The sequence below is a fragment of the Perna viridis genome, chromosome 12, assembly GCF_037379345.1.
Source record: "Perna viridis isolate PV_CMFRI_1.1 ecotype Kerala chromosome 12, ASM3737934v1, whole genome shotgun sequence".
Classification (NCBI taxonomy): domain Eukaryota; kingdom Metazoa; phylum Mollusca; class Bivalvia; order Mytilida; family Mytilidae; genus Perna; species Perna viridis.
Window position 1 is genome coordinate 2,159,443 of NC_142456.1, and position 110,478 is coordinate 2,269,920.

The 110,478-nt window shown below is 32.8% G+C and overlaps 1 protein-coding gene and 2 long non-coding RNA genes across 4 annotated transcripts; 1 reads left to right on the top strand and 2 right to left on the bottom strand.

Moving 5' to 3' along the window:
• Positions 1–8,749: 8,749 nt before the first annotated feature.
• On the bottom strand, positions 8,750–28,599 carry LOC148600745 (uncharacterized). Its single transcript, XR_015917191.1, has 2 exons — positions 28,450–28,599; positions 8,750–9,278 (listed from the first exon to the last, which is right to left on the bottom strand). It is a non-coding gene; the product is annotated as an uncharacterized LOC148600745 (long non-coding RNA).
• Positions 28,600–28,994: 395 nt separating this feature from the next.
• On the top strand, positions 28,995–34,702 carry LOC148600746 (uncharacterized). Its single transcript, XR_015917166.1, has 3 exons — positions 28,995–29,048; positions 31,261–31,344; positions 33,039–34,702. It is a non-coding gene; the product is annotated as an uncharacterized LOC148600746 (long non-coding RNA).
• A 1,703-nt stretch (positions 34,703–36,405) lies between these two features.
• On the bottom strand, positions 36,406–77,946 carry LOC148600747 (histone-lysine N-methyltransferase MECOM-like). Of its 2 annotated transcripts, XM_088554966.1 has the most exons (7): positions 77,804–77,946; positions 56,587–56,828; positions 48,352–48,453; positions 45,358–45,469; positions 40,602–40,737; positions 39,422–39,515; positions 36,406–39,141 (listed from the first exon to the last, which is right to left on the bottom strand). In XM_088554966.1, exons 1-7 carry the CDS (start codon positions 77,838–77,840, stop codon positions 37,108–37,110), a joined length of 2,757 nt encoding a protein of 918 aa, XP_088411092.1. In that variant the 5' UTR covers positions 77,841–77,946; the 3' UTR covers positions 36,406–37,107. The 2 variants fall into 2 exon arrangements, with proteins under 2 accessions (XP_088411092.1, XP_088411094.1); XM_088554968.1 differs by lacking the exons at positions 56,587–56,828; positions 77,804–77,946 and adding an exon at positions 55,930–55,950.
• Positions 77,947–110,478: the final 32,532 nt, after the last annotated feature.

Sequence of the window (110,478 nt, forward strand, 5' to 3'; positions counted from 1 at the left end):
AATAATTCTAAACTTAATAAGACTTTGATGAAGGGACAAATCAGAAGTCTGCCTTTAATTGATTAGAAATTAAACCATAACAATTGTTTTGAATTTTAGAGCACAGTCTAGCGGTTCTTAAAACGTAAACTGCCTTAAAGGTCAAAAATAAAAACAACCCTTTAATTAATCTAAATATTGCCCCGTCTATTGTCACAATGTCTTCGTTCATCTTAGCTAAAATAAATCTCCAAAACAAAAATGGTTGAATACTGGAAATGTTTTTTTTTTACACAAGGCGTAGGTAATACGCATCAAAACGATCAGAAATATAATATATAATGGCCATATAAACAGAGCTTATTGTGATTATCATGTTTTTTTCCCAAATAACACAAGTTATCATGCAAATATATAGGGGTCATAGGAATATGAAACAAGCATAATGTTGGTTTCAACATGTACATGTACTCTACAAATATATATAAACAATCGAACGTTTGGCACTTTTGGTAATTTGCATGTTTTTCCTCCACATCCTTCTATCTAGTCAAACTCATTAAGTAGCACTCCATCTAAGGATCATGCAAAATGTGATTCATGGGTAAAAGCCTACCTATTTTTATTTTTGGTATTTTATTTGAAATGTCATAATAAACAAAAATTAACAAGTGGTTTTTCATATAACCCGTGCTCTTAGGAGATAAAAATTATATAGAATACACTGTAGATTTCAAAATTAAGGGAGATGACTCTGTAAATGCGGCTCAAATACAATAGAATCTACTGGGTTTTCAATGTGGATTATCTCCTAAGAGCAGGTAGATTTGAATGAATAATTACATATTTCATAGTAAAGGCCCATAAAACAACTTAATTACAAAAATAAAAATATATAGCCTTTTTTTGGGGTGTATCACATTTTTCAGATTTTGCATGATTCTTACAAAGACAGCTACTAAATACCTTAACGCAATGTACAGCAAGACAACTACATTGCAAGACGGGTAGAAAAGTAGTCACATGGAATAAAAACCTGTTTTACCTATATAGACTAGTGAAATGAAGGATGTAAAAGTGAAATGCATGTTTTCTTTCAATCTTGAAGAAAGTTCATGATCTGTGGTTATTTTTTCTCGATAACAACAGGGAACTATAAGGAAATGTATGGACAGATTAACAATGGTGGAAATAGTTGTTAATTTTGTGATCGATATGATTTTAGGCTTGGTCAAGTTTTTTGGACTCAAACAACATTGCAATTAATGCGCCACTATGGTGTTATATTGATGATTACGCTCTCGTCCAATCAGAATATCCGACACACTTCGTAACTGCATGCGTCACTTCAGATTTGAGCCATTTATTTTAAAAATATCTACTTATATAGAATCGACGTATTAAACAGATGTTGATAATATACTTGTATACGAAACTGTTTAATTTGGTCAAATTATAAATTTAACCTATTTTTCATGTGTCTATATGTTTTTTGTTTCGATTTCTGGAGTGATTTTGTTTGTTTGTTTGCTTTCATAAGTTTTATTTATTCATTTTGTTTTGTTTTTCTTTTTTCATTTCGCTTGTTCTGTGTAATCTCTTTTTTTTATATGGAACATTGTCCATGCAGATATCGTACGCATTGGGTTCAAATACCTTAGCAATACAAAACAAAAGTTGTTAAACTCACAAGTATCTAATGACTAAATATTTTATTAAAAAAATGCTGGAGGGAAACTAGAAATAATGTTTAAACTCCCTTCAATAGATGAACAACTGCATGTGAATGATCATAACATTTTGTCATAAATGTTTTGAGAGTATTTAGAGTATTTCCTTTGTCCAAGTATTTATTAACGTCATCAAAAAAATTAAACAACGTATGTATATATATATATATACAAACGTCTCAGAATGTGACGACTCTATTCGCTATATATATATATATACAAACGTCTCAGAATGTGACGACTCTATTCGCTATATATATATATATATATATATATAAACGTCTCAGAATGTGACGACTCTATTCGCTATATATATATATATATATAAACGTCTCAAAATGTGACGACTCTATTCGCTATATATATATATATATATAAACGTCTCAGAATGTGACGACTCTATTCGCTACACAGCTCCATCGGATCAAATTGGTACAGGGAAGATATGTAAACGTATAGAAAGGTCTGAAAAATTCCCAACGATGTTAGAACTGTCAAATTTGCGATGCAAGTTTTTGGTCGTTCCCTCCGCGGGACTCGAACTCGTGCCGCTGTGACATCTATGGCAATACCGCTTGCACAAAGTCCAGCGCCCTAGACCACTCGGCCAGCTAGGCTATATAAAAATATAACTTTCGCTAGCCGGGTGATTCCTCCTCATAGGATTAATCTATGGTTGTAACTTAGTACACGATGTATTGTAGTACGGGACAACTCATCTAGGTGTTGTTATATAGGATAGATTATCAAATTAATATTATACAAACGTTTCAGTATGTGACGACTCTTTACGATACACTGCTCCGGAACAAATTGATACAGGGGAGATTTATATATATATATACATGCGATTAGGATCCTCTGAGCACAATAACTGCAGTGTTGACCTCCAATACTAACACTGAACTCCACACATTGCAATATCATGAATGAGACAGTAGAAAGTCTGTGGTTATTTTCTTTTTACGATGATGACAAGGCATTGTGTGTTATATTTATAACATAAACTTGTGGTCTCATCCCTTTTTATATCATAGTAAATTCACATAATTTGTGAGTGATTTAGTTCAGTGTATTCAATGAAAGCGGTTACATTTTGTAAGACTGCAACATCAGATTAAGAAAAATCATGACGTTACTGCAACCGCAACAACCCCTCAATTATCTTATTAATAAATTTCTTAATCTGAATTTACAGGTAACTAATAACACATTTATTGCCAATGAACACTTCACAGTGTAATTGTAAGGTGAAGTGATGATCTGAAAAGTGAAACATCAAAGTGTAAATAACAAACGAAAACATCTGCTCCTAGTCAAACCTCAATATAAAGTCAATTATTCTGTAATTTATAATCATAACTTTCCTTTCATATTCACCTGTTAGAGTCTTAAACCATGTTCCTAGGGTAAACTATCGTTACTTTCACTTTGACAAAATTAATATGGAAACATTTAATAAGCTTTACAAAAAGTGAAATTGTCAATTTGAACGTATTATTAAATTCTTCAAATAGTTCTAGTATGAGATTTTCACTTTATATGCAGTTAAAATTTTTCATTGATAGAGGATAATTTTATATGAAATTAAAAATTGAATTTCATGTTTATTGTAGCAACTCCACCTGATAAGACATTTAAATATGCATTGCTGGGTCTTAAGTATCTAATTTACAAATTCACTTACTATAATTGGGCATCACATTTAAATTATAGATCAAATAGAGTTTTTTTTGTGTGTGTGTGTGTGTGTGTGTGTGTGTGTTTTATTTTTCTGCCTGATATTTACTGCAATTGTTCTGAAAAAAGGCAATTGCGATCGACAAACCACTTCACCGTAAAAAGAATAATGCCAATCTCATGCAATCGAACCCATTGTATCGACTTCAAAACCGCCGTTATTCTGTATTTGACTTGTGTTGTGGTTTTTATTTTATATATACATTTCAATTGTAAATACAGCCTAGTAGATGTATTTGTTCGAACTTTATTTGTTATGTGTACCCCAATGTATACCGGGAATATTATCGTAGTTATCACTCTGCTCGTCTACATTGAAGCAAAACATTTCTACGTTAAAAAAAAGTTTATGTCTTGAGGATTAAAACATTTTTAGTCGTATATTGTATTTTGTATTACTTAGTTGTTTTTTGTTTTTGTTTTTGTTTTTGTTTTTTTGTTTTTTTGTTGTTTTTTGTTTTGTTTTTTTTTTTGCTCTGTTTGTGTTTGTTTGTTTTTTGCTTATTTGTTTGTTTTGTGGGTTAGTAAGGTAAAGGGTTGAGTTACATGTTTAAGATCGCTATTGTTATTTTCAACATAACATGGGTATTGTTCATGAAGAAAAAACATTCATTACAAAATAAATATAATTAATCATTATTGTAACTATTATTATAACTATAATTATTATTATTATTTCCATGAACTAGCAACTTCGTATCGAAAGATTATTTAAAATAGTTTTCCTTATGTTACCTTTGATAATTAAATAACCTTTTAGCTCTCGACATTTACAAAAAAAAGCAAAATATGTTTTAATTTAGTTTAGAAATGTTATTATCAATTCTATACATTTTATAGATTCATTTTACCGTACTTAAATGTAAAGTAAATATTTCAAATAGGATGCTTATGTACCTTTTAAAGACCAACAACATGAGTCATCTTAATTAGAAATTTATTTATTTTCAAGCTTACATATCTCATACTAGACAAGGAATTTTATATCAATTGAAATTTCATAATGTTATTTTAATGACTCTTTAAACCCCATCACCTGGTTGAGACTTTGAAAGAAATAACAAAATATTGGAATGTTTATGGTATAAATCTAAGGCCAAAACATACAGTATTCAAGGTTTTTGACGATAATTGGGGTTTTAAATAAATTTACCTAACTGATGAGTCAAGATATTCTTCTTTTATCTATTAATGCCTTCTTAAAACACGGGTATATCACTAATCAACGGATGGGCAGTGACTCTCTACATGTGGTCTATTAACAGGAGCCTTTTTCATCTTTAATGTTGGGTTTAATGGTAAATTATTGAAAGAACTAAGAGACAAGTATTTATCCAGCTTTCACCTTATTTTTCCTTTGATCCTACCGTTTATCACAGCTTTTCGTTTGAACGTCAAAAAGTCTCTTTTTTTCCCCTTCCTTCAATGAAAATTCCATTCTTTTTTTAGAATTTCATTTTTATTATATCGACATTGAATGAAATTGAAAGAAAATATCAAAATGCTGTATGACGTATAACTGTGCTTTGATAAGTAGATTAGCAGGGTAATTGTGAAGATGTATTGGGCTATCCAGCGTGTCAATTACAAATTAACGAATAAGGTATATAAGAGTATGTGAAAGAAAATATAACCATTATTTCTTTACATTTTGTCGCCGGACAAGTCCATTTCTCTTAAATATTTGACAAATACAAAAACAAATATTGACATTTTCTTATACAACATAAGTGTCGGTACCACAACGAAATACACAATGACAATGGTATTAATATAATTGGGTTGACTTGTCGGAATAAACAGATTGTACTCTCAATTTCATTACGAATACAAATCTATTTATAATTATTGGAAATAATAAGACTTAGCAATTCATAATTAGTTTAGAACTGAATACATTTACTTAATCAAATATTGTCTGGAAACAGATACGACTATGTTTAAATCAAGACTGGCTACTTCTGTTTTGATGGTAGAGAATCATAGATGTAACAATATGATAGAGAATTAACACGTCGTAAAATTTGGCATTTTTTCTGTGTATTGTTTTGTTTAATTTTCCCTTGGAATATTTCATTTCGACGAGTTAACTTAAAGGTTATGTGATTTATATTTATGCGAGTTGAATTTGATCCACGACATCCACTCGAAAAGTTAAATTCGTTATAAAATTTCTATAAGTGCAGTGTGTGCATTTGTTTGTGCATCTGGCGCGATTTCTGAAAACATCAATTTGCGTCAAATACCCACTCCTGGACGTCGCTTCTTTAAAACATGTCCAGTACTGGTCATCTGGGGGCAACATGACTTTTTTCTAAAGAATGCAACACAGCACCTGCCCAACATGTCCAGGACAAAAATTTTGTCTAAATTATGAGTTATGGTAATATTAATATTCTAAGTATGGGTCATCGCATATAGTTTTTCATCTCGGACAATGGTCACTTTAAAAACTATTGTAAATCTTCTGTCAAAAAGATAATATCCGGAGGCATGGCCGGAACCCGGACAATGGGTCATGGGAAGGGTCAAATAATGTCACGTCAAAACCTGAAGTGACCATTGGTCAACGACACTGGACAGTAGAAATAATAGTCATAACTATTTCAAACTGATATTAAGCATTAAATTTGCTTTGTTCGATGTGTCTGGAGAACAATGCATATTTTAATGAGGGAAGATTTTTGTAATTTTCGGAGAATAACAGCTTTTTGACATGATTGTTACCATAGCTGTTTTAATAAGGCGGGAGATTTGACATTTTACTCCACGCATGTCTCTGAGAGCTCTTCAATTATTGGTTCTATGAACCCATTTCTAATATACTGCCTCTTTGATCATTATTGTACAAGGAACAAAGTACAATGGGTTTCATCTTTACACTTAATGAAATAAAAGTTACGTGGATTGGGTACATGCAATTAGCTTGCATTACTGAAATCTTTAGAATTGAGAGTTATCGTCCTTTCCTTGCACTTTACTAATTATCGAATGTGGGCAATTATTTCATTTTCTGAAAAATACACGAATGCTCAGGAAAATGTTCGATTTTAAAGTAGGAAGAGTGAAGTAAAGACATTTTAGCTTAAAATTATTTGACATTAATATTAATGTTTATTTTTCTGCAAATACTAAATAACCCGTGATAAAAAAATAGCATACATACAAACTGTGTATACAAAAATCGATTAAATTGTACAAACACATTATTATTATCACATCTTATCTTATTAACATAAACGACATCGTAGCAAATTAGTCAGTTATCATTTTTTTGTGATGTTTTAGGGGACGAACAATTGATTCTGAGTTGGATGCGGCTGGCATATTTTAAATAAATACTCTGGCCCTGACCAGGTTTAAAATGCATATTCTGGCCTATATCTCCTAGAAAAAACATTCTGACCAAATTCCAGATCCTAAACACAGTGAAATGGAATTAATAAACTTGCCAAATGTGATATAAATTCATATGCTGACCCTCAAAATTAAAAAAAGAAATGTTCTGACTCCACTTAATGTGCCAGCCTCCCCCCTCAGAATCAAATTGTCGTCCCCATATGTTATTATTTATTTACGAAATGATGAAGAAAGAAAATTGTGTTTAAGGCCATAAAATTTTAATTCATTTAGTAGCAATGGATCAGAAAGTTACTTTTTTGCTTGAAACAATGAACGAAGAACATAACACTAAATCTATTAACATTTTTTTTTAAGTTGTGTCCCCTTTTTTTCTTTGGCAAAAGTTTATATATTATTGATAAAAGACTAGATAATATTTTTCTCTTGGGAACAAATAAATATGTATCAAGAATTTATTCAAAGGAAAAATATTTGCATGAAAACCTTAGAAAGTATAAGAAAATTAGAATAATGTAACCTCATTTAAAAGCATAAATACCTTAATATCACGATTCCGTATGAAAATAATTTTCAAAAATTACGATCATGAGAATTAAATTAATATATCCCTTTTTAATTATCAAAAAGTAAAAGAACTTTCAAAAGTTTAATGATATAACTCTAATTGATATGACACAAGTTAAGTTATATAACGAAACTTCAAAGAAAAATTCGCGATGACACTTAGTCATAGAAAAATGATAAACATGTGTTTTTAATGTTTCTAACGGGATAATTTGCATTCCAAGCTTATCTCAGGCGTGAGAATCTTCTCTTTAATTTGTTTAGAAACAAAATTCTGCATTTTCTTTCCCATGTCTATACCGGAGGTCATTCTAGTAAAATTATGACAGTCTGACGCAATTTGTTTTAAACTATAATGCATTTAATAATATTTAAATCTTTTCTGAGATTAAAGCATAATTTATACAATGACAATTCTAAATCATGTAAGTTATACCTTTAAAAATCAATTATTTTACTATTTTGTCATATTGTGGTTTACATTATATCTTTTTATTATTATTATCATTAAGTTATTATTATTAAATCATTGTTTTTGTTGTTACATTTGCATTCATCTGAATAGTTAAATTCACTTCCTAAACCATTAAATTGGTTGAATAATTAGGACTTTTTCAATTACACGAAATTACATTACATTTCAAAGTTATGTAAAATCCAAGGTTATGAAATCAAATTATGATAAGCAAAACTCAAGAAATATATTCATTTCTAGATATATATGTTTTTCATAATTTAAACAAAGTAGACATTTATATACCATTGTTTATGCATGTATAATTTCCCTGATAAATTAGTAACCACTTGTTACGGTGTAAAGAAGTGACGTGACTAATATTTAGATGAAAATTTACCTCTTAATAAATAAATGTCATGATGAAGGTATTGGGCGCTTTTTTCAAGGAGCCAGGAAAATAGGGAAATGGATTTATACTATGGATTGTTAATTCAGTAGACAACTATTATAATTTAAGTACATTTCAAGGGAAATAAAATGTTTTCCTGTATGGCGAAAACTACAAATATATAGTAATACCACAAATGATAACTTTCATGCCATTATATTTCCTCTTTTTTCTTTCTTTTCTGTTGTCTTTTATTTGTTGAATGTTGTTTCTTTTGTTGTTGTTGTTGTTTTTTTTTTTTTTTTTCACTTTTGAATAATTTTGTCATTTGGCTTATCTTTGCATTTAATTAGATAAGGAGTTAGGTTTTTAAGATAAACATATTTACCAAAAACAGGGAGAAATACGAGAAAAGATTTTGCAGCGGCAGTTCCCAACATAACGATCATAAAGCATTAATGGCATACATTGAATGTACAATGAAGTTACTGTCTCTTTGATATGTTTTTAAAGACGAACAAAGCCTGATTCTTTAACAAACTTTTACTAGTTTAACGTGAAGCAGGCAACATGATCAGATAACGTATGATTGTTTGTATAATCGCCTCATCCTATCAGAGCAACAGGCTTCTCATCTAACTCAGAAATAGTTTCACAAATGAAATGCACATTTCCAGCAAATGATATTTGTCAATGATAGCAGAAGTGGAGATAAAACGTGGGAAAATTCTGTAAATGTTGTGCATCACCGGATGAATCTGTCTTCTAAACAACACAAGTACCTTAGGCTCATTAGCAGACGGCCACCGTGGCTCGTGCGAACGCGAGGGAAATATCGCTTGGTTCATTGCTCAATTAAACATCATTTGAAAAGGTAACTTTTTGACAAAGGTAATACCAGGATACACTTGACATAATACTGATATCATACTGATCTGTTATAATTATTGTATTACGCAGAAGCTGCGTGTCACGTGTAAAGTTAATACTTTATTGGGCATCATTTACTTTTCTCTTAGTCGCTGCGTAAGCCGTGGGAAACTAGAAATGAGGAAATCTGAAAGGGAAAACCAAGGGAAAATTAAAATTAGGAAATACAACACTTTAAGCATATCTTAACCCAATGCTGTGTCTTGTCATTTTAAAGGTTCGGATCTTTTATTGACATCTTACGACTGCTAATATGCTTTTATTGGGTTTGCTAACGAGATGTAATTTTGTAAAATAACAAAAGACATTCTTAATGATCACCCCGTCTTTATTTCAAAGACGATTTAATATCATAATTGAATGGGAGAATATTCTGGTATAATTCTTAATGCCTTCTTATCACTTCATTTAATTTCAATTGAGGATCTAAGACAAGATAAATTGAAGCTGTCTTTTTATTGCGGAAGGCAATCAAACAAATCGGCAAGGTCAGCCACGAAGGCATGCGTCGAAGTGAATGGACATGTTCTGCACTGAATACAGAACAAACCGATGAATTAGTTGTTTTAATAATAGCTTTTATACCTGAATTACTTGATTGATTGAGTGGTATGTACAACATATTTTGAGCTTCAAAACCCAAAAGGGCTGGTTAGGTCTAATTAATTTTTCTGAATGCTTGAATTATGACTAGAATGCCCAAATTTGTTCAAAACATCTTTAAGTGACAGTGACACCTTTCTAGTCGAAATGAGCAGGTTGTTGAAATAATAAAATCGATGTCAATTCTACGACAAATGGAGGGTAATAACAAAAATTATGGGCATAGTCGAGGACAAATCTGTTTAATAAAGGACAATATCAGGAAAAAAAACCGGAAAGTTTTAAACTATCGTGATGATCCAGATTTGGTGCGGACAATTCGGATGGAAAGTTAAATGTCCGAGTTCCGTTGTGTTCTTTAAACCTTTGATTAAATCATAGATTACTGCATGGATTATGTCCATTGTTAAATATAGTGTCTCACCACTGTGTACAAATAAACGATTTAAAATATAGGAATTATATTTGAAAATGAAAACAATGCACAACCTGTATAGGACAGCCATTGGCAATTAGGTAGCATTATTTAGCACCTAGGCAACCTCACTTTATAAATTATACACACTCTCCACCAATGGCCTTGGGTTTTGTCAACATGTCACTGTAACCTTACAAGATGATTTCCTTTTCATATGAACAAAAGATTATCCATTGGTTACATCATATCAGACAACGCCTCATCTTTGTAAACTTTGGTATACAAGACAAGATTTTCTCATGCCATTTTCATGACCTCCCTCGTTATTGCGATATGAGAAATGAGAGAACATGTTTTTGTAATAAAGAGGGTGGTAGATTTTATCAGTTTGAAGTTTTTTGGCTGGGACAGTGCTATCTCAAAGATGGGATTTTTGTCAACAAACTTCTTCAATCATCTCGTTCATAATTACCACCAAGTGATTTTAAACACAAACAAACCGATTGCGTTGCAAGGCAGATGAACACAACCCCATCTCAATTATATATACATTCCCATGCCAAACATCTGCACGGGAATTAGATAGGAAGTACTATTTAGTCGCTGTTATAAAGGGGAATTTGAAAACAGCTACTAACTATTGACGTTTCAATGTGGGTGACATAATTTTACGACTCTGTTTTCTTTTTTTTCCACTACAAGTTTATAACTGTCTTCATGTTTAGGTGAACTGATTAAAGTCAACGAAAGACTTCACCAACAAACTGGTATTTTTTATATGTTATTATATTATTTGTTTTTTTTTTTTTTTTTTGGTGTGTGTGTGTGTGTATGTTTTTTGTTTTGTTTTGTTTTATTTTTTGTTCACTTTATTTTTATAAATAAATAGAATTCAGTAAAATCAAATGTTTCTCTCATGTAACACTACGATATTCATGACCACAAAACTTCCAGTAGCTCGTTTATCTGACAAATAGAATAGAAAAGAATAGAATAGAATATATTATGACAAAGTTTTGCAAAATTGAAGAAAGTTACACATGACTTATACATGACATACATATACCATTTGTAATGTACAGTGTGATTTCCTATCATTTCTTTGTTTTTGATTGCTGTTGCTTTTACCGTTTGGTTTGTTTGTTTGTTTGGGGTTTTTTTTTTTTGGTTTTTTTGTTTTTGTTATTTTTTACATTAAGCAGTAATCGTCGTTTCTTGTTTGACGTTTTGTCTAATTACACATGCAATCTTAAATGTCATCAATGACTATACATCCTTACTCAGGTGACTCTAAACCACTCAGCATCAGATAGGAAGGTTTGTCCATCAAATCGTTTCAAATGTATTTTATTTCCCTGTTATTGCTTTAAGATGACTGAGAGTACATTAAGATTTAAATAATTAAAGAGTTTAAATCTAAGTTTAATGCATGTAGTAAATATGGTAAATAATCATTACAAATCAAAATATTTACACTTTACCCTATAATCATCTTTAAGGATGTCTCTGAGATGATCCCACATGGTACAGGTCCAGATATAATCAATACGATCACTAAATGTTTCTCGATTAATTTAAGAGGCTAATGAAAGGGAATTGTAAAAAATGATCTACTTATCTTTTTTACAATTAATGTTACAAATGATTTATCTAATATTTATTCAATGACAACTTTGTAATTATTTTGTAACATTGAAATATAACGATAAAATGATAAAATAATATTTCATGCTATCCTCACAATAGCCTTATGCAATTGCATATTGACTCCCTGTGTGTCAAATGCTAGATGTAATTAAATTGCTTTTGAGCTATTCTAATAAACTTGATCATAGTTCTGCTTAAACTGTTCTTGTGATATTTGGCGCGTAAATTAATTTGTCTAGCTAAACGTAATCGTACCCACTGATGTTACACTCTATATTTGTGACAGTTTTTTATATATATATAATGAAGAAGGCAAGCGAAAAAAAAATTTTTTTTATTTGATAAAGATAAGAAAAAAATGCATCATTTAAATTGTATTGTTTTCTGGGTTTTCAGTGAGTTTTTTAATCGATCAATAAATAATACCTACAGGAAAACAAAAAAAAAACTCACGTGTTCGGGGATTAGGATGCAATTTAGTATTTTGCAGATTGGGAATAGCAAATTATTGTGCAAAGTAAAAGAATGGTAATAAAAAAAAATCTTTTAGGAATTGGAATTGATGAAACGGTGTATTGATGGTGGGCACTTTTAATGATGCATAAAAATTTGTGACGGTTTTTAATAGTGAATCGTAATTAGGAACGGTAAATATGTACAGTTGAGTTTGAATTGATGTTCCTGAGAATGGAAAATGATAGGTAGGTGAGAACAACAAACGGTGTATAAGATATATGACAGGTGGACAATTAAAACGTGGCAACAGCTAAACATTTCTAAAAGGGAATGACGAATCGAAAATGCAGATTGAAGATACTTGAAAAAATGTGTATTGGAAAAGACACATAGAGTGTAGTGGAACTGTTGATATTGGTGGGTTGGTCGTGTTAATTGTAAAGGATGTCTTTAGAAAAGCTATTTGTGTGACATTTTAGATAATGCTAATTTTAACGAAACTGTGTTAATGCTTTGTAAGAAGAATCACGACAAAACTTTTTTAACTTTTGTTAGGAGATTGGGTATGTAAGAATTCGAGATGCTTATTGTTGTGTAATAGGTGTAATATGTATTGGTTGACTGTAGACGTGTAAATGATGCATAGTGTGAATTTAATTAAACGAAATAAGGTTTATATGAAAGGACTGATTGGAAACATATTAAAAGAACACGCCATGGAGTAGTTAAGAGTTTGTCATCAAACTTCAAGGACAAGTTTATTCTACGAACAACAATATCATGGTAAAGCATTGCAATGTTTTATATGGCCAGAAGTACGAAACATGAGAAAATAAAACACCAAAAATGTACTACTGTTACAGAGTTTTGTTTCCCTATCACCGGTAATATAAAGCAATTAGTTCATCCATAATAATATCAGTATATAGTTTATTCAGTACATCCCCCTTTTTATGAAGACAACCGTAATTTTAATACCTGTATAATTGCAATTTGTTTTTGCTTGACGAAAGTCTACCTTACTTGTATTAGCAAACAGTAATACTTCGTTGAAATCCAACGTCTCCGTTCAGCAGAAGATAAATAAAGTTTATTTTTTACGAGTGTCATAATTTATATATTTGCTGTAATATTTGATATATTTTACCTTAACTGCATAATTGCAATATATTTATCCTTTCCTTCAATACATTCTACATTTCAATATATTGGTAAATGCACTTTCTCTTGTTGCTTGTCATGAAAAGTGCATGTCATTTGTGTAAGTACACAATATGTTTTCCTCTCGAATCTTACAGCGCCTACTTTTTTCTACATCCCAATATAAACCGAGCCCAACATAGACGAGTGTCATATTTTATCTACTTGCATTGCCATATATGACATTTTTTATTCTAATACTTCACGTCCCCAGCTATTGTCGGGTGGCACAATATATTCATAGTGCACCCGTTAACATAATCTTATCCTTTCTTGTTACAAAAAGACGAAAGGGACTTAAGCAAGGTCTCTGAAGTTTGAGTAAATACCCCCAAATAAGATTACAGAAGAAAGATAATAAATTTCAATTTTCTCCAGAAGAGTCATCATAAAGCTCTTCAGGTGACACGAGCATTGTTAAAATCCATCTTAAAAACATTTTTATGATTTAAATCATCGATATTTCATTTGCCCATTTAATTAATTTCCTTCTTCTCAATGCTCCGGTGATCAGAACATTTTTGTCCAAAGGAGAAATTTCCATTGAAATGGTATGACAGTATATAATTCTTGCCTCTGCTTTTAGGTACAACTGTGTTTCTATAAGTCGCTCTATTTCCCCCGATAGATGATTAGTTTGGGACAATTAACGGAAAAACTATTCACATCTACACATCTTCTTTAAAAATTAAACTTTTTTATAATGAAAACAATAGTTACGTGATATCTAATAGTAATCAAGGGAACCAAGGTTATAGCGGTAATCAAAGGAATGTAATCCAGGGACAAAGACCAAACATGGAAAACAGACATACACAACAAAGAACATATAGTAACTATAATCATACATACAAAGTAACAAAAGCAAATGAGCAACTCGGACTCCATGGACCAGGTGCACCGGTAGGTTAAGCGTCCTCTGCTTTTCTAGAAACACCCGCCGAGTTTTAAGGCACTTTGTTGTTTTTTATGTCCAAAAAGAATATGTAGGTCTAATGACAATAGATAGGAAGTACAACAGTAATGCAGTTTCACATAATTTGAGAAAAAGTAAAGTACAACCAACAAGCGTATTTGCACCGCTTTTTTTTGCAGTGTTCTCAATACTACGATTTTGAGATTCCGAATAATCGAAGGTATCAAACCAATTCCTAAATGAAACAATTTGTTGAAGATTTTACAATAAGCAAACTCAGTCTGTCAGTTGGACATGATCATGAAATATTATTGTCTCCCGGATACATTGACCAATTTGTATACTTTACCCCTGATTGAAACTGGTGTTAAATCAAGGGGAAATAACTAATTTATTTAATTGGAACTGTATACCCATGACATTTCATATGATACACATTCGAATGTTTTTATCATGTAGAATGACAGTCCAATGGACAATGACGGAATGATCTTGTCCATTCCGTCAAATATTGATATTAACGCTATCTTGGAGACGGCGGGCAGGTGCTCCTTCAAATGTTGCATTATGAATAGTCCTATAAGCTTTGAGAAAATATTTAATGTATTTTCTTCCTATTTGACTTCTGATTGAGATAAAATCATTGATGAACTAAGTTTTTTATTTAAAAATGTGTAATATTAACTTCGTATAACTGACAGAAATGCATTAAATGTCATATTTTCTCATTTTTTATTTCATTTAATAGATTCTATAACTGTCTGATGGAGCAACAACTGATACAAACACGGCAAATTTATTATATCTTGTTATATATAATAAAGTGAAAGATAGAATGTGTACAAAGATTTTAATAGCAATTATTATCGTCGGATAACATTTCATGAAATGATGTATTCGGAGACAGTACCATTTAATACAAGATTGATAGTAATAAATTGTTAGGCGATATCATTTTTACGCTTAAGAGTAATCACATTTTGTACATTCGAACCACAAATATTTTTGAAACAGATTAAGATTATTTCGATGATTTGAGTTCTATCATAATCGGAAATCTTCACATTTAAATGCTAGTAACATTGGTGCAAAGTGATCTTTAAGGAAAAAAATAATTTCTCAGAGCATTTAACAGATGACACTTTAGATACAACAAACTCGTCGTTTTCTATAATGGGAAATGTCTCTATAAAGGAAGAATAATCAGTTACGCAGACATCTTTAAGGTGATGCACAAGTTACACGCAAAATGAAACAAGATGCCTTTATGCGCTTGGTTATTGCAACAGTTTCTCCTATAATTTATTTTATTTATTACATGGTAGACTGCAGTTTTATCACGCTCGTTATCTCATTTGCATGTGATCTCTTCTTTCCGATTTAAAATGTGAAATTTATTTTGAAGCGAACAATGTGGTACCAAAGGGCGTTTTTCTACTAATCTTCGTAATCGAAAATATAAGCATGCGCAAGATCAGTTACATCATTTACTCTAATATGCTTCATTACATTTCTTTTAAAACTGATACAGTTAAACGCATGCAAGATTTAGATAAATTCTAATTAAGAGACAGAAAACTTGTTAAATTAAAATATGAATATCTATTGGTTGCATGTAAAACAGATATTGTGGTTTCTCTTCTCAGTGATGATTGGCTTAATCGAAGGTAACGAAGAAAAATATATGAATTATAAAAGTACTGTGATTGATTCATTTTACCTTATGTCAGCATGCTCTATTCCCATATCATACCAAATTAAATTAAAAGTAAAGTGAAATTGTTAGTTTGTTATGTCCGCTTGTCCAGTTCCATCCACAAATTTATTCTCTTTATCTGAATTATAGTTATAACTGGAAAGAAATAATTACGGCCACATATGTATATAGGGCGATAATAACCAATTTGACATTTTAAAAAGAGGTGAGTCTCCCTCAATAATAGCTTTCTAAAGTATGTTTTAGTTTTTTATCATTTGAAGGGGATGCGTAGGATTGCATATAGTCGCGTCAAAATTAGACTGCAAAAAGGAGGAGTTGATAAAAGCCGTAAATGAATAAGACAATGATGACTTTTTTATTTGCTCTTCCATATATTGATTCGTATCTTAAAAACCAAATCGAAGTGCAGTGCGTATCGTTTAGTTGACAGCCAGACATTAAATAATACCACGAACGCGCGCCGATCAACTATGTCATTAGTCCAATGTCATAAACAAGTATTAGGTTCATATTCGTTGTGTAATATCTGTCTCCGATTGAAAAATAGATTTTGTTATGATAGGTCTAATAACTACTAAATTGTAATAAGGGTGTTCGCATGACTATATTTTAATTTGGTTGATTAACTTACCAAAACAAGCACACACATGAATGCTGTAAATGATGAAGGCACAAACGGATTTACTAGTTTAGTTGTGGTTATAGTGGTAAATAATACAGCATTTGGTACCGAGAAGTAAACTGTCTATTTCATCGATATCTATTGAACATTGATTTAAAGCGACTAACAACCACAGGTACGAAGAGGAACAATTTTATTAATTATCACTTGCTATCTTGAACTGTCAATATTCGAATAGAAAATTTTGAATATAGGTCAAAATACAAAAAGACTTTCATCTGTCATTTTTTTCTGGTATTGAATTAATTAAATCACACTGAAGAGTTTTGAAAAGGACTTTGTAAAATTTGTAGAGACCAATTAACATCGACGTATACCTAGAATTATTTTCTATCTCTATCTCATACAAATAGAAGACTGGGCTAATTGTCTTTGTGCTTATTTGACAACACTTGGAATGGTCGTCAGAAAAGTTTTCGTGATAGACCCTTTTGGCACTATTTGTTACCCATAACATATCTTGTGTTGTATCTCGAGACTCTTCAAATCAATAGATAATTCATCAACAGTTTAATTCGATTAACCATTACATTTTTTAGCTTCTTAACCAACTTGCTTTGTCATTGTATTTATCTTACCGAACAAAAGATAACGTTTAGTGTACCAAATTTCGATTTCTTGCTGAAACTAAACAGATTGTAAGTACCACTGTGTTATTGAAGGTTGGCAAAGTATTCTATGTGAGAGAGTTACTGGCCATACATGTAGCATTCTTAGTCATAGGTTGATTATGTTTTGTGTGAAAAAAAAATGAAAAAAGCTAAACATTGAATACACAGGATCCCTTTTTTCGTATCGTATTTATCAGTTAATTTTTTTAATCATTTCCATTCACTTTTTCACTTTTATTACTTGTAGATAACATTTTCGTGCTAATATCCAAAGTTACATTTGAGCGCAAAATTACGTCCCAATTAAATGAACGCAAAATTACGTCCAAATAAAATGAACGCAAAATTATGTCACAATAAAAAACAAATGTCACTGTTGATAACAATTGGGACTTAAGGAGGAGACTTAGGGTAAGAGACACAATGTTACAAATCATTGGAATGTTTGTATTCACCACATTACATCAATCTTATGTAAGCATCAAAGTAACTCGGACTGATTTCATTCTGTTTCAAATAAAAGCTTGAATGTGCTTTTTGAAATTTATTTGATACAAACATATCACTGATTTAAAGTATTATTTCTCTTACCCTAGATTTAGCTCCTTAAGAAAGTTAAATTCGACAAATGACAGAATATATGACAGATTGTCAGGCACGATCAACGAAAACAGTATCTTTATGTAAAAATCTTTTGAGAAAGTAATCAAGGGAACCAAAAGGTGAAGCAATATCATATGGTTTCTATCATATAACATAATTGTCTCGAATTATTAACACAAATTTAGGGTTTGTGAATTTATTTATAATCGACTCAAAATAATTATCTTGAAGTATAGTAAAGCTTATTACTTTGGAAGAATTATCTCCCCTTCATTGTTTAAAAATACAAGCCTTTCCATGTTAATACGCAGGAAATTATGATTTATATTTGTTTTCTTTATATATAGTAGTATATCATTTGGAAACGAATGTGTATACTTAACCAAACTTACAGGAATGTAGTTAATTTTATTTAGTCAAATATTAAGTATTTCTCAAGCTAAGAATCATGCAAAATGTGATACATAGATTGGAAAGCCTACATATTTATATTTTTGATATTTTGTTTAAAATGTTACATTTAACAGTAATTAAAATGTGCTTTTTCATATATCCCATGCTCTTGGGAGATAAAATGTATATAGAATGTACTGTAGAATTCAAATAAAAGGGAGATAACTCTGTAAATGACACTATAAAACAAAACTGTTGGATTTTCAATGTGGATTATCTCCTGAGAGTTTTTAGAATGTAATGCAAAATTATAAATTTCATCATGTAGACCTAACAAAGCAACTTAATAACAAAAATAAAAGTAAGTAGCCTTTTTTTATTTGGGGGAGGGGGTGTTGTATCACATTTTATACAATTTGCATGACTCTTATAAAGACTGTTATTTAAGTTTAAGAATTCTAGCAAATAGCTGTATTAACAGATAGTTATTTCTGTCGATCTCGGGTCATTTGAGTTTATGATCACTGTTATTTTAATGGTTTCCTTGACTTATCTGCTAATGTAAAGTGACTCAATAGTCGGTTAATCGATTGCTCACATAATACTTTATCATTTTATCTAGACCAAATATTAAAAATAAACTGGTATGTCGGTTGTTTGTTTAACAATTGAAAGGTCTTTCCCTTGAAAACTTTCTCTTTGTAATATACAAATTAAAACATCTACAACAGTTTGACTTTTTGCACTTGGTGACCTTGTCGAATGCAATTGTTTATTTTTCCATCATGACTTTTGTAATGTCAACTCGACGACCCTTCGATAGATATACAACAACCCTACTTTCTGTGAACTTTAGAATTTTGCAATTATTAACCCCAACTGGGTTCTTTTTCTGTATAAATAAATTGAAATTTGAGATGTACACATTATGACCTTTAATTTGATATGTGACAACCTAACTATATAAACAACTTAAGTTTCGCACTCATTGACCTCACTCAAGTCATTTATTTCGAGACAAAACATCGATATTTCGGATGTACGCATTAAAACCTTTCATTTGATATGCAACAACCTTACCCTCTAAGAACTTTAAATTTTTTGCATTTAATGACCCTACTATTTGAACATGTATTACTTATCATGGTTTAAACTCTGATTTTTGAAATGTGCTCATTTAGACCTTCAAAATGATATATTACATGACCCCCTTCGATAAAGTTGAAAAATGATGCAATATCAAATCTATAAATAGGTATTGATGAAATTTATCAAACAATCGGAAAACATGAAACTTTTAAGTTGTTCCAGTATTATTGGTTTTTTAGATTGATTCTTGGTATATTGTGATACAGTTGTACTTGTGAAGATCTTTCATTCTGTGGAATGACCATTTGAGTGTCTGCTGTGGATTTTAAAATATATACCCCGCTCTCAAAACTTACAATTTCAATAGATCCAAAACTAGACAAAATCTGTCAAATCTGAAAACTGTATGATAATTTGCAGAACATATACAACAACATTTGGGCAATTTTGGAGCTCATTTTGACACCAATGATAATTAAGATATGATGCAATAACAAACTCCAGAACCAGAAGTCGTAGAGACATGAAACTACCAACATACATCTTAGGTTTACCTGACCTTGAAAAAACTTACAAGGTCAAGGTCATACGTTTATATCAAGGTCACAAACCGGATTCTGCAAAACTTTTAAATTGTTATAACTTTTGAATAGACGGTCTGACAGTTGTCAATTTTGTCTCAAAATGTAGGGCGTATCGAGAGGGTCATTCCATACGCTGTATGTATTCACTTATCTCTTGTTGTTTTCTCAATATCAAGGCCTGTAATTTTGCAATGAGAAGGCTTTCTAGCACTCTATGAACTTTGACCTTGGATGCAAACGAAAGGTCGCATGGACCAAAGATCATTGATGAAGGTCCCATGTTTCTACAATTTCTGGTTCTCGAAATATAAATTTGAAAAACTTAAGTATGATATTTCAAGAGATATAACTCCTGTATTGTTTGATAATGAAATACATGTTTATTCATTAGGTATTCATCTTGTGTACATGAAACAGTTTTTAGATTGTCTATCTATTATGGTTTTCAAAATATGATAGATTGAAATAAATTGTTTTAAGGGGACATAACTCTTAAAGATGATGATGAAATCCTTAGCAGGGTCATTTCCTAATTGAACCTGATGATATCTACATGTTCACTAAATATAGTCATGATATCCTGAAAAATGAGTTCGGGGGACCGTGTTGACAAAACCGCCAATAAACGGGAGATAACTTCTACAAATGGATAATGGAATCCTTCACAGGATCATCTTGTAAAAGTCTTTAGTGAGCTCTATCGATGGTTCAAATGTGGTAATGATATCTTGAAAGATGAATATGGGAGAGCACGTCAAAGAAAATTTTGCAAATAACGGAAGAATACAAAAAAAAACATTAAAAAAAACAATAAGGTCTTTTCCTGGTAGGGAAAGCCCTTTAAAAAGGAGTAAAACACGGCGTCGTAAGAAAACCGATGTTTGACTTCATTCCGGATTGATTTTTTACTCTGCAATTCAACATGCATATGTTGATTTTATCATTGTACCTATCTACGTGTTCACATGGAAAATGTTTTCGGTATTAACCCATTGCACTAATAGTGTTTCAATTTTCATATTATATATCGTACTCTTTATTTTTACGTAATAAAGAGATTTGACCTGTTAAATGAATTGCTAATTACCATAGTTCCTGACCTGTGTATGCACTCTTATATGTACAAGTTAATTTTGATAATTTCAATTTAATTTTTACATCGTATCATTTTTATTATGTAGATCAAATAACTTTTAAACAAACTGTTTTTCATCCTAATTCTATACTTCATGTTATACACAGTACTACATGTTTCACATGTATTCCAGTAATTCGTCCGAGTATAATTATATTCGGATATTGGTTTGCATATAATTATGATTTTACATGTATTGCACATCGAAATTGACAAATATGACTGGTGATCTTGTATTTTGAATGCAGAATAGTTTGTTTGCTAGAGTAGACATATTTAATATATCAAACACTGCAGCTAAATAATTATGACAGTAACGAGACTGTAAGTACAAATAAAAATTGCGGAAAAAGACATCCGGGACCTTTCGATTTCGGTATAGTGAAAACGAACTGCAATTTCTATGGGAATAGAGATGGAAATGCTATTTTGAGAGGGGTAGGAACAATAATGAATTAACGAGAATTAGAAATTACGTATCGATACTATTTCATTGCTTATATACAAACTTATGATATTATATATCAAGTGTACAAACTTCATGGGAATAAGACATTAGTGACTGCATAGAAATTGGGTAATTTATGTCTTTTTAATGCTATATGACTATTGTGTTTTTATGGCAATTTAGATAAGGGTAATAAAGTGGATATCAAAAGAATGAAATCCAGGGACAAAACCAGACCGAAAAAACCGACACACACAACAAAGAACATAAAATAACCAAAATAATACGTACAAAGAAACAAAAGTAAAATGTGCAACTCGGACACCTCTAAAAACTTGGCGCATTGACCAGGTGCACCGGTAGAAATACCCGCCGGGTTGCTCATAAAAAGTCAAGTCCGGGGTGTGACCTGATGTGGTTACAACAATAATGTCTTCATGCTACTGGAACAAGGATTTCATAATTGAAATTGAAAATGTGGTCTCACTGTGAATGACCTCGTTATGAAAATGGGGCAACAATATCTTCTTTATCTTGGGCAATTATGTCGTCATGAAATTTAAGGCAAAGTTTTTTTGATGTGATTGGGTTAATTCGGTACTCACGCGCATGTGAAACTAGCCGATGATGCTTTGATCGAATTTTGGGAAACGGTGTATTCATGGATTAGTAATGATGCCTGCATAGAAATGGGGCAAAGATGTCTTCATGGAAATCAGGGTGTTCATGTTCTCATTTGAATGGGGCAATCATGTCTCAACCCGAATAGGACACGGGTGTCTTTATGGGAGTTGAGTAATGGTGTCCTAATTTGCATTTGGTTATGTTAGTTTTATAGGAATAGGTACATATATTTTTAAAAACGGCCATACATTCTTTGAGAATACTTGAATCTTCCAAGGCGGCTTTGATTTACCTAGTATCTGGAAGATAAATCACCCTTATCCCTTTACACATGTCCTTATATGTGTCACTTCATAAATCGTGTAATTATCATGTACTTGGAAACATCAGCCCAAAAAAGACTCTTTTTATATCAATTTCTTTTTCTATGATATCTTTGGAAATTTTGAAATCTTAATTGGTAACAGAAATAATTTAGTCTAAATCAAATATTGTTTTGTTATATTATCGGAAAATCGACAGATTTAAATCTATAAATCAAATATGTAAAGATACGAAGCGGCCATGTTAAGTTTATAATAGATAATCCTATTCAGTCAGATCTCGTCTGTTGCTGGGAAATACCGCAAGAGGCTATCGGAGAAGACCTCCTTTTATTTTTACCAATGTACACAGAAAATGATATATCTTTGGTTGATGGTGGTCGATCTTGACTGATAGAAGATAAATGTCTGTTTGTGTCAAAATATTATCAAAACTATTGAAAAATAATGGAAGATCGAAATAGTTGGCAAACAACGCAGACTACAAGTTCACGCGGGTTCTGAATGAGGCCTGAAATAAACTTGAACTTAATTCATTCTGGAACCAGTCTAATTCAAAGAATTTTCAAACAAACGTAAATGAGTTGTATCATACATATACAGTTAACATTTACTCATTAAATTAATACGTATACCGTACAAAACTCTGAGAGAAAAATATATAAATTGTTTGATTTGTTATCTTACTTTGAGTGTTTGGGGTTTTGTTTAAGGGGTTAGAGGGTCTTGGTAAACTGCACTACTGAAATTCAGGGCACGATATTTTACATTAGGTCATAGGTATTTTCGACACAAAAAAATTATAATTTCAATCCTTTTTAATATATTATATCCTTATCAAACAATCAATGTTTTTGCAAATGAATATTGCATCAAATGTACGTCTAAAGAGAAAGTATAGTTAAGTTGAAATATACATTATGATAAACAGTAAAACAAATATTCTGTTTTACATCATGTTTTACATCGAATTATTCTCATGATTCTTAAGCAAACACTAATTACAAAATTAGAAAAATGTTTTTTGTTTTTTGTTTTTGTTTTGCTTGATTCCTGTTTTGTATTTGTTTTTCTTAAGGGTTTTTCCTTTATTGTTTGTTTTTGCTTTGTTTTGTTTGTTTGTTTTTTTGCGTTTTTGTTTTTGTTTTTGTTTTTTGTTGTTTTTTTTTTCTTTTTTTTTAGGTTTTTTGTGGGGTTTCTTTTGTTTTTTAAGGGGTTATTTTATCAATTCACTAAAATACCAAACCTTCTTTCGTTTATAAGACTTTTTAACATCATGTGATATACATATACTTTTCGAATTATTGTGATATGAATCAAACCTAAAATAAAACCATTTATGAGATTGGTTCATAATACGTACAACTGTCGCCATTGATATCAGGTAAATGTAAATTTTGTGAATCTCTTGGCTGTCTTTGACAAACTGTGCGGATAATTTTCACTGATATTGGTAGAAAAATTACAACGCACCTCTTCCCATGTTATGACTAAGACAACTCTTTAAAATTCAAATTCTTTAGAACACTTGTTTTTCTTGTCTATCTCATAATTTCATTACTAATATCTACTCTAGTCAAAGCGTCTTTGATCTTTGACGAAAATATCTTTTACGTATTTAAAACGGCACCTTCCTATTCATTTAACTGTATTAACGTCGAGATAAATTTAACATAATTATTAGAACATTAAACTACATTAAAGTTAAATATTACACGAGATAAATGAACAGGTACATGTTTGTTCTCAATCGGGTAGGCTGAGGGCTCGAAAATCGAAAGCAGGTTTTTACCAATGTCATGAGATAAATCTAACATCCTGGTATTCTGCAATTTTTGCGATGCACCAAAAATAAAACTCAAGTTATCATATTTCATTCTAGATGTGATAGTATACACTGAAGTGACGTTTTTTTTTATTGACTATCTTGAGAAATGTGTTTTCTTCATTAAATGACACATTGAACTTACAGTTTAAATTGCGTATGTAACACAATCATTCATATCCGATATAATTGAATGCAATCTTTACTGAAGAAAACTTTCCACGAGGATTTTAAACTTTGCACTTTGTAATCACCATGTTCTTCTGTATCATTCAATTTTTGTCTTTATTCTATTTTGATATTTGTATTCGTTAAAAATATTCTACTAGACTATTCCATGGTTTTAGAAACCGATTTATTTAAATTATTTGAAATACATTTATGGTAATATCAACAACGTCTTGTATCGATCGATTTTTATATTTTATGGATAAAAAATATAACCAATATAAATATAAGTGACATATATGTGATGGACAGGGAGTATTTAAACAACATTTTAACAACTGTTTGTGAAACATGTATCTTCTATTTTTACCTAATTTAATTGACAATAAATATACAAACCGTTTAAAACTAATCCACAATTTATACAAATTTTATATTATTCGGCATTATTGTAATAAAATGCCATTAATAACAATTATTATTATTGTTGCGATAAACAATTAAATGGTTTTTTTTAATTCTGTTTTTATGCTATTGTTATTCAAAATATGCTTACTCGAAGACTCTCTGTACCAATGTTATGAAATGTATTTATATATCTACACTGTTAACTACTACCCATTACCCATCTACAACACAGTCTCTGCAATGCAGACGGATAGTGAATGAATATTTGTTAGTAAAGGTATTACTAATTACTTAAAACGTGCAAATAATGACATATTAGTATTGTATTTATCAATTCAGTAATTTTGTTATTACCCTTAATTTTTATTTTTATTTTCTCCTATTTATTGATCATGTTTTGACTATTGATTTAACAGCTTTTACCGTTGACAGTTTTATGCTGTCCAATTGTGTTCAAATCTACCAGAAATAACGAACCGGAATGGAAACAGGAGCGCGCAATTAAACCTGGTTTAACCCACCATTCTTTTCGGAAATGCCTGTACCAAGTAAGGACAAATACAGTGGTTTCCAACTTTCTGATTTTTATCCTGCTATTGTCATTTGTTATTTGAACTTTCTTTTTTTTTATTATTTCTTTTGAATATTGATCAGATTTTATCAGTTTGGTAATTTTGCTATAACCCGAGTCTTGTAGCAAGTTTATTGTTATATTAATTCTTATTACATTTTAATCTATAATGATTTTGCTTTCCGTCCACAATAATATCATATAATATCATATTGTTAGCATTTAACAGAGTAAAGTCACAAAATAAAATAGTAATAATTTTTTTTAAAAAAGTTCTAACTTCAATCCATCTAAGTCCAAGCAATTCATTTAAATCTTTAACATTTACATAAATATTGAAATTGTTTAACTAACAAATTGACTGTTTATTATCTTGATGAAGTTGTGACACTTGAAAACTACAGACAATAGAAACTAACAAATTATAGAATATTTGCCCATTTTTTTTAAAGAATGATGCACATGTCTACCTAAGGGGACATAACTTCACATCCTTCATATTTGTTTTTTCTTTTATCTTTCTCATAATACAAATTGGACTTGATTATAAAACATTTTGTGAGCCATGATTATCGATGATTTTTTATTGTATAAAACAAATTCATTTGATACTTTGTAAGTTTAAGATTCACTTTACTCTTTTGGTTGGTATTAAAATAATAAGACAAATTGTCACATATGTCTAGAATCTATAAACCAAAATCCTGCTACATTTAAATGAATTACAACATTAATCTATTACAGTTAACGTTAGGGATTTCCTTTTTGAGGGAATTCTCTCGTAATCAAACTTTCATGTATAAATACAACCAATTAAAAATTAAAGTCACGGAACGCCCGCTATTTTGCAGGTATAAAAGACAGATCTAAAGTGACAATGCCGTGTCCTGATTCACCTCATAGAATATTTAATATCGTATTTTGGGTAGATACTATAATAAGACAAGATAATATAATTTTATACCTGATGTATTCATCCGCCTTAAGTGTCAGTATCTGTAAGAATCAGGCAGTGGATGGAATGTGGTATGAAAAAACCCATCATTTAGAAAGTTCAATTTGACTATTTGAGCCAACGGAACCAAGGAAAAATAACAAAATTTTCCATATCATTTTGATAAATGTAGTTATAATGTAATTGAAATGCATTGAAAATGGAAACTTCAAGGGCTAATAATTCGGACAAACCTTCATTTTCTAAAATATTAAAATATTTCTGAGAAAATCCAATGATGCAGAGATCAAATAAAGGTCTTTTAGATAGGGAAAGTAACCTTGAGTGAAATTGTACTTTCAGACCGGCAGGATTTTGACATGCATGTTTCTTATTTTTGTCCCATTTTGCCTGTTTCTTACAAAAACATTCACTTAATACCGTACCAAGTAACCTTTCCATAGCAAATTTTGGCACTATTCATTCAATGAATGTAGGAAAAATCTCAATTATAAAAGTAAGGAGTACATCGTTCCTAAAATCTGCTCAATTATCAAAAGGTATTACACTGAACAAAATCATATTTCTCAGGTAAAATAGATGCACTTGTAAAATAATTACTGATATTGAAAATGATAAAGAATATAAATATTTTGACACTTTTTAAATGAATTTCATCTGAAGATTTATCTTCAATTCTTAAACTATCTATAGTTTGACCTTGTCGTATGGGAGAATTCATTAAAAGTACTACTCATTTTATCATATTTTGTGATGAATACAATGACTAGAAAGTTATTTATTTTTCACATCAAAATCTGTCTAATAAAACTGATGGAATTTTGTAAATTTTTACAGATGCACGTGTTCTGTTGTCAGTAAGTGAACCTGGACTAGCCTTTTATTATGTGAAATATTAAATGTAACTTTAGAAAAGTTTGAATCATGTAAATATTCAATATGAGATATTGCTTTTAAAGGAGTGAAATAAAATAGAAATAACAATTAAACAGAAGTTATATAGTATGTAATTTTAAAATGACAAGACTTCGAAAGAGTAATCAAGGGAACCAAGGTTATAGCGGTAATCAAAAGAATGTAATCCAGGGACAAAGACCAGACATGGAAAACAGACATACACAACAAAGAACATAAAGTAACTAAAATCATACATACAAAGTAACAAAAGTAAATGAGCAACTCGGACTCCACTAAAAACTGGGGGCGTAAACCAGGTGCACCGAAGTGTTAGCAAAGCTATTCTTATCCTAGAAAATTAATAAGGAATGAACCACTAAAAAGACAAAATTTGACTGTAAAATGTGCAACAAACAAATGACAGCAGTTATACTAATAATGAATACTAATAAAATGGACAGCATTTCAACAAAATGAATAATAAAAAAATGGACAGCATTTCAACAAATTGAATAATAATAAAATGGACAGCATTTAACAAAATGAATTACATTGAGATGGACAACACTCAAACACAGACATGAATTATAATAAGATGGACAGCATTTAAATTAAATAAATTATTACGAGATGGACAGCATTTAAACAAAATGAATTATAATAAGATGGACAGCATGTAAACAAAATGAATTATTGTAGATGGACAGCATTTATACAAAATGAATTATTGTAGATGGACAGCATTTAAACAAAATGAATTATAATAAGATGGACAGCATTTAACCAAAATGAATTATAATAAGATGGACAGCATTTAAACAAAATGAATTATAATAAGATGGGCAACATTTAAACCAAGAAATAAATGTGAATGTTATGGACAGCATTTAAACAAGCTAATGAATTATAGAAGATGAGCAATATTATTACAAAATTCTCTTGATAAATTGTCAATTTTCCTGTAATTCGTTTATTCTGAAAAAAATATAATGAGTATAAATCGTGTCAAATATCTTACTTACCAGGTTAGCTTTATTGTAATCATATGTCAAACTGGTCCTATTCTCTGAAAGCGTGAGAATCTGTCGGAATATTAAGTATATGGTTCCTAATTAGTACGAACAAATGTTCATTACTATATTTCTAAAATAGGAAAAAATAGATCGACCTAAAAAGGGTGACACTCTCAAAATGTCACTTTAATTAATGAAAAAAATACAAAAATAGACCAGCCTCTACGTATATGTTACATGTGCAACTGCATATATGTGTTAAATACATGTACTTCTACATGCACTTTTGACGCATATTTAACTTTTGCGTGTTATCACTGTGGGTTAGTAGGTCAATACTTCTAATACTGTCCTGTAAGAGATATCAAATAGATGCCAATTAATTAAACGGAGGATATACATCTTCACATGTAGGCCTCTTCCTACGTAATGTCAGATAAAAAACGTTTGAGAAACCGAGATAAAATAAAAGTAGTATAATATGATACTTAATTGCTACTAGTTTTTCGTGGCCATCACTTACATTAACTATCTGAACCCTCCTTTATTTTACAGCAAGTGGTACCAGTCTCAACATGCAGTGTATTATATCAAATGTTGTATGAAAGGTACTTTTTTTATTTGCATATTTTGTATGTTGAAGTTGTTGTATAAGGAACGTTTTAAGCATCTTGTTTTACAGATTACGGGACATGTGCCGGAAAGATAACGACCTATTTCTTGTATGGAATCTAAATTTAAATACAAGATTGTATCAAAATTTTAATGGGCTCGATGCGTGTATCTGGTTAACCTTCATTAGTTTGTTAAAGACTAAAAGTCAAGTTAAAAAAATCGGGTTCAGTCATTTATTGAACTAATAGACGTTTAAACCACGAAAAAGATCAGTTCAAAATATAACATACGTTGCAAGTTCGATAGACATGGTTTACACCTCTACACTAACATGCTTCAACTTCAAAGTGAATTCTAAAACAGATTGTCATGTACATTAACTCTCTCTCTCTCTCTCTCTCTCTCTCTCTCTCTCTCTCTCTTGCCTTTCACGTCTATATCTAAAGAAAATTTGTTTTAAATAATTGAATATATTTATCTTTCTATTATTGTGAAAAGTGAATTACATATGTAAATACTCTGATTTTAGTTAATTTTTTAACAGTTTTTTTTATATAGAAACATAATTCTTTCTCTGATTTTAGTGTAACATTTACTTTCACTTTTTTATATTTCTGATGTAAAAATATTCGGGTTTTTTTTACTGTAACTTAGTATTTCTATATTTGAATGATACAGATTAAACTTTTTTAAAAATCAATATTCTTTTACAATTTCTATTTTAATACTTGAATATAGCTTGATTTACTACATTTGTACGTTTTATGATCGAAATATCATTTTTCAAACCAATTATAATACGATTATAGACTAATTATTGCCTTACAAATATTTATTTGACTCGATTAACAAAATGGACTTAACATTTCCACTTTGGAAACACTTAACCCCGAGCTTATATTGAAAAATCGTATTTATTAGTTAACATAAAGCATTCAATGCTACTTTGTTTGTCATGTTAAAAACAATTTCAACACATTATCAGCGCAATATGGTGAAATAATGCGTTTAGCATCTGCGTTTAAGATGCAATTTTTCAAAGGAGATAATGATACTGTCTCATCCGCTTCATTTGGTTTAACGTACTTAAGGACTTTCAAAATCAAGTCATTATTTGACAATGTAAAACTTAAAAGATAATTTGTTTAAAGAAGTTGTGCTCATTGTACTTTTGTGAAAAAAAAAGTCGTTTGTCGATTTCTCTGACTTTTTCTAGTGTTATGAAAATACATGCGGCAGGTGGTCGTTGTCGTATTGAACATTTATAGCTTGTGTCAAAATCATATTGCGTCAGTCTACAGATTCATTTTTTGTTTGACTTAAATATTCGAATTTTCGAAATTTTAGTGAGACAAGTCGTGCAATGTTGAGCAATTAACGTGATTGCATTGTTGCATTAACACATGGAAAACTGTGTTAATTGTTTTACAGTGTAAACATACATTGCATTGTACACGCCATGTATAGAATATTGTTTTTTGTTCATGTGTTCGTGTTATATCTTTTTCTTTCTCTGTTATGAAATAACTTTGTTCTTATTCATGTCGTATAAACTGCTTAAGATGATAATTTTTCTACAATAATTAGGATCATATACCGTATAATAATATAATTTAAAACATGCTACATGATTATTTCTTATATTGTTTTTTCTATTATTATTATTATTATTATTTTTATTATTATTATTATCGTTGTTGTTTTTTTTAAGTCGATGTAAGGCATGGTATCTATGTTACTACAAGTATAATATTATCAACAGTGACATTTCGTATGAGTGCATATGCATTGGCCATTGAAAATGACAGAAAAATAAAGAAAACAATATTTGTTTATCAAATTAAGATTTTGAGGATGAGTATTAATTATCATTGTTGATTTAGTGTAATTAAAATAATTATTCAGAGAACAACTTAGAAAGAATTTATCGTTTTCTGTCAAAAATCCGTTGTTTCAAATGACAGAAGTATTTATCAATGTTTACTGACCAGGAGTTCAGTTCATGTTCTAAGATTTACAAGTTAATTCGTGAATGAATGCTTGCATTGCATATCAATTACAGTCAAACCAGTCTTTTATAACTTTTTTTTGTATTCTGCAATAATCTGTCTTTAAAATATGACTAAAGTACATTATGTTAAATTTACCTGTAAGTATAAAGACCACCTGTTTTAAGTGAATATTATTTTGCTCTCTTTTTTGAAGATCACTTTATAAAGGCAGGGTTTTTATTGAATTTGAAAGACTTCTATGTTCACCACTTTTGGCATCATAAACAGTATATTTAAGGTAAGTTCTGTTCGTTACAGTTTTATCTTACATTTTACGATGCCATTTTTTTTCAAATATCTTCAAGAATAAGGATGGTGTGTTTTACAATAAATATCTATTGTCCATACATATTGTCTCAGGGGCAAAATATATCTAAACATAGAATACATTGAACACATTTTACAATGCAATGAACATCTAGAACGCATGTATTTGAAAACAAATCCAATCCAATGTACAAAAATTAAGATGCAAAATCCATGTAAATACGATAGGAGCTTTCCAGAGTTATGGGCACTCTCATCGTCGGTGTGATTAAGTAAGAGACTAAGCATACATCAGAATACTTTAACAGAACAGAATTATAATGCAGAAAAGACATTCAGATACAGAATGACTCATCCGTTTTAAACCCCCACTACACATTGATCACTGAGTCAATCCGGACAGTGCAATTCACTTACATACAATCGTTTATTATTTCCTTCCATGCACATGCATGTTGTTTGTGTATTTATTGCGCATCAACTATGCGCATATCCGGTGCGTCACTGAAGTGCGCGATTCAGATTTCAAACATGCAAGATACCAATCTATTATGTGTATCTGCGACGAAGTGCAGTTTGGATTTCCGATATCTTACACGTCGGCCTGTTACGATAATCGGGAGCGGCTTCCGCTGTCAGTGAGCGCAGCAAAAAGGAATTTTAGTAGCATGTATTTTAATGGCGTTTTGTCGGGACTTTTATCTCTTGCCGGCAGCCTCCGGAAGACACGCGCAACTTCCATCTTGACCTAACCAAAGGACACTGTTGTCAAATTGTGATAATGACTGTTTACGACTCTTTCGTATCATTTTAGACATGTAATATACTTGAGACCTCTTAAGAACATCCGTCCGTCCTTGCAAACTTTTGACTACCGAATCTCACATCCCTACGATAATTGTCTTTAGTTGAGGAACTACTTTAATATGATAGTGTTACGTTGGGCGTCTTTATTTTTTCTGTAGGAAATGTTGTTCAAGAGGGACTCGAGTTACGTAGATAAAGGACCCTGTAAGGTCTTTATATATGTTTAATGCTTTGAAAATGCAAGATTAGATCTAAGAAGCTTGTTTATGTCTAACAGATAGTAAACTTGTGAATTGTCTGATATAACATCAGACAAAACGAATGTATAACACTGAGTTTTCAGTGCAAAAAAAAACAACTTAAAAACCAAAACATAAAACAACTTAAGCGTGGAACGTTATTGTCGCTACTTTCCCAACTGCTTCACACACATGTACCTGTCATGCTAATATGTATGATAAGGTTGTTTTTGAAACAACAAATTAAACGAACTAATCAATAACAAATAATGAAAGTGGCAAAAGGTACCATTTAGCCTTTAATATGAAGTGCTACTCGCACAAAACTGGAAGCTCCTACCGGTCTATGTAATAATGTTTAAAATGTATAAAACTAACAAATACAAATAGGTACATATGAGAAAAAACGAACGAAATAGGGGAAAAGGTAACAACGGAGCAAGTTCCTGTGCTGTGGCAAGGATTTTAATAAGGGATCTATATATTCCCTTTGACATACAATGCTAGTAATCTTTTGAAAATGATTTCAACAAACTGGTTTTATTCTTTTTTATGGAATCGCCTGAGATTTTTAAGTTAGCTACACGTTAAGTCTAACTTTTTTTTTCTCGTCCACCAGGAACGTGAATCTACTCCAAACTCGAAGGTCAATGGACAAATAAGAAGGATGGAAAAGCCAATGAACATAACAAATAAATTGAACGAAAAGACACGACTAGAACATTAAAATAGCAACCCTGACTAATATGGACGAGCTTTTCGTGAAGGATAACCAAGCTACAGTGGACTACGTTTTCATGTAACTGACTGGTATAGACTAGGTGCACTGAAAACGTATGTGCTCTCTGGTTTTCTATTGAGCTCCCATAGCTACTAGCCTAATGTTTTCTGTTTGAAGAATTTACATCGGATATTCACTTCAAAAACGTAGAAATATTAAAATTTGATTTTTGCCATCCTTAAAGCTATGACGTACATGAAAAACTTGATAATGAAGTTTATTTTATAATTAGGTTTCCTGAACACGTTGTATCCAATCCATGCTAGATTTACATATCAACAATCATAAATTACAATTTATTTTCTATGCTACACAGCAAGAACAAAACGAAACGAACGAGGGCGACAATAGAATGAAGTGCAACACTTGTTTATGGTTAGAAATATCAAATTATTATGAAAACACACGTAAATTTATTGATAATTAGTTATAGTATTCAGTAAATCCCGTTAAATATGTTAAATTTATCTTTTATATGTGACTTTTGTTTTACACTAACACCATGTACTCAATGTCCTTATAACTAGACAATGCCATAAGCGGCTTTCAATTTTGCTGCACAGTTGTCCGGGTACAGTTCGTGTCTTAACCCGACGGGTTTTGCACTAATAATCCGAGTTTTAAAAACGTGACATATGAAAATCAATGAAATGAAAACGAAATTTGTTTAGAAGAACTTCTTTTAATTCAGAACAAAATTATTATAATTCGTGTCATGACGAAAATACGCGAAGTAATATTAAGCAATGGATGACACTTTCACAATGGTTTCCTACGCTTTGTACAATTGCTGAGACGTGGGCGGGGTTTCCGAATAATAAGCATTGTCATCACATTGATCTACATTATAACCGTTTTAGTGACTTAAATAGAGGGATGTTCGGAAACTATCCTCCTTTATTCACCACAGTCTTTTGTTCGGTTGCTGACTTTTGTTCCGAAATTAAAAGTAAACAAACCATGTTTGTTGTTAGAACTCTTGGTGGGTTTCAGGTTGGACCTATAAACAATACATTAATTGACAAGTCCTACAAATATTAGTCGACCGTCTTCCTCTTGTTGATAGACATTATTGTAAGTTGTCTTACTGTAAGTAAATGAAGCGGTGTCAAACTTCTTTTAAAACACCAAGCTTTCTTTTGCGAAGTCATTTTGAGGTGCAGTATTTACAGCGTATTTCCGCCTACGTTTTTTTAATAAGAATTAATTTGATGTTTCGTGTTAGTTCTTACTGTCTCTTTTGCCAATATGAAATACAAAGGTTTTTGGGGGCGCTGTAATGTTCAATCTGTAACATTTGTAAAATGTTTTGGATTCTTTATATAACCGAGAACTTACTAAATCAAGGCTTCGATATCACAAGATTGTAAAATTATTCACATTTTCTTTCAACCGATACAAGGAATTCATTCTCAAATATACATGTGCTAAGGATTAATACGTGCGGATATCTCTCGCACTTTGTTTTACGGTAATATTCAACAAAACACGGAAAACTCGATACTCACCCAATAAGTTAACTAAACCATTGAATAGGCTCATTTGTAAAGGATATAGTTATAAAATTGTTATCAATGGTTAAGGATAGCAAATTTTGGTATTAATATTGATTCGCTCATTGGGTCTCTACATAGAAATTAAAACACTTTATTTAAAAGCAGTTCTGGGTTGTGTCCTTATTATATGACTTGTGATGTATCGTGGTTTTCAACCCTGCATGGGAAGAATTGGGGTTGATTTTATATACAATGGGGACATATTTGTAAACTATTCTGGAGCTGGCATGTCAGTTACATTGTAACTGCTAGTTGTCTTTAGATTGTACATATGTGTAATTTATATTCAGTTTCTTTATTTTCGTTGTAACAAGGGACTCGGACCTTCTTGAACTGATTTTAAAGAGGTGGGTTGTGGTCACGCCAAAGTACTTTAACCCCGCCTCATTTTTGCGCCTGTCTCGGGTCAGGAATTTCTAGATTTTGTATGTCTTGTTTTGTGTTCACCTCAAGTTTGTTTTATGTTGTATAGAGGCAACTCTTTCGCTGTACCTGTGTATAATGGTGTTCTGGGGTCAGCTGCAGCCTGCCTTGTGGTGCGAGGATTTCCTCGAAGTTCATTGAAGACCAATGGTGGCCTTGGACTGACATTTTGATGCTAGCGGGGTTGTTGTCTGACATATTCACCATACCTATTCTCAATATATCTTCCCTTGTAATTATTTTTCACTTTAGGACTTGACCGACTTGTTGTGATATAAAGTAAACAATTTTACACCATAGTCGTGTCTACCGTGGAATATTGCTTCCGTCCCTTCAAACCTAGACTTACCATATCAAAGTGATATTATCAGATGCACTAACAGAGGATCTTTAATTGATACGAAATGTACAAGTCAATGAAACTAATAATTGTGATAATAGTGCTGTATACATAATCTGAATTTATAAGTTGGTCTTTTATTATTCTCTTTAGCTGTTGCTACGTACGATTGATTGATTGATTGATTGATTGACGATGTGTCAGTAGACTTTAAGTTCGCCTGGTCTTTTAACTGAGAATATTGTCTGTCGTGTTATTCGCAGATCCCCCCGATTTCCCTACCGTTATAGTATATAATATGACTTGCTGCTGAACCAAGATGGTTAATCCCGCATTTTTCCCCGTTTTAAGGGCAATATATCAGTGCTTATGTATGTGCATGCGTAGGTTTTCTTCCTGTACCTTTCTGTGTTGATGTAAATTGGTGCTGTGGTTTTGTGCTGTTTTCCCTTGCTAGTTATTTGCTTTCATTTATAAATACTTTTATTATTTGTACACTACATGAGTTTTACAGTATCATTCGGTTTGCTTTAATTGATTAATCTGTGCTGAGTTATGCTTCATTTATATAAAGAGGATTTGGGATGACAGGATCCCTTAGAAGTATACTTCAGGAAACTAAATTCAAAGGGCAATAACTCCCACAAAATTTTAGGTTTCAGAATTTCCTGGTAATATGCACTACAACGTTTTGTATACGTAGATTCAGAAGTTTCATGACAATTGTGAGGAAATACTATGGCATTGAAAGGACACATCAACATCCTAATACCCTCTATAACTCCATTGCATGGGATGAACTTACATGCACGTGTTTAATCTTGAGTGTCCTTCTTCAGTTGTATCCGACTACCCTTTTACTCCACATAAAGATGAATAAAATAAGTAAGTATTTAGAATTTTATTATTTTTATATTCACAATTTTCTCAAGACAATTGCAGATAACATATCACAGCAAATGCTTATGTGCAAATTTTGGAACACGTGACCATCACGTGAGGTGATTTATTGAATGCCTTGGCAGTGATTGGTCAATAAATTAATGAAAATATTAACAAGGATGCATTGACATGAATGATGGGTATATCAAAAAGGAGAGAATGAAATGTATGTTCTCAATGAAAGTGGGTCCATGAATCCATGAATACAAAAACTTAACATTTTTCAATGAATATTGGTCCAAGAATACAACAAAAGTAACATTTCTCAATGAAAATTGGTCCATAATCACGTGATTGTCAAAAAGGGGGATGGGATAATCAAAACACAAGGTAGCACTTCAAACAAAAAAGATATACAAAATAAAGTATAGCACCATCGGGGCTTTTGTTATAGAGGAGCATCTAAGCATACAAAAAATAAATACAAAGGTAAAAGGAATAAATCAACAACAAAAAATACGATATTAAAAATTTTGGGACACAAAAGGGGGTTATTAAATGGATATGTATATCCATGGGAAAAATTCCTTCGCAAAATTGTAAATAAAATAATGACATTCTGAAAATAAAATGTGAATATATTAGAACACAAGTCTATGCCCACAAATCTTAAAGCTTTAAATGCAAACTAATAAAACTGAATAGATTAGCTAACAACCGGTCTATTGTCTTGTATCAGTTTAAAACTATCATGATTCTCGCTTCTTTGTGGAACTGGAGAGTCACATTTATCAAGATTATTGTTATTACCGAGACAGTTTCCTCCCTTTAAAAACAACGGCTCATGTTGTTCGTCATCTTCGTCGTCAACAATGTCATCTTCAGAACAGTCGACGTTTTCGTCTATATCATCCTCATCCATTTCATCATCAATTGGGAATTCAGCTTTTTCATCTGATTCAGCTTGATCCATTGTAAATTCTCTCTTCATGTCGGAATGAAATGCGGGGTGTTGAGCACTGGTTGCCTTCCCGATAAAGTTTCTTATTTCCGAGAAGTAAGATTCGTCTTTTTCATCCAGATCTGGTTCGTTGACTGGAGAATCGGCAACGATCGGTCCATCGGTTTCGTGCTTTTTAAGATGGCGGTCTAGATTAGTCTGTTGACCAAAACATCTCTCACACAAAGGGCACTTGAACGGTTTCTCTTTGTTATGAATGTTTCTAACATGTCTCTGGAGATTTGAAGAAATGCTAAATGACCTCTCACAGTATTTACATTTATATGGCTGTTCCCCCGTATGGGTTCTCAAATGACGTGTCAGATTGGCAGAACGCGGGAAAACTTTTCCACAAAACTTACATGAGTATCGTTCCTTTAACTTATTGATCGGAGAGGTATAGCGGAATTGTTCTCCTAACTTGTCTATTTTCATTCCATGAGACAATGGAAATGATCCGGTCTGATCTTGTTTGAACATGCTCTGTACGAACGGATTCATACTAGGAAATGCTGCACTGCTTACTGGAAATCTAGGTAGAGACAGGAGTTTAGATGCTGCCTTGATATGATCGCTATCCATTCTAAGCGCATGTTCAAGCATCAAAGGATTCGGTAGCTGTGGGTATGCATAATGGAGTTTACTTTCCGGAAAGTTTAAACTTCTCATATCCCCAAAAATGTGCGTTTTTCTTGGATTTTCTGGTGGCGAAGCTTGTTTCGTTGCCTTTCGAGTCAAATCGAGTGGTTGTTCACTAGCAGGCTTGATTGTGGCTGGTGAAAATGATACCGGCGAAGAGGAAGCAGATCCCGATTTGGAAAGATCGAATGGAGTCTCTTGCTCATTTCTACTTCCGTTGTCACTCTCCCTTAGAACAGATGGCGACAATGGTTTCGGTACCACGATTTGCGGCTGAAAAAGAGCTCGATTGATTGGTTCATCCTGTGACCGCCTAACGTCTGGTTTTCTACTGGTACTACTTTCACTTTCTGCATCAGATCCCGATCCCGAGTCTCTGTCATTATGGGAACTGAGACTTAGATCGCTTTGTTCTGATCCAGTCGAATTCTTTCGCATTCTTTTCTCTGGAGGTGTTTCAATATCGTTTACCTTATGGTCTTCGTGTGATGCCACAGATGACCTATCAGGTGACACAGATTGTCTTAACTTAGACAGGCTTGACGAGTTAAGTGGTGGCATTCCAGGAAACGGGCTGTTCGGAAACATTGGGAACGATCCACCTAACGGTGGGTAAAACGGGTATGGTGGACGGTACATCGAGAAAAGTGGGTTCAGAACGCCTGATTGTGGTGATGTTTGATGGAGATTTATTGTGCTCATCTTCTCAGGAGAAAAACCTAGATGAAGTCCATTACGGAGAGCTCCCTCACAAAATCTCTTGTGTTTGCTTAATGATGTCATGGTTGAGAATGCCTGACCGCAATCCTTGCATTTAATTTGCTGACGACAGTCGGCATGCATTCTTTTATGACGGCAAAGGTTCGAGAATTGTGTGTAGGCTTTGAGACAGACTTCACATTGGAACGGTTTTATGCTACTGTGAATATGTTGGTGTTGCTTCAATCCACTAGATGTTGCAAACGTTTTTCCGCATTCAGCACATGTGTGACATCTGGCGCCGACATGTTGAGACCGGATGTGACGTTGAAGATTACTCGGATCAGTAAATATTTTGTTGCAATTTTCACATGAGTATCTTTTCATTGAATCATGGGAAGCCTGAAAAAAGAAGGTACCCAATTTTACAAACACTCGAACATAAAAGGTATTATCATTTCAGCTGTTCTTAAAGAATAATATAAAGTGTCTGAAGTAAAGTTTACATTTTACTGCGAAACCTCTCTAAACTGATTCCCATTCGTACTGAAGGAGTTCAGATTATGTAGGTTTAACACAGATGTGAAGGCAATAATGACGTTGTTTGGTTAAAAGAAGTTAATATTTTGCAGTTTACCAGTTTATTGTTCTGATCTTAATAGTCACTTATTCAAATAAGTACCTGGTGTTTCAGTAGATTTGACTTCCATTGGAATGACTTTGGACAATCTTCACATTTGTAGTCCCCTTCACCTGTTTCCAAATGTTCTGGTACACTACAAAATAATAGATTGAATTCGTTTTATTTCATAAATGGCAAAAAGTGCAGTGTATATAAAACGCATCAAGTGTTCATTAGGATAAGTATTGTCAAATCATCTTTTTTTTCTATGTCAAATTAGATAACAATCCTCAAATTCAAATTTTTAATTATTTTTATACTTGTACTTGTTTATAACATCATTTTTTTCTCATATCATTGCTGAATGACCTATTCCCCCTATATTAATTCACCCAACTTAATGTCTTAGGGATTTAAAACTTTCTCATCATATAAAGATGATTCATAAAGTCTATCTCAATTCAATAACATCATTGCGACAAAGGCAAGCGATATGTAGGAATGTAAAGAAAGTTTGAAACCATTAATGATTGACATTTAAACTCGTAATAGAAATTTAATTTTGCAAGAGACCATAATACCGAATATAATAATTGAACTTTATTGTTAGAAGGACGAAGTTCAATAGTATGACATGATCGTCTATCAAAAACAAACTCCCATTTGACCCAGATTGTTCAAAACTTTTCAATGACTTCGAAGATACTGTCAAGGTCTATTATGCGTTTTACAAAAAGTAGTTTTTCATAAATCATCATTGTTGTATTAAAACTCTGATAAATTAAGTTTGATATGAAAATTCATTAAGTACATTTCTATTCCGAAATATTTTCCTATACAAATTGAGAATGAACAGTTTAGTGTCAAACTTAATTACCATTGGTTAATACAGAAATGGAAGCGACAGTCGAGTTTGCTAATTACTATGTTAGTAATTTTATCATCAGATAAATTTGTTAAGTCTTGACACTATTAACAAAGTTAGGTGTAAGAGCGCATAAAAACAGAGAACAGGACGGTCTTTTTAAATTTTTTATGGTGTCCATTGACAAACAATTAGAATAAAAGAGTCGGAGTCGAAATAATTAGTGGCCTTTCAAAATTGAATTAAATGAACACACTATTCTAAATAAGCACATCTAAAATTGTTTACTTAGCAATAGCCTTATTGTTAAAGATTATAATTCAAGCTTTACCATAGTACGTTCAACAATTAATATAAAGTAAAACTTCAAATTACCTTTTGTAATCAATATCTGGACCCTGACCATTTGTTGGAATCATGTTTCTTGGACAGGTAAAAGCCTGGTGCCGTTTGAGCTCCTCTCTAGTTGTTAAAACGGCAGTGCAGTCCCCGCATGGATATTTGGTGAGTTCTGCAAAAGAAAATAAAAATTAAAATTTATGATGTTTATGACCATTTTCATTGATGCACATCTGCATAGCTTGGGTTTTAATTCCGTGTACTTATACCCTAGACTGGCTATTATATAAAGTTTATGTCAATAAATTATGCATAATAATTTTTTTTATTTAAATTTTATGGAATACTTCACACCTCCAAGTTCGCATGAGTTTAATGTTTAAACGAAAGCACGTTTTTAAATCATAAAACAGATAAAAATATAATTCAGCACCAAATCTGTCATTTTTAATCAAAATCTGGCCAATACATTTCCCAACAGATTCAAAACCAATATCTAACAACCACAAAAGCAAGTTAGAAAGGCAATACAAAAGGCCGTGCGTGTTCATTGCTATTGTCTCATTTTCAATTATTGTACTTCAGGTAGCGGATGAAGCAAATTTTCCTTCAACAACAAAACATTTTCACTTCTTTTGAAAATGCAATAAAGAACAATAATAAAATTTATCTTTTATAAAGACTCCCACAAATGCACCTTTATGTAAGGTTCATTACTCCTAACGCCGGAGCACCACCGATGATAATTAGGGCTTGCGACAGCCCTATTGGTCCCTCCCTCTATGACATGTGCATGCCTCAATGTACACTTCATCTTCGGCAGATGTTGCATTAATCTTATCTAACGTGTTTATTGACAAACATTAGGTCTTACATCATAGGTGCAATAAAGCCATCTGCCCGGAGTTCAAGTCTTTGTTATTCAAAATTTGTTATGATTTTTTTTTTATTTCGAGGAATGGGAAAAACCTTCTCTTGGACCCATCTGCCCTTAGAAAATGATTAACAACTATCTTGTGTAATGGGGGATTAAATTTCACAAGGTATAAATCCTCATACCAAGTACTTGTTGAAGAAAACATGTCAATGATTCAAATTCAATGATTTTTTTTTCTTGTGTAATACAAAATTATCCCATTAGGCGAGTTTTAAAAATAATAATTAAGCTTCCAATTCAGCATCAATAGTAATGGTATAGTCGCCAGGATTCAAAAGTTCAAGTTTTATCTGTTGAATCTAACCAATGACGATAAGGAAAACATCCACACAGTCGTAACAACTATATATAGAGGATATCTCATTAAAATTATAAGTAATTAAGAGTTCAATTTGTGCTAATAAAAAGCTATAACGCGGGAGTTTTAGGCTTCCCTTGGCTTTAGATTAGATTGAGCAAGGAGATAACTAATATTGTCATCAAACAATATCATATAATCCATATTTCAATTTATATATGGAAAGGTACGCACTATGCAGCCAAATTTTGTTTGAAGAAGAAACTTTCTCACATATAAATAGGAAATATTAACAATATTTTAATGTTGTCATATTTGTAAAGAACATATACATAAAAAGATTCCCCTTTCATCCGCTTTGGTGTTAAAAAATAGAGTGAGATCACCAAATTTAATTTGAAGATTTTAAGATATCAAATATTTGTCACAAAGACAGCACAAAGTAACGACTGAATCTTCAGAGGGAAATTAAGTGGGTGATCAAAGAAGGAAAATGAAATGATTTCTCTCCTTTCATCTGTAATCTTTAGAAAAAGGTTTCTAATGAAAATCGACGGAGGACGTGCGAAAAAAGGGCATGTTTACTTTGTCCAATGACTACCATCCGGTACAGTACTAATTGCTTAGATGAGCTAGGTGTCTCCTCGTATATCAATTAAATTCTTATAAATTTTAATTTATTTTCGTTCAAAGCTTCATAAAACTTGCCAACGCGTTAAAGGTTTCTTTTAGACGGAATTTAATTAAGCGGACTATATACATCCCTTTGACTAGATCTATCTTTTTATCTTTTGAAAACCTGCAAATATATGTCATTCCAAGTGAAATGAATGATTTCTATTTCTGCATTGTCATTTCTTAACAAGTGTTTCTCTCCCATCTCAAAGCATATAAATGAAATGTAATTTACTTTATGAGCTGATTCTAAGGGGGTGTTTATTGCTCTAAGTTTTGAGTCCGCCGTACTATGAGTTGAAAGGTCAACCTGGGTGGCATTTTTATATTTTCGCCAATAATTGCCAATAAATAATTTTAATAGAGGAACACTCCGTTATCAAAAGGACATTATTGACTCGTTATATTGTTATCAGTAGAAAACAGAAATATAGACTAACAAAAGAACACAGAAGTCGACAATCATTTGAGTGCCTTGTTTATCAATAATGCATCAATCGATCAGTAGTCCTATCTACTGTACACTTTGTATATAGGTACTGGAAATTCGATTAATCAATTCATGACGAAACTGGTTTGATGGTTCCCTATTTTAAATCCTGAATTCGCCTCCCCTGCATGACAATCCAGCAGTCTGCTCCTGTGCATACAACTAACTTTATTTACCCCCCTCCTTTTAATGCTTCACCAATAATGTCCCATTATTCAAAGAAAATTGTCATCAGTGATTAAATGGCGAATCCAAATAGCAAGTAAGAGATATAAAGAATATTATTAGTCATATAAAGTAACAAGTTTGCTCCTTTTAAACAACAAATGCTATTCTTTTGGAAACACATAAATAATTGTTTCACTTAGATGACGTTACAAAATCAAATGACTACACTGTTACAATGGCTAAAGTGTTTAAAACAGGCTGTGTTGGTAAAGAACACGTATTAGCCCTAGTCAATATCGTGTAATCCCGAGATAGTAATTACAATATAATGAAATTAATATTTATCAAAAACAGTTATAAAAACATGCCAGGTTGGTTTAATCTGCTTAGGATGACATTTACTAGACACTCTCTCATTTAAAACGGTTAGTAGTCTTCAATAATCCTTTCTTGCAAGATTGTTGTAAAAACACAGAAATTTAAATTGTCTTAATAAAAATGATGAAAACGTAGGGATCCCCTTAGTCTGAAGATATAAATAGGTTATGTACATGGTATCAATTGGATAATAATTCTCAAATTTAGTTATTGTATTCTCCTGTATATAACCACAAAATATATTGGTTCTTTAAATACACACTAGTTCTATGATAGGGTATGTCTATCCCCAAATGATAGCAGTACACATTCTCTTGGGGGTTATTTATGCGGTTTTAATTTTACTATAAGATAAACCGCTTCCACCTGTCCGAGGAAAAACTCATTTCCATTCATAAATTATAGGAAATTGTAGTATTTGTAGTAAATGTGCCAAATAATGCACATTAAATACTGTCAATTCATACCTTTACCACTTTCTCCAAGGGCACTTAGTGCGATGGTATAGTACGACTTTGGAGCATAGGTAATTCGGGGTATTACGATTTGGTCACGAAATAGTCTCATTAATTTGACCCATATGCAACAGCATTAAAGGATATTGTTGTGCAGCGGATACATTTAAATGCGAAGAATGCAGATATGAAAATTTCGAAATTTCCTACCGATTATTTTTTAAAAGTTGTATATAAATTCCTTCAAGTGTTGATTTTTAACCAGTTACAGCCAAATTATTAATTTATAAATAATCAAATAAAAAACATGTAATGCTTATTGTTATTTATCTTGATTTTGAATGTGCATGAAACAAACATTCGACACTTGATTATAATAATGAAATATAATAAACATCTTTTATTGTTTCAATTTCTGACTCAATGATTCAAGCTATGCATAAGGAAGGATGTTTTTGAAGCACCATCAGATTTATAAATAAACATTTGACTGAAAGTCTGTTGTTGAAATATTATATAGTACCATCAATGGTAACATATCTCATGGTGAAAACTATGTTGGGCCGACCCTTAATGGTCTCCATCTCTAATGGTGAAAAATTATGTAGGGCCGACCCACAAGGGTCTCCATGTTTAATGGTGAAAAGCCATGTAGGACCCTCAATGGTTTCCATATCAGATGTGGCATAAATCTCTAACTTGTTCAAAGTGTAAACACAAATTAGTCACTTCACATCTTTGTTGTAACTTTTAAAACTTGCTAAAGATTTGTTTGATCTGACTTCGTTTGATAGTTAAGTATTGAAATACTGCACTTTTTGTCAAAACTATACAGACTTGAAACAGATAATAAATCATATTGTTTTCTGCTTTCTCACTGTTGTCAATGTTACCCTTAACAGGTGGTTCAGTTTTATTTTTTAATATAAGCTGCCGCAACACCACAACCCCATCAAGACCACTGGAGCTAATTGGAAAGATTCTTTAATTGATCATGATTTCTTTTCAGTTTTTAACAGAAATAACATAAAATTTAGGTACTTCAAAAAATCCTGATCACTCTACAATTTGTGAAATCAAAATTTTCATATTAAGCTATACAAAATATATGAGATATTAAATTGAGACCAATGAAAATTAACGGTAGAATTAAACACAAGTTATAAGAATCCACTTAACAATTACTTTTTTACTTTATTATAATAACTGTTAGTTTTAGCAAAATATTTTATTCTTTTCAAGAAATAAAGAATCTACAACTATCAATAAATCTTATTTAAACTTGTTGATTAAGTGCGTGTTGCAGAATCGAATTTCTGCTAAATAACAAAAAATCAAATCTTGAAAAAATACAATACGAGTAAATGATTAAAACATTTAAGTCAACTTACCATTCTCATAAGCTTGATAGCTTTCTGGTGGCTTTTCGGAATACACGGGTTCCGTAGAATATAACAACATTTCTTGTCCCGCTTCAATGTCCTTTATAACTTTGTAAAACACCTAAAATTGATGTGTCAATAATGAAAACTTTTTGACAACAAATAACTTTTACAAAGGACGATAAACTCATATTAGAATCGCTCGGCAGTCGATAGGCTGTGCTGAGAGACATATTAGCCAATCAGAACGCCTGTTTTAATCGGTAGGCTGACACAGTCGATGGTGATTTATCAGTGCGTTATCTTTACCGCTGGATAACGTTACAACCGCGGTTGATTGACAGGCGGTTAACAGATAGTGGTAGTTTTGTTAGAAAATAAATAAGATAACGGAATTTCACTGAAAAAGACAGTCCCAAGGATTATAAAAAAAAAGAAAAATGAATTTGATATTGAAATTAAATAGGTACAAATTTTCATTTTGAATTTTTTGTTAGATAAATGAATTCATGCAATAAATTGAACTATGAATTTGTCATATTTGATTTTCTTTGTAAGTCAGTTTATATAATCTCCGATATCGTCGGTAATAAATTAACAATTTTATTATTATTATTATTATTATTATTATTATTATTATTATCATCATCATCATCATCATCATCATCATCATCATCATCATCATAATAACACTAATTACTATAATAATTTGTTGTTTGTGTTTGATAGCAGACATTTAATCCCTGTTCTTATATGAATTGTTTGCATTACATTGATTAACAATGAATCATTTATATATATTAGAGTATTAAGCGATGAAACTCACTAAATTTTATTGCGGATTTGGTCTCTTAAAAATTGTTTGTAATCTCCCCTTTTTAATTGTTTAATTTTCAACATTTTAGTATAAGTCACAAATAATATATTTTAAGTTTTTTCATTACATTCTATTATAAAAGTGACCTACTATTAACAAAAACAAAACAAACATGTCAAGTGGTGAATGCCCAGACAACTCATAATTATTGTGGTGGATATCCCATATCTATTTCTCACGAAATTTTCACCCCATCAAAGAAATAACACACGTGTTTTTGTTAATTTATTTCTGAAGAGATTTGAGTTAATTATACAGTGCATATTAGGAACCCTACAAGTGCTACATCGTAAACTCAAGGACCCAACATCACCCTGTTTTTCATTTAATAAGTCATCATTATAATTTATTAATATCACATACTGCAATATTCTAAGTGGTAAAAGAAGAGGCCGGTGAAGGATACTAAGAAAATCGTTATACAACATCGAATTTTCTGTGTGAAATTATTTAATCGCTGTGTTTCTTTTTCCACTTATTTACATCATTTTCTAATATATTATTGATATTGTAACAACAATAAGTAAATGATTTTGTTCTAGCTTTTATCAAAAGCTTCATTGGTTAATAAGACAAAAACATATTATTATTTATCTCTTAAACAAATTGGAAGACATGTATCTATCTGGATCTCCCCTTAAAATACACAGAGTAACAAGTGAAATTCACAAATTTCCTTATTCGATATCAAAAGTTTACAATGGTCTGCTTCCAATTAACAATATGCACGCATAAAACATAGATAACGTCTAAAAGTGCCTATTTATTAAATTAGTGTCATCTGAGACAACAGCGAGAAGCGCCATTTAGATGCTGAAAATGACATTTTCTTTCATTTGTCTCGTGAAGTAAACATTTCAATGACCTGATATTTCACGTGGAGGGCTAATGCAAACCAGACTCGAAGACGGATGGACCCGACTGAGGATCCGCACGTCGGGCCATGACACAATGAAAGAAATGTGTAGTTAATCATTTAAAATAACTGCTTTGTCTTTTCACAGATTTCGCATATTTTAAATAGTTTTAATTACCGTCTCAAGGAGATGGTGGTTTTGACAGATTAAGGTGATTCAGCAAAGGGCATATTTTAGCAAGTTTGTCACTTTGAATAGATAAAATCAACTCAATTACTTTTGTAATTATTTAGGTACCGACAAGTAAATATATTTATAACGTGAATAGTTCACTGGGTACGTTTTGGTCTTCATCAACCAACTCATATGGGAAAATTGTATAGAAATATGAATGAACTTAAATTTCTGTTGACTAAACAAGTTCAATAACTTCACAAATTTGTGGGTTTTAAACAGCTGACATACTGAGCATCAGTGTGAAAATCGTATACAATATACATTGATACAGTTGATTAGAGGTTCAAGATATTTTTAAAAATGAAATACAAATTAAGATATTTTTAGATATTTAAGGAGGGCCAAAATGATAAAATAAACATGCTTGTTGCACAGCAGATCAATGAGGAAGTATAACTTTGTTGTTCCGGTCTTATTTGTGGAAAAAGTTAATCGTACCGGTAAACTACATATTCATCTGTAGCATATGCACCCTAATCTCTTTTGGTCGAACAGACGAAAGAGGAAACCACAAATTTCTTATTTTGTATAAAATCTCCTAAAGTGTTTTTTTCAATAATACATGTACATGTATATGGGATTGGACAGTTAACTTATCGTGCAAGACTGCATGTCAGTCAGGATGTGAAGGGTATCAGACATGGAGCAGGACATCCGTATTACAAATACTTGTATATGATGTGGCACCAAATATTTAAATGCATACATGGACAAGCTAATTCAATAATAAAACTTGGCTGACGGTCATAATAATAATATACTTTGTTATTATCATTGTCATTGTTATATGGACATGAAGACCAAGTCAGAAATAAAACATGGCTGACGAGATTTGTCCATATGTTTACATGTCATTTTGCCATTTTTGCATTGAATTAAACGGCAATAACATCAACTGGGATAATGGAGTATATATATTATTGAATTCCAGGTGCGTTCGATTTTTGGATTTGGTCATTGTATCACTTTAATATATATGATATAATTCATGCATTTTAATTAACATGCACGATATGTAGTATGATTATTTACCTTCCCATTTATGTGTTTTGCCATCATGTTGGATCTCTGTGGATCTATAGATCTTCTGATATAATTCATCCATTGTTGTTCTCCATCGTCCAGGCTCGATGTCTGCAATAATTTTTTTTATTTTTTATCTACGTGTTTACTGGGTACATGTACATGAATTATATTCTTATTGAGATAGTTTGTATTTCATACACTTGGCTCATTTTGGTCCTTTGAATATGATGCAACTTTTGATAAATAAGAAAATGAAAAAGGAGAGATAATCGTTAATAGAAACAAACACAGTTCTCGAGATTTTTTAGGGAACAAAATCAGAAAAAAAGAGGACATCAGACTGTTATTCGCCAAGTATTTGCCAAACAATTACTCCAAATTAACAATTTTTTCCATCAAAAATGAGGTTTCAACTCCCAGAAGCCCCGAATCCGTTACTGGTATGATAAAGACAATTTCATACTACATGTATGTACATGAATTATTTTCTCATTTACGATATAGCATATGTACATGTTCCGATAAGTCAAACTTGTGTATGTATGTGTGCAATTTCACCTTAATGAAACAGAAACAAACATGTTGAATGGACAATTGCTATATCAATGAACAACGAATAACTGTTAATACAATAAAGATCACATGTTTAAACAAGTAAACAAAACAAAGAGAATTTTGTAGATCAACAAATAATCTACTGTATGCCATCTCATGATTTCTACCTATGCTATCTGTGCCCCTTGTCCAACGATTGTCTGAAGTAAGCATGCGAGAGGCTGGCCCGGTCTATCACCATGAAACTCGAGTCGAGCCATCAACCATTCAATCAGGTACAAAATCATTAAAATCATGTATGAAATCATTTCCCTTTATTAAGATTCAATGATTATCTAAAAAGAACTTCTGTTTTTCCCTCATGGACATGCCATTCCACGAAATTACTGATTTGAAAGGTGGAAGAATTTGATATTATATATGATATTTTGACGTTTGTTTCCAAACCTGAAAAGGACACTTTTATTGTCACTTCAGATGGTATTGGTGTTCATTTCGTGTTAACATCACATACAATAAAGTGTTCATTTATAGTGTAATTGTAGATTAAGATGTCAAAGAAATGACCATGCTAAATCTCTGAGGTTAAGCATGAACCATTTTGAGCAAAATAATTGGAGAGAATAAATATAGTGAAGCAGAGAAGAAGGTTTATGATCCGAGAAAAAAATAAAACCCATGGCATTTGTAGTGAATTATTACCAATGAATATGAATTTGACAATCAAGGCAACAAACAAAAAACACTGCAAAAATAAAAATCATACCATTAATAAATAATTACAAAAAGCCATTACGGTTTCGTTCAAGTCCTAACTTAACACTACAGATCTTGAGTACCTCAACAATAGCTTGACTAGGTCAATATAGGTTGCCCTTAGTTGCGTGCAGTAAATTTGTGAGACGCAAATCCTTCCCAGATACATCTTATCTTATTTATAATATACAGACAAAGATGAATTTGTCATGATGGTGGGGCATTTGACTGCTATCACGAATTTAATACATAGATCTATTATCAAAACATCGGAATCCGGTCGCCATATTGTCCGTGTAGTGTCACATTGGACCAAGCGACACCAATATGGTTCAAATGTACATGTCATCCAGTATTTTTATACGAGGTACCGGTGGGTAATTTTATTTAACACCAATTTCGATTCCACTTGCATGGATCTAGCTTTTGTTAATATTTTGTACTTTCGATCGAGTTAACATATTATGTACATAATTAAAATATCTTCTGAACAGCAGGGATTTTACAATAGGCTAAGACAGGAACCCAACGGAGCTAATTTGTCAAATATCTATCATCAAAATAATCATGTACCCTCTCCAATTATTCAAATTCTAAAACATTCCCTCGGAACCAATTCGATTCTTGGTTTTAGGGATCAATTTTCCACCTGTCCATATTTCTTGTGTCTTCCATACGAAAACGTCAACGCTTAGTTTGACAAGAAATTTATTTCCTTAATTAAATCGATTTTAACGTTTGGTTAAATTTGTAAACAAATTATAGTTATCAGTGGGTGTCAAAATTAAAAGGTCATCCTCACATTACAACCCTGCATTATAACGGGAATGACAATTCTAAAGTCCGGGGCAGGCCACCAACGAATTCCGGAGATCTTCATCGAGATACCGTCGTCATCTCGGGACCGAGGGACAAAAGACCCATGTCTTCCTCGACACGTCAAATTTATCTCCGGCGATATATACGCTAAAAATCTAGATATTACCCGGTTAAAGGTTTATCCAAATGATCGTGTGTTCCATGTAAAGCTACTGATCCGATTCGAGTCAGCTTATCATGATTTTGATAGATATTTTATTGCACGCAACTTTTACTCTAAACAACAACAAAAAAAAAATAAAATAAAATTGATTTGAAAATGATTCATAAAATGTAGCCTTCGAGATTTGACATACTGCACCCATAAAATCGGGTAGAATTCGATACAAGTAAATGTACCTGCATGTAGGTAGTAACTGTTTCAATACGTTTACCCAGTCCCCAAAAGCACTTACTTAAGCCAGTGCACTGTCACACGTCGCAGAAGATAACATTTTCTACAACGAAAGTACCGTATCGATGTTCTCCAAAAATAATCCCCAAATTTAGTATTATCTTTCATTCATAACCGTATTGACTTGTCGTATATACATGTATTTATTTTCCCTAAATTTCCAGCAAAATGCGACTGATCAATCTATGACTGTAAAGAATAGTTGTGTCGATTCATTGAAGAACAGAAAAGAGGACATATTGTTGTGTCTAAAGATAGTTGCAGCTCACCACGGAGAAGTATAGTGAATTTTAATTGATCCCTGAGCTTTAATGGTTGGGATATTTCGCACGAGAAAACGAAGATTTTTCTCCATCAACTCGGTGCAAAATTTTTATCTCCAAACTAATCATTAATTTTCTATTCGGTTTTGATAGATAATGACAATTGTGATAAGACAACCAAGGCTACACAGATTAATCAAATATAAGTTACATTAAGAATTGATAAACCTATCGCTTTTCTAATCAGTAATATGATTTTACTTTTATTTTCATTTCGGGTCACACTGTCAAGTGTCTGAGAGAAAAACTGACTGACAGAACATTGATTGACTGTAAAAATACAATTAAAATTATTTTTTGTCATATCTTCGTGTCATTCTATTTTGTGGTATTATCATGCAACTTTTGTACCCATTCAAAATCAATAAATTGATATGAAAATTGAAATTTGTAACAATATTATACAATAAAGGTATATTAACCCCATGCTTGGAATTTTAATCATGAATTATTAACATTTGTAATTGTTTCTATTATTTTGTTATTTTTGACAAAAGTGACATACTATAGTGCATGATGGCCTCCGTCATAAGATTATAACTGAGATAATGAATATCTCCAGAGCAGTCCTAACAGAATTAGATTAACTTTAAACTTATTATAACGTATTCAAGAAAAGCATATTTTAATCTGTCCAATCGTATCGCGACTCAAAATCATATTACGGACTTCGTGCTTCTGGACTCACTCTCCCTACTTCGTACTTCTGGACTCAGTCTCCCTACTGCATGCTTCTGGACTCACTCTCCCTACTGCGTGCTTCCGGACTCACTCTCCCTACTGCGTGCTTCTGGACTCACTCTCCCTACTGCGTGCTTCTGGACTCACTTCTCCCCCTAAATTTCTGTAGGTTGCATGGAAATTATAATATTTTATCATACCTACTATATCATCAAGAGGCATTTAGACCCTTCAACATTGCTGTTGTTCCCCAAATTTATCAAGACAATGTGGCCAGCTTCATAAGATATCCTTAAATGCCTATAAAACACCAGCTATTAGCTCTGATAATGATACAACGGATAAAATAAATTTAACATTTATAAACAAATATTTACAAAACAAAGGGAATACACAATATATTATTATACATCTAGAATGCCACGTAAGTCCCCGGGCAGTCCCAGACACTTGTCACAGACTAAGTTCTAAAATCAATCGTGACACCCATAATTTCTGTGATCATAGTTATGGAAACATTGCAAAATATCCTCAATGAAAAATAAGATCACAGCATGTCCGCCATTAATTTTGAGTACGTGCATTTTAAAATCGCTTTATTTCTTATAAAAATGACAAAATTTGACGGTCACAATGCATATTTAATAACCCGACTCTTAGTACCTGCAACAGATGCGAAAGTGTATTATTGTTTTCATTTCTATTTTATCTTCATCTGTCTTTAACATCGTCCATCAAATTAGGGGACAGGTTGTCTTTTATTGCTAAATAGTAGTTACATCTAAGTCTTCTTTATTCATTTTTTTCTGACCCATCAATACAATAGGAGAATATGATGACTCTAAACCACCGTTATTATAGAGTCACAGATTGAATGTATTGTATTGGCTACTTATCATTGTTCTGCTTGTACAGCGGACGGACAACACAGCATATCATGGACTCTTTTAAAGGCAATACGAATAATTAATCCTTATTAGAAAACAACATCCCTTGGTCTTGACTTGATTGGGGTTACAGGTTTTTTTTTTGTCACATGTTCGCTATTATGTGCTTGAAATATTTTCTTATCGATATTTTTGCATTCTTCCTCGTTTGTGACCTTTAATGCGAACCATCATATAATTAAAAAGTTTACTCTGGTCCAAATATCAAACATGTTTAAGTGATAATTTAGCACCTCTTTGGACCACGACAATAGACCAAAAGCTGCCAGACATTACAAAAGTGACTGACCAGTCCATGTGTGATAAATTAAGGAAGTCCGTATTGTCAATACCAATGTCCTGTTTATAGAGAATACAAAAATCGTTTAAAATTTTAATTGAAGTAGAGGTCTCCTATACAAAACATATGAAAATAATTCAATATTTTCTGTAAAATAGACTTAAAACTGTCAGATAACTACCATAAAGTCACCAAAGCAATGCCCTAAAGTCGAACAATGATAGAGTTGGTGCAAAAGGTTGAGGATCTGGAGGCCGATTTTTTAAAGAAGTACTCTACTCTAGTTCAAAGGAAATTACCGTAAAAACGCTGTTATTTTTTTCTAATTGAAGCTCTAAAGATATCTATTACAATCTCGTGTGGAAACGTTTTGTTTATTTTGGGGGTTTTTTTTTTGTTTATTTGTTTGTGCATTTTTTTACCTACATGTTCTACATTGCATGGTTATAAATTATTGACTGTGACGAAGTATCGACAGATTGACGAGAACTAAAGTCGTCCCGGCAGGTAGTATATGTTATGCTTGGTGTTCAATTGTTGCAGTTTTAAGTACCAGTTGACCTCCTTAAACAAAACAAAAGGTTTAACTAGGTAAATAACAAATAGCATGGGAAAAATCTAAGTTTCCTGTAATTAATACTAATTGATGTTTCAATAAGAAAGAAGCAATCTCCTCTCTGCTTTAACAATGTTCATCTACTTGATGCCAATAAAGGTTAAGAGAGGGAGTTCAGAGGAGCATTCCATTCCGATCGGGTAACGGCAAACGCAAGTGCTAAACTCAAGCGAACATTCCATTCCGAACGGCTAACGCAACTGCTCATATAGTTATTATACCTAACTTTTTCTTAAATGAGTTCAAAACATGAAAATGAATGGAACAGACCGAAGTGGACTTTTCTTCACAATAGATAATTTACAATAAATAAGAGTACTTTTATGGTTGCAAATTGCAGAATTTCCTGTCAGAACCCCAATCAATAGTAACTCAACATGTTGTCCAAATACATATCGGTGAAATTATTTCTCCGAATGGAGACAATGATATTATTAGTACGCCTCATCAGTCGATTTTTAAGACACGCTTTTACGCTACTTAAAATCACGTTGATGTTTTTTTATTATATAAAATGACACATGGCGATGTAATGTACGTTGTTGTCGACGTGAAATGATCCGATGAAGCTCTTTATATTGACGATCGAATTTTGTATGTGTTAGTCGAACGTCAGCTTGTCTTATCCCTTGTGTGTGATGATTCTCTTATTGTATTCTTCTATTTAGTCGTTTCATATTACTGTTGCTTTTTTAAGTAATTATCTAAATCAGTTTCGATTTCTAATTACGCTGACTTTAATTTGCTAATTTCAGTTGAATCAAAATGTTTTATATTATTACTGCATCGTCTATCTGTTTTCTGTTATAGTCTTCAATGAACATTATTGACTTCATTTCATTTTGTATTATCTCCTGTGATAAACATTACCGATAAAGGTAAAGAAAAAAATAATGAAAAGGATAAACAAATTTACTAAGGTTGGAAATGAAACAGATTTACTGTGAAAAAGCTTAAGTTTGGAGTGTTTTAAATGTTCTTTCAGTTTTTAAGAAAGTCCTATGAGGTTTCTAAAGATGTGAAAATCTGAAAGAAATATAAGCAAAACTATCTCCTGTTATTCTGTAATAAGTTTCTAATTAAACCGTGTGTACGTTTTGGAAATATTTGCAATGATTGTGGTCGAGCTTTCCTGGTTGTTATAAATTCAGGGGAGCGAACAACCTGCAACTGTACACTTCTCTTCAAAACAAACACTTTAATTAGAAAGGTGCAAGGTGGAAAAAGAGCACCGTATCACGCCATATTGATAAATATGAGCCCATTGACATATTACGGGCCATCAAGTCCAAAATTATCTGATGTTGCACTGAGTACACGAAATCCGATACCGAGAGGACATGACATGATATGCGTGTCTCCGCAAAATGTATATATGTTTATATATAACACCTATTTCACGGGTCGTTTGTGAATTAAAGCATTATTCTTAAAACGGACATAAACGAATATTGTTTTATCTAATCTTAATGAGTGCAGATCAGAATGACTCGGACATCAATCACTCTCGTAACTAGGACATAAATCTTAATAAAACTCGAAAAGTCATTGTATCCTTTAATCCGGGATCTATATACATTAAAGTATGCTAGTATTAGAAAATTGAAGTTTATATCTAATGAGCAATAAAAAGAAAAGGTTATTAGAAGAAAATACGGAGAGTCTTCTAATTAGAAAAGTCGGACAAAATTGAGAGAACAAATTTCAATTAAACATCTTTTCTTTTAAGATGTATATGTACTAGTTTGAAAAAAATTGACGTAAATCAAATAGGTAAGATGACATAACGAAAAATTAAACAGCAATACTAAAGAAAAACCCTTAGGGGAGATGGGTTCTTTATCTTCAAAACAGGAAAGCCAATAATTTTCTCATTGCGTATTTTCTATTACTCACTTATTTCATTTTTTTTTATTTCTATTCATTTTTGCAAGGGTTACGGAAATCATAGGTACATTTACTGTAGAAATGATGCTAAAACTATAATTCACAACGTGAACTCAGAACATCGCGTGTACATGTAGCCATGTAACATGGTTTCGCTACGTTTCACGTGAAATTTGTGCAAGGTATAATATTATAGAAATTGCTAAATTCGCGTCATCAATTTTACCCTCTTCATACAGAATGGCCAAGCATTTTAGTTGCCTTACCTGCATTTTTGACAGACACAGATAAACCCTTCAGACAACCAAAAAGTAAATCTTTCTTGTTTTATCTTTCCTTAAATTAAATGTTTCCACTCGAAACCTGTGTTTTTTAAATTCTTTGTGCATACTTGAATCTTACGAATATTTAATCTTGCCAAAACAAAAGTTATAACATGTATTAAGCCCTATCAAATTTACGATGTCTTTCGCTTAATCGTGGTTTCAACGCCCATCTTTGGTACAAGACTGAGCACGAATGTAAACTTCCCTCTTAGGGATTTATCTCATGTTTTTGTGGAGTATCATGTCTTTTTATATGACACATTACATAACATGATTGCCAAACATTAAATGCCAGGTAAGAAATAGTGAAGTTACTATTCCTCAAAGGTCCAATATACATATAGACACATTGATGGCCTTGCAACCAACAGTTCAGAAAATTTCAGGAGGACATAACGGGCATTTATAAAAGAAAGAGCGAGTCATGGATTTCATTAATATGCTGGTATTTCTTTTAATGTATGTCCACAAGAATAACTATAATGAGCGAATATTAAGAAAGTAAAATTATTTATTAAGTCTAGTGGGGTTTTTCAGCTTGAGAAGGTTTCCAGCTTCTAAATTTGTATCGGACAATACATAATGATTTGAACTTACCCCCGGCGAGACATCTAATCTAAAATCTCTAGGTCCAAAGATTCGCCCAGATGACAAAATCGTTTTTGCAAATACAGTAAATTTATTTGCAACTTGTTTGACCTCAATATCTGCTGGAAATGACGTCATATTATCCTCAGCGTCAGCATGATTTGTTGAAGCACAGTCCATCACAGTCCCATTTGTATCACTGTCAACAAGATCGAGTTCAATGTCTGAATCATCTTTCTCTTCGATATCTCCTGTAAAGAAATCTATAGTTTATCTTTTGATACTAAAACTGAAAATATGGAAAAATACACAGATTGAACGAAACACGTATATAAAGAATATCACATTTAGTTCACATATAAAACACATAAGCCATATTAACCATATTTGGAAACATACATGTAAAACTTTAGTAAGAATAAAACGCCTGAACTTAAAAGAAAAACTAATAGTAACATTTATGTAAAACCAACCAACAAAACAACAACAAATACGTGATTAGAACATTTATTTAACTACAATACCGAACTTTTGTTAAAGAATAAACAAGCGTTTTGGCTAAGACGTACATTGTTTTTTGCAAATGTGATTATATTTACAAAATTTGCAAGTGAATTGGAACCCAATACCCAAGTCAATTAAAACCCAGGTACCCAATTGAATAAGAACACAGGTACCAAATGACATCATTTGGCAAGAGAATGAATTACGAATACATTTTTTATGTATCCCCATGCAGGTCCGGGTGTCAAAAGAATAGGCCTGCAGCAGCGCTAAGCTTGTCGTAAAAGGCGACTAAATAGTGCTCAGAACCCTACCTGGGGGCTAGAGCGCTCTGCCCACAAAGCAACTAGGTTGTGTGCCCCAGGTGGTGGAATGGGGTACCCCTGGTGTGTTACATGCTGGGGTTGTCAGGCTATAATAAGGAAAACCTGACCGCAAACCGTAGTGGTGCACCGTGTTGGGGAAGATGCCACGTTCCTCGCACGTTAAAGAACCCTACTGTGGTATTCTCCCGGAGTAGGAACCATAGGGCTCCGCCACAGGAGGCTAAATTGTCCGATCCTACCCACCTTTCCCTTTTTCCATCGGCAATCAAAATTTGTCGACCCCATTATCCTTGTGTCCCATCCTATTTTTCATTTCACGTTCATTTTATCATCCACTTTATGTTCATCGCCTGAATATAGCTGAAATATTGCTGCTCGGGCGTTAAACCCCAACAATCAATCAATCATTTGTTTTGTAATTCTGTCCAGTACAGAACTATCTAACCATGATTTTACAGGTATTGTACTGTGGTCATGTGTTGTGTCCATTTCGAAAACTTGATAAAACACATATCATGAATGTACATGTTGTCCAAAAATATTTCGGTGACTTTATATGATGACACTTTGGTCATTGCTTTACTGTATTATTGAATTATATAAGCTGTTAAAACCATCAAACATAATGTGAAGACCATTGACAGAACATTTGATAAAAAAGGAAACTCATAAGTCATCGTGCACTTAACTCAAAGGTTTTTTATAAATATTTGCTGTGATCTTGAAAATATATCTAAACCAAAATGAGTGTTACATGCATAACCTGTTGCACAATAAGGCGAGGGAAGTACCCGGATGTGTAAAATCTTCCCTTTACAAGGAAGAGTTTTCCGTCACCAAATCTCATATATCAGATTACCAAAAAGACCAAGATGGCATATACTTTTGTCGTTTCTCACGGCATGAGCGTGAGAAAAAATGCATACAATTCTAAAAAATTGCACTGCAAATTTTGAACCAATTCTATTAAAAATTAACAAACTAATTATGGTAAAGCCACCATTACATTTACATCCGGGCATCATGTCGAGTTGCAGCTTTCTCATATACAGATAATAGAGACCAATTAGAAGCGATTCTAAATCATAAATATCAGTGCGTTATCTGCACTGCTACCTTTCATGCAGCTTAGATTCCTTAGATTTTAATAACGCTTCTAATTTGTTTCCAGAATGCAGATTTTGTTAGCTACAAGAGGACTTTACAAAACAAACAGTTTGCTGTTTTAATTGTATTTGTTTGTGGAGAAAACCATGAAATTGACAGGCATTTATTGTGAAGATCGATATAATTATTGGTAATTATATACCAATTTAGGTGAAAATGACATAAAGATAAGAGCCGTTTATTAAAACATATTGAAACCGATGCCACGTTGTCAATGGATAGGATGCGAGTTTTATCAATATGGCTGACAGACGACCGGAAGTGACATCAGGGAAGGATTAAAGAATTTTCATAAACGCAGGATATTCCGGAATAGATGCGACGGGTAATTCAAGAGTTTAAATACCGCATAATGCTATTGAATAATTACATTTACGATATGTATTCAATAAAGCTGCCTTATCAAGGAACATTTATCTTTCCCGAAAATTGATCTTTTTCTCAGTCTCTTGTATCTTTCATATTTCGCTTTGTGCATTTTAATAAAATCAGAAAAGGATACGATAAACCTTCTAATATATCATTGTCATTGGAAAGGAAATGCGGAGATTGTCTTTCTTCTAAATAAGTCTGGGACCGAAATTGCCATCGACATTCCAATCACCGGAAGTCATTTCAGAGAAACGTTCTGTATTATCCAAGCTTAAATTTCTTAATCGCCAATTTTTGTCTTTCTTGGTGCAAATTATTTGCCCTTTACAATTATCAACATTAAGATAACAATAAAAAACATTTAGAAATTTTGAAATGTCATGATAGCTAAGATTGGTGACAGCGTTAAGATAATTATAATGTCGCGTTTAGTAGCACGTGTGAAACAACATTTGAAAAAATGGTCCTGTCAAATATCTCAGTACCATTATGTAAAGTGGAAAAATGACAAACAACAACGGCCATGACAGCAACTTCGGTAATAAAAGAAACCAAAGAACATGTATGAACTTTCACAACGGTCTCAGTGTTTCGAAACAAAATCAATTTAAAGTACTGGTAAAAAAACCGGTAAAAGTATATGTAAAACGCCAATAAACAAATGCAAACTAAATCACCAATGAAAAATGATGACGTCATTTCAAAAACTGGTCAAGTTAACTGAAAGGTATTATTATATAGATTAGGGGGAATTCCAGTTACGTGAAGACATACATGTTTTACATTTTCATGGTATTCTATGGAAAGTACTTTCACATTTTGGAATTGTAAAATAAAATCACTTCTGAATAATATCTAAAACCCCCAAGTCCGAACAGCTAACTACTTGATGTGCACATTTCTCCTAAATTTGCGAATCTGTAGTGATTTTTTTTTTAACTTTGAAGTTCTAAGAACTTATTTCACACCGTTTTCATTGTTTGCTGAACGATAGTTTTAATATTCATATGAAGATGTCAAATTTTTAATAAGATAAAAATTATAAAAACATCTTACCCTACCGGTGCACGTGGTCCATGCTCCCAGTTTTTAGTGGAGTCCCAGTTGTTAATTTGCTTTTGTTACTTTGTATGTATGATTTTAGTTACTTTATGTTCTTTGTTGTGTGTGTGTCTGTTTTCCATGTCTGGTCTTTGTCGCTGGATTACATTCTTTTGATTACCGCTATAACCTTGGTTCCCTTGATTACTCTTTCATTAAATGCATGACCAAAGCTAGACTGAAATTTCATCTCCATTTATGAAGATCCACCCTAATTTTATTAATCATATTGAAAGTCATGTAAGACAATCTGTAGAAGCTTGTGCATCTATCGTTTTTGTCAATGATAATTGCTGCTTATATCAAAGATAATATCGACACAGGTGTATGTAATGTATTCTCGTTAACAGGTCTTCAAGATCGTTCTATCATTCAGAATCATAGTTAATTTGATACAAATATTAATATGATATCTTTTAACTCCGTATCTTTTCATAATAAAGCCTTTAATAGGTAATTACATCATATTTTGAATTAGTACGGATGGATGAATTAGACTACTTCTTCATACATGAGACAGGTCACCGGTCGCAACCTTTGAACTGAGGTCTATATCAAATTATGTAGTTGTTCATTTTTCATGTAAAAGTTTACTCTTGAAATTATTTCATTTGATCTTTTCCCATGACAGTTGTCACTAAGACAATTTCACTATTATTTTTTTCATATATGATATCAATTTTAATTCATGGCTGGGGGTCGTATATACTTTCCTATATAGGAGATCACAATATGGATATATTTCCTAACTATCTTTGTTATCAAGATGACAAATATAAGATAGAAGTAAATTAGTTCATGGGAAAGGGTTATAATTATTAGTTTGGTGAAAAACATTCCCAAAAATAGATATCTTCGTCTTTGAGATAAATTTCACTTCTCAGTTTATCAAATTTCAAACCAAAAAAGTCCTCACATCATTTTCATATATAATTACCAGTATAAATAGTACTTACTTAGGTGTTCACCACCGGACGTGGACTGAATGGAATAGACATAGGATTCTGTTTCTTCAATAATTTCCTCTTAATAAGATCAAAATAGGATATAATCTTTATTTTATTGTTTAATGTGATTTTGATAGAATTTGGTCCATCTGTCATCACATATAACATCCCTATTTTCATACTTTGTGTACAGGATTCGCGACTTAAAACGTCTTCAACTATATATGTGACAGGTGATAGGGATTATTAATATTGCCCTACGTATGGATGCTGAATATCAAGAAAAGCGCACGTAAAAATCATAACAATTTGATTTCCAAGTGAAATCCGAAGATTTATACTTTTAAAGTTTTAAGTCCGATCAGGGCCCGGTTTCATAAAAAAAAATCTCAAATTGAGATTTTCCTCATTTCCTTGAAACTTCTTTAATCTTCAATTTCTAGTGATCTGATTGTTTGAAATTTTAGTTTAGGAAGGATTTGAGGAAAATCTCAGTGATTGAGATTATTTTTATGAAACCGGGCCCAAATCCTGGTCCTACGTTTCGTTGTGACATAATAATACCTCTTTTTTGTCATCTTGCAGAACCTTTTTTGGATCAAAGTATATCCGATCCACTATTTTTCGCCATCTATGTACTTCTCTATCATTAATCATCAAGGAGCAATCAAATGTTTAATGTACTAATAAGCGTTTATTTACTTATCAGTGGTTGAGTACTAATTAGTGTTTATTTACTCATCAGTGGTTGAACACAGAGATTGGAGCGGTATACTCAGAAACACAAATGGGTAATAAAATGTTTCCAGAAAATGATAATTCTAAATGGATCTAGATGACACAAAATTTCGACTTTTTAAAATGATATATAAGTTTATGGAAATGTTTAAGTATATGAATGCGTTTTTTTAATTCCCAGTATAAATCGTCCATGATGCTATATTTGATGTGTGTTGGGTTAGTCGTAATCACTTCAATTGTCTCTATACTTTACGGCTTCATTCCGAAATCAATTGTCCTTATGGAAATGTTTCTCTTTTTTGTCAAAAGCTGGCGCATTAATACTTCATTGACATCAATGTATTTAAAGACAAGATGTTTCATACATATTCTTAGCTAACATGCAAAGATAAGTCTCTTTGAATATCTACTTATTCAAGAGATTTTGACATAATATAGACATTAACAATTGATTTTCCTATCTATACTGCAATTTTATTACGGACCATTTTTATGCTATACTGTCGGCGCATATTACACATAATTATTTAAGCTAAAAGAGACCAATGTCTTAGAATACTAGTGTATATAAAAAGAAAACAGCCGGCAATAAAGGAAGAATGAAAATGATTAGAAATGGTTGGTTCCAAATTTTTCAAAGAAAAAAAACAATTTTACTAATTTCAATTATAAAAGTCGAATCATTGGCTTAGTTTTTTTTTATCTTATTTTAGGTTTATTTCATTTTTAATGTGCAACATGAACATTAACAACATTCACAAGTAAGGAAAGGAGGCATCTCCAGATCCTACATAGAATTCAATTAGTACAATCATCTAATAATTCATCAGTTTGTTGGTCTGTCTGTCTGTATGTCAGCGGTAACTTAAATGTGCATGTGCCGTATTCAATTTTCTATAATTAAAAGAAACTTAGTGCTTTTCTATTTTAAATGACTCATCTTTGTTTACCAAAGGTTGTGGGAAAAAAACTAGAAACAATAGAAACAGCGCTTTCATTTAAATTGTTTAATGACAAATATTGTGTTTTTATCTTTCTAATTGAGGTCATTCGAATTAAATCTAAAATTTTCACATGGTCAGTTAAACTATATCAGGGTACAATCTAAAATGATTCAGAAAATTCCATTGTGGAGGTAAAAATGAAGATGATAAACAGATAAGATTCCCGTACTCAAAAAGTATGTTAGGTTAGTTCTGAGGTATTTCGTTTTTAAAAATACGTATATGAAAATTGTGAAATATTACAAATTCCCGTGACAAAAAGGAAAGGTCACTTTAACGAAGTTGTTCTGCCAGCAGGTTATCAATTTAATCTAAAATGTCAAATTCGATTAAAAGATTTCTAAATGAGTCTTATTGTCACAATGATTGTAAACGCACAGAAGGTCCTGCCAGTTGACATGCAAACGTTTTAAGTACCTAGATCCTTTACTTCACAGCAAATTGGTTGTCTAATCTGTGGTAAATGTTATCTTCATGAAGCTGTCATATTTTTTTTTTATGATGGTGGGTCACGAGAGATTCTCCTAATGTCAGAAAATACCAGAACGAATTTTTACCCGACACGGCCTCTGGACTATCCAAAGGTGTCCCCTAATTTAATGTATTTGATCCTGCAACAAGACAATAAAAAGAAATCCAGTTATTCACTACCCTACCAAATCACTAGGAAGAAAAAATTGTAATTAAATTGAATTGATGACACGTAAATTTGGGATGAAATGATTCAATCATGACACGAAAATTTAGAGAAAGAATCAGAAGAAAGAATGGATATTTACCGGTAAGTTGACTCTGTATGACCTCTGTGTACTTCTTTACCCTTAAAAATACTAATTTCAGGAGAAGAAAGAAATTTTCAGCTGCAAATGAAGCTGTTTGCGGTATAAACACAAAGGCTTGTCAGACCATGGGTCCCTTGGTACAAGGTAGTCAGTCTTCAGGGCTGGATATTGCAAAATACAACACTATACAGTTCAATGTTTGTATTCCTCGTAGAAAACAAAACCATACAATGGCTAGCAAAGTCAAATATCCTTGGGCAGATAATAGCAAAATAAAGCAGGGTTAATAGTCAACAAGTTCAGTCGTCCTTAAATGTGTACAAAATAAACAATAAAATGGACATTAATAAAAGTCACAATTTCAAGTACATCTAGAAATATCACAACAGAATTATAACCTATATATTTGAAAAGAACATGTCTTCAAGGTAATGTACAAGACAATCCCGCACCATGTCGGCTTTATAAATGAATGAAGCCATATGTTTATGTAAAATTGTATTTACTTGTAGAATACTATATCTACTTATTTCTTTTCAGTTCATTTCATGTACTTAGTCTCAAAATTTCCAAAACTAAAGCATTGAGTTTTACAGCAATGTAATAAAAACGTGTTGGAAAAAAAACGATTCATCCCGGTGTTTCGGAGACGCCATAAACGACACTTTGATCGTCCCGTTATAAATTGCAGGCTTTCCCATGTAGAAGGCAGGATTTCAATAGTTTAATGATAGGTTTGGGTTCCTGATTACTAACTAGTGGGGTATTGTAGTTACTCATCACATGATAGCTCAATAAAAAGTTGTATGATCATAACCAAATCATCTTTTTATGGCGATTTAATTTTGTAGTAAAAATAACCGAAAGCCAATATCAACACCGCATAGATAAACAATGTACCAATATGTTTTCCCGGGTCAGGATTATTAAATGAAGCTTCAAAAGCGTTTCATTGAAGAGAATGAGTCCGTTTTAAAGTTTCATCTGTTTTCTTTTCATTATTTCTTTTCAAAACAATTGCGCTATTGAGAGGGAGATAGTATAAAGACAGGGGAGTGAAACAAAGCTGATGGACCTCAAAGCAAACTCAACCAGCATAAGAAATTAACATAGTCATTATGTCGAAATTAAATTGTAAATTTACTGAAATGGCATTTATTATATTTCATTTTGGTCGTGTTAATGCCTCTTGCATTTTTCTATTATGCTTGCAAATAAACCTGAAGTCCCATGTATGGTATTTTGTTACCGCGTATTTTAAGGAATGAATTTAAGAAAACCAGGGACGCGGAGGTTGCTCTTGTACCCCTTTATGAAACATTTTTAGAATCAAAGTCTTAAGGTTCATTGTGAAGGCAAAGAAGATTAGATGTCAAAGGGTTTCATTTCTAAAGAATAACTTGCAGCTGAAAATGCACTTGCCAATGTTATCATGTATACATGTACATATTGGCCTCGTTTTAGTTTGTAGGCAACATACATTTAGGTTGAAGATTTAGAGTGTCTATTTCTTCATTGATTAATTGATATATAATGATTTAACGTCTCGGGAAGTTCAGGACGAAAACGATAGACCAATCGGACAGACCCTGTTTGTGTCAATAATAAGTACAATTCAAAGAGTAAGTTAGAACTCTTCGTAAAATAGCAATCAAGTGAACCAACATTCTAGCGGAAATCAAAAGAATGTAATCCAGGGACAAAGACCAGACATGCAAAATAGATTTATACAACAAAGAACATAAAGTAACTAAAATAATACATACAAAGGAACAAAAGCAAATGAGCAACTCGGACTCCACTAAAACCTGGGAGTATGGACCAGGTGCACCGGTAGGGTAAGCGTCCTCTGATTTTCTAGAAACACCCGCCGAGTTGCTCATAAAAAGTCAAGTCCGGGGTATACTAAAGAGGAAATGAAAACTATGACACGTTGAAATATACGTTAGGCTTCAAAAACATATTTGCAGAGGAAGTAAATTGAAAGTTAAAATAATATATATTGTAAACTATGTAAAATTAAGAAACATAACGTAAGAGCAATGAAAAAAAAATGCGGATTACTATACTGTCGGGAGGATAACTGAATGCTGAAAACATTCATAGATTTCATATCATTCTCTTAGATCCATGATCAATAAAATGACTAAGATACGATTGTTGTCTTAATGTCCTTAAATATTTATACAGATAAATGTAAGAGCGAAAACTTTTACTAACCGTTAATCTTTCCAACTATCTCCTAAACTGTTTGTTTTTCTTGTCTAAAAAGCCTAAATTTAACAATTTGAAAACCACTCACGTAAATTAACCTTTCGTATCAGAGACAAAATTCTTATACAAATAATTTCTTTTTGCTGTTTCGGTTTACCTGAATGGAAATAAATTATCAGTTTGTGCAGGACAGTTTCTATACATGTACATATTGACTCGGGATGATAAATGGAGATCTACGGTGCGTTAGAAGGTATTGAAACTTAGTTTCCGTGTATCTTTATCTTCAAAAGGTGTGTGACTTCTGTCCAAAGATGACAGAAAATGGATTAAGCTACTGAATATAACAAGATAAAGCTATTAAAATAGAGGAGACGGCTTAAATCTGCTTTTATAGCGCTCCGTTACCGTTGCTATGATATCTATGGTCCGCCATTGAGAGGAGCACCGCAAACTTAGTCTAGTATTCAAGACAGAAGTGTATCATTTAGTAGATGTTATAGTTCAGTTTACACATCGTGATATGTTCAGATTAGGGCTAATTAACTATTCCTGACCATTAAAAGGATTAGATAATTATGACAAGAAGAATTTGTCAAGTTCCAACATGTGGGTCGAGGTTGTCTCTTTTTGGGGTGAGGTTGTCTGTGAAACTGTGGTGTGTCCTTAAGCAGTTTCACGGTCACCCGTCTACTTCATTCATAAAGTATATTATTCGACAATAAATCTCGGAATGGACTCCCACTTTGCTGTTCATAAAGACTGAAAGAAATAGACAGTGATAAAGAGATAGCATATGATTTCAAGTCAAGTGTTTCCGAAAACCTTGCATGATATAACAATTCATTTCATAAGCTTTTAGAAATAAATGCATATTGTGATGATGTTCTTTCCATAACCGTTTGTTCATTGTCATCTGGGTACCGATTCAACGAATGTCCACAACAGGATAAATAAATTACCTCCCCTTAAACAGGTGACTACATGTACAAGCGTCCCATATATACCCACCTAGGTTAGATTATAGCTCTGTAGATACTGAAAACACAACAACAGTATTGTTGCCACCATTGAATTGTCATCTTGATCGATCTGTGAAAATGAGTATCTTTGAAATCGACATCTCTGTTTGGGTTAATCAGCAGTTTTCCCATGATTTTACAAACATAACTGTCATTCATATCTGCTATTTCAGAACAAAAATATTGAATAGACTGGGTAAATGGATCCTTTGTCATTTTAATAACAGTGTTTAATGTTTTGACAAACACATTACACCGTTTATGTTCGCAGGTTAACTATCTATGAAACACACACCCAATCCAATTTTCTTTGTTTACGGATCTGGTATCCATATAGTAGACTGTTCCTATAAAGTTATCTTCAAATATCATATTTGTGAAAATTTGTTTAATCATAAAATCAGATCAGAGAAAAATCGTGCCATTGTACCTAAAAAGGGCAGATACCGTTAAAGAAGTGAGAAATTACTGTAAAATTAATAATTGATACTATTAAAGGGTGATGATCGGTTGGAAAAATTATTACACAAGTGTGATTATAAAAAGGAACATACGTGTCAGGCTCAAAAGTTGCCCAAATAATTAAGGTTGGTAATATGACAAGTATGGGAAACAATGAATGTTTTATTGGACTTAGACAACAAGCAAAAGGGAACTGAAGAAAGGACAAAATAATATTAGCGTCAAAAAATCAAAACAGCCTACAAACTACAATACATGGCAAAGAGGGGTCTTTTCCTCATTTAAATTAGTTAGATACACGTATTTATCAAACAGGTGTTGTAAATCGAAATAGAGACGGTAGAGTATACTTTACTTTTATACATTGTTTTTGGCTCGGGGAATAATAATGATCAGATGAACACAACCAGCCAAAAAATCAACTGTTCCAAGCTGGTCAGTACATAAATTTCGAAACGATACCGCTATGCAATACTTAAAGAAAAGACGGCGAATTACAACTGCATGTATACGCATTTGCCAAAAAAGTACCAAATTGAATACATGACTAAAGAGCGTCTCAACCTTTAAGCGAATGTGTAAGGAATTGATGACTTGAAAGACGATTTTATGCGTGGGCGGTGTGGCGTTCCATTTTCTACAAGCAATTGATCGCAGAATCAAACAAAAATTTGTATATAGAAATACAATCGAACACATGTGCAGCCGTTGACCAGGTGAACTTATCAACAGGTAGTTGACCTATATCTCTGCAGGTTGTCTACAGTTTTTTGTTCACTCTACCGGTTCCTGTTACATTTAGTATAATTTTTTAAAAGTATTTTTCCTTTTCTTTTTCCCGTTTCTTTGTACCAACTTGACATCGCAGAATTATCTTATCTTTAAAACTTATTAATTACTGTCAGGTTTGTTTGGAGGACAAGCCTCGCGGAAGTTGGCAATTCGTGATCAATTCCGTTATCCGAGTCCGGCACTTAAACTACAAGAAGCCAGACATCGAAATAAAGCGGTTTGAAAAATAAATTAATACTTGATTGTAATAAATCTTTGCTTCTTTTATAGGGTGGAGATAACATTCTTAAGAAAACAGACCATCAATTTAGGTCTTCTGGCCAAAACTTCAGACAGAAACCTTAGTAAACGTTTATACAACATTGTCAATTGCGATGAAGCCCTTTTCATTCGGCACGAAATTGATGAGTCGGTAACTACCATTAAATACAGATTTACTTTAACTGCCACTAGACAAATTAACGCTACTGTCATATCTTTTCAAATTAGTAAAACCAGAGATAGATCCGTTAAGTAGTTGCTCTTTGTAATAACCTTGCAGTCGGGAATGGTACAGGTACATGAATTACAAGTCTTTTGGAAAACTTGATTATAAAAATTCCTTTCTTGTTTACTTTAATTCCGATAAATATATTCACGTTGCTTGACTGGTAAATGCACACGAAGAAAAGATGCACTAAATCTACATGACATGTCCATGTAAATTATACCTCAAAACATGTACACAATTATATACGACGCCTTAATCTAAACAATTTATGATATGATACAGACGTACAGACCAACTAGTGAATGATTTGTTCGTTGCCAAAGAAGGACGCACATCGAAGAGATACAATATAACGCTATATCATGCTCATGCTTATTCTCTTGAATTACACCAATATTTTCATAAAAGATTCTTATTATCTTCAGACGGAGTATTGATGTGTAACAGATAGTCTTTGGATTGTAGCAACCATCAGCATGCACGATTCTAAGACAAAGAAGTACACACATGGATGCATTATTCAACCACTACAAAGTTATAAGCTTACTGCATGGTGTTAAAATTGAGAAGTAGAACTATTTCTAAAAATACATGTATCAACAGACCGCCATGCCATGTGACTTGAACCACAATGCACGATCTTTACACGGAGTAGTAGTTCTGAAGAACAATATACCACACTCAGTCTTTAAGTCAAAACCATCGTTGATCACACTAAAACAAAACCCGTTATCATTAATTCAAAAGATTTTACAAATTAATTTTCTATTTCTAAACTTGTCTTCCACTTTAAACGGATGGTCATTTCCAAATTAACTGGTAATTTAGAAGTAATCAGGCATGAAATAAAGTGATAAGTAATATACATTGGTGATCACACATCCATAGATGTTTTCCCACATTTTTCTTCATGGTAAAATGATAATTAATGATTTCTATTGTCACCGTATTATCTTAAAGTATGCATCTGAACTATGGGAAAGAATGATCTGATATATACCCAAAACACAAAACATCTGAACAATGGGAACGGATGGTCTAATATGTGTCCAAAACACAGAACGTACAGTCGTTCTAAACCTACTTCTGAACTAGTTATTTGAGCTACACGATTCCAAATAGCTTGATTTATGTTGGTTAAGCATTACAATTATATTTCAGAATGGTGCACAAACAAATGAGAAAACAGAAAAGTGCAAAAATGTCACAATTAAGGGTCACTGACCCGTTGGCAACAATGACAAAAGTCTGCAAGGTATTGTATACCAGTAGTTAGTCCAAATCATTTTCTCAAAGATTGACATCCATGTTATTTGTACAAGATAAAAGTTTACAAGGAAAAAACACAAATACACGAACAACACTTGAACTCTATACTTTCCCAGCATCTAAGATTTTTGTCATGCTAAACAAGTCGTATAGACATAAGAGTAATTGGTTTTCTCATTAGAATAGTCGCTGCAACTTGTTAAGAGTCGTGCATCACACATGTGCAAATTATGAAATATTCTATGATAATACATTTCACAGCTAATAGTTTTCTGGGTCGTGCGGGTTTGCAACTATGCGGATGAGAAACGGTATTAGGACGTTTTCTCACATCTTCTTTATCTTCAAGACATATGGTAGATATTAATTTCATTTTCTCAATAAGAAAAACAGGATGATTCCAATTTTTGTGGCTGTTTTCATGGCGTTTTCAGATGTTATTTTTTATCTGTGATCTTGAATGACAACGCTGCGTCATCGGCATTTTTTGAAGTCTGTTTTGAAGAGGGTGTTTAAGAGCGTCTGTATACATTTGAAGCGGGACAAGATAGATTAAGTCATGTGGTTTAGACACATGAATAGGCCTTCGTATCATTTGTTGACCTTGAAAGACACTAGTATGGGAATGAGATAGAAACCAAATGTCAAAATTTTAAATTTAATATATATACAGAATGATATTTTTTCACAATGAATCAGATGTAAGCGACGGGGCGAAACAAAAACCTCCGATACCACAAAGGTCAGATTTACAACAGTCAACATTTCGTTCGATATGAGATCGATACAGACTGATTTTCATTTTCATAGGTTCAGCATTTGATACTATTTCAAATTCCGAAAAAAAAATGTTGCATTTTTTTTTCAAGCTTAAATTATGGACTTTCCTATATCTGTCTATGTATTTTCATATTCGATCCGGATCATTCCGACATTTAGAATACATCGGGAGCCTACCCAGCGAAGGATACACCGTATCTGGTGTAACAATAGTTATCATTTAACTGAAATTCTGTTTAGTTCTTTGGATTTGTCCATCTGAAGCCCCTTTCCGTTCTTGACACACTTGATGGAGATGCTTTGCCACTTGAGTTATTTTAATTGCAGATCTAAGACAACTGCAGAAGCGACATGATCAGTTGAAGTGGTCTTATCTGACAATTCTATGAGGGGTGTCATTTCGAGAATGCATTGAAATTGTCTATAATCATGCTCTGTCTATGCATGTGAATACACCCAGCATATTAAATCGCAGTTAGTTGACATTGATGGCAAACGTCGAACAAACAAAAACATATGTAAAATACAAGTGGGTGAGCCTTACGCACAATGCCTCAGAATAGAATGTATTAAGCATTGACCCCTTGAAGGATGCTTCTGATGTTCAACACTCTGCAAACTGAATATCGTATCTTAGTGACTTGAGTATAGTTACATGAAAATTTGTGGAGGATGTTAAATTTTTTGATGCCATTAACTGCACTTATGATTTCTGGTTGCCATAAAATGTCCATTGTACTTCTTAGCTTCAGATGATTTTAATAAACAGCCATTATTTAAACTGACCAATTATTCATCATGCACTTATATACAAAACAAGACTATACCCCTTGGAATACCTTAACAAAATGCATCTTTATAATACACTCCCTTGATGAGTAATTCTACAAAGAAGTACGAAACAATGGCGATGTTTACATCGGCATCTCTCTCATAGCGAGACGAGCTCTATAACTTATCACGGCTGATAACAGTAAACAAGCGATAGTTGTTCATCCCATCGATCTGACAGATAAAACAACTCATCTCTCTGACAATAAACCCTAACAACTCAGTCACTTAGGCTCATCATCCCGTGTCAATTGGATGTTAATAGTAAGAGGCTTCTAAAATATGGCCAAGTCTTTGGAACGGGGCAATATTTTATTTTAAAGTTTATTTTTATATATTTATTTATTATCATTAATTTTTTAGTGATACATTTTTAATGTACCTTTCGCACTATATATTTTTCTCTAGTGATTATAATAATATATAATAGCTACAGAAATAAATATGGGACTTTACTTGAAAAAAAGAATTCTTAAATATAATTGCATCGATCTCAATATGGTCCTGAAGTTGGATTAAATTCCTCATGTTGCATCCTTAAACTAGCAAAATTAGTATGTATTCTTGAATATCAACATAATTATGCCGAATCCATTAACATCTTATTTTAAAATGACTGTTAAAACTATAAATAATGGTAACCAAAACGTATTAATAGTCTAATTTATTTAATACATGTAATTTATACAGCCATGGTTGGTTACTTCGAATTTTTCACTGTCATAGCATTATCTCAAAGAACAATCTAAAAGTACAGTCCGTGTTTTCTTTACTCCCGAAGTCGACTAAAGAATGTCAATAAAACAGACAGACAAGATGTTCTATCTCCGCCCATTAATGTTTCTAATTTGTTGGTTGAATCCTCCAATGGAATTTCGTATCATTGATCACTTGTGGGAATCATACATATGTAATCATGAAGGGGCATGTACATGTAGGTGGAATTAAAATTATCTTATTGATAATTACTATCTTAGAGTAACTTCTTCCATGTGCAGGTTCTAAGAAAAAAGATGAGTTGAAGAGAGCAACACACTACCTACATGTATATTGAATATACAAAATACCAATCATATGAATATTTCAAATATCGGTTTGCTGTACACGAGTTTCAAGGAGTAACATTTCGATCATCATCAGCATTAATAGAACCAAATACACAGGAAGTTCAAGATCCAAAAATGAACTGAATACAAAAATACTCAAAACATAAAATATTGAATTAGGAATGAATTTTCGAAAATAAAGAAAAGATGAAAAAAATACTAACGTCTTTCCTAGCTAAAGAAGCAGTATTTTAAAAGGTGTAGGAAAAAAACAGGACCAGTATAATATTTGGTTTAAAGAAATCTAAGATTAGGTTTTCGCAATAATTCATAGGCTTATAGAGTAAAAAATAAACATTTGCAAGTAATCTGCAGGGTAAAAGTACACTGGAGGGATTTTTTTATTCAAGCCTTCTCCCCCAGTCCCATTTAAACAAAATTACTTTAACTTTTCTCAATGCTCTGTCTCGTATGGCGTCCTCCTAAATCTTTAAGTGCATCAAAATTGAGAGTTCAAATGATGGTGCAAAAAAAATTCAAATACCTTGTAACATTTGACATCATATACATGTACTTCAACAAAACCGGTCAGGATTATTAGATTCAAATCCTCCTTTATATAGGGACCACCCTCTCAATTCCGACCGTGTTAAGAGGAAAATGGTGTGGTTAAGGTTATTACATGTATTTAGATGGCAAAATGTCAAGATTTCTAAGACAGTTGAATAATGTTTAAGATGTGTTAATTCAATACACATAATCAATGTTTACAACAATAATAGATTAATATTAAATGATATTTCGAAACATGAATTACTTACAGATTATAAATTTACGATAACTGTCATTTTTAAAAAGTTATATGGGGCCCGTGAGAGGTCACTTATGGTAGCTTTTATTGGATAGATATTAAATGAACCAATTTCTTTTTTATATGATAATATGACACTAGAGTTTTATGCATTGATTACTTTCAAATTTACTTTCAAAGATTTTAGTGGGTATTTGTAAAATCTTTTAAAGTAGAAATCCCTCAAGGGGCCCTATAATATAGACAAGATTATGGGATTAAGTATTATCTCCTCGGTGATATTACCAGATACATAGATTTCGACGGATTATCTATTTTGAAAAACGAAAATCTGATTAAAGATGATTAAAAATGATAAGTATGAGATTAAATTTTAATCAGTTTATACTTACTTCTGCTGTCTGATCTTTATAGAAATTCATAATTTCCAAGTTATTTACATGAAATTCGAAAGTATAATTGAATTATCTGGAATAAGTGTAGTGATAATATTGGTAGAATCATCAATAAGTTTGAAATTATATGTCCTCGTAGCATTATCTTATAAGAAAACATTTACCCGATCATGCCAATTCATTGTTAAAGTAGAACTTTTTTTATTTTGAATAAAATTCATTCAACTGAATTTTATTTGGTTAAAATTAACAATGAACAAATGATCGACTCATGTATTGGGCCGACAACATATGCACGTGTTTTACGTGAGTATACTGGTGTCAAGCTAACCGGAAGTACAAATGTACATGTATTTTTATGTGTCAAATAGAAATACAGCTTCTGGTTGTCTAGCAGAAAGGAAGAACAAAATATAAAAAAGTCTATGTTGAAAAACCTGACAGAGATAAAGGGGCTACATTGAGAATAGATATGCTCGGCGTTTAGTCTAGCAGAGGTACAAAACTGTACATGTTGCGCAGATACAGTGTATAGTTGTCCAGTCTATCAAAAATAAACATGTATTCTACGTACAGCCCAGCAGAGTCAAGAGGGGCTCAGCCGTCTAGTCTACTGAAAATAAAGAGGATTTATACTGGTGCTTGGTAACTAAGATATAATTAGAAAAGGGAACTGTCAGAGGCATTCACTGTACTCATGTATGTATTTGTAGATGATTATAGAGGACTAGAACCAAAATATCAAATTTATACAGATATGAGGAATTATCTTCAAGTCAGATAAATTACATCATCAAACCACAAAAATAAACAACGAATGACAATTACTTCAAATATTATACCTTCTTTGTGAAAACACGAGAACATATAGACATAAAGACAAACAGTTAAAAACAACAAATTCAGTAGGTATTTCACACGATCAAAACCCATTTTCTTTAATTGTATTCCTTTTCTACTTTTATTTGCTCAATGATGACCGCTCCGTGTCATACTCGACCACTTAGCCACCCCAAGTGTATACATTGTCACACTATTATCCAGCGATCTTAAAGCCACCATTCAAGTCACCTATCATAACAAGTCGGGAGTTTTAATGTAACACCTTCTTGAAGGTATTTTGTTTTGGGAATTAAAAGAGAGAAATGCTCCTCTTTTGATGAATTCATTCAAATTTTGTTTTTCTAACGACTTAGGCACTATCCACAGTTCGGGAAACGAGTGTCTTATTACAATAGAAAGAAGATAAATATTTAACTGTAAACTAAGACCCATAATGATCCTTTTCTTTCGTGTGCATTATCATCTACATGCCAAATTTAAGTGAGATCTATTGAAGAATACCCCTGAATAAATAAACGCCACTTTTGCTGATTGTCCATCGGAAAATACGTGTTTGGTCAAGAAACACCACGGGGATTTATAGGGTTAATGGGTAAGTTTTCAAATTCAATAGAAAGAATTTAACTTAACTAAATATAGATAATACTTCGGGTTTAATCAAAATAATTAATGTGCATGTATACGGATCTCTAGAGACAAACGTTTTGTATATATTAAAGAGCAAACACAATTTCAATGTCTCAAAGAGAGCCCTGCACGATGCACCTCTTTTACTTAACTTATACGAACACATACACAACTGATTTATGATAAGGACCCGTTTCTCTATTCGTTAATTGAATAATATGAATTTTTTGCTTTATTTTATTTTATTATTTTTTTTTATGTTTATTTCCTTCAAGTTTTCCTTCGTTGTTTTTATTCAATTTAACAATTTTTTTTTAAATGTATTGTACAGAAAGATATCTAAATGATAGAATTAAGACTCTAAACAAATATAGACGTCACTCTGTACATAGTGATTCTGCAACCACCGCAAACAAGGAAGTGTATTGACAAAAGTACACAAAAAAAAAAAAATAAAAAAAAAAAAATTAAATTAAAAAAAAATAAAAAACACCTCCAAAAGTACAAGATGATTCAGAGCTCTCTTAGGCAAATACCATAGTACTATACCACTATACTACCAACGACTCACTCATTCCTTATATGACGCAGAAACCATATCAAATTGTTTACTTCAATGAAAACTACCGTTATCTTTAGTATCATACAAGGCAGAAACAATACCACACTGTTACCTATGTCTTGATTAAGAGAAATTATTGAAGCTGTAATAAAAATACAACACGCTATAATTTTGACTCATATCAATGAGACTAATTATGGATCAGTAAAATATACAAGATGGCTTTTGTGGACGGGGATGAAATTGGGATGATGAATCATTTGGTGAACACCAATCAAGCACCTCCCATCATACATGTATACACCATAATAGCATACATGTACCCGTGCTAAGCTAAGATGAGGACTTTTTAGGTCAAATGCCCATTACTACATTTGCCAGAAAAAGTTGATCTGCAACCAAACTAACATGTTTGCAAGCACATTTGAAGATTTTGAACCAAAGAAAAAAATGACAACTGCACATTCTGTAGTGAGATTGACTGTGCATACCCCTTTTTGTTCCATCTACACTATTACATGTAAAAGACCTGTACGATGAAAAACACGAATAGATAATAAAAGCAATATTTAATATACTAGCATAATTTTCATGGATAAATTGATATGTAGATGCTACCCGCAAAGCGAACATATACATGTAATGTGTTGCACATTGAAAACTGATTTTTTTACACTGACATGTGTTACATATCTTATGCTTCCTTATTTAAGCCAAAATAGACAAAAAACTAAAGAGTAACATGAACGAGTGCTATGGAAAAATCAATATGTTTAAATCTTGTATAAATTCCATATTGTAAACCACAGACTTTACCATACTGTACATATTTACAGACTTTGCCATATTGTACATATATATACCGACTTTGCCATACTGTACGTATTTTCCGACTCTGCTATACTGTTCATATACATACCTACTTTGCACGCACTTTCTGACCTTAGAAAGATACATACATAAAGAATAACAAGTAAACTCTTAAAGATACAAGCACAACAGATTGGCACATCATCTAATTAATATAAAAAACTGATTTCATAATTATGATTATACAAAGCGTCGACATACTACATGTAGCTACATGTAGATATACTTTCTAAACAGTAGAAAATGAAATGCTTACAATATGATAATCCAAATATTAAGGACTATGCATTTTACTACAAGTAAGATCAAGAAAGTAATGACCAGACAATTCACAATGAAGAATAATTCAAGATGCTATTGATTGAAAACAAATCCGGGTTTTAGGTTTGAACCTAGATTTATGATTACTCAACAGTTTATTTGAATACCCATTTTCTTTCATTTTATTCTGAACACACTCAAACTAGTTTAGAGGAACATGTACATCTAGTGACCTAGTAGTAAAATCAACATCTTTTTTTTAAATTAGACTATGAACGAATTATCGTAAGTGGCAGTGTTGTACCATTTGTCAACAATGATACGTATCAATTGGGTTTTAGTAGATGTTTTAGTGTTCAGCATAGTGTATTTTCATAGTCACTGACTGAAAATGTTCGTTTGTGCGTTGGTTTGGATGTTAACAAATCAGTCGAGTGTATCTGAGACGGATAGTGCATGAAAAGAGGAGGGGGAACAGTAAGTAATGATAAAGCACCGATGACATCACAAAACTATGCTTTGTAAACATTAAAAAAATACCAGATATCTTTACATAATTAATATTTGTTATATCTTGAAAGCTGATTGGAAGTCTTATTTCGCATCTCTCTGCTACAAACACGCATAACAATGCAAATTATTCTAGAGTCTGTGTTAGCTTCAAAATCAAATAGAACATATCCAGTGATTAAATAATAGTTGTTTTCCCAATCCAAGATGCAAATTATAGCACAACGTTATCTAAAAATCTATTCAGTCAATTTAATTACTTATTTCATACATTATCAATACAGGCACTAGCACTACCTTCAGTAAAATTAAATAAATGATAAAGTGATCGAACATAAATTTATTATAAATCAGTAAATGGTGGGATAAACCAAAGGTAATCAGATGTAGATTTCTTACGACAGGTGGTCAAAATGTTGATGATACTGAGGGATGAGTGAGAAACTTTAAAATGTTTGTGAAACTACATTCTGTGTGTTCGTGCGTTTTTGACTTACCGTGGGGTAACTTTCTGGCTTTAGACTTAGATCTCATTGCTTCACTTTGATCTTCCGCCAACCTGTCATCAACTAAGTTAGAACACAAGACAATACTGAATACACAAAAATAAGCAAAGATTAACTTTCTCTCTCACCTGGGACGCATGCGCTTTGTGTATCTAAAAATTGATATTAAACTGAGAACACTTTTCTTTTCATGTCAACAAAAACCAATTAAAGAGAATTAATATCTCAATCATATCCCAAGTTTAGATAATGATACATATTTAAATCGTCTAACGGTATATTGAAACACCGCGGATTAACGGGACACCCTATTTTGATATTAGAGGATTATCTCCATTATTCTACAAAAGGATTAAGAGATAATCATACTGCAATTTTAATAAAATGCCGATATTGAGGAGTGCAAATCTTTATTTTCTTATCACTGTAAATTTTAAAGATTTAAAGTAATAAATCTTAATCACCCGAAATACGTTCGATCTTAGGACGTCGCTGATCATTATTGGGTGATATTTTATTTATTCTGATTTGTTTTTCATTTTTAATTGGAAGTAACGGGACATTCTTTTGCACGAACTTGCTGAAAAGGAACCGCTGACAAAGCAAATGAGTGTTCAGTTTAAAGTTGTTTGAACAGGATGATCGGATTCCTCGTCAAAGACAAAGGAAATACCAGTCAAAGATTTCTCAATTCTTTGTAATTATAGATCTATATGTAGGTTAATAAAACCTTTAAAATATATGCATTATTATAGCAACTTGGGCCTTGCAGCGAATACCTCATTACATTAGGTCGGCGTTTTTGGATAATATTACCTCAATTTTTTTGTATTAGTTTCGTCGAAGAAAAACGTTTCTTTGAGTTTGTCTATCGGTTTATTATCTGGTATTAGAAATTAACTGATGATACAAAATTTTGATGAAATTTTAAATTAACTAAGTGGAGTCCGAGTGCTCATTTATTTTTGTTTCTTTGTACGTATTATTTTGGTTATGTTATGTTCTTTGTGGGTGTCTGTCTTCGTCTTTGGATTACATTGTTTTGGGTATCTGTCTTCGTCCTTGGATTACATTGTTGTTGGTATCTGTCTTCGTCCCTGGATAACATTGTTGTGGGTATCTGTCTTCGTCCTTGAATCACATTCCTTTGATTTCCGCTAAAATATTGCTTCACTCGATTACTCTTTCCTTAGTTAACAGTAAAACCAAACTTTTCTCCCTTTTCATCAACATTATTATGTTTTGTAAGGGGAGTGCCTTTTTTCACTTCAAAATCTTTTTATCCATCGCCGGGCTTTTGAATTTACTTAAGTTACTTTGGAATTATATAATTGGTATGTGTTTCCTTAAGTTTCTTCACTCTCATACCCATATGCTGACATTGTGGCCACAGACAGCTGGCTTGGGTCTAGGATATCTAGCTTGGACAAGATTACAAAAGTACTCGAACGCTTCAAAATACGGATCCATAATTTCTATTCAAATGTATCTCATCTCGATTTCGTAACATTTATTTAATTTTTGAGCCGGCATAAGTAGAAAGAAAAGTGAAAAGTTCACATTATTTATTTTTCTATTTACACAAAGATAGTTAACGTTTCAGACTATTGTAATCTAAATAAACATTCTATGTGAAATGAACATCTCCTGCTTGAAGTGAACAATGCAAACGGTTCGATCCTTACAACGCTTCTATTGAGGAGATCAAACACTCGTCCTATAGTCAATATTTAGACGATACCAAATGTCTTTAAAGTTTATAAACCTTCTAAATAATGTTTTGATACCAAATGAAACGAATGTAAGAGATATTTTAATTACACAAATAGTCACTTTCTCACACCCTTCGATGGTTTAAATTATCATTTTAAAGTGCTAATAGGTATGTATATAAAACATCGATCTACGGCTTCTTGAAAGATACTACATGGGTCCTGTCTTTCTGGGGTAGAAGATTCATATGTACATATAGAATACTCGACAGATCTGACCAACAAATTTTTTTTTTAAAAAAGCATCTGTGACTGCGGAAATAGTCTCAGTCTGATTTATCCAAAATAAATTTGGCGTTAGCTTCTAAAAATTGAGTATCTTCTACGATGGCCGATATGAGCCGTACAAAAATCAAGTAACGAAAGTCGGAAATTAACATCTTCCTAGTAGGTTTGTACTTTGTACATGTACACATCTTATTTGTTTTCGATGTGATTTTTCAATGTAGAATTGTACATGTGCAAACTTGTAAAAAGATGTTTTACTTCCGCTTTCGATAAGTTGATTTTTTTTTGTATGGCTCGCCTCGGCCATCGTACATGTAGTCTTCATTTCTAAGAAGAAATTCATAACTTAAAGATACTGCTTAATCGATTGATCTGATCTTAATAAATGTCGATAGAGGGACAATATGAAATACGCTATCCGGTGTTTTTGTTTTTGTTTCATGGATCTACGGCCGCTAGGAAGATTCTGCATGCATTCTGTCTCCTTATGTTTAAAGCTACAAATATGGATCTGTTTTCATGTTGTAAAAGATACAATTTACTCACATGTAGATATATAGACACATGTAAATATACAGACACTCTTTCGACATATATATACCAAACAACGAATGAATAGACAGACGGACGAACGGACGTTCATGCATACGAAAGAATAAACACTAATGTTCTCAATTAAAAAAGACAGACCTAGTTATGTAATTATATGAAGTCATTCTTACGAAGGGAATCATCAAGATTTTAAACAAAACCTGGTTTCAAAATCACGACTGATTAACAGTATTATATGTAATTACAACAAGAATTATGATATGATTTGCTCACTTTTGTATAAATGTAACACATTTTGCAACAAAACTTGGGGGGGGGGGGTCAAACACTGGAACTCCATCTCCCCTTGGATCAAGTACTGATAATAATAGACCACTATTTGATTTGTATAAAAGGTTAACAAGGCAGGAACGGTATTCATGATAAAAAAACCGATCCATGTGTATGGCATGTCAAAAATCAAATACAAAATGATTTCAATTCTCCAATTATACGAGGAGTTACCCATGATAAGGTATATGCTGCAGATGAAACGGAAAAAAAAAGAAAACCGAAAATCTGTAACTGCATCATCCACGCGAAGTTATAGAGGTAAGAATCAAAATAAATGTATCCAGTTGTCAGACTGGTCAACACATATCGTGTTCTGTCTTAAAGCCCAGCGGAGTTAGATTCGCTATTAGGACCCTTTCCTTTTTCTCCTGCATAGCCTAGGTGTACTTAATAAAACACTTGAATACTCCATGCAGTGTTAGTTATTTGTGTAATATGAAGTAATGAGGTTTTTTTTTTTAATTTGATTTAGAAAGGGTGATTGAAAACATTCTGGCGGGAAATTTTTCAGTACTTTTTCGTAAAAATTCTTTCCTAAAATTTAGCATTAAATATCTACTTCTGCAAAACTTTCACTGACACTTTCAGCTTTATTTATCTCTATTTGAAGGGTTTTCCGAATAAGAAAGTGAATGATTTATTTGATGTTTGTTTTTGCATGAGTCTATGAAGCTAATTTTGATAACAAGCTCAAGAATGTCCGTTACTTGATCTCAGTATTCATATCGATGATGGTAAACTTAATACTATTTTTTTTTTATTTTAGGATAAAAGGGAGGATTTTTCATTTCTTTGTGTCAACTATCCGTTTATAGATGATGACGTCCACTTGTCACTATCATACATGTACGCTGTTTACATATCACAACTGTTTCGATTTGCTCGTAATTGTAACAATATTTCGGATTTTAACGGAAGGAATCTAAATATAATCGAGAAATTACTGCATCAAGTAATTCATATAATGATAATTGCTTTTCCCTTCCATTATTCATGCGAAAAAAATCCTCTGCATAAGAGGAAATAAAGAAAATATATTATATAACAGGCTCGTAAAAATATTCACAATTTTTTTCAACCGATACAAGGAACTCATCATCAAACACAGTTGTACTTGTAAATGATTAATTCGTATGTGAATCTCACAACCTTTGTTTAACGGCAATATTCTGCAGAAAGCACGGAAAGCTCGATACTTACCAAATAAGTTAATTAAACTGTAGAATAGACTGATTCGTAAGGGATACAATTATGAAATTGTTGTCAAATTGTTAAGGGTAGTATATTTTGGTATTAACATGGGTTCGCTCATAGGGTCTTTACATAGAAATTGAAACACCATATTTAAAAGCAACTTTTGGCATGACATGCATTGAGTTGTGTCCTTATTGTATGACTTATGATGTACCATGGTTCTCGATCCCGCATGGAAAAAATTAATATTGATTTTTCATACGATGGGGCAAAACTGTTGTAGGTTTAAATTGATCTGGAACTGGCATGTCAGTTAACTGCTAGTAGTCCTTAGTTTGTATATTTGTTTAATTTATATTCAGTTTCTTTATTTCTGTTGTAACAAGGGACTCGGACATTTTTGATCTGATTTTTAGGTGTGTTTAATTGTGTAATATTTTTCCAACGCAGTCGGTATAGTTTCGTTTTTTACCCTTTGACCTTAAGGGCGCTCTTTTATGGAAACGCAACTCACCTGATTGCACTTCTTTTTCCCGATTGGCCAAATACTGATGGCGTTCGAAGAATCTGTATCGAAATTTTGGAATTGCGTTAGAAAACTAAACTTTATCGCAACATTAAAAATTGCGTGCCATGTGTTATTTTCTTGAAAGAAATGTAGAAACTTAGAAGTAAAAAAAAAGAACAAAATTTCACTGCGTAGGTTATCTTCTTTTTTAAAGATAGTACTTGTTTCCACAGTGGCCAGTTTTAAAGGGGTAGGGTTGTGCTCACGTCAAATTATTTTAACCCCGCCGCATATTTTGCGCCTGTCCCAAGTCATGAATTTCAGGCCTCTGTATGTCTTATTTCGTTTTCAACTTAGGTTATTTTTATGTTACTTGAGTATATAGGGGTAACTCTTTCGCTGTACCTGTGTATAATGTTTGGGGCCAGCTGCAGTCTGCCTGTGGTATGAGGGTTTCCTCGTCGTTTATTGAAGACCCTTGGGTGGCCTTGGACTGAAATTTTTTTCAAGGTGGGGTTGTTGTCTCTTTGACATATTTATCATACCTACATGTATTCTCGTTATATGACGTTGAACGTGAGAATGAATTTCATATCTTGAATTAAAGCGTACTCTTGAAAAATGTGCATTTGTATTTGTCAACTAACTGGATATGAAAAAAAAATAGAAAAGAGTTCTCGTAACAAGTGGATATAAATTGTGCGGACGTGTCTCGTGGCAAGAATCTGTTTGAAGCTGTTTTGCATATGCTTTATCTCTTGCACATTATGTTTTTGTTTATTGCCTATAGACTGCCGGTGTAAATATGTGTTCACTTTTCGCGAGGCACCGATAAGAGTATGTCGTTCTTTTAGAGTACTTCTACTAGAAGGTGCATTCAAGTTGTAGTCAACGCTACATATATTAAGATCATTGTCTAGTTAATTGACATTTTTGCATGATATATCCGTCCTGCCCAGACTTTTGCAAAATATCTGTAAATAGCATGATCAGATCGATATAAAAGGAGCATCCTTTCAAACCAAAGTGCACAAATGACACGGAAAATTAAAAAAAAATCTCGTGCGACAAATTCGCTCTTATGAATATTTTATTTACTAGCATCTAATCCATCAATCATTTAATTCATCAATTTATCGCTATCAACGTCCGACATTATCGCTTTTAGGTGTCACGAGTATCACATCAGATTGAAGAAGCGATATCATTCAAAGATAAAGCGAAAGAAAAGGTGTCTGTATTTAACATTGATGCACACATCAGATAAGACAAATCTCAATGACTCCGTTGATTTATTGTTTAAAAATGATCGAATACTTTCTGCCAGCTTCGTAGTTTAACTGAAAGTCCTTGGCGGTAGTCTGAAACAGGATGATTGGCGTGTTCAGAAGGTTTTCTTTAATTGTAATTGACCATGTAATTATATCGGAAGAGTGACACTTTCTGTCACATAGCTTCCTAAATTTGATACTCTGAGAAGACAACATTTAATATACAGGTGCAAAAAGTTTGAATTGTAAAGATATTTTCAAACGTATATTGTGGGGAAAGTATCGGCGATTGAAAGAAAGATAAACTGTGGCTAAATCCTGGTAGGGGCTACAGTATGGAATAAAATGGAAAGGAATAGATTTGTCATTATGTACTAATGAGATACTAAATACTAAGATGACTCGGACGTTTGCTTTTTGTGGGTGTAGGATGATACTACAATTTCTTTCCTTAATTTTGTTTCATAGGAAATTATGTCCTATGGACGTCTCTATCACCTGATTAGCCAAATGGACTTTCTGTTTTCAATATGACATAAAATCACTATCTGTCATTGAAATTCTCATCGGTCTTTATCTTCACTGAGTATCACAACGTGTCTTTTTAGAAGCGGGATCTGTTAATTTTTCTGGAGCACCTAGGTTTTAAGTGTTTACTCCTTTCTGTTGTCGGACTGTCGTCTGTCGTCCCTTTTATTACGACATTGTCTTATCCGCGGCTGCCTACGTTATTAATATATTTCGTTACCTCCTCGGACAAGTTTCGTTTGAAGATTTAGATTCACGTACATGTATTTTAATGTTACACTGTACATTGTATAAATAGGTACATGTAGTTAATCTTTTGGCTACCTACCTTTTTCCCATTTTGCAGCGAATATTTGTATAGCTGAAGGAATGATATAATCTTTCACCAATTAAGCTATCATCATATTGACGCTCAACACTTAATGAACTCTTCATGGGGGCTTTAACTCTGCCCTTGAAGTCAACGATGATATTAATTGTCTGTAATGAGTCCATTATAAACACGAGTTAGACAATTTATGGCCGTGTAAACATGACAGAGGCCTTACCACGTGTTATCACAGAGAAGATAATTGGTTAATTTGCAGGTTCATCGCAAACGAGAAGATAAAGACACTAACATTTCTTTCTGCTTGTTGTATAAATTACAAGTTTGATATTTGATCAAAGAGAAACAAAATATTGATATAAGGCAATAATAACAAATTGATCATGGAGAAAATTGACACTACAGGAACGTAGTTTTATCCAGTGTACATATGTCCGGTCTGTTATGCAAAAATTTTGTTTGAATTTTTATCAAAAATAATCTAACCGCAACAATTCGATGTAAATATGAAGTGACGAATTAATTACAAACAAGTGTATACAACATCACAAAACTTTGACTTGACAAACAATTGTTTTTGTTTTTGTTTTGTCGTGTTTTGGGGTGAGGTAATACTCCTGTTACACCTTGTTTTCTGTACTTAAAATGTGGTAGAGAGTAAGCTATCTTTCTTCGCCTCGTCCATTGGTGTCATTTGCAGTAAGACAATTAATCTTGGAATTTAGCATAGTACATATGTGCATGATTGTGTTCTTTTTACATTTGATAAAATGTTGTTTTGCATCGGACACGAGAAAGAAAGCAAGCCTGACCCTAAAATGTATTTATACACAAGTACACCTATAAAATTGCCCCTACATGTATATACTCAAGTAAAATAAAAATAAACTGAAGGTAAAAACGAGACATACAGGGGCCAGAAATACTTGACCGTCTCCCTTTTAAAATTTGGCCTCTGAGGAAAACATACTCAATTAAACATACCTTAAAATCATTTCGAAGTGGTTTGAGTCCCTCGTTACAATATAAAGTACACAATGTACAAATATATAAGGACTACTAGCAGTTTACTGAATATACATGTGGATTAAGTCCAATCTAAAAGGACATGTAGCCGTAGTCTGCATGTATTGTCATGCAATGGGGCAGTAACATAAACCTACGTCTTATGAAAGAGTAATCAAGGGAACCAAGGTTATAGCGGTAATCAAAAGAATGTAATCCAGGGACAAAGACCAGACATGGAAAACAGACATACACAATAAAGAACATAAAGTAACTAAAATCATACATACAAAGTAACAAAAGTAAATGAGCAACTCGGACTCCACTAAAAACTGGGAGCATGGACCAGGTGCACCGGTATGGTAAGCGTCCTTTGCTTTTCTAGAAACATCCGCCGAGCTGCTCATAAAAAGTCAAGTCCGGGGTAGACAAACGAGGAAAGGAAAACTATGACCCGTTGAATAAATCAGTTTTCATGGTGCTGATGGATACACAATAACGATCCACGAGTTCATGAGGACGACCATAAAACTTCTGTAGTGATGACTTCAATCTTGTAGCAACATAACCCTGTTCCAGAAGTGTCTTACATTTATGTCGAATAATAGGAGTACTTGTATTCATACATAGGAAGAATAGCATTTTTCTTTTAATCCGAACACTCTTTATTTTTCGAAATAGATATTATATAAAAATCCCACCAATCTTCTCTCTATAGTGTAGAGAATTTAAAGTTGTCCGTCACCGGCTGAATACCATGCATGCTTACCTTAATTATCCGGAGGGGGTGCAGAGGGTTGGAACCCCATTTTTGTTGGAAAATTTGTCAATTTCATGTGTAAAATTGACAAAAATTTCAAATAATGTCCTAGCACTTAACTTTTTTTAGGAATCCCGGCTGGCACCCCTCCTTTCCAATATCTCTGGATCACCCTGCTTTTAACCAGTACTCTCACTAAATTGGAGGAACTAATTATAAACTATTGTAATAAAGCCTATGAACATATATTTTGTAGTGATGTTAACTATTTTTGGAGTGTGAAGACATAATTTATTCCGTCAATCATTTATATCCGTTCGGCGAAAAAAAAATATCCTCAGGTTGTAGGAATTTTGATGGGCACAAGTTGATCTCCTTAAATAGCAGATCTATTCCTGTATGGTTACGAACCTAAGTTTGTGGCCAAACGTTTAATTATATAAATCATTCCAAATCTGATTAAATAGACAAATTTCATAATGCTGATCGTTACTTTGATCCTGATATTTTCAAATAGAAATTTACCATAAGAAGTGCTTATCAGTTGCTCTTAGATTTTGAATTAGCTTAAAGAAACAGCGAGTACTCTTTCGATGTAGCTATAGTTTGTTATCGTTTGTCCTATTTGTTTAGGTGTTTGCATTCTGTATCGATCCGAATTCGGCAGATTTTTATAGTTCGTTTTGTTGTATTTTCCTACCACTGTCTGGGTTAGGGCGAGGGCTGAGAGCTCAAAAACATGTTTAACCCCACCACATACCTTATGTGCCTATCCCAAGCCAGGCCAACGATTTTCATTATGTTCATTGTAATTCGTTTTACAAGGTACAAGAGAGTGAGGATTTTATTTACCCAAATCAGGGGCTCACAGGGGGCACACAAAAATTGATAATTAGGTGATTGTATAAAGTAAAGAACAATAAATGAGGACAAACTATAACATTACAAATATAAGATATGAATCATACATTTATCTATTCTGAACAGTGACTTTCTAGTAGGAATTCACAATGTTTGGCAGGGTGACTTTGTTTTCTGTATTTAAAAAACCAGATAAATCTATTTCGTGGTGATATTTTTCTGTAACTATGAATATAAAAGTAGCCCTTTTCAATATATTCGTATCTTAAAAAATATTAAAGGAACATTGAAGCAATAAATGTTTCTATTTCGTCTGAAAAGCATTTTTGAAAATCCTATCTTCTACATAATTGCGTTTTAGGTTTTGTGTATCTGCCAAGTTGGAATGCTAATTCTAATTTTTAATAAATTTTGCTTTAGTGAAGGCGGATATGTTCTGAAAATAATTTTCAAAGCCAAAATTGCTTTTGAAATTTTGATTATTTCGCCATTTGCCATTTTCAGACACAAGTTTGTTTCTATAAATATACATTTTTTCTTTGTAAATGACATTTGTAAAAAAAAAAAAAAATAACTTTTCTAACAAAAGTACTCTGTTTCCATTTGAACAACTTCCGAATTCCTGTACTATTATCAAAAATATTAAGAAGTCTTTGAAGACCTGAATACCAAGTGTAACAACCCTGTGATTGTAAAGTTTTGTTCAGTATAAGCATTTTCAATAAGCTATCAGATTATGATTCTAAACGATCCCAATATTAGAAAACATATTTAAAGTAGTCAATAGCAAATGGTATCCTGCTCAGTTCACTTAATATTGCAGAATTAGAGCTACTTTTGCTTACTACTCAGATATCTTTACAAAAATGAAAATGTAATTTGTCACAGAAGATTAAACAATAAGTCGAAGTCAGCTCATATTTTAAATAATTTAAAAATCAAAGATTGAAGTCTCCAAGGTCGCTAATTGTCCAAGTACTCACTGTTAGTTATTTTGGCATACTTTCAACATCCGAAATGGTACAAATGTGTAAAACTTATCATTCTCGTATAGGCGATAAACACACGGAAAACACATGTGTATGATACTTAAGTACATTTTTATCTCGTATGAAGCTAGAATTATGACGCTATAGGCTAAAAACCACTAATTCCACTTCCCATAGGCTTCTATGCTAATTTCACAATATTCAATGGCTTCTCTGGACTTTACCTTAACTTTAACCTGCAGATGACTATATATCAGCATGATTCTACATATGTCAGCTCACAATCCTCAGAATGGCATGTGGGGTTAGCAGACTTGCAGTGCAGTACTGGTCACCGGAAGTGAAGGGTCTATAAATAGCATGGGAAATCCCAGTGTTTTCACAAGATAGGGGTATATTTAAAAATCATTATGGAGATTAGGCTTCACATCACAAGAAGCAAAATGCACCTATAAAATGTACAGAAATGTTTTTCCTTTCAGAAACTGTTTAAATTTTTAAAATAAGATGAGAACTTTTTTTCACAGCACTATGAGGAACAGGGGTAATTTCTGCGTAGGACTATTTTTGCGTACGTTCCAAATGCTCATTGGTTGAATTGGTGGTCTGTAACCTAAAGGGTCACTTTTTGTCTTAGAAAAAATAAATAACTATACAGGTATCTTCCTACACACATACTGAATGCATTTGCAAAGTTTCAGTGAAATGTGACAAGCACTTTTTTAAATATTTGATTTTTAAATATAGGGTAACCAAGTTGTGCGAGCAAAAAAGTGAAAATATTCTACCATACTGAAATGCATTAAATATTTGCAAAGAACTTTTTCTGACTTTTCAAATAAAAAATATCAATCACAACTTGTTTTTTAACAATATTAATGAAGAAATAGTTTTAAAAGTAATCATTTTCTGAGAAATTGGTCTATTTTTAAAAATTTATTTCTGACATGCCTCCCCCTTTTTCTTGATCACATGTCAAAAATCCTAAATCTTTAAATTTTCACAAAAGGTGATATATTTGGCTTTAAATTTGTAAATACAGTGTTTTCACATTAAAACATGACCAGTAAAGGGCACCTAAAGCAAAAAAAGTGCTCAATAATGGATTTTCCATGTTGCCATAGGGGAATGCTTATATGGCCTTAACCGCAGTAATGAAAGTGAGTTTTTCCTCATTTCTAACCTAATTTTTGCTCAAATCTACACAAAACTTGATTTCAAGTGCTTATTACTACCATATTTAGGTAAATATAGCCCTCAAAATTTAATATTTGATATTTTTACTAAAATTTCTACACTTTTTACAAGATAGGACATAAAAATCAGCCAAAAAGACCAATTTTCCATAATTTGGACCTATAACTTAAAAAAATGCATATTTTGAAGGATTTTTGTAGTGTATTCCTCTCATGGCAAAGTTAACAAGATCTTCAAGTAGTTTAAAGCTATTTCAAGAAACTTTTCATTTTGCCATGGCTTCAGCTTAAGGCTAAAAACCACTAATTCCACTTCCCATAGGCTTCTATGCTAATTTCACAATATTCAATGGCTTCTCTGGACTTTACCTTAACTTTAACCTGCAGATGACTATATATCAGCATGATTCTACATATGTCAGCTCACAATCCTCAGAATGGCATGTGGGGTTAGCAGACTTGCAGTGCAGTACTGGTCACCGGAAGTGAAGGGTCTATAAATAGCATGGGAAATCCCAGTGTTTTCACAAGATAGGGGTATATTTAAAAATCATTATGGAGATTAGGCTTCACATCACAAGAAGCAAAATGCACCTATAAAATGTACAGAAATGTTTTTCCTTTCAGAAACTGTTTAAATTTTTAAAATAAGATGAGAACTTTTTTTCACAGCACTATGAGGAACAGGGGTAATTTCTGCGTAGGACTATTTTTGCGTACGTTCCAAATGCTCATTGGTTGAATTGGTGGTCTGTAACCTATAGTGGTAAACACGGCGAGGATCTGTAGCATCTAGTGGCGTATAACCACACTATTTATGCAAATCATATGCGAATATTCAGTACTGAAATTACGAGCGCAAGAAGTCGATAACAATATTAGCGACTTTAAAAAAATATCCTGAACAATATATCAATGTGGTCAAAGATAAGTAACTGTAATACTGTAATTTTGTTTTTGGCATAGGATTATGTTTTTTTCTATAGATTAATTTGATTTTTGTTTTTTTTATGAATAGTGTCACTTAATTTGTTTTGGGTCCTTTACAACTTGCTTTATGATATGGGTTTTGTCCTTCATAGAAGACCTGTGTTGATCTGTTGGGTAGATGATTATGTGAGATGGTCGATGAGCATGCATAGAAAAACTTCCGCTAGGAAAATTCGTTTGTTCTACCTAACCCCTACCTCGCAGAAGTGTTTATTGACAAGCTCACGATCTTACCACAAAAGGGTATATTATTTAAATATTCCTCGGAAAACTATAACAATGCAGTCCGAGATTCAGCTATATCTAGTTTTCTCCACTGAAACTAATACAAAGGCTTCAATAAATAAAGTTTATTGCTCATAACTTGAAAGTCAGATATACATGTACTGTAACGTAAATACCAAGTTGTTATTTTTCAAAAAAAAATATTCAACGTCCAGTTTATGACTTAATGTCAGGTCTCATTATCTAAGTATCATGTAAAGCTATCAAATAATACGAAATTCATAATGCAAAAAATTAGACAACCGTGAAATGATTTACAGTTTGTGAATAATTGTTTTTATTTTATGCAAGCATATTTTATCTGACGTTATAAGCATACTGAACATATCAATGAAGGTGTAAAGTCGGGAAATCCTCGTGTTTAAGCCTTTATCTTAATTTTAGAAAACGGCCAAGGAGAGGCAACTCAAAAACTATATCCATATTCTAAAATTTGATTTCATACAATTCATATAAATGTCGGTGTTGTTATAATTTATGTTCTGCGCTTTGACATGTGTAAGGCTTTTTTATGGTTTCAGCAGGATTTGAAAACTTACAACGATAAATTGTTCGCTGGGGTAAAGCGGATGACTGTAACGAACGTTACTGTTATCCTAAAATGGAGGATGGATATTTTTCTTTAATAAAGTCGTCTATTCAAGTTATTCAACAAAAGAAACATGACAAATATGCGGAAAGCGAAAGGTATCTTCAAACTTCAAAGTTCATACTTCACACTTCAGAATTTATACTTCATACTTCAGAGTTCATACTTCATACTTTAGAGTTTATACTTCTGATTTCTGAGTTCATGGTTGAGAGCCTATATTCAAACTTCAGAGTTTCGACTTCATACATGTATCATATATCCTCGTCACAGAATTGATAAAGCTTTGTGAAATATCAGTTGAGGTTTCAAGTTTTCCAAGAATACCATTTGCACGTTCAAGTTCGATATTATCTTGAAATGAGCGTTTTTTTTTAGATTTCTACTTTTCGATTTTCAATGTGAATTTATTTTATTTCCTCAGCGTTTTATACAGCTTAGTCCGCAATTTCTGTAATAATTCGAAAAATCTTAAAATTTCAAAATCAACAATTAACCTCAGAAAGTTGATATTGCTGATGCAATTATCTACAACACTCCCAATTCTGCACGTCAATTTTGCGTTACTATCACTTTTGGATATCCATATTATAATAAACATATTATTTCCCTGATAGAAATCAATTACCTGTTTCCAAATGTATTTTTTCTCCATAGTTTTTCTTCCTTTTGACGAATTAATTGATTCCAAGTCACCAAGGGCGGATCCAGGATTTTATGAAGGGGAGGTGTAATTACGAAAATCATTTTTTTCTCAAGTTTAAGCATATTTTATTCGCTATTAAACTTTGGATCAGACACCAATTATTTCGACTCACAAGGTTCTTCTCCATACATGACTATAACTAACAATACATTTGGTGCAACAATAACGACGTGTGTAAACCACATTTACTGGTGATATTTTTGTGTATGTAAATGTAATCTTTTTCTTCTGCATTGAAGTGTCATAATCATAGTATTGCTTGCAGTTAGTAGAAAAAAAGCAAGAATTCGTGCAGATAACTAGACAATTTAAACCATAATACAAACTTACAGTCGGTCTCTAAAGCCTCAATATTTTCACCTAAGTAATGATCTTTATAGGCAATGATTATCCAACCAGATCTTACCTTACTATTTTTTTCCCTATTTTTCATAATGAAATTATAAACATTTTAAAATTTGATTTTATCATCAGTTTCTAGTTTCGCAAATGCATGCACTGGGTCATTGTTAGCTATAGTAGAGCAATACCACCATGGCCCAGTGTTAGCTATAGTACAACAATACCACCATGACCCAGTGTTAGCTATATTACAACAATACCACCATGACCCAGTGTTAGCTATAGTACAACAATACCACCTTGACCCAGTGTTAGCTATAGTACAACAATACCACAATGACCCAGTGTTAGCTATATTACAACAATACCACCTTGACCCAGTGTTAGCTATAGTACAACAATACCACCATGACCCAGTGTTAGCTATATTACAACAATACCACCATGACCCAGTATTAGCTATAGTACAACAATACCACCTTGACCCAGTGTTAGCTATAGTACAACAATACCACAATGACCCAGTGTTAGCTATATTACAACAATACCACCTTGACCCAGTGTTATCTATAGTACAACAATACCACAATGACCCAGTGTTAGCTATATTACAACAATACCACCATGACCCAGTGTTAGCTATATTACAACAATATCACCATGACCCAGTGTTAGCTATAGTACAACAATACCACCTTGACCCAGTGTTAGCTATAGTACAACAATACCACAATGACCCAGTGTTAGCTATAGTACAACAATACCACCATGACCCAGTGTTAGCTATAGTACAACAATATCACCATGACCCAGTGTTAGCTATAGTACAACAATACCACAATGACCCAGTGTTAGCTATAGTACAACAATACCACCATGACCCAGTGTTAGCTATAGTACAACAATACCACAATGACCCAGTGTTAGCTATAGTACAACAATACCACCTTGACCCAGTGTTAGCTATAGTACAACAATACCACCATGACCCAGTGTTAGCTATAGTACAACAATACCACCATGACCCAGTGTTAGCTATAGTACAACAATACCACAATGACCCAGTGTTAGCTATATTACAACAATACCACCATGACCCAGTGTTAGCTATATTACAACAATACCACCATGACCCAGTGTTAGCTATAGTACAAAAATACCACCATGACCCAGTGTTAGCTATATTACAACAATATCACCATGACCCAGTGTTAGCTATATTACAACAATATCACAATGACCCAGTGTTAGCTATATTACAACAATACCACCATGACCCAGTGTTAGCTATAGTACAACAATACCACAATGACCCAGTGTTAGCTATATTACAACAATATCACCATGACCCAGTGTTAGCTATATTACAACAATATCACAATGACCCAGTGTTAGCTATATTACAACAATACCACCTTGACCCAGTGTTAGCTATAGTACAACAATACCACCATGACCCAGTGTTAGCTATATTACAACAATATCACCATGACCCAGTGTTAGCTATATTACAACAATATCACAATGACCCAGTGTTAGCTATATTACAACAATACCACCATGACCCAGTGTTAGCTGTCCGTTTTCTCTTGGTTATATTTACTACCCCCCCCCCACCTAAAAATCAAATGGTTGCTCCATTAATACCTTTACCTACGTATGTGTGATTACGTCATAATGTCGTAATCTGAAAATATGAGGAAATTGAAGGTGAGCAGTCTCATTTTAAACTACTTATGATAAATTTACTTTATCAAAAAGTATTATCTTATAACTCAATACAGCAGTGTACATACAAGTACATGCAAGACTACGAATATATATGTACAAGTGTATAGTGTGACAAAGCATATGAAGTATAAAAAAGTTGCCACTTTATTGGAATAAAGATTTTGATATGGGACATTTTTATCAGAACTGGTAAATTAGATATTTTCTTTTATTGATTCATTTTTATTTATGGTGATTTTTCGAAAGGTAGATTAATATCTCTTTTTTTCTAAAATAGTTTTCGAAATGAACAATTTGTACAGTAAAAAGCTAATGTACATGGGGTGCCTGTGAAATACATTACATGTATGTATTCCCGACTTGCGGAACAACATTTTGCCAACATTTATCTCCCTTTGGAGCAGGTATCTATTCGGAACACGTAAGGTTTTCCATCCGATATCGACGATACTTCAGAAAATCTCGAAAGTCAAAAGGGAATTTCTCGTTCTACTGACCCTGCCATAAATTTTCTTTACCCGGGATACAAATGAAAATCATCCTTATGTAACCTACCAACAAAATGAAACACCCTGTAAATTTTAGAAACACCACTGTGTTTGTCTGTTGGGAATTCCATTTTCATTCGAGTTACCTCTTTTTTCTGCACCCGAAGCCGAACATCGATTAGAGATACTTCGAAATTATATCTGATCTTACGGGAGGTAACTCTGCAAAAACAGGATAAAATATGGCTGTATCCCGAGCTCCGCAAGTAGGGAATACTGTTTAAATATAGTCAGACCTTCATGTACATGTTTAATTATAGGCAGACCTACATGTACATGTACAATGTTTCTTCTTCAAATATGAAGCTCCACAAAACCTGTCACTGTATTTTATTATATTTAAACAGTATAATGATTTGAAATGAAGTCTTAGTAATGCCAAACGGTACGATATTTCCGTCAGTCTTACAAAGCCGTATGTTTGATATAACTAGTAAAGGAAGTTTCATGATCTATGTATGAAATCCGTGTTAAACTAGATCAAAATCTCCGGAAATATCTACTCTTCTTTACATCCACAAATTGTTGAAAACTTGCAAAGAAAATATTCTGACAGCCTTTTCCAACGGATTTAGTGCACATTAATTACAAATTATATCAACTACATTTTGAGGTTCATTTGTATATGTAAATGAATATAACACTTTTTGAAATACAACCTGCTATTTATTCTCATGTAACAAATGCTCCAATGGAAGAATTATGAATTATGATTCCCTACATTATTTAGACATCTCCACAAAACACACAATTCAGAAAAAAACACCTGAAGTCAAAATTCAAGGCTTTTTTAAGAACCTTTTTTTTCGTGATCCTAAAAAATATTCAAATATGAAGCTCAAACATGTGTTTAATTAAAGATTCTAAATGTATAGACTGAGCTTGTTTTACTACATATTTCGCATTTCTCTAGAATTTCTGCGTTATTCAATTATTTCAATGAAATGCCGGACGTCCGTCCATCCGCGTTTCCGCACTTTTTTTGTAATGCTTTTACCAATTCATTTTATATTTTGTTTGTAGTCTTACTATTAGAAGTTACAGATAAAGTTTGACTATAGTTATGGTTGAATGATTTTTACAGAAGTTACGCCCTTGGACTTTGAAAATTTCACTGAATTTTAAGTTTTCCACACTTTTACGCGGGGTACATTGGAACGCTATTCTTTTATATTTGCCTAAAATTGGGATTTTTTACAGAAAAAAGAATTTTTTTTTTTTATCTTTTTAACTAAACACATAAACTTAATATTTGTGTAATGATGAGGAAAAATGTTTACCAAATGTAACATCAAAATCAGCTTAAAACAATTAAATTGCTGTTAGCCTGAGAATAAATACAGTCAAGCCCACTAAAAGTAATAAAAAAAAAACTCCAAATATCGACGCTTTCCAGAGTTTAACCTAGGTCGTCATAGTAACCAAGTATTTTTTCAATACACTTGCGTAATAACATGCACTTGTGTAATAGACTTTTCGTAGTTCCCCAGAAAAACTCCAGAAAGTTTCATTAATTTCTCTGATTATGAGTGCCTTTTTTTTTGGTCGATGGTTACAGAAAACTTGTATTAACTGTTATTCTGTATCGAATGAAAAATAAACCAGGATACTACTTTTTTCTAGTTTAATAGAGAGAAATAACTGCCATGATTGTCAGTGGTGTTACTTCAATTGTCAGCGGTGTTACTATTGTAATAGTGAATCTTTTAAGACGTTAACCTCCCTATTGTGTCATATCCAGTAACGCCGGAATTCGACATTTGGCAACATTTCTCGTTTCTTGCTTGCTTGCATATTGAAACACGTGTACAGTATAGCAAAATATACAATATTTTTTTATTGGTAGCAATTGAAAGATCCTCAGGGATCAATACTTTGCCCTTTATTGTTCATTATCTTCATAAATGATATCGTTACCGAAATTAAGTCTACCATTAAATTATTTGCTGATGATACTAGCCTATATCTTATTGTTGACAACCCTGAATCAGCTGCTCTTATTCTTCACAAAATCCATTTGTGGTCTGAGCGATGGCTCGTCACATTCAATTTCCGTAAAACAGAAAGCATGACAGTCTCTAGAAAGACCAACAAACCTTATCACCCTGAATTGTTCCTTAATAATGACATCATAGCCCAAGTCCAGCAACATAAACACTTAGGTCTTACAATATCTGATGATGGTGGGTGGAATAGTCATATTGATATGATTACAAAAAAAGCATAGTTACAATCGTTAAAATATATTACGAATTTAAAGTAATTTTGGATAGACCCTTGGAAAACTTTACATAACCTTTATTAGAGCGATTCTTGAATATGCTGATGTAATATGGGATACAAACACCGCTATTCCTAAACTCAAAGTTGAAAAGATTCAAATTGATGCAGCAAGAATAGTTACAGGGTGTACTAGATTAACATCAATTAACAATTCATACATAGAAACTGGGAGGCAGAAATTATGTGTTCGACGGGAAAATCATTAATTAGCACTAATGCACAGGATTTTGAACAATATGACATCGCCTTATCTTCAAACTCTGATTCCTAACAGAGTAAACCAAACCCATGACTACCCAACTCGTAATTCTGACCTAATCCAATCAGTTTATTGTGGAACATACCGATATTCTAATTATTTTCTACCTTCTGTTGCCGGTATTTTTGCCATTACCTTGTGGCTAAATAATACTTCGAATTCAGGATGCCATATTTTATTCTGCAAAAATACAATTAACCAAAACGTTCATAAATAAACTGCAAATTTTAAAACTATATATAATTAATATGAAAACCGATATTCCGAAATTATGAAATTTTGAAATAAATTCAATTTGGACAGAAACTAATCTGCAAGAATACAATTGAGGCGGTGTCAGCCTCTGCTCAAGTCAACGCCTTATTATGGAATGAATTTGAAGACAGGTTTAGTCAGGGTTGGACCAAGTAAGTTCATGCATGGTGTGCTCGATACGTCATCAATCATTCGTCAATGAATATGCAAATGATGTATGATGAAATGAAATGAATGAAAAATACAAATAATAAATACGATAAACGTATACAAACACAAACAAGACATTTACTTTATAATTTCCGTGACATAGTCCTCTCCTCGGACAAAAATTCGAATTTTCTATATCACAAGATTAAAATTTACTTCAAAAATTTATAAAGTATACCAACTTTATATGTGGCAATGGGCGCTACGAAATTGAAATACAAGAAAAAATATTCAAATCAAAAAATAATAAAAAGTCAAAATTTACACATTCATAAAATCTACACAAGGCATAATTACAAAAATGTCTATTCGTTATCAAAGATAACTTTTTACAAATGTGTCAACCATTATTGTTAAGTTCAGGAGAAGGATGGACACCATTAACAAGTTTCGAATATTTGTTACGGATTTTACTACCCGCACATCTCTGGTGAACATATGAATGAATGAATGGTGTACATAGGCCATTTGAAACATTCAGTTCAGTAATGAACTGATTCAACCGACTTAAAAGACGATTCAAATGCTCTTGCATAACGACATACTTGTCTTCATACTTCAAAAATGATGTTTTACCCTGATTCAATCTACTGAGGTTCCATTTATCAAAGTGCATTGTACATATTGTACAAAAGACAACGTTATAACCAATTTGATTTAAACCTTCATAAACCTGTCTACTTATACAAACAATGTCATCAAATACTTGATCAACATTTTTGTCCAGATCAAAAAACGACTCTTCATAATTTGAAGCTTCTTTCCAGTTTGCAAATGTCTGGTATGCCACACATGATATACACAAATTATCTACCATCCGAATATTGCAAATTACTTTTCGCTATATTCAACAAGTCCAAGTATTTTCCACCAGGTTTAGTATAAACGATGGCATTTTCAATATCCTTCAAACCATTCCCTCTACTTGAAGCATAAACATAGGAACTCATATCTACAGAAAACAGAATAAAAACCATAAAAAAACAAATTGAAAACCAAGTTTAAAAAAAAATGTATCATAATTATGTGGGAAAATCCGCAATTGTATGTGGTAACTCGCTACGAACCGATTTTCGCTCACAATAATCAAATTTCAGTATCTGATATAATCCCTGAAACGTTCATGCGGTTTTGACACTCGATTACTCTTACGAACTACAATTTGTTCTGGTTCTGCTACCATATTATTGTTATTTCTACTACTTTCATTCAACTGTCTGTCTTTCTCTCTACTAATTTCCAACGATTCTGACCGTTCAGATCAAGACGACTCGTTTATTTCACTAATTCGCCCGTCGGAATCAAACACACCTCACTATCATCTGAGTTATCAGAAAGATCACCATCAGTCTGTACTTCGTCTACCGACAACCTAGTGTCCTCGCTGTTCGGAGCGATAAAGTTCGTAGTATTATTACTACTCTTTCGGTGGCGATTATTTAATGATATATATCGCTTGGATTGTCGGAGCTGATGAGATATCTGTATTGCCAATCGGTAACAATAAATTTCTGTGAACTGTACGTTTTGTTCCTTGACCGAATTCGCGTTTCAGCGTATATACGGGTATACCATGGTCTGGTTGGGATTGTACAATATACGGACAGCGTTCCCATTTGTTCGCAAGCTTATGTTTTGCCCCGCAAACTAACGTTCTTGACTAATACTCGATCGCCTGATTTTAGCATCAAATTTCGAACTCGTAAATCGTATCTGGCTTTGTGACGTTTACTAGCTTTCTCGGCTTCGCTAGCGGCTGTGTTGTAGGCAAACTTGAGACGTTTTTCGAGTTTCGCAGCGTAATTACCAGGATTCTTACTAGATAAGAGTCCAAACTGTGTGCCAAACAAAGTGCATCTATCGCTAATCCAGGGTGCCATCCAAACATAAAAAATGAGGACTATAACCCGTACTCTCATGTTGTGTCGCATTGTACGCATGGACAAGCGGCGAGACGTAACTTTTCCAGTCAGACTTTTGGTTATCATTCAATGTACCAAGCATATTTAACAAATTATGGTTAAATCTCTCGCATTGGCCATTTCTCTGTGGGTGATACGGTGTCGTTCGAGATTTTTTTTAATTCCAGCTAACTTGCAAAGCTCACGTGTAACTTTAGATTCGAAGTTCCGACCTTGGTCACTATGAATACGCGCAGGGAATGAATAGTGCTGAATAAAATGGTCCCAAAGACACTTTGCTGTTGTATACGCAGACTGGTTTCTCGTGGGTATAGCATGTGCGGATCGCGTAAAATGATCTGTTATAACTAATTAAAAATGTTTTCGTAATCTCCTTTGGATTTCTCCAGGCTCAAATAGTCTATACAGATCAGTTCTAACGGTTGACATGACTTGTTGCTAACCATCTCAACAGCATTCTTTGCCTTTGATTTCCGCAAAATATAGTTTGGACAATTGGATACCTTTTTTTCAACATCCTTATCCATGCCAGGCCAGAAAGATCGTGATTTGACCAAAAATAATGTTCGATCGGGCCCCTGATGACCGACATCGTCATGAAGACCCGTGAGAGCCACATTACGGTAAACATCGGGTAATACTAGTTGTTGGACCTTATAACTCTGTAAACTACCACTTCTGTACAAAAAACCGTCCTTAAAATACAACTTTTCCCACTCATTCAACAACTTTCTTACTTCACGCGGTTTCGGTGCAATAACACGCTTTTTTCTTTTGGCTTATGGCCGGTTTTCAAAAGCCTAAAGACCTCTGACATATTCGGGTATAATTGCTCATCGGCCCAATTTATATCACACAAATCTATAAGACCATTCACATCATCGGACTCAACTGAATTTACACTTTGGGCTAACAATGCACTTTCTATACCAGGATTCTCAGAAACAACTATGGACGTACAAACTGCTTTGACAACCTCACTTTTTATACTCTTCCCTGAATCTATTCTAGACAGAACATCGGCATCGACATTTGATTTACCACTTCTATAAGTGACAGAAAACTTATAGTCTGCCAATGAAGCAACCCATCGATGAGAAGTAGTATCGCGCTTAGCTTTATTCATGACATAAGTCAAAGGGTTATTATCCGTTTTTACCTCAAAACTGTTTCCACAAAGATAATCATAAAACCTTTCTGTAACGGCCCATTTGAGGGCAAGAAATTCCCTCTTATGTGCAGGATATAACTTTTCAGAGCCTCTCAAACCTCTGCTTGCGTATGCTATTACCCTTTCAACTCCATTTTAACACTGATACAAAACTGCACCTAAACCATCACCACTCGCATCTGTATGCACTATGAAAGGGAGGTTATAGTCAGCATATGCTTATATGGGAAGACTGGTCAATTTTTCTACACTAGTTTTCTTTGCGTTTTCCTTCAGATCACCCCATTGCCAAGGTTTAGGTTTGTCTTAGACTTCTTCCTACCCTTTACATTGGTAAATGACCCACAAGAAGATCGTTAAGAAGTTTCACTATTTTCCCATAATCTTTTACAAATTTTCTATAATACGAGGTGAATCCCAAAAATTTCCTCAAATCCTTTACATTCCGAATATCTGGCCAATTTTTGACTACCTCAATCTTCTCGTCATCTGGTTTAATACATTCTTCTGAAACCACAAAACCTAGATATTTGACCTCTGTTTTGAAAAATTCGCACTTAGAACCTTTCAACTTCAAACCATTTTCCTTCAAACGACGAAAAACAAAATTTAACCTTTCCAAATGTTCCTCAACAGTCTTTGAAAAAAATGAATATATCATCAAGAAATATGAGACACTCTCTCAAACGCATCTCTACCATACATTTTCCATCTTTGAAAACAAGCTACTGCGTTAGTCAAACCAAAGGGAAATCTATTGCATTCAGAAAAACCAAGAGGACCAAGTGAAAATGCGGTCTTATACTTATCAGATTCCTTTATGCCACGTTGCCAGTAGGCGGCCCGTAAATCTATTTTTGAATAATATTTCGAGCCTGAAAGACAATCTATCGTCTCGTCCACCTAGGCAAAGGATGAACATCTTTTATGGTCCGTCGATTAATTCCCCTGAAATCTAAACAGAGCCTTAAACTGTTATCTTTCTTGTGGACTAAAATTACATTACTTGAAAAAGGACTGTTCGATTCCCTAATCGCTCCACATTCAAGCATTTCCTTGAGATGTCCATTAGATTCGTCTATAAGGCTCTTTAAACGGGGTATCATCAGTCAGCTTAATTTCATGCTCGACGAATGTTGTATACCCAAGATCTGTAGGACCTGTTGAAAACACGGACTTCCATTTGCCTAACAAGCTGAACACTCTTTGTCTAACCTCACCAGATAAATTTTCATCAATTAAGCAGAGGACGCTTGCCCTACCGGTGCACCTGGTCCATGCTACCAGTTTTTAGTGGAGTCCGAGTTGCTTGTTTGCTTTTGTTGCTTTGTGTGTATGATTTTGGTTATTCCGTGTTCTCTGTTGTGTGTGTCTGTTTTCCATGTCTGGTCTTTGTCCATGGATTGCATTCTTTTGATTACCGCTATAACCTTGGTTCCCTTGATTACTCTTACAACCAAGTTTCTTTATATCTTCCTCTAAAACATCACTCTTGGTTTTAGAACTATCTACAGATTGAACACTATCATCGAAAGGATCGATATGGCATATAACCTTGACATCATTAAGTCCACATAAGATAGATTTTGGCTTAATTTCAACAATTTTTGCCGCCATATTAAAAATTCGAACCGGAATTCCACATTTACCAGATTTATTCAATTCTAAAACCCTAGAACATACTTATATCCTATCTGACAATTCACAATCTAAATTCTCAGTAACTACGGTAGAACCTGTGTCACCTTGAGCACTAGCCATTTCAGACGCTGTTTTAAAGACATAGGCATCAACTTTACAACTCTCTTATTTGTGGAATGAACCAAACTTGTATTTTCACTCGTAAGAGAGGACATAGCTACATTCCAAGCTTTCGGAATTTTTCCAGATGTATTCTCACTCATATCATATTTGAATAAATTCAAAACATTAGTACCGATCACAACTGGAACATTACTATTATAATATGTAACAGGAACTACAAGCAAAGGCACTTGAAAACGTTTCCCATTTACAAAAGGAACCTTCAACTCAACCTCAACGTAACCTAAATACGGAAGTTTTTCACCGCATGCCACACTGACTGACAATAAAATATTTTGCAAACTCAAAATCTCTGGTACTGGGTTAAGATTTTTCAAAACCGACTCAGAAATAGAAGATATCATTGACCCACTGTCCACAAGAGCCTTACATTTACAACCATGTATTTCAACTTCCGCCTCGTTTGACGAACCAACCATTCTTTTGTACAAATTTTCAGTTTTATCAGGGTTATTTTTTCATCAAATGAAATAGCAAAGTCCCTAATTTGCCCTTCATTAGAGACTACTCCCCGTTTAAATTATCACCCTTATTTTCACTGGTCTTGTGACCTCATCCTCTATTGTGACCTCTGTCAAAATTGTCTCTGCCTCTCTGGTAACGTGAGCTATTAAAATAACTTCTTTGACCTTGACCTCTGTTACTACTCGCAGGGGTAAATTTTTGGTGGTCAGTTTGTTTACTTTTAAGTTCTTTTAATTCCGTTTCCATCGAATTCATTCGCCTATTGAAGCAGTCAAACTTTTTTTACTTCCGTAGGCTTTTGAGATTCGACAGAAAAAGAACTAGCAACAAAACGTTCGACTTCGACGAGTTCGCTAAATCCAACTCAATTGCCCGTATTTCTGTCCTAGACGTGTCAAAATTCCAGATCGTGTCATACTTATGCCTACATGCATTTATCAACAAAGGATCACTAAGACCCGACTAAAATTTAGACCTCAACATTTCATCTTTGTATTCCGGGCTAATATGACCCTTTTCAATAGCCGACTGCAAAATTGCCTCTAATTTCATACCATAGTCAGCAACTGTTTGATTTGGTTCTTGTTTTTCCATGTAAAATTTCTGCAATAAAGCTTCACTGCTGTAGACATTACCGAAAACGCCCCCCAATTGTTCTATTATTTGATTAGGGGGAGGGGGAGGGGGTGCGGTTTCAGGTAAAGTCAACAATAGACTTCCAGCTTGTCCCTTCAGTGATCTTCTGATTGATTGAAGTATACTACAGTATTGGAATATTTTCCCTCTCTTACAATGCACTTGACTTCAAATTTCCATACGTCAAAAGTTATTTCCCCTTTTTTGATCATCTGAACACGTAGGGAGTCTGGGTCTCTGCCAGTTTGACAAATTATTATTATTAGCAGACGACGTCAAATTTCTAACTGGTGTAGCGGGTGGTATTTTTGAAAGTTCAAAATTACAATTAGGAGGAGGGGTCTAGGAGGAACATTTTCCTCATTTTCATGACCCAGTACCTGTTTTGGGGTACTGTGTCTATGAAACATCGAATAAAATTCATCCTCAGCCACCACTTTATACTTTGTATGTTCAATTAGATACTGAATCATTTTCAGAACATCTTTTTCGTGCAATGCTTTCTCACTCTTAACCTCTAATCTAGACTTATTATCTGCCATAATTTTGAAAACTAGTCAAAAAGTATTTGTATACAAACAAAACTCTACAAATTACACAAGACAATACACTAAATGATTGATGAATTAATGATTGATGATACAGGTCATGATCAACTCGCCTTAATTTCAGTCATCAGTCAAAAGTGCAAAGAGGTAAGTGCGAGGACTCCTGCTTCAATCATGCATTACACCTAACATGTACACCTATCTGAAAAATACAGGTAATATGTTATAAACATATACAGGTAATATGTTATAAAAAAATACAGGTAATATGTTATAAACATATACAGGTAATCATAATCAAAAGAAAATCAATCAACTATGAATAAAAAAAATCAGTTTCAACAATAAATTACTAATGTAACTTTATATAATATATAAAATATATAAAATAAACAATTTCTTTACTATTCAAAATGATTAAATTTTATTGTACATTATTTTTCCAGAGCGTTGTAAATTGTTCTACGCAGGTTTGATTCTTTACGGTTTTCAATAATAAAAAAAATTGAATTTATTTGTAAATTGTCTTTTAGCACAATGTTTGAATTTGCCACGCATGCTTTTGGGTTTTTCGCTGGGCCTCCATACGATCCCGCAGTCTCGTTTTGATGATCCACGCTGCTCGTGCAAAATTTTGCTAATGGCGACACGCTGTTTTTGTCAGCTTCCCACCCACCCTCTCAGTAGCATTACTGAGGGTATTGGGTTTTGGCAAATTTAGCTTGCATTCTGATGTTATATTTTATAGCAATACTGGACTTTTTTATTTCATGTATCTGTTTATCAACGCAGGGGGCATGTTTGTAATTGGGGGTTTGTTTGCTTGGGAGTACCACGATGAGTAGACACTAGTTTTAAAGTTGACAGGTGATGCGCATCCTACAAAGCGGTGATTCCTCGTATACTGTCGGGCGAAGACATTTACACAAACAAAAAATATTTACACACTGTTTACAGCGCTGAATACACAAATTTCATATATAATATATTAAATTTGGTAGCCTCCGTAAGTATAATCACTCGCTATCGAGCTGCCGTTGAATGTATAGAAGTCGTTGTGCCAATTGACGAAAATTATAAATATATTCAGTCGTCGGGCTTAATACATGTCGTTGTTAGTCGATGGGCCAAACTACGATGAAAATTAAACATTCAATCGTTGGGCCAAACTAAGTTCAACGATGAAATAAACCAAAGAAATGATGAAATTAACCAGTAAATCAAGCAGAATTTATAGCTGGCATCTCGCTGGAGCCTCCAAATTTGTGGCCGGTATTTTTGTCATTTCCTTGTGGCTAAATAATATTTCGAATTCAGGGTGCCATATTTTATTCTGCAAAGATACAATTAACCAAAACGTTCATAAATAAACTGCAAATTTTAAAAGTATGTATAATTAATATGAAAACCGATATTCCGAAATTATGAAATATTGAAATGAATTCAATTTAGACAGAAACTAATCTGCAAGAGGTGGTGTCAGCCTCTGCTCAAGTCAACGCCTTATGGAATGAATTTGAAGACAGATTTAGTCAAGTTAGTTAATGCAAGGTGTGCTCTATACGTCATCAGTCATTCGTCAATGAATATGCAAATGATGTATGATGAATGAATGAACGATAAATATGAATACAAATACAAATAATAAATACGATAAACGTATACAAACACAAACAAGACATTTATATTTTCCGTGACACTTCCACTTTTCGATTATGGAACACATTACCAAATATGATATTAAGATGTCGTCATCAGTAAAAATCTCCAAAACTCACCTGGAAAATGAGGTAGTCAAATATTACTATAATTGCGGGTCATGCAAAGGTCAAATCCTACATGTCAGACTTCGTCTTCAGTGTAGCGAGCTAAATAAAGATCTATTCGACAAAGACATTATTCCATCCCCATTATACCGGCGAAATAGAATCTGCGAATCACTTCTTACTCTTTTGTCCATTATATCAATCGCTCAGGAGACAACATATTTCAGCACTTCAACTTCCTGATCAACCGACTTTAAATCTTCTCCTATTTGGATCACATGAGTTGTCAAATGAGTATAACGTTAAAATGTTTACCAAGGTTCAAAACTTTTTATGCAGAGCAAACGCTTCAAATTAACAACCTAAATTACACAGTTACTTCTTCTGAATAATTTTGAAAATTCCTTATGACCTGAGTAAATATATGGAGCATTGAATATCAACCTCTTCACTTTACACCAAACTCACCAAATGCACGTTATAAGCACTAGATCACTACTTCCTCGAGCTGTGATATATATTAGTGACATAATTATTATTTATGATTTCAGGAGATGGATTGATTTAAGACTTTAAGTCTTGTTTCTGAATCCTGTAATTAATTTGCTATTGTTCGTTTCATTCTATTGTTTTGGCTTGATTTTAAAATATGCAAATTACTTAATAAATATGTTTATTTTAAGATCTTACGTTAATAATAGAACTTGAATACTGAACACTTTTAGAAATCTGACCATTTACCAACACTTTCATTTTGCATTGAATATTTGTTTCGTCTAAAATTAACACAATTTCGATAATTATCTCAGAAGAAACATATGGAGTTATTCTTCCATACTAAATTTGGCGAATTTTGTATCCTCTACAATTATTTTAGCTCAATTTACCATTTTACCTTTTTTGTTTTTTGGACTTACAGTCCGTTACACCTGACAGGCGCAATTTTGACGATTTTACGGGTTTTTGACAAGATTAATTGATATAAAGAATTAGAAGGAGGAATTGTGACAAATATTCAGAACTTATAATTTGTCCTGATTCCAACAGTATACAGTTTTCACATATTCACAGTTCTGATTGTTTGTATTTATAGTTAAGATAGGTATGTCCAACGCAGCCACAATAGCGTGCGTAACGTCTAAATAAATAAATAAAATGTTGACTTACTTGTTTTTTCTTTATTTTGATGGCCTTTCTAGAAATAAAGTAAATTATTATGTACTGATGTCTGTGCTGTTACATTAATGTCTTGGTTTACGATTTATTTGGTGTTATATTTCATATAAATTAGTGTACACAATTTTCAATAATATTGAATTGAACTGCAAGTAAGACATTATTATCAAAATTTATATTGACCTATCAGAGGTGATTTCTAGATCCCCCTCTTGTCAGACTATGAATGTTACATATTATTCTCAAACTTGTTTTTATATGACCACAATTTTTTTCCTCATAAAATGCTATTACACTCCATCGTCGTTGGCGTCCGTTAACTAATACGTTTTTTTTTAAATTATCCGATCTATTTGAAATTGTAACACTCTGTTCCCGGGGACACTACGGAAATCCCTATAGTTTTTGGAGGTTTTTGCCCACCCCGTATGAAAATACGGCTCTAAAAGGGTGACAATCATTTAGATGTCAAAGTTTTCCCTTTAAAAGCTTTTTACTGGATAGGCACAATAGTATCTTTATCCATTTCTTGGTGTTAAGGGATAACGAAAAAAATCAACTTTTTTTTGTGGCCTGAATTAGATTTTATTTAATTGGATTCCTTATAAAAAATCCTTGTCTGCGTTTTGCAATCAGATTTTAAATTGTGTTTTCTATTGTGGTTTCGGAATTTTAAGGGGTCACAAGGGTCACCCCCCCAAAAAAAAAAAATCGACTTTTCTTTTTTGTTTTTGGTCCGAAATTGTTTTAATGGATTCTTATGAAAATCCCTGCCTGCATTTAGATATATAACCGTTTTCAAGTTCAAAGGGATCAAAGAACCACACCCTAAAATATACTTTTTAAACTTTCTTGTCCGATTTCGAATTTTTTTTAGATTCCTTGGGCAAAAAAATGATATTTGCCATATTTCATTTCATACAAAATCTGTAATTAAAATGTATACGTATTTTGAGAATGGTTCGAATAAGCTTAAAGGGGATGGCGATAGTATCATGTGATGATTGTGCAGCTCTTTATTGAAAGGAAATTCTATACTTAAATACCTTAAATGTAGTTTACACTTCAGCGAAAAAAAATGACGTTATGTGTATGTAGCCATTTTGTAAGTTATATCGAAAAATTTCTATTACGAGTGATTTTGATCGGATTTTGAATCCGGGTTATATTTAGGTAACTCACTAGATGGCGCTGGACGATACCCGCTAAATATGAATGAGTGATGTCAGGGGTTTGAGGAAGCGAGGGTGTACTCAAAACCCTGACTTGGGAGGATGACATCCAGTAAAATGTGCGTTTCCTTTTTACACCTTTGAAAGAAATAACGTAGACAGGTAGAGATCTTCTTGGTTTTATGGGAGAAACTACAGTTCTTATTGAAAAATGACCCCAAAAAAAAATTGGGTGGGCAGGGTGAAAGGAAACTCATATCTTTTATATTGGAAATGAAGAGAAGGGGTATCCCTCTGCCCGTTTGTCCATCATTCCTTCCTTCCTTCCTTCCATTCTTCTTTCGTTACGCAGAGGGGTACGTGTACCACCTCCTATACATCACGGAATTAAATATAATGACTCCTTATAGTATACATGTAACATGTTCCCAATGTGCACCTCCTATTTTAATTTTGTTCCGAATTAAATTTAGGGGTTTCAAATAGCAAAAAAATGACTTTGTCATTTATGAATATGGAAGATGGGATGGCATCTCCTATCCGTAACAACCCATCCACACCCCACACCCCCCAACACACACACACACAACTGAATGGAATTCAACGAAACGTATAGAGAATCTTTATTACAACATGTTCCCATTGATCACCTCCCATTTTAGATTTTAAATTTGGAAGTCAAAAGGTGCATGTTATCAATAGGACCGTAGGGTTATGGTCAATTTAGTGATTATGCTAACAGAGTTTCTTGTTTTATTTTGTCTGTATTTGAATTTGAGACAATTTTAAGTACAAAGGCACAATTTTTTTCCTCATAAAATGCTATTACACTCCATCGTCGTTGGCGTCCGTTAACTAATACGTTTTTTTTTTAAATTATCCGATCTATTTGAAATTGTAACACTCTGTTCCCGGGGACACTACGGAAATCCCTATAGTTTTTGGAGGTTTTTGCCCACCCCGTATGAAAATACGGCTCTAAAAGGGTGACAATCATTTAGATGTCAAAGTTTTCCCTTTAAAAGCTTTTTACTGGATAGGCACAATAGTATCTTTATCCATTTCTTGGTGTTAATGGATAACGAATTTGGGCCACGCACAAAAAAAATCAACTTTTTTTTGTGGCCTGAATTAGATTTTATTTAATTGGATTCCTTATAAAAAATCCTTGTCTGCGTTTTGCAATCAGATTTTAAATTGTGTTTTCTATTGTGGTTTCGGAATTTTAAGGGGTCACAAGGGTCACCCCCCCAAAAAAAAAAAATCGACTTTTCTTTTTTGTTTTTGGTCCGAAATTGTTTTAATGGATTCTTATGAAAATCCCTGCCTGCATTTAGATATATAACCGTTTTCAAGTTCAAAGGGATCAAAGAACCACACCCTAAAATATACTTTTTAAACTTTCTTGTCCGATTTCGAATTTTTTTTAGATTCCTTGGGCAAAAAAATGATATTTGCCATATTTCATTTCATACAAAATCTGTAATTAAAATGTATACGTATTTTGAGAATGGTTCGAATAAGCTTAAAGGGGATGGCGATAGTATCATGTGATGATTGTGCAGCTCTTTATTGAAAGGAAATTCTATACTTAAATACCTTAAATGTAGTTTACACTTCAGCGAAAAAAAATGACGTTATGTGTATGTAGCCATTTTGTAAGTTATATCGAAAAATTTCTATTACGAGTGATTTTGATCGGATTTTGAATCCGGGTTATATTTAGGTAACTCACTAGATGGCGCTGGACGATACCCGCTAAATATGAATGAGTGATGTCAGGGGTTTGAGGAAGCGAGGGTGTACTCAAAACCCTGACTTGGGAGGATGACATCCAGTAAAATGTGCGTTTCCTTTTTACACCTTTGAAAGAAATAACGTAGACAGGTAGAGATCTTCTTGGTTTTATGGGAGAAACTACAGTTCTTATTGAAAAATGACCCCAAAAAAAAATTGGGTGGGCAGGGTGAAAGGAAACTCATATCTTTTATATTGGAAATGAAGAGAAGGGGTATCCCTCTGCCCGTTTGTCCATCATTCCTTCCTTCCTTCCTTCCATTCTTCTTTCGTTACGCAGAGGGGTACGTGTACCACCTCCTATACATCACGGAATTAAATATAATGACTCCTTATAGTATACATGTAACATGTTCCCAATGTGCACCTCCTATTTTAATTTTGTTCCGAATTAAATTTAGGGGTTTCAAATAGCAAAAAAATGACTTTGTCATTTATGAATATGGAAGATGGGATGGCATCTCCT

Excerpts from the sequence above, each read along its gene's own strand:
- LOC148600747 (XM_088554966.1), bottom strand. The coding sequence starts at position 77,840 with ATGAGATCTAAGTCTAAAGCCAGAAAGTTACCCCACG. Across the intron at positions 45,470-48,351 it reads CAAAACACATAAATGGGAAG|GTGTTTTACAAAGTTATAAA; the intron begins GTAAATAATCAT and ends CATCAATTTTAG. Across the intron at positions 40,738-45,357 it reads CTATCAAGCTTATGAGAATG|AACTCACCAAATATCCATGC; the intron begins GTAAGTTGACTT and ends TTTCTTTTGCAG.